We start from the raw sequence: 129,592 nt of genomic DNA, 5'->3' as shown, positions 1-129,592 counted from the left end.
AAAGAAAGAAAAGGAAACTAGAAATGAAAGGAAGAAGGGAAAGGGAAATGGCGAGGGGAAAAACAGAAGGAAAAGAAATGAAATGGAGAGGGGGAAAAGGGAAGGGGAAAAAGAGCCAGTCGAAGGAAAGGAAGAGAAATTGATAGGTACGAAGAGGAAGGGGATAGGGAGAGCAAGATAGAAAGAGAAAGTAAAAAAGGGGGACCGAAAGAAAAAAATAAGAGCGTGGGGAGGGAGAGAGATGATAAAAAGGAAGGGAAAGATGAATAAAGCAAAAGAAGGGTGAGAAAGAGAAGAAATAAAGTATTAAAGAGAGAGGAGGTTATGATAAGAGTTTTTGTTGAACATGTTGGAGGAGGTATGACAAACTTATCTGGGGTAAATCTTTGTGCTAATTAAAGAAATGTCTTATTGACTGTCCTCGCGACATGTTGGCCAATGTTGGCCGAAAATCCAATAATCCGAAATAAATCTAGTTGGACCACCTTTCGGAAAAAGGGTAATTCAACAGACTGCTTTTGTAACCACATAGAGTTAGAATACCATTGAATATAACTCAAATTTAACAAAATGGAAAAGAAAACATCAACAAACTGAAGAGATCTCGATTTGATCAGTTAGCTAGGGAAGTGTGACGGGGGGGGGGGTCAAGGTGAAGAGGAGACTGGATCATGGACCTATTATAAATTGGATTGACGACTTTTTAATGGCCCCTAGACCCCCATAAAAATAGATATAAAAGTCTTCTTCTTCTTCCTCTCCTCCTCCTTCTTCTGTATCCTCTTCGTCTTCTTCTTTTTTTTTCTCCTCCTACTTTTCCTCCTCTTCCTCCTGCTTCCTCGCCTACCTCTCCTTCGTCTCCATCCTTTTCTTCTTGTTCTTCTTCTTCTCCTTCCTCCTCTTCTTCTTGCTCCTTGTTCTTCTTCTTGTTCATCTTCTTATCCTACTTCTCCTCTTCTTCCTTCTTCTTCATCCTCGTCTACCTCTCCTTCTTCTCCATCCTCCTCCTCTTCGTCTTCTTCTCCTTCTTCCTCCTCTTCTTCTTGCTCCTTGTTCTTCTTCTTGTTCATCTTCTTCTTATCCTACTTCTCCTCTTCTTCTTCCTTCTTCTTCATCCTCGTCTACCTCTCCTTCTTCTCCATCCTCCTCCTCTTCGTCTTCTTCTTCTTCTCCCTCTTCATCCTCTTTTTTTCGTCCTTTTTTTGTTCTTCTTCTTCTTCGCCAGCTGATCAACCTCGGGAAAAATCAAAGTCATTTAAGAAAGAGAGCAAATATTCATTTTCTATACTCTGAATTCATATACTACTCAATAGTTAAAGGGGAAGGAAACTCTTCGAATAATTGGGCTTGTGTGGAAAGAGAGAAATTAAAAAAAATAAGATAAAAAAAACATTGAGAAAAATCGGACAAATAATGAGAGAGTTATGAGCATTTGGATATTGCGATCACTAATGCTATCTCCTAATAAAACACATAATTATAAAAAAAAATAATGCTATTGGCAATGCGACAAATATGTGTGATGTATGTCACATGAACAACTTTCCCTTTGATGGACTATAAAATACCCCCAAAATGTATCTTTCAGCTCTTTCCTATGGTGATACAACCTCTTAATCCATAATATATTCTTTGAAAATCTGTATTACATGCCCTCCTATAGAAAGAATTAAAGATTTACTGATAGATGTGATAAAACAGGCATTTGAAGTGAAATATATACAAAAGCAATGGGAAAGTTGTTCACGTAAGATATCACTCATCTCTGTCGCATTGCCAATGGGAGGATCTACATTACAATAATGATCTAAACTTCAAATGCTCATAACTTTCTTAATATTCATTCATTTTTTTCTCAAACCTTCGTTGATGTGTCTTTTTGATTTTTCTGTTTTCACACAAGCTATCTTCTCCTAAAGCTGTCATTTTCCTTGAACTATTGAAATATTTGTATTAAAAGTTTGTCTTGTAAACATAAAGTTGCAACGACTTCAAAATAGATGTTTAAAAAGAATTAATTCTGAATTATGTCGGGCATGAAGGCTTCTACTCATTAGTTTAATTGCTGAAAGTTGATTCCCCTCTTGTATATTTAGATAAAAAAAGGTAGGATAAGGGAAAATGGACTGGTACCCAAAGCTGCAAACCCTTTTACGGGAATCAATTATTATCAATTATTCATAATTGCAATATCATTTATCCAGTGTAAAGATATACAATTGTCTTTTAGGCGCTTGAGTGTGAAAGAAGCTGTGACTGAAATGACAGTAAGCAGTGGTGTAATGGTCCAAAAGATGAGGGGCACATCATGGTGTGTGTGACATCATATCTATATTTAAAATCCCGATCAAGGGAACAAAGCGAGCGAGTCAAAATGTTTGACCTTTTACAAAATGGATAACGAATTTTGTGTTGAATTATCACACAATTTCAGAAAATAACATCATGATTCACTGTTTCTATTTCTATTTTGTTCTTTCTCTCCTTCTTTAATTGGAAAACCTACAAAAGGTTGACATGAGTAAAGAGATAAAATCAAACAAGCTCTGAACTAGAAAAAAAATGAATGAAATAAAATAATGAAGTTATCACTAATACTTTCGATTAATAAGTTACACTGGACGTAATACTAGTTAGAGAATGGATGACGTCATCCACTTACTATTCCAAAGGAGTTGGGAGTAGATTTATTATTGATTTTATGATAACATGTTAAATTTAACACTAGTCAATATTCATTACGCTGAATTATGAGTAGGTTTCATTTGATAAAAAACATTTCACCAATAATAGGTCTAAATTTAGATGTAGATTTTTTTATTTCTGCTCCAAAAATGATATAATCGAAGTAACAGTGTAAATACATGTTCAAAATAATACATTCTCAAATAAAAGGCCCACATACAGTTTATGACATTTCATAACAAATATTGAAGATAAATCATCTGAACGGAAGGACTTGCCAAGAAAAGTAGAGCTTGTAAAAAAGGCAAGTCTCTAAACTTAGTTCCATTACTAACTAACATAACTTATATACAAGAGACGGACTGAAAACGAACTTCAAATACATATTCTACAAAATACCAAAATAGAGCGAATAAGCGACAAAAGAGAATGGAAAGTAATTTAGATAATAATTTTAATGATAACGATGATAACGATAAAAATTTTAAGTAGAAATTAAAGAATGGAAAAAGGGAGGCAAAGGAGAGGGTGAGGTAGAAAATGGTGGTGAAAATAAAACTGAAAATGAAAAGAGGAAAATAATATTTTGGCAAGGAATTATTGTTTTTAGAGGCCCATTTGACCCAATGAATTTATTCAAGCTTTCTCTTACTTTGCCCTTTCACGGCAAGAAATCAGGTCAGGAAATTCGACCAAAATGATAATGTTTAAATTACAATAGACATGATAGAAAGGTTTTAGATAACTGTGTCTTGTTCAAGCAATTTTTTGCAGAGTTTACTCTTTAAAGAGTGAAATTTGTGTAAAATGAAATAGGCCGGTGTCAAGAGTGGATCAGAGAGTGAATGTTGAGTAAAAACATTAATACTTTGGAGCAATGTCAGGGGAAAATTACTGCTTCATGTACTTCAAAAGGAGAGTAAATGTAAATTGTTACTTTCGTCCCATTTAGGTTTTCAAACAGTTTCACCATATTGTATGCTTTTCTTTTGTTGTGACTGTACTACGTTGCCTTGACTACAAACACGTAAGGACGAATTACGAATTCTGTGGTGCATGAAGGCTTCTTTGCATTATTATAATTGCTGATAAGCGGTGTTGTTTCCCTCTCATATAATATTTATACGCATGAATAATTAGTATAAGTGATTATGTGCGAAACATACACTGACAATGAAACATCCTCTTTCCTACCATGTCCTATTATATCTTTAATTTCATTCTAAATTCTATAAAATTGGTAAACATAGCTCTTTAAAGAAATGCTCCATGCTGAGGATATTTACATCTCACTAAATAGAGTAATATTCACAGTGCAAAATGCTGAAAATGTGATAAAAATCGGATAATAAATGACGAAGTTATTGAATTTTAAATATGTCTTTATACTACTAATGTACCACTTCAAAACAAGAAAATACCCTCTTCTTTTAACAATGTATTTGTAGGTGGCATTTTTGAGCTTCCGTAGTTGAGGGCAAGAAGTTGATGTTAAAATCCCCGAGTAGAAAAATACGTTTGTTTTCGTCCCCTATTTTATAAAGAAACAACCTCTTTATCCATGATATTTTTTTTGAAAATCTGTATTACATGCCCTCCTATAGAAAGAATTAAAAAATTACTGATAGATGTGATAAGAGAGGCATTTTAAGTGAAATATATACAAAAGCAATGGCAAAGTTGATCACATAAGATATCACTCATCTCTGTCGCATTGCCAATGGGAGGATCTACATTACAATAATGATCTAAACTTCAAATGCTCATAACTTTCTTAATATTCATTCATTTTTTTTCTCAAAACTTCGTTGATCTGTCCCTTTGATTTTTCTGTTTTCACACAAGCTATCTTCTATTAAAAAGCTGTCATTTTCCTTTAACTATTGAAATATTTATAATAAAAGTTTGTTTTGTAAACATGAAGTTGCAACGAATTCAAAATAGATGTTTAAAAAGAATTAATTCTGAATTATGTCGGGCATGAAGGCTTCGACTCATTAGTTTAATTGCTGAAAGTTGATTCCCCTCGTGTGTATTTAGATAAAAAAGGTAGGATAAGGGAAAATGGACTGGTACCCAAAGCTGCAAACCCTTTTACGGGAATCAATTATTATCAATTATTCATAATTGCAATATCATTTATCCAGTGTAAAGATTAACAATTGTCTTTTAGGCGCTTGAGTGTGAAACAAGCTGTGACTGAAATGACAGTAAGCAGTGGTGTAATGGTCCAAAAGATGAGGGGCACATCATGGTGTGGGTGACATCATATCTTTATTTAAAATCCCGATCAAGGGAACAAAGCGAGCGAGTCAAAATTTTTGACCTTTTACAAAATGGATAACGAATTTTGTGTTGAATTATCACACAATTTCAGAAAATAACATCATGATTCACTGTTTCTATTTCTATTTTGTTCTTTCTCTCCTTCTTTAATTGGAAAACCTACAAAAGGTTGACATGAGTAAAGAGATAAAATCAAACAAGCTCTGAACTAGAAAAAAAATGAATGAAATAAAATAATGAAGTTATCACTAATACTTTCGATTAATAAGTTACACTGGACGTAATACTAGTTAGAGAATGGATGACGTCATCCACTTACTATTCCCAAGGAATTGGGAGTAGATTTATTATTGATTTTATAATAACATGTGAAATTTATCAATAGTCAATATTCATTACACTGAATTATGAGTAGGTTTCATTTGATAAAAAACATTTCACCAATAATAGGTCTAAATTTAGATTTAGATTTATTTATTTCTGCTCCAAAAATGATATAATCGAAGTAACAGTGTAAATACATGTTCACAATAATACATTCTCAAATAATACATATAGTTTATGACATTTCATAACAAATATTGAAGATAAATCATCTGAACGGAAGGACTTGCCAAGAAAAGCAGAGCTTGTAAAAAGGGCAAGTCCCTAAACTTACTACCATTACTAACTAACATAACTTATATACAAGAGACGGACTGAAAACGAACTTAAAATACATATTCTACAAAATACCAAAATAGAGCGAATAAGCGACAAAATAGAATGGAAAGTAGTTTAGATAATAATTGTAATGATAACGATAATAACGATAAAAATTTTAAGTAGAAATTAAAGATTGCAAAAAGGGAGGCAAAGGAGAGAGTGAGGGAGAAAATGGTGGTGAAAATAAAACTGAAAATGAAAAGAGGAACACAATATTTTTGGCAAGGACTTATTGCTTTTAGAGGCCCATTTCACCCAATGAATTTATTCAAGCTTTCTTTTACTTTGCCCTTTCACGGCAAGAAATCAGGTCAGGAAATTCGACCAAAATGATGTTTAAATTACAATGGACATGATAGAAAGGTTTTAGATAACTGTGTCTTGTTCCAGCAATGTTTTGCAGAGTTTACTCTTTAAAGAGTGAAATTTGTGTAAAATGAAATAGGCCGGTGTCAAGAGTGGATCAGAGAGTGAATGTTGAGTAAAAACATTAATACTTTGGAGCAATGTCAGGGGAAAATTACTGCTACATGTACTTCAAAAGGAGAGTAAATGTAAATTGTTACTTTCGTCCCATTTAGGTTTTCAAACAGTTTCACCATATTGTATGCTTTTCTTTTGTTGTGAATGTACTAGGTTGCCTTGACTACAAACACGTTAGGACGAATTACGAATTCTGTGGTGCATGAAGGCTTCTTTGCATTATTACAATTGCTGATAATTGGTGTTGTTTCCCTCTCATATAATATTTATACGCATGAATAATTAGTATAAGTGATTATGTGCCTAACATACACTGACAATGAACCATCCTCTTTCCTACCATGTCCTATTATATCTTTAATTTCATTCTAAATTCTATAAAATTGGTAAACATAGCTCTTTAAAGAAATGCTCCATGCTGAGGATATTCATATCTCACTAAATAGAGTAATGTTCACAGTGCAAAATGCTGAAAATGTGATCAAAATCGGATAATAAATGACGAAGTTATTGAATTTTAAATATGTCTTTATACTACTAATGTACCACTTTTAAAACACGAAAATACCCTCTTCTTTTAACAATGTATTTGTAGGTGGCATTTTTAAGCTTCCGTAGTTGAGGGCAAGAAGTTGATGTTAAAATCCCCGAGTAAAAAAATATGTTTGTTTTCGTCCCCTATTTTATAAGTAAACTGCTCTAGTTCATCATGAAAGAGGTTTGTATTTGAACTAGGGGGTCTATAAACCAATCCAATGATAATGTTTTTGGATTCTGCATGAGATAATTTTGCATGAGAACGAACTGTGAATTTAACATTTTGTGAAATATAAATAGCAATACCACCACCTCGTCTTTCTTTGCGGTCTGTCCTTATCAAATTATAATTAGGTAGATTAAAAATATCTGGGGAATGTTCATGTAGCCACGTTTCGGTTAGCCGATTACGGAAAACGGAAAGTTGTTTTATGAGTGTATTAAAGAGGTTAACTGAATATTCAAAGTTCTTATTTATACTTCTTATGTTTGCATGAAAAAGGGAAATATTATTTGAAGTATTGTTTAATTTGTTGTTAAATTATTGGGGAGTGTAATATTTGCTATTTTGTGAATTCTCAATGATAATGTCCGGGGTAAAACTATGTGACTTAAACAGTTGAACTGGGGGGGGGGGGCGTGAAAATGTAAAGTACCGGAGGTTTGGAGAGAGGTCAACTGCAATTGGTGCAGGTGAGTGTGTGCGTGCATAGAGGTGTGTTCATGTTGAAAAGTGGTGCTCGTGTATCAGCAATTGGAACATAATATACAAGTACAAAATGAATAAGGGCCATTTTGGTCAATGATGTATAGGCAGAATAGCAAGACCGACCACCCCCCCAAAAAAAATTCAATAAAACAATTTCAGAAGCAAAACTTAGAATTTATAACGGGGGAAATGAGACAAGACATAATGAAAAAAAAAGCTGAGCCTAAAATTGGCTATAAAGAACATTTGATTATTACAGAGGTTTCTACTGGTTAAAAAAATGACTGTTTTTTTAAAGGACATGAGTTGGTATACTTTGAGAGATGAATTTCAAGAAAAATAAAAAGAATAAAAAAAGCAAACATGACGTCAGATCCATTAGCCAGAAACGATTATGTTTCTTACATCTTAGAAAAAGTAAAATACTTCTCAGACAGTCATAAAACAAGTAAAATTTGTTTAAGATTGCGATCATTTAGAATAACATTGTAAATTGTAAATTCCCCCAAAACAAACAAACAAAGGATTTAAAGAATGATAAGCACTGTCAAAAAGACCGGTAGGGATTACAAGGACAGTGACTACACGAACCCGCCATCTATTGTTTAATAGAAAGTTTCATTGAAGAGTGGGAAATGATCAGTGGTGCATAACCACGCCTTGGTGATCGAAACCTGGGAATGTGATAATGCAGATAAAGGTACAATACAAACTTTCATAGAATGAAAAATATGCTAATCGTTATCTTCCCAGCAGACCGTTTTTAAGTCAAAGAATGAATTTGGTCATCCACTTTGAGACATTGCTTAATTGGATCATAGAGCTATTAATAGCTCTCTGATTGGATAGAGCGTTTGGTGGGTGTTAATAGGGATGAACTCGAGGAGTGGCGGGAAAAAATACTATATGGAAGAATGTTAAGTACGTGACTTAAAATAATGGTTTAGTTATAATCCTATTATTGTAAACAATACGATTAAGGGATTATATTTATAATCCCTATTGCTGTATACAATATGATTATTGATTATCGATATATGAATCGATAATCATAAAAATGTGGATCGATAAATATGAAATCATAGTCATTTGCGTTATTTATTTTATTTTCTTAACTTTTGTCTTGTTTTGCCATTATCGAGGATTGCCGCAAATTCTTTTGTTCTATCTTGTTTTGAATGACGTCATTATTATGTTTTTAATTTTTTTTCACAATCATATAACGTCATTTGTTTTTGTCGAATTCCTCAGTCCGTGACGTCATTGTCACATGTTCTTTATCATTTCATACTTATCGATCCATATTTGATCATTTCATACTTTACTTATTGATCCATAATCCTATTGTTTAGAACAAAAGGAAATCATGGTAATATATGCGTACCTTCACTACTAATCACTTTAAGTAGTAATGAAAAAGAAGCATATGTCAATACATAATAATTTGAAGTGCGAGGAAATATATTTTGTGTATATTGACTTGAAAATGGGAGGTTTTAGTACAACAGATTATTATCTTGTTAAAAAGACAATGCGAGCACCAAAAACATGGCCAAGATCAAAGGTGTCATTTAAAGGTTATTGACATCTGGCAGTGTTGGGTGTATGTGTTGAATTGGCATCATAACATAGAAAGTTTATGGATCTAGCTCAAGAAACATTGAAATAAAGGTAATCAAGTATGAATGATTGTTTTTGCACATGTCTTAGAGGTCACATGATCACGGTCAAAGGTCATTTTGGTTGAATGGACACAATATTCAATTATCATTTTAGTGTTTTCTTCTGTGAATAATTAATAATTATTCATTAGCTGTTTTTAAAGTCAGCACTGCGGCTATATCGAATCGCGTAATGCAGGCGAGACTGCCAGAGGCATTACACATGTTTTCTATTCAGTGTGATAAAAATTTTGCCCATTCTAAAATAATTGCTGCTTATCTTTTTTTTTTACCCTACTGGACAAGATGCTTCCCGCATTGGCTAAAATACTGTCCCAAATTGGTTGAACATAATTACCCTCTAAAATTTTTACCCAATATTTTTCACAGTGTACAGCATGTTATTCAAATGTGGTTACTGAATGGCTTTGGAGATATATATACACAACAAAAAAAGTAAATCCCCTTGAGCAAACATCAATAATTTCCAAAACAATTCGAGTTATTGATATATTTTACATGAGCGTGTAGGTAATTTTATAAGCTACCCTCTGAGTAAATGTTATGGACGTATTTTACGTCATGCTTCAGTGAGCACCATCAGAAGGAAAAAAAGTCACATTTCAAAAGTCACAAGCCAAATATCATCACCTTGATTCCATTTATTGGAACTGATTCCACATTCTCATCATGAAAAATAGTCAGAAGTCTTGCAAAAGATATTTTCTAAACGACGATACATCTTTTTTGGCTAAATTTCACGGTTGAATAAACACACGTCCAACTTTGCTATAATTGGATATCTTACACATTTTTATCAATAAAAATGATAGAATATGGTGACAGATATTTTGGGAAAGAGTATTTTCAACATTATTCATCGTTTCACGGTTCAGTGAACATTTATTGAAAGCAAAAATACGATTTTCAAATATCATAGGCAAGTATTGTTTCATTTTGGTAACTGAAAATGATCTTTTATCAACTTTTTCGTTAGGTTCATGACCAATTAACATGCTTCAATGATTCAAAGACGTTTGATTAATCATTCACGTTTGAATGAACGGCTCTTTTTTTACGTTACTGGAAGAAATGCAATTTGTAAATATGGATATCTGTCACAAACCTCCTTGCATGGTTCATTTGATTTGATTTTTATGAAAATCCCGATGTTTAATGCATCAGTGAGCACACAATATTCGAAAATTATGCAAATGAGAAGAAATTTCAAGGCCTTGGCCCCATTCTGTGCCGTATCGAATTGTTATTTTGGTGTGCGTGCCTTTTGGATAGTGTTACTCTGAAGCCATGTGCGAAGTTTCATGAGATAGCTGTTGGTAGAAGCAACAAAAACCGTCCATGAAACAAACCCTCATTTCATTTTTGTTAAAATGTTGACTTCCTCTCTCATAGACTTGTGTACATTATGGGTGCATATGTTTAAGAATAAGTAACCCCTTATTCAATATGATGGAACTTTTTTTCCGGCTGTCTTTCGCAATGCCATTTGGCAGTAATGTTTATTAACCTATGAACAGAATTCTGTGCAAAAATGAAATCGATTTGTTTATTTATGGATGAGTGAGCACGCACGCAAATTCGGTTTCGAATGTGACTTTAATTGCTGTTGTTTTTATCACCCATCATTTCTATCACCACACACTTTCCGAAATTTTAACATTTTCATTGTTGAGCGAGCACATTCGAAAACTTAGAATGGATACTCTTTAGTACTGCATAAATGTATTCTTTTCCTAACAATTTCTCATGATCAGTTTTATTTATGGACAAATCCGTGGTGGATCCAGAATTTAAAAATGGGGGAGGGGCCTATAATCGGGGGAGCCACCAACATTTTAAAATTTTAATATGACCTAACAAGTGAAGAGGATAATACGAAAAACCCCTATGATGATACGTCACAATGCAGGGGGCCGCGGAACGGTTTTCAAAATGTGGGGGAGGGGCTGTGCCAAAAGTGTGGGCGGGGCGGGGGGCGGTTTGTTTTTACAATCGTATGGTCATTTTTACATTTTTGTTTCATGTTTTTGGAAAGTGAGAGTGAATGTTGAGTAAAATCATTAATACTTTGGAGCAATGTCAGGGGAAAATTACTGCTTCATGTACTTCAAAAGAAGAGTAAATGTAAATTGTTACTGTCGTCCCTTTTAGGTTTTCAAACAATTTCACCATATTGGATGCTTTTCTTTTGTTGTGAATGTACTAGGTTGCCTTGACTACAAACACGTAAGGACGAATTACGAATTCTGTGGTGCATGAAGGCTTCTTTGCATTATTACAATTGCTGATAAGCGGTGTTGTTTCCCTCTCATATAATATTTATACGCATGAATAATTAGTATAAGTGATTATGTGCCTAACATACACTGACAATGAAACATCCTCTTTCCTACCATGTCCTATTATATCTTGAATTTCATTCTAAGTTCTATAAAATTGGTAAACATAGCTCTTTAAAGAAATACTCCATGCTGAGGATATTTACATCTCACTAAATAGAGTAATATTCACAGTGCAAAATGCTGAAAATTTGATCAAAATCGGATAATATATGACAAACCAGTTCAAAATAACGAAATTCCCTCTGCTTTTAACAATGTATTTCGAGCAAAATAACTAAATATATACAATTAACCAACCTGAAAATTAATTTGTATTACCTACCAAGGACCCGTACAATTTTTTTTTTCATATTCACTGCCCCAAAATTTTGGAATTCTCTTCCTTCGAATATAAGAAAAAGTTTAAGCTTAAATACATTTACACTTAAAATAAAAAAAACAAAATCTCTTTTTGCCGCCTACTCCCAGCATACCTCCTCTATTATTTGAACATTACACATATCCCACATATGACCCTTTCCTAAATTTTTTTCTCTTTTCGTTGTTATTATTTTCCCCTTTTCCCCTTACTTTTCTGTCTTTTATTAATTCTTCGTGTATCCCCACCCCATTCATCTTGTTTAGTCATGTTTTTTTTATAATCCATGACAATGCATTTATTATAACTAAAATCAAATCTCCAATATTCTAAACTATAGTCTTTATTTTTCATTTCCTTTATTCTTTTTTATAATACATAAACAACTGTTGTTTATGTATTATAAAACTTCACCGCCGCACAATGATTTGTATACTTATTTCTGCATTTATTGATACAAAATTCACAGTAATTTATTATATAAAACAAAGTATACACAATAATTGGTCAAAGTACAAATTGCGATATTTGCATAATATGAATAGATAAAAGACAAAACAGATACAAATATAAACAAGTACAAATAATTGAAATTCATGGGCCAGCTCAGCTATCATGAGCATAATGCTTGAAAACATAGCATCCAGGGGAAAGGGGCTACATGAAACCTTTAAAACATTTACGGGTCTATACAATTATAAATGTGATAGAGAAATCGCCTGTTAGTGTGACTAATTTATTATAGGTACACCCCCCAAAAAATAATAATAATACTAATAAATAAATAAATAAAAATAAATAAATAAGCATGCCTCTTTTAAAAAAATCATGTGAGGATGCGAAATCGGATGTGAAAAAAAGTAATTGCATTTTGAAGTTCGCTTCATATCTCAAAACTGTAATATACACACCCAGGTGGGTATGCAAATGAGAGAACGGAGGACACCACGTATTGAAGAATCTGTAAACAAAAATGAAAATATGTAGACAATTATGAACAAAAGAAATAGTCGGTTACATCACTGATTCTCTCATTTCAATATCAGTGAGTTGTACATATTCACAACCGCGGAAGTAAAATGAGGGAAAATCTACATTGCCATATCTTTATTATTTTACATCCGAATTTTATGAGATTTTCAATACTTTGTTTTCTTTACCGTATTTATTACATCAATCTTTTTCTCGGGTGAACTTTAATAAAGGTTAAGCGTGTTCGTGTTGAGAGATAACCCATCGCGGATTTCGTCCATTTAAATGATATTATTTTAATTACTCTATGGAAATAAGTTACGTTAATGGTCATTATTTTGCTCTTGATTCTAGATTCATCGGAATCAGTTTCAAGTGAAGAAATCACAACTACCTCTTCGGAGGAATTTACCAACCTCAATATACGTAAGTATACTTCATAACATCATGAGTGCATAATTAGCTATACAAGATGAGATTGGCTTAAGGCTTGTGCAACAAATATGCCTCCTCAGCCTACCATCCTCTCCCCTCTTTCTTTCTTTCTTTCTTTCTTCCTTCCTTCCTTCCTTCCTTCCTTTCTTTCTTTCTTTCTTTCTTTCCTTCTCTTGTTATCCCCTATCTGTGAAGGTGTGTGTTAGGGGGGCGACATTGTTCATTAGTCTGACGGAACATTTTTTTTTACCACATCATTATTTATTAAACAAAACTTAACTTATTTCTACTGCGCCAAATATTTTAACGTTTAAACGCTCTTTATCACATACTACACTCTTAACACTGTGTTCTTTACCCGTCTCTCCGTTTCTTCCTCTCAAGATCTTACCATCTCTCTCCTTTACTATCTATCTTCCTGTTGTAGCTTTGTTCTGTATCTTTTTTGTTTTAGCTTAGGTCTCATTCTAGTGCGCGTCTTGCTCTTGTTTCAGGTTAAATCTTGTTTTCTTATCTCATTTTGTCTTTTCTTTATGTGTTTAAAACAAGTCGTGTCAAGCCATTTGATTTTGAAAGATATTTATATTTTGTATTTTAGAACATAGATAACAATTATTTAGACATGCGTTGACGAGCTGCGATATCATGTCTTGGCCGGTTTACGCATAACGTTACGCATTGCGACATTATGCGTAGCAGCGACATTACCGGTTGTAACAAAGTTTCCTTGCTTTGTGTTGTACTGTGTTCAGAGCTTGATGAAACCAGGAATTAATAACTTATCTCTTCATGTTGACATACAACTTTTCATAGGTCGACTTGGCGAGATAACTTATCTCGTATACAACTTTTCATAGGTTGATTTTGGCGAGATAATGTATCTCACCATCTCGAAAAGTAGATAGCACTTTAAAGCTCTTGTACAAATTTTGCTGTATAATACAGTTACCTAAATTTATTTAATGATCGTGATTTATTTTACTCTTCTAAATGCCGGCAATATCAGCTGAGGAATGGAAATGTACATCCTCAAAATGTTAAAGAATGTATGGCGAACAGCTACGAAACTGGCCAGATGCAAAAGCATTCTGTTCTAGATTAGACCAGGTTAGCACATCTACTGGGTACAGATCTCCATCTCTACTTTTTCTAAACACTGAAGAGGAGGATCGTGAAATTCTTGCCCTTCAGCTCGGCTTGGCTGATTGGGTGTCGGTATGGATCAATTGCAACGACCAGTCAACATGGTCAACAGAGGGAAATTTCGTCTGTGACGTAGATGGCGAAGGAACCGAACATTCATCTGATTGTAAGTGCTCCTCCATCCATTTCATGATAAATCTATTTAAGAACATAGTATATGCCCATCACATGTATGTATCAGGGCGCTGTGGATGAATTTTTAGAGAGATGCTGATTTTGAAAAAAAAAATGAGTTGTTATCATTTTAAAAAATCAAGATGATAATAAGAAAAAAATATCACAAGCCCTCCCCCAAAAGAGAGGTTTTCACGCAAAAGAATGAAGGGGATTTTGGTTAAAAACATAAATCTTTTCAATACACCAAGCTGATTTCCAAGGGTTGCTGTATGGTGTTTAACATATGCAATACACCCCCCCCCCCCCTGGAGGGAGGGGGGGGGGGCTTCAGCATACATTAAATACAAGACCTTCAATTGCCTTTTCCATTACTAAACCGTTGAAAACCACAATTTTATCATGATTATTAACCATATTAAACAGTTTTTGTTTTGCTTTACCGTGATTGAAATACATGTAGTTCAAACAGACGATTGATTGATTGAAATTAATGTATTTATTCACGAAAAACTCACAAGCGTAATGGAAACTATTGTTAAAACACTGGCCTCTGGAATTACGATTGATATGCCGAAAAATTATAAAAAGTTTATCAATTTACTAAATGGAATGGGTATTCTTTATTGGAAAATTTTATCTGAAATATTTTATTGAAATGATATTCAAATCAATAGATACTTATTTCACCAGGGTGGAATGTCGGACAGCCTGAAAATACATGGAAAAGACAGGACTGTGTAGCAGTCAAAGAAAATTGGTCTGAACTTCTCAAATGGCACGACAAATCATGCTCAGTGAAAAGATACACCATTTGCCAGTACATAGTCGGACAGCCAGAACAGTAAGAGCAACTGGAGTCCAGGAAGTAACATGCACTCTTATAGCATGTATAGTGTTGGGGAATTCCACCTTTGTTTGATGTGTCTCTTACACATGTATGGAAGGCGATTCAAGGCTCCTTGATGAAGAAGTATATGTCAAAATGTAAAAAACCATCATCATGGAGTCCTCAAGGCTAGGCAGACCTCAATATGGTCGGAAGTTCTATGTCGATATGTTTTAGCCTCCGTGAACTTTTGTTTTAAATACCCTGTGGTGTCCAAAACATCAGGTTTGCATAGATTATAAGGTTCCGATCAGTATATAGGCATAATCCATGCAAAGAACGACGGTTTATAACTTACAATTTATAAATAAAGGGGCTTGCACAATATTAGGTGACAAGGATTGTATACGATATTGCAACAAATAATTGAACAATCAAAAGAATTTTAAAGTATCATCTTCTTTCGTATTTATTAACTTGCAATACTAATAATTTTCAAAGCCATGACTCTGATGATGTCCTAATGTATGGCTTCGAGCGCCACCTTGTGTCGCATATTGACTTGTAGAAATTCCATATCGTTGTTGCTGCTTTGTACATTGCGCTTGTATTTTTCTAGCATCTGTGATTGAATGTATTCAATAAATATCTAAAAGTATTCTTTGACTGACGTCTTGTCATTTCTTAATAGTTAGATGTGACTTACCATGGATCTACTACCATGAGGCCTACACCTTATACCTCGATCGCTCCCAATGTCGCGCGATCCTTTAAGGGGTATTTTTCACAATTTCTCATGCGATCGTTTTCGATCATAAATTGGTCACAATACAATGTTGCACACAATCGCAACGGTTGCAAGCAGTCGCACCACCAATTGTGAAAGGGGCTTTACGAAAGCCCCGGTTGGACTTTCGTAACCATTGTAACTGATCGCAAAAGTTTTGGAACCATTCAAAATGTTCCTACGATTAAATCGACTGCCACGACTGATCTGATATGATCTGATGCGATCTGACAAGATCACTACGATAACCCTACGTTTAAATCGTGACAGTGGGAACAAGGGCCGGGAACGGATTTACCACCCCATCCATCAGGGGGCACGCATTCTCGTACCGTGACAGAATTGGTGTGTGTATCCCTTTAAGTAAGACCCGTTTTCACCCTTCTTGACCAGTTCCAGTTCCCATTCACCCCCATTTCGTTCTTGAGCTGCTCAATTCAAAGATTCTTTAGTTCTCAAGGGTGTGGTTCCAGATTTTTGGGCCACCACCATGCACTTCTTTTTCTAAAACCGAATGCCCTCCAAAATTCTCCATCTACCGAGGCAGGGTCGAAAGAATATTCCATTCGCTTTGGCGCTTTGGCGGTATGGCGAAAAAGATCTTTGACTCCCTTGGGGCGGGTAACCATTGTTAAATCTATATTAATACCGAAATTAAATTACTTGTTTTTATCTTTTCCTGAACCAAAAATAAAAATTATGAATGATTTTCACCGATGTTTTTACGAATTTACATGGGAAGACAAACCCGATAAAATAAGTAGGAAACAAATGTGTCAATCGTATAGTGAGGGTGGTGTTAGGATGACTGATATTTTTATCCATTCCAAATCATTAAAAATTTCATGGATAAGAAGGTTTATTTCTTGTTCTGAAAATTTTACTTTTCATATGTTTCAGTCATTTTTGCCTACAGCACATACATCTTTTCAATTATTCATGGGGGCTGAGCATTATAACTTACTTGCCATATCAATGAATAACCCATTTTGGGCACAGGTATTGTTAGCCTTTTCAGATCTTACCCGCCTTCTTGTTGATGACGTTGCATGTCAAGCCCTTTGGAATAATCCAAAAATTAGAATGAATGATAATGTAATATTTTTCAGGTCTTGGTGTGTTAATGGGGTGCGTTTTGTTAATGATATTTTAGGAACAGATGGAAAATTTCTCTCATATTTTGATTTTCAACGCAAATACAATATACAAGTAAATTTTCTTCAATATTATGGCCTATGCAACGCCATTAGATACAGTTTCAATAAACACGTAATACCAAAAGCTATGGAACCTATTATTCCAGAACCACTGCTTTTGATAATAAAAGTTAAAAAGGTTGTGCTCACATTTACAATATTTTTTTGAAGTATAAGTTGAAAGATTGCAAAAGTCTCATAAAATGGAAACAGACGTTTGACTTTGACAACACTATATGGAGGTTTCACTAACAATTACCCTTTTATTCTACTGCAGATGTCAACATGAGATGGTTTCAGTTCAAAATAATGAATAGAATTATTTATATGAAAGATGCTTTGTTACGATTTAAATTAGTTACAGATAACTTATGCACTTTTGTAATAATAATGAAGAAACTATTATGCATATTTTTTGTTTTTGTGCCCACACAAACGCGAAATCTGGTTTTCTCGTAACAATTTGCACATCAAAATTTTAAATCAGAATAAATTATTCGGTTTTTACGGAAACAATAATGGAGCTCTTAATTGTATTTTTATAATCGTTAGAAAACAAAGTTTTGCAGCAAAATGTAAACACTGTTTACCAGTTTGCGACCATATTTTGTCTGAAATAAAATCTTATTATAGCATGGAAAAGTATATATATATAAAACTAATCTGAAAGAGAAGAAATTCATAAAAAGGTGGTCATCTTTCATTTTATTACATTGAATCTCTCAGATAACATTCTAAAACACACGCACGCACATATATATGTATATGTATATATATGTGTGTGTGTGGGTGTGTGTGTGGGTATATATCTTGTATGAATTTTTTTTCTTTCATTTGCATTTTGATTTTTCGTTTTTTTATACAAATATTACGACAATTTCATGGAATATTGTATTGTACATATCTAACCTGTGTGTCATATACTGTGTTAATCATTCAATTATGTATTGTTTGAAAATATGTATTATAGTAAGTTCAATAAAGGAACCCTGTGGAAGGGTTAAAAAGAAAAGAAAAAAAAATCGATTTGGCGAGAATCTATCGTATTATCATCATTCAGATATCCAGAGTTGTGATGAATTTCAAGAGGTACAATAACAAATTATTTTGAATCTTGGGTATAAATGCGGAAGTAAACTTAGAGAAGTGTCCCGTATTCGTTTCCAAACGCAGCTTTTCGATCCCTCTCTTCTTGTTCTTCTTCTTCTCCTCCTCCTCCCTTTTTGTTCATAATATATTCTTCTTCTTTTCGTTTTTCAGTGTGAAGTTTCAGTTTACACATGAACGGAAAATACATCGCAATCGCGGGTTTCCTGTTAATATACTTTCATATCTCAAATTCATCTGTCTCCCCTCTTCATTTGCAAACAGAATTCTTCAATGAAAGCGATAATGTAGAGTTATAAACAATAGATTTTATATTCTTTTTTTTTTGTTCATTGTTTACAGCGCAGAGTAGCCACGAGCAAAAACGCGCCTTTATCTTACTTTCTCTTATCTTTGCTTGTTAATTTGTATAATGTTTATTATATGTATCGTGTAATCTTCTGTGTGTATCATGTAATATTCTAAATTATTTTGTGCGAACAAATTGAATTTCCATTTGTACTTGATTGCAATTGGACAATAAAAATATCTGAATCTGAATCTAATATAAATCTAGCTATTATTATTATTAATCCTCTAAACGGGATTTAATCCGTATTTTTCCTTGAATAACTTTGCTCTTAAAAAAAAAGCACAGAGCAAATTAAATTGCAACTACTAGTCTAGTAATGTCCGAGCGTCTTTCTTATCAATCTGGTTGTAACTCAGATAGCTAGCTGCCTTCTGAATGTCGTACATCCGAAGAAGAGGAGAGATCTCGGTTATGCAGGCTTCCATTCCCTTCTTCACCATTCCTGAGTGACCAACATGGACCTGGGAAGAAGGGGCTGCTGAAGCACCTATGGAAGCACCTATGTGAGATACACAGATTGTTCTTCGTTTAAAGAATGCTTAAATTATCCAGTTTCAGAAAAAAAATCCTGCTCGCGCTTCGCTGTCACATTATTGATCTAGGATACCCAATTACCCATTCTTTTCATGGTTTACAAAACATGAATGGATCAGAGTGACCTGTTTTTAGGTGTAAGTCTTATATTTTCCGCTTACGCTACGCGATCGCATTGTTTACTTATATGCCTATCCTACCCATGATTAAAATATTTGCTTAGAATTTCATTTTTTTAGGTTGAAATAACAAAAATTTTCAATTTGCGCTTCGCGCTCGCTTTATTTGAGTATGGAATATTCATCGCTTTATGGCTAACTACAAGTACAAGCAGTCTTCATCAGGTCAAGTTTCGATCAGTTATATCCGGATTTTGCAGGATCACAAACATTGCCGAGAATGTTCGATTTTCATGACAAGATACATGAATTTTTCCAAAAAATTAGCTTGCGCTTCGCGCTCGCACTATCTAAATATGGCTTATGAGATTCTATGTTTCATGAGAATAAAGCAAAGAAGTGACTGTTACACAGAAACGAACAAAAATCATCAATGAGTGGCCGATCGGGGAACATATGGGTGAATTTTTGCCCACCCCCCCATCCTCCCCCATTATTGGCGCCCCTGTATTTAGGCCTACTTCAGCACACCAGCAAAAAAAATCGTTTCCAGGGCCTTGGTGACTAATGTGACCTCTGCCTTCACGTTCCACATCCTGAGCGAAACATATCAAAGGTTAACCTTAAGTTTTGACATATACACAACAAAAAAAGTAAGTCCCCCCCCTAAACAAACATCAATAATTTTCGAACCAATGCGAGTTTTTGATATATTTTTACATGAACGTGTAGGTAATAGAGAGGCTCAGTCGGTAACGCGTGTGCCCGTCGAACCAAAGATCGTGGGTTCGAGTCCACCCCGGGCGGATGACTGAAGCCAGTGCGTTGTGTGTAAACGTCTCTCCCATGTTTCATAGATGCAGGCTATGTTACAATGGAAAACACTCCGTCCCTCGGATAGGACGTTAAATGGAGGCCCCGTGTAGAGGAGAGTCACCACCTTTGCACGTTGAGAACCAACTGCACTATTCGTATAAGAGTAGGGGGAAACCCCGGTGTAGTGGTCCACCTGCATTCCCCCAAGTCAGTTATATCGGGAGGAGAGACCTGCGGGTCATAGTGATTCAGTTCGCTTTTCGCCTCCCAGGCACAGGTGACGCCAAACAAATAATAATAATAATTTTATAAGCTAACCTCTGAGTAAATGTTGTGGACGTATCTTACGTCATGCTTCAGTGAGCACCGTCAGAAGGCAAAAATGTCACTTTTCAAAAGTCACAAGCAAAATATCATGACTTTGATTCCATTTTATTGGAACTAATTCCACATTCTCATCATGAAAAATAGTCAGAGGGCTTCTAAAAAACGATACAACTTTTTTTGGCTTTTTTTTGTTGAATAAACTCAAGTCCAAATTTGCTATAATTGGATTTTTACACATTTCTATCAATAAAAATGCTAGAATATGATGACAGTTATTTTGGGGAAGATTATCTTCAACAATATTCATTGTTTCACGGTTCAATGAACATTTATTGGAAACAAGAAATGCGATTTTCAAATATCGTAGGCAAGTATTGCTTCGTTTTGGTAACTGAAAATGATCTTTTCTCAACTTTTTCGTCATGTTCATGACCAATTAACAGGCTTCAATGATTCAAAGGTGTCAAATTAAACATTTACGCTTGGATGAACATGTGGAATGTGATTAGCTCATTTTTACGTTATTGGAAAAAAATGCAATTTGTAACTATGGATATCTGTCACAAAACTCCTTGCACAGTTCATTTGATTTGATTTTTACGAAAATCTCCATGTTTAATGCATCAGTGAGCACACAATATTCGAAAATTATGCAAATGAGAAGAAAGTTCAAGGCCTTGGCCCCACTCTGTACCGTATCGAATGGTTATTTTTATGTGCGCACCTTTTGGATACTGTTACTCTGAAGCCATGTGCGAAGTTTCATGAAATAAATGTTGGCAGAAGTAACAAAAACCGTCCATGAAACAAACCCTCATTTCATATTTGTTAAAATTTTGACTTCCTCTCTCATAGACTTGTGTACATTATGGGTGCATATGTTTAAGCATACGTAACCCCTTATTCAATATGATGGAACTTTTTTTTCAAGGCTGTCTTTAGCAATGTCCTTTGGCAGTAATGTTTATCAACCTATGGGCAGAATTCTGTGCGAAAACGAAATCGATTTGTTTATTTATGGATGAGTGAGCACGCATCAAAGTGGGAAAATATTTTCAATGTCACAGACTCATTTAAAAGGGTAATAAAGTGAATATTGGGGGCAAATTTGGTTTCAAATGTGTCTTTAATTGCTGTTATTTTTATCATCCATCATTTCTATCACCAAAAACTTTCCGAACTTTAACCATTTTCATGGTTGAGCGAGCACATTCGAAAACTTAGGAATGAATACTATTTATACTGCATAAATGTATTATTTTCCTAACAATTTCTCAGGATGAGTTGAATGTATGGAAAGATCCGTGGTGGATCCAGAATTTCAAATGGGGGAGGGGCCTATAATCGGGGGAGCCATCAACATTGTCAAATTTTAATATGATCTAACAAGTTGTTGAAGATACTACCAAAAATCCCTATGATGATACGTCACAATACGGGGCCGCAGAGCAGTTTTCAAAGTGGGGGGGGGGGGGGGGCTGGCCATGCCAAAAGTCACAATCGTATTATATTTTTGTACTTGCTTATGGAAAAAAGTAAGGGCTGAAGCCCATGAACCCCCCCCCCCCCCCCCACTTCCGCGGCCCCTGCAATACATCGTGCTCACTCAACCATGAACATACGATATCAAAATTTGATCTAAAGTGGTTAAATGAGGGATAGTAAAACAGCATAACACCATAAATACACCTAAAAATGATCTTTGTATTTGCACAATCTGAAAAAGACTCTTGTGACTTTCAAAAATGGTCATTTTAGTTCAATCTTTAATTACTCATGCATGACTCAACCGATCAATCTTATTTTCCCCAGGAGTCGCTTAATGAGTGTAGAAAACCACCCATGAAATATCATATCTCAAAATAATTCGGTTCAAAAGTTACAGCAATTTGATTTAGGGGGAACTTACTTGTTTTGTTGTGTATATAAACTCCTCAAAAAAAGTTTGGAATCTGAGTTCGGCCATTATTTTGTTAATACTCCTAATGTTACGCAATGCATGTTTGATGTCATTCAAAATGTAATTTAATTGTCTAAAATGATACCCTACAAGATATTACTATGGTTCACATCGAGGTGCAGGGCCATCGAAATGTAGGGGCAAGGTCAAAATTCAAAAAGTTCCAAAATGACACAATATTGAAAGTCACTTTTTTTTCGCGGTGATGTGTGACTATCTCAGCGGTTTCTTTTGTTTTCATGCACGTTTACATCAACATTAACATGGAATCAAACGCACCCCTGCACAAGCAAACACACAACAAACAAACATGCATAGGTATTTCAAACCATATGACTCAAATCATGTTATTTCACAGACGGATTTCCAAGTTATTGTTGAGGTTCATGAAAACAAAAGAAACCGCTGAGAAACTGAACCATAATCATATCGTGTAGGATATCCTCCCCCGGGGGTGGGGGGGGGCAGTCAAATGTAATGCTGTACACACGCGTGGCCAAAATATTTCCAAACACCCCCCAAACGAGGTTTTCTCTGAGTGCGAAATAACCACCTAAACAAGTTCTTCGCGGGCTTTATTTACTCATGTTCCCCCTAAACAAGCTGTCGCCAGAGTATGACCCCGGGAAAAAAGATTGGTGGAAAAAACATACTCTAAACACGTTCGGCAAGTCTTAAAAAGTATATAAAATATGAATATAATATGAATACGAGCATCTTGGTTTCCCACGTATTGGCAAAAATAAGACATCAGAAATGAGAAACAAATTTACGAGTAATGCAGTTTTTGCAATGCCTCTAGTTAAGTTCTTTTATTCACTTACCAAATTTTCGGTAGACATCTTCAGGGAAGATTCAAAACATGTTACAAAGTAATATAAAGTGATACAAATCAAGTACAGTTTTACAGACGAATATTTTTATTTTGCAAAACAAAAAACAGTAAAACAACAACAAAAAAGGATGCAGCGAGTAACGAGAAAAAGTACAATTATCACAGCATGATTTGTAGGCTCCTACACGAAAAATGATGAGTTAATTCACACGGTTACATTCTTCTGACTATCCTGTCTGAAGTGGATAAGGCAAAGTAATTTATGTTGAGGAAAGTACATTTTCTCACTCCCTTGTAAAATGAAATACAAAGTAAGACCTCTTTGATACCCTGATGTGTAAATGTAAATTATTTTTGCCCTCTCGCTTGTAAACATGAAAATTAACTTCAATAAAAGCAAAACATTCAGCAAAGACAATTCTTGTACATTGTGCAAGGAGGGAGAGGGGTGCGGGTATGCAATAAGGCATGCAGCACACCGTCTTCCGGAAAATTGGAGTCTTGGCCCCCCCCCCTCAACATAAATTAACAACTCATAGAATTATACCAATTACTATACATTAACAATGAAAACTTTAATTCAATTCAATCTTATTCACATCACTTTAAAAACACATCATTAATATTTCAATTATCAAGTTTACAAATAAATCCACATTACTAACATAATACATCATTTATGATACATAAAATAAAAAAGAAACAGTAAGGATGAAGTGTGGAGGGTCTGGGCCGGGGCTAAACAGAAGGCCTTTTGACCTGTCAAGGTTAATCCCCGAATTTACCCCCACTTTAAAAACAAATACAAAATAACATATTTACAAACGTAAAGTTAACATAATACAAAAACATACACTAACAAATGTAAACACATAAAAGGCACTCAATTAAAAATATATATTCAGATTTAAGTAGATACAATTTTGTTTTCTCCTAAAAGAACGTATATTTGAGCTTATTTTTTAGGTAATCTGGCAGGAGATTCCAAAACTGTGGGTGTTTAAAACTGCATGACTATTGTCCTGAAAAATTATAGCAATAAGAAGTTACATACATTTTATTGGTACTTCTTGTGTTATTTATTTAAAGGACAAGTCCACCCCAACAAAAACTTGATGTGAATAAAAAGAGAAAAATTCAACAAGCATAACACTGAAAATTTCATCAAAATCGGATGTAAAATAAGAAAATTATGGCATTTTAAAACTACGCTTATTTTTAACAAAATAGTTATATGAACGAGCCAGTTACATCCAAATGAGAGAGTTGATGACATCACTCACTCACTATCTCTTTTGTAATTTATTATATGAAATATGAAATATTTTTATTTTCTCGTCATTGTCATGTGAAATGAAGTTTTGTGCTTCAGGCAAGGAGGTCCTAATCGTCAAATACGTAAAAATTGAAATATTGTATAATTCAAACAATAAAAAACAAAAGAAATAGTGAGTGAGTGACATCATCGACTCTCTCATTTGGATGTAACTGGCTCGTTCATATAACTATTATGTTGAAAATAAGCAAAACTTTGAAATGTCATAACTTTTTTATTTTATATCCGATTTTGATGACATTTTCAACATTATGCTTGTCTGATTTTTCTCTATTGATTCAAATCAAAATTTTTCTGGGGTGGACTTGACCTTTAAGTCGATATCATATTCGAAATTTGTATCAAAGTAATTGCGGAACAATTGTTCAGAGTACGAAAGCATAACAGATGCTAGTTGCAATTCATTTATATCATAAATATTCAATATTTTCCTTTTAAGTTAATAAAGGTCTTTAATTAGAATTTGAAGTGTCTGTTTGACCTCACTTAACTAATTATTTCATAGAATTCGCATGTTTAACGACTGTATTCAAGGAAATAAATGGGATAACGACCGTTGAAAGTGAAACTTTGATATATTTTCTTTATTCTCACTTCATGTCTGCGTCGGCTTCTGTGCAGTGGTTTCTATTCAAAGAAAAACAACTTATAAAAGAATGACATTAAGTACATATCATGCCAGTAGACCCGATTTCAATAAAATGACCACAGTATATGCTGTTTAATAATAAAAATAATATGCAACATTTACATAGCGCTTAATACAAATGTTTCTAAGCGAAGCATACTATTACCCCGGCTTTAGCACGGCTACCCTGATCGGGCGCACGAGCATTCAAGGAATTCCTTCCTACCGGGTACCCATTTACTACACCTGGGTTGAGAGTGGCAAATGTAGATAAACGCCTTGCCAAAGGTTGTTAGTGCTGCGGTGGGATTTGAACCCCGGACCTTGTGGTTTCAAAGTCCGAAGACTTATCCACTGAGCCACAACACCTCTACACCTCTTTAAACGATGGATTATCCACTGTCAAATTTGAATTCCATACACATATTAATTCACGGGCGTAAACCGAGCAATGGGGGGGGGGGGTGGCAATAAATTGAGCTGGAAAATTGAAATTTTGGGACCCCCAGTGCTATGTATACTGGGGTACATACTCCTATGCATATTACTACCACCTATCACTTTTCGGTGTTGACAGTTATAGGCACATTAGGAATTTTAATGACTTTTGTAATAGTTCCTTGTGATATAAATAACACAGTTAATATCAATATGCGAGCGAACGAAGTTCGCGAGCAAATTTTCAGTATTTTCAATAAACCATCTTTCAACATTTCAAGTTGTGTGTAGTTATCTCGTCAATGGCTATGTGTATTGGGTATAACCGTAATAATAGATCGGTTAACAAGATGTTCATGTTATATGTTTTAACGGCCAATTCCAATCGGTTGCTTAAAGCGTGTATAAACAGGGTAATGGGTGGAAGCTTAATTCAACAAAAATAATTTCAAAAAGATTTAACGCGAAAATGATAGTTTGAGAGGAGATATCGAGATTGGATACTAGGAATTCGCACCGCGATGCAGAAAGCTTTCAAGAACATGCAAAATGCTTTCAAAATGCAACCAAGGGGTCTTTGACGACAATCGGTGAATCAAAATAGCAGTTTAGTCCTGGGCTCTGGACAAACGACATATTTGCAAGTTTTCGTCAGCTCTGAAATTTAGTAGGTCGAAACTGCTGTTCAACTTCAACAATTTTCGGCAAAGACCTACCAACTATTCATTGTGAATTTACTGCGTTCTTGAATTTGTTCTGCGATGCTGTGCGAAAACTCTCTATTGGTTTGATTGTCATAGATATTGTTCTCCTATGGACGTTCAAAAACATAAAAGAATTCTCCATTGCATGTGACCAATTTCCCCGATTCGGTCACGACACATGGAAGAACGACATCTTTCTTGTTCTTAGACACTGGATACTCCACAACCTTGGTTGCCTCAAGTTCGCCATCATGTCCGACCACATCTACGGTATACACCTTCCGGTTCTGGTCTCTGTACACGACGTAGATGGAGCCATCGGAGAGGTCCACATCGCAGAGACATCCATCCCATCGGTCATGATTGATGCAGAGACGATGCGACCCGGAGGGATCCATGATGGTGAACTCACGGTTGCCCGTCTTTGCGACGAAGTTACCGGACGGCAAAGTACAAAGCCATTGTATTTTCCCAACCCCCGGTTTTCACTGATTGAGTGACGATGCCATCCCCTGGGTTAATGATGTGAATGTCAGATTGGCAAGCCACCGCGGCTAGGATTCTTCCACCGTTCTCAACGTGTACTGATGCGAAAGTCTTGTCGGTTTCAGGGTTCTTTGGCAGTTCTACATCCCTGATAAACTCCCATTGTCGGCTGTACAGGCTTGCTCCTTTGAAACAACTTCCGGTTGCATCCTTGCAGAAGTTACCACAGAGGATATTTCCCTTGCCCATGGACGTACAAGAAACGGCTTTCCTGTAATCCCCAGAACGTTCTAGAACTTTCTTTGTGGTCTTGTCTTTAAGGTTGGTCACGTAGAGCGTCCGGCATGAAATATCAGACACTACCATCTCATCGTCATCAATCGCTCCTATGAAATATGGTTTGGTGAGATTCGTTCCAATGGCAACACTGTCAACCAATTCCCAGCGCTGTGTAGCACCCAGAACTTCACTTTCATGGACATCGTCACCAAGTTTGAAGTGAACTTGCTGTCCTTTTTTCAGGTTGTATTCCAACGTGTCGACATTGATATCAGCATCTAGGATACTTGTTAATGATGATTCGAACGTGTCTGCTTGTCCAACCAAATCTCTGTCATCCTTAACAAGATTTTCGAGACGACATTGAGCATTTTCCACAGATGCCTTTATCCCATCGACTTGCAACTTCATCCTTTGCACTCTACAAATTGTTCGTTCTTTCATTTTTATCAAATTGTCAGTTAATCTCTGCTTTGTATGGCAAATACTCTGACGTTTAACGTCTGCTTCTTCTCTTCTCTCCCGCACTCGCTTTCTCAATTCCTCTTCTATTTTTCTAATTTGCTCTTCCGCACTCTTTGTTAAAGTGTCAATCTCATTTGTCTCACAGGAATCGATGTTCTTTGACTCTTTGTCCAAGGCCTCTGAGATTTCATCTTCCAAATTCATGAAGTGCTGCTCTAAATCGCTACCATACTTCACTATTCTCTCCTCTTTTTCCTGTAGTTCTTGGCACTTCTCAGTCACTCTGGGTAACAGTGTCTCCAATTTCAACCTCTTTTCCCGAACTGCTTCCTCAAGGTCGTGGACCATGCATGGTTTCTGGTGCGACAGGAAAGCACAAGACTGGCAGAGGGGAATGTCGTGTGACCGACAGACAAATTCAATAGGTTTCCTATGCTTGTCGCAGGACCAGTCTGAGAGCACCTGATCCTGTTCAGCCTGTGCCTTCCTTGAGACGCAGTCCTCGCACAGTTCCTGCTGTTCTCTGATGCTGTACGTGGCAACAGCATCGCCACTCCTACAGTCGATCCCTTGGCATTTGGATGAGGATCCAGACTGAAAAGCCGATGCCATGGTCAGAATCGATAAGATTCCGAAATGCCACTCTTGTCAATCAAACCACATATGGATTCCTAAACTGGACATCTGACATTCGATCCCGAATTTAAATCTGAAGAAATAAAGATACAAAGAATGCATAGGAGGTTTACAGCTCTGCATGATGTACTATATACACAATTTCAGTAAGAATATGAACATGACACGAATCCAGGATTTCATATGGCGACACATACAATCATGCAGGGTCCATATCCGACATAATATTGTTTCTGATATGCCACTAACGATCGGGTCGATCTATTTAGATACTATTGGGGGATAGTTTTCAATCCATATAAAAAGTTTTTAAGATACCATATGAACTGCTGAACCACCACCCGCCCCTCCCCAAAAAAATACAAAGGAGGCGTACACTTTCCTCAATATGGCCCCCAAATTACTTGAACTTGTAAAAAAGAAAAAAAATACATCTGCAATAAGGGGATGTCTATTAACCTTGCTTATGATTTGAGGTTTATATCATTGTTGGTTGTATCATTGACGATCCAGACTGCAAAGGCATACAATTGAGGGGAGGGGGGTGGGGGACATGAAGCCTGTTGCATAAAACTTTTTACCTGAGAAAACTCTGGTAAAAACTGAAAACTAAGGTTAGTCTGATTTCCGCCATTGACTTTAGCACAGGCCAAAATCTCCGGTAAAAACAACTTGAGTTTTCTCAGGTAAAAAGTTTTATGCAATGGGCCCATGAACTACCCCAATATTTCACGATCATGAAAAAAAGGTCGATAAGCCTATTGCTTTCTAAATAATATGTCGAATTTCACCAAAAAAACTTGACTCTTGTTTTGAAAAGGTTGCTCGTAAGTTATCAGTAACTTACGCAAGGGTGTGGTTACAGGGCGTTCAACCCCCCCTTATCACCGCCCTGCGCGAAACGACATAAAATTGGCGCTTAAGACCTTTCTTCTTCTTTTTTTTGCGGGGGGGGGGGCTTGTCAACATTTCATTCAGCTCGAACCCCATCCCCCCTTCAAAAATCCTGCGTACGCTACTACATATGTTATGAACCTTTTTATGATGGATGGAAAAAAATAATGAATGAAACGAATAAATTTAGATCTGATTCTAAGTATATCTAGAGATATGGATATGAATAGGCCTATACTGTAAATCAACATTATATTTTTTCAATCAACAGTTTGTCATCAGAATCCATATATACCTTTAAAATGGCTACAATAAGAGAAGCTAACATGCGGATCTATAACGAAATTTTTCTTTACACTTTGAACTTGGTGAAACATATTATGTTTATGTTTTTTTTTATTTCTTCATGTCCCTAAAATTGGATTTGGCATTCTCGGTCTTAGGTAAACGTAATTTGAAATGCTTTTTACTTGCTCTAGCTCGTGCAACTCATTTCAATGATGTGAAAGCAGCAAGCTAGACTCTTACTATTAACCTACTGATATAGGTGTAAATGATAATGACTCTCACATTATGAACAGCGTATATTTGAAGAATATATTAAAATCATATCACACTGTGTATTTTGTGGAAAATAAAAACATTTAAAAAAGTTTATTTAAAGAGGGAATGAAAAGGAAGAGCTTGCAGGAAACACAAGAGGAAATATAATTTTAACAGACTTTCAGCATGTTCGGGGAGGTCGTAAAGAGTATATCAATTCATAAGGTTTAGTTGGCATAAACGGCAATACATGAGAAACACTTCATTCGGCCTGCATATATACACGTTATAACGATATCATTTATGAAATTGATCGAATGATATTGTTTCATTATTCGATCGTGACCCCTCTAACATTCGAGTATTACACAAAAATGTACTATTCTGATCGATGATCGAGTGACACAAAGCTAACATTCATGATACACTCCAATTACCGTTTTGCTTTTTCGACCACAATTTGGTGATCTTAACTCGATCGCGTCCTGTTCATTTTGGCATGACTCAGAAGGACCGACAGACAGTCATTAACATCAAGTTTTAAGGCTTGGCACGATCATATTCGCGGACATGACAACCTGCATTTATATAATAATCCCACATAATATATTATTTCACAGCAAAAAGAAAAGAATAAGATATCGGTTGAAGGGCTTACCACTTAATGTTTTCCAGCGTTAAATAATTTTCAGTCTACAAAATTAATGAACAAGTAAGATATTGATCCAATCATGAAGGCATGAAGAGAACGATCAGAATAGGCCACTAACTATATTCGTCTGCAATTGTGGTGAGTAAAGTTCATCATGTGGGTTATGGTTTTGAGCCGAAGTACTACCGCGGAGTATGATGTCATAATGTCGACGTCATACTTATTCTGCACTGATTCATGTAAAGTGATTGTACAAAACAAAGTCAGAGTCAGTGAGGCAAAGGATTTCTCACACAGGCAGTACACTGGGGAACGTGGCCAAACAGGGCAAATTTGGGGCGCAACTGAATTGGGTGAGTCCGAGGGATATATCGCAAGGCGGGAAGCAGCTATTGGGAGTGGAAATAGACCTTGGTCACATTTTGCTTTACGGCGGCCGTACGGCGAGTCGAAAACAGCCGTTTTATTAATTTTGATTCAAACCACCGATATGTAGTTGGACAAAAACTATTAAAACGGCTGTTTTCGACTCGCGGTTTGGCCACCGTAGAAGAAATGTGACCAAGGTATTAGAGAAAGAGAGAGGGGAGAGGAAGTGAGTGGAGGAGAGATGGTAAATGGCAGTGATTTTTTTACCTGATTGTTAAGAAAGCATGAAAGCTTGCAAGCACGCAACAAGAGGACTGACGATTTAACGTCTTCTCCGGTACCTGGTAATGAGGATTCATGCCGGGCTAAGGACACTATTAACGCAACCGGGTAACCCACCAAGAGGGAATCGAACCCGTGTCACCGGAATCCAAACCCCCGCTTTACCTATCGACTGAGCTTACCCGATAGATAGTGGGCAATTGAGCGAGTGGAGGGAGAGGGGACGCCGATGTGGTTCTTAAATACTGAATAGATAAAAGTGGAGTACAATTATTTTAGCAGCTATATTAATTCTTTCTATATTTCTCCAAGATACCTATGAATTATGGTCTAATATCCCCGGGGGGGGGGGGCACTTACATTGACGAGTGGATACCATGCGCGACCAAAAAACACGTAAAAGGGATGTCTTTTTCACGATAGGGCACGTTACGTACGTAACGTGATAACGTCAAAAACACAAAAATAATGAAAAAAGGGTATCTATTTCGCTTAGAAAATTACGTGTTTAGGGTCGAATTTTAGGGGACGATAAAACAAAATTTTATTTTTTTTAAAAAGGATGTCCTTTTTGCCCCCAACACTACGTGTTTAGAGTCCGATTTGCGCGAGGTGTAGAAGGTGGGGTCGTACTAAACCAAAAGCCGACGACCGAAGGACCCGTAACAATAGAACATTCCTGTACTTGTTTAGGGGTTCATTTCAGGGAATATTTGCCAAGAGTATCGTTCTGTTTCCAATACTTGTTAAGGGGTGCATTTTCAGAATATGGAAATTACGTGTTTAGGGTGCTTTTCGAGACCCCATGGTCGCGCATGGTATCCACTCGTGAATGGAAGTGGCCCCCCTCTAATATGCACGACTATGATGCGTCTTGTGAAAATATAAGTCAATGTAATTTCATGATGTTCATAAACATGTTTAATTTGTGGGTTCGAGTAAAATAGACATAGTAACCGGTGGTTCAAACTGCATTTTTCTGATTGTCGTTAAAAGTACAGGTGAACTCTTTCCTCTGTCCATTCAGGACAAAGTCCAAATCATTATCAAATTTTATCGGCACGACGGAGTGTCTCGCAAACAAAGGATACTTGTCGTGGATACTCGATAAATCATTGGCAACGGTTAAGTTATTTGACAAAGCACATATTTTTCACAATAGTCCATGAATGTGTAGGCCTCGATAGAATGTTTGAATGACACTTGGGTAAATCGGTTGGTCTTTATCTAACTTTTCAAGTCAATAATTCACATATCCCTTGTCATATTTATCATTTTTTTCTGCTCGTTCAAAAAAAAAAAAAAACAATGATTGGTGACTTTGTACTTTTTGTTTTGTGGGTGGCCGGGTGTATTTTTCCCCCATTTTTTTTTTTTTTTTGGGGGGGAGGACATTTTGACGCACGTCAAGTAGGATTTGAATGCCGAGTCCACCCATAAAAATGTTGATTTGAATTGATAGAGAACGACCAAACAAGCATAAAGCTGAAAATATCATCAGAATCGGATGTAAAATATGATGAGTTATGATGTTTTTAAAGTTCGCTTATTTTTCACAAAACAATAATTATTGTGATAAGCACAGGTAAAATGCGAACGGAGAGTCAATGATTGTCCCTTATTAACTATTCCTCTGGTTTTATTGTTTGATACAATATCTAAATTTTTACAGATTTTACACTATAACCCGTTGGAGACGGAGCCCGCATATATGCGAGCTGGAGTCTATGGGGAACATGTATTATAGCAAAATTTCCCGGGCTAAGGACAAACTTAACAATACCTGGGAGGAATAATTCTTGGTTTCACAGAACAATGAGGAGAAAATGAGAATATTTTATTCAATAAAAAATAAATGATGAGAGGGTGACGTTTCATTGCATAAACCAAACAGGATATGCATACTGTTTTCAAATTAAGCGAAATTTCAATATAATCACAACTTTATTACAACCGATTTTGATGAAATTTTCAGTGTTATATTGGATTTTTCCCTTTTAATTCCGATCATCTATTTGTTGGGATGGGCTTGTCCTTATGCAAGATGAACATATTGACATGGACCTGTCAGAGTGGTGGGTGCATGATATTGATAAACGTTTGGTGCAATTCCATAGAGCAATAACAGATAAAAAATTGCGATTGATCTAAAGTTCTATTTCAATTAAAAAAACACATTGGTCCGTATTCTGAAGTATGGTTTGATTTTAGACTCTGGTCTAAAATAACTATGGATAGCCAATCGTGGCATCAATCTCTAATATTCAGGTTCAATGTATATCAGCTCTTTTTACTCTCAAATCATTTTTAACTGTGACTACTTGGGAATGATAAACGGGATAGTTGTCTTCAACGTAAGATAATCATGATAATTGCGGAAGAGCTCATAAGAAACATACATTAATCTTTAACAATCCTTTGTATGTAAGACAGGGCCCAGAACACTCGTAGAGTATGACTTATTGAAGTCTAAAGAATTTTCAATGCACGGGGAAAGTCCCTTGTGCAATGGCGTCATGAGCCCATATTAATTTTATTTCTCATTAACACTCGTAGAGTATGACTTATTGAAGTCTAAAGAATTTTCAATGCACGGGGAAAGGGGTCATGAGTGACGTACGAATGAAGCATTGCTTGCTTGTGACATCACAACATTACAACTTGCAACATTTTCTATTCTTTGATGCATTCTTGTCAGACCTTTGTTTTTTATTTGATATTTCTATAGTATAGAAACCATCGGACCAAGTTGACGTCATGCTAAACTGCAGCACATACATATTTCATGGGGATGTACCCACCGGCCGGGGTGCGCGGCCGGCCGGGGTGGTGGTGATTTCCACTGGTAATGGGTCCCGGGGGGCCACTTCCATTCACAAGTGGATACCATGCGCGACCATGGGGTCTCGAAAAGCACCCTAAACACGTCATTCCCATATTCTGAAAATGCACCCCTTAACAAGTATATTGGCGTGTAAAACCCTACCCTTAACAAGTATTGGAAACAAAACGATATACTCTTGGCAATATTCCCTGAAATGACCCCTAAACAGGTACAGGAATGTTTTATTGTTACGGGTCCTTCGGTCGTATATTTTGTTTAGTACGACCCCATCTTCTACACCTCGCGCAAATCGGACTCTAAACACGAAGTGTTGGGGCAAAAAGGACATCCTTTATAAAACATTTTAATTTTGTTTTATCATCCCCGCAAATTCGACTCCTAAACACGTAATTTTCCTAGCGAAATAGATACCCTTTTTCATTATTTTTGTGTTTTTGACACCCTTATTACGTACGTAACGTGCCCTATCGTGAAAAAGACATCCTTTTTACGTGTTTTTTTTTGGTCGCGCATGGTATCCACTCGTCAATGTAAGTGGCCCCTCCGGGTAATGGGTAGATCTGGCGGATTGGACACATGCTTTGAAGGGATCGACCTTTGAGCACACAATTAGTTCCTACAGAAAAGGTGTTGCCCAACTCGATTTGCCGCTGCCTACTGTGACGAGGAAATTGATTAAAAAACCCAAACAACTCAATAGTCCTTTACATTTCATAATCTTAAACGAATGTATCAATCATTCACCACAAAACCATTATATCAATTATCAATTAATCTTCTATTTGCTATTCATCCTTATCGTCAGCCGTATTGTTATCTTCCTCATCATGATCATTAATATCATCGTCGTTGTCATCACCCCTTTTCTCCTCTCCATCATATTCATCACCATCATCATAATCATCTCCACCATCATCATCGTCAATATCATCATCACCATCATTATCATCATCATCACCATCATCAATATCATCATTACAATCATCATCATCACCATCATTATCATCATCATCTCCACCATCATCATCAATATCATCATCATCACCATAATCACTATCAATATCATAATCATCTCCATCATCATCATCACCATCATTATCATAATCATCTCCACCATCATCATCAATATCATCATCACCATCATCATCATCATCACCATAATCACCATCATTATCATCTCCATCATCATCACCATCATTATCATAATCATCTCCACCATCATCATCATCAATATCATCATCACCATCATTATCATCATCACCATCATTATCATCATCACCATCATTATCATCATCACCATCATCACCATCATCATCACCATCATTATCATCATCACAATCATCATCATCATCACCATCATCAATATCATCAACATCATCACCATCATTATCATCATCTCCACCATCATCAATATCATCATCATCACTATTCATCACCATCATCATCATCATCTCGGTCTCGGTAATTCATCACTTTAGGTCATCCCCAGAGAATTCATCATCAATTACCCTTTGGAAATCATAGACACTGAAAGTATTTGCAATTACATCAATGATTCCAACCAGCAATTCAAACAATTTTTCGAAAATGATAAGAAATTTAAAATTCAATAAAATTATGGGTAGTCAGTAAATAACAAGAAAATACTAGACATCCCTCTCATTAATTCTTTATTGAACAACTTCAATAATTTACTATTTTTCATAACTGAAATAGACAAAAGAATAAATTTCACAGCATTCACAAAGTTACATAGCTTATACATTTTTTTCTTTGACTCTTTGTTATAATCATTTAGTATATGACAGTAATATACATTTCTCTCTTTTCTTTCACTTCTGTACAAAACTAAAGTTTTAAACCATGCTAATTTCTGCACCCATTTTCTAGCATTATCCCCATTTTTATGTCAAAATACTCTTGAAAGCAAAATACGACACAATAAGAAAAATAGCTTTGTATTGAAATATTCCCTTAGAGATCTAATTAGAAAAAGCAATATATAATGAATACCATTGCCTGATTATAGTTGACGTTAACATTGACACATCATATTCCTATAAATTGAAAATAAAAGCCATCTAATGCCCATTTACATTTGACTCAACGTGGCATTCCATTATCACTATCCAATAACTATCAACTTTCGAACATTTCAACTTTCCATTTAAGATCAATGTTTGCATTCTACAATCATCTTGAAACCATTCCAGCATATTCTTTTTGACAAATGGCAGACATTCCGCTACACGTAACATTGTCTGATTGGAATCACCTGTTCATTTCTATCACTGAATTATTCTAATCGTAGCTAAATTGATTCTTCTCTTGGTTTTCGTACAGTCAAAACAGTGGTTTGTGGAGAGAGGAGAATATCTGAAGTATTTAAGAGCTGAAAGGTCATTATCATCCACAGTTAAAAGCCCACTATCTCTCAAAATTTGTCATTGGCTGAAATACATCACACGCTCCAGTCATTTACTTTTAGCTATCAGGCAAATGACTAGCTCCTTTGAAAACAGTCCAAACACCCTGAGCAATGCAACAACTGTTTCCACGCTACCCTGTGCGCATAATTCTTACTAGTGCCTTCAATTAATAAATTCTGTATTGAACTATGGGAGCCAGCAATCATTTAGCTATCATAAAGATATTGGATATATTGTTTGTGGGGTAATAAAACTTTTCAGAATAGCTAACATACAAAGCCAACAAGCTCAGTAAGTTGTAATCTACTACCGTAACTCCTTTCTGAAACATAGTGGGTAAATTCAAGTACAGTTTTAAGTGTGGTGTTGGTGTTAAGATTGTGAATCAGGGTGTTTGAAAACAAACCCCAGCAAAGGCTGTCTGTTTTAGTGTTTAGATACTAATCTGGTTCAATTTGATACCAACATATCATTGCCTTATTCATAGCTTAGAACCGAGTGATGCTGAAACAAACACCAGCTTTATTACGGTTTGGTGTCATTGATGGTGTTTATATTGTCACAACACTGATTTTCAACACTGCACTAGTAAACACCTACAAATGACATATTTCAGACAATATGAAAATTGCTCTATAAGATATTTGAGTTCATCAACGTTTTTCGCCTCAGTGGCTGAATTCAAATTCAGTATTCGTGTTGGTGTTGAGTGTTGGGGAAACAGCTGTAAACTTTAATAGCTCTAACACCAAATAAGAGTTTACAAATACAGAAACAACATTCCAATCATCCATGGATCTATAAAAATTAACACCAGTCCAAGCCCCAGCCTATTTCAGGGTTTGATTTGGGGCTGGTGTAAACATTTGGCCAAACACTCAACACCAGATATTAACACCTTACTTGAAATCACCAAATGATATATCCAAATATTACATCATGGGTACATCTAACTACATTGGTTCTTCTATCCTGCTATTACAATGTAACACTATACAGAAAGAGAATGATATCAGGTAGGTGTTTCATAAAGCTGGTCATAAGAGCGACTTTAAGAATGACTGGTGATCCTTTCTTTTGGTACATGTATATGGTATACACCATAAGCGATGGTTAGGCGTGTAAGATAGGCTCACCAGTCATTCTTAAAGTCGCTCTTAACTTGCGAACAGCTTTATGAAACGGCCCCCTGAGCACAAAATTTGAACAACATTCATTTTACTCATGTATACATAGAAGTTTATCATCAAGGTTCAGATTGGTAATTTGATCACAATTCCAATACAAACATCCACTAATATTTACGTCAATAATTTTGTTTAAAATGTGCACATCAAATCTAAATTCAAGTAACAAAATATTTGATTCATTATGGCAGTAGATGAGATTTATGACAAGGTAGAATGTTGATAATACTATGAAGTAAATTTATTTTACAGATATGTAGAATATTGACTCACCTCTTAAACTTGATAAAAGTACATTAAGGTAAATGCATAACAATTGTTTAAGGGGAATCTAAAAAAAATTGAATTACTAGATCAGTTTAACAACACAACCACAACTAAATATATGGATATAAAAGTTGCGCTATACAAATTAATGTTTATTATTAGTATAATTGTTAGATTAGACCCAACTGAGCAAATGAAAATCCTATCCTCCAATGATTCACCATTGATCTAATGATTTTAACCCTATCTAGGCCGGGGTATCTTGGTAGTTCATATGGCCAGGGGGGGCCCAGCCCCCCCCCTTGAGATCTCAACCGTCGACCGCGCGATCGCGCCAAAAATTGACACGCGGGTTGCCTGGGACGTAATCTACAAAATTGTATAGTAAATAATTTCATGCTAATCGCTATTAAGTGATTATGCTAATTTATGCACAATTAGTATGCAAAAGAATACTCTTTCCTCTAACTCCATAAATAAAGCCCTAAATGTACTAATTCTTTGGTATAGTAACCCTTTGTGGTGTTTGTAGCAAGTGTACGTGAAAAAAATTGCGATATCAAATCATTTTCTCATGTATGATATTGTTTTTTGCAATTTCTTATGTATTTCTTTGTTTTTTGACCATTTGTTTTTCATTGTTTTTAATGAAATTTGTTGGGGACTCTTCTAAGATCATAAAAAGCATAAAATACATTTAGACCAGCAAAACTAAAAATAATCATACATTTATGAATTTTGGTTGAAAACACAATTTGCATTGACTTTGTACACAAAACCACATTTTTGAGCAATTTTTGGTCTCACATGCACTTACATGTTGCGTTATGTCGTGACAACGTACCCGGCTGACACAAAAATTGGTCTCAAAAGTTGCGCAAGTCTTGAAAGTAAAAAGTCAGCGAGTGGCGCGGTCAAAAAAAATATCGCGCGATTCGTTGAGGCCCCCCCCCACCCCAGCCTAGATTGGGTTAAAAAGAAACCTGATTCATTCAGTACAATAACCTAGTTGGCGCATTCTTTATGTAAATACATAGCAATATACCAACATTAAGAATTATTTTCATCCATATAAACAAGCCTTAAGCAAATGGAATTAACTAAAACATTCAATGGCATTAAGAAATATGTATCACAAAATATAAAATGAAGAACACAAGAGAAAATTGTAAAAATGGGAAAGAGACCTGGAATTACTTGCAGGATGAGTGAAATTTCTTATTACAGTCCCCAAAAATGCAGCATATCTGATAAAGTGGTAAAATGTATTAAACTGTAAACAAATTTGGAGTAAAATGTGGACACATATACACGTACGATCATTCGTACATAAAAGTATACATACAGGATAGTTTTTCAACTGTTGCGGTAAATGTAATGTAGCAGTTGTCAAGTATGTAAAATATGTACTTTACAATGGTTACAGAATGTATAAAAGCATGACTGAAAATGACAGGCAAAATGATGATTAAATGATTGTGTTTGTCATCATACATTTGTGCTAGAGGGGCAGCAACGCGGATTCAGGAAAGAATCAATCCATTCATTAGAAATATCAAATGTTGGAAGGGGTTGGAGTAGCTTTTCACACCACCTTTTATTCGACTCTAAAGCACCATAATCATCTAAAATGTATATTTCTCTCACCTACATATAACCATAATTATATTGGCAAAACCTAGTTGATAGCTGTGTGCATCAAATAATCTATACATGTGTACTTCTATGATGGGATTTCAATGTACATCAGGGATTCATTCGTTACAACTTAACTGGTCAGCATGCTCCTGTATCATTTACATCAAATTTGTTTCATATCGTTACATAATACTGATGAGGGTGCTGAAAATCAGGTTCACAAAGTGACCCCTATTCTCTTTACATATATAAACATGTATTTCACGGTTAAGACTTTGAAACAGAGGGGCGTGGGTTCGAATCCCAACCATGGCGTAATTTCCTTCAGCAAGAAATTGATCCACAGAGTGCTGCACTCAACCCAGGTGAGGTAAATGGATACCTGGCAGGAATTTATTCCTTGAAATGCAGCACACGTAACAGCTCCACTGCTAAAGTCAGGGTAATTATGCTGCATATACTGTAGAGCGCTTAGAGACTTCTGACAAAGTATTAAGCGCTATATAAGCAAGTATAATTATTAAGACAACATGGATTTTGGTGTTGATTCGGCAGACTCGGTACCCAAAAGCCTGTCTTCTGAAGTCGGGTTTAACTTGGACTGATCGATCTAATTCTGTGCTGAAATCATGGGAAGTCAAACGTTTCAAAATTTTGTTTACAGTGAATGCTTCTCATGTTTACTGTGCTGTTTATTAATTATTTAATGGTGAAGACAACTGTCATACTTACAGTGTATGCTTCCCAGTTAATAGTGTTTTGGGCAAATGAGAAGATACATTGAACCTCTACTGTTACAGATTTATGTAACAATTTGCTTTCCATAGTTAAACCACAACTTCAAACCAGAGTTTACATTAAACCCGATTTCAGAATACGGGCCATAAGGTTTATTTAGTCAGACTATGCCTCATGAATATAGCGTAATTTCCAACGCATCAATCAACTTGACTGAGGTGGCGCGATCAGTAAAACGATGCGCTATTTAGAATTTACTCCAGTCGAGATCATTCTTGCTGTTAACAATTTTTCTAAGTTCTCTGCTTTTATTAAATATTGAGGCAAGACTGAAAAAAAAAAATACAAGTCCAAGATTTGTAGCCTTATTCAAATCCTCCTAAACAAAGTTAGCCCTTATCTTATGGTTACAAATCTGCCAAATCAACATTGTATTTCATGGACATGAATGAACAAGAAGCAGGAAGTGCTTTAGAAGAAATAATGAAAAGGACTTCCCATAACAATATAAACCACAGATTAAGAAATAAATAGAATGGTGCGCAATTACAAATGGAGGAGACATTTTTGGACTCGATATAACACTCTAGAAGCAGATTCATCGAACCAGGCCACTATTCTGTGATTGTGTGAAAATATGCCAACATGCCAATTTTATGTTGCATGCATGAATGTTCTACTACAAAGTCTATAGTGTAGACATGACTTAGTCTAACAGTAATACTGAGTTTTTTATGCAGCATCATTAAAATGAGCTGATGCTAGTCTTGTATCAGTTCAGATTTTAAACACAACATCTCTCATTTGACTTTCAAAAATGTATTAAAAAACGGCAAAATCTATCAGTCACAAAAACAACGAAAGAACATCTGGAAAAAAAATGAGGAAATTGTACAGAGAAAGTTTGACACTCAGTCATATGAAAAATTATTGTGCATTATACATAGCGCATCATTGAGATAAGTTGGACGCGTAACAAAAAGCTTAGTGATAAATAATGCAATTGGCTACTATGATAGACTGCATCGATTATTGTTTATGATCAATCTGCACTAGGATCAATCACTAAGTTTTATGTCATGGAGGACAAGGGGGTGTTTGACAAAGATTTAAGTGCAACTTAGAGTCCTACTTAAATTCCAAGTTGTATACGGTATAGAAGACATCACCACATTGGTCAGATCATGCGCACGGGACGCGCACTACCTCGTATCCATCAATCAGATTGCGCATTACATAGCATGTGCGCGTCAGTGTTTAAGTGCGACTCGAGTCATACTTAAATCTTTGTGAAAAACTCCCCTTATCTGTCAAACTTGCTATTGGGTAACTTGCACATGAAGTCAAATATAACTTTGTGAAACACGCCCCTTTAAGGCCTGGTCACACCGTCCGAGCGTTGTTGGAGCGGTAGGGAGAGGGTCGAATTTCGACAACGCTCGTCACAGCTCACAAAATTGGGGAATAATCGAAAACATGGGCGTTGCCTTTCCAGTGTTCAAGCAATCATGTGTCTGTTCAGAAAATACTCACAACCGCTCTACCAAAGATTGTGAACCATTTAATCACCAGCCGGGCAACGCGTCGAAGCAGCGGTTGTCCAACGTTCAAGATTTCTGCGTTGGCCTAGCGGACCCAAACTTTGACTAGGCGTTGTTAGAGCGATAGTCAACTTTGCTGGAGCGGAAAATTTCCCAATATTTTGAGCAGCTCAAAACTTTCAGAGCCGTAGGAGGGACCATCAGCGGTGGCCGAGCATATTCAGCGTTGCCTTAACGGAGGCCAACTGTGGTTAAACGGTGGTGGTGAACGATAGTGAGCGGTGATGATTTTTTTACTCTCCGCTCCACGACCGCTCCAACAACGCTCGGGCGGTGTGACCAGGCCTTTAGTTTTGTCATGACTACACCACTTGCAGCACTGATAGATTCACACACAAGATCTTGTTAATGTAGGACTACAATAAAGCTCCACATGTAATCTATAAGAGCCATGCTGTCTGGTAGCACTATGTAGTAAGGTGTATATATACATATACATATATATATTGCACAGCGCCAACCTTTGGTCAACTTGTGCAGTGTCAAACTTGATATTGGGTACTGTCAGTACCTAATTCTTGTATTACCATAGAATTTGCAAAGAATAATCTTAATATCGACTGCAAATATCAATTTAGAGCAAATTATTATGTTATTGATACGTTTTCACCCCAGGTAGATCAACAACAAATTAGAAATACAGGTAAACTTGCATAAGTTGTCATTTCATAAGTAATATGGTTTTAGTCCAAATTATGCAAAACATGTGTTACATACTTAGTTGAAGGTATGCGGTCCCCCAAAAATGATACTTCGGCAGAGTCACCTATTAAATCTTGTTTATATCAAACCATCAATACCTGATATTTCCCACAAACTATTCAAACACACAACATCAAAAGGGCATGGGAGGGGGTCAAATTCATTAAATTCAAGATGGGAAAAAAGAAAAAAAAATCAATATCTATTACTTTACACATATCAAAATATTTCATGTTTCTACTTAACAAATAAAGCACAAATGCTATGAAATCACATATGCATAAATTTTGAAAAACAATCTGTAACAAACAAAAAGAAAAAATACAAATTTCAATAATTACTCATAGCACCATTACAATATCCAATTAAACAAAACAAAACCTTGGTCCAAACTGTCTACATGGGAAGAATCAATACTTTCAGCAAACTGAATTTCGTAAAATTAAATACCTTACAAAACATAGACATGCAACTCAAATGCAATGTTTAATAAAACTTGCAAAGACAATGTCTCTTATTAGAAGTATTACATTGAAGAAATACTGTTATGTTTTTGTTTGTTTGCTTGTATTCCCCATATTGTAAAATGGTTTTGTACTATTTTGGGGGGTTTCAAACAAAATATTGGCAGATGCCAGTAATGAATGATCTAATGAATTCAATTCAACTCAATTCAGATTAGGTTTACGGAAATAGGATCCTGATGTAACAAAAATAAGAAAGGTCGTAGGGCTGTGAAAAATGAGGATAGCTAGAGAAGGTTATACTTCAAAATTACAACCATGGTACATGTAGCTATTAAAAAGGCCCAAATTCACAAAAATGGTTTTGAAAACCATCAGTTGAAGCCATAATATAGGACCACCCTGAGCAACTAACAAAGTGGATATGTGTTATACAAATCCTATATTGTTATTATTTATAATTGATGCTGATTTCCTATATGAATTACTCATATTTACCGCAAATAAAGTTCAATGTTGATGCACGCTTTTGTCACCGTGCGCCAAAATGACGCATGTAGCTGTTACATACCAGCACACTATTTTATTCACAAGTCCACAGTTTTGAAAAGTGGATTCATTAATTAAAAAACAGTGGACTCATGAATAGAATAGCATGGACAACCATGGGTTCGACTCATGGTTTTCAAAACCCCCTTTGTAAATTGGGGCCATATTGTTTGTGTCGCCAAATTCAAGTAGTAGAGCACTCTTTCGAAATTAAGGTCGTCAATTATGTCATAACTCTAAAGTAAAGCTTCTTCTGAACTGTCCCCCTAATCTTTGCATTTTGAGATATAAGGTTTCAACAGCCCACTATAAATGAGCTTTTACAATAGAAAATCAGTACAAGTATTCAAATTGGGCTGAAGTTGCAAAAACTCAGGGGCCTTTGCATATGAAGAATAAAGAAAACTGTTTTTGTTTGGTCATACATCTGATGTTCCAGTATAGTTAAATTTCTCTGAGAAAAATAGATGTTTCTCTTGTATTGCTGGCAAATTGGCAGTGAACAGCAATTATACTAAACGGAAGGGCATTCTTGTATATTATCAACAGACCACCTAATACACCTAGCAAATATTCAGCAGTCATACATGAAAAACCTTACAATGAGGAAAGTGACATCACCAGATATACAAGTTTCTGTTTAAGACAAGGGCCCCGTCTCACAAAACAAAAGAGACACGATTGATCCCATCAACCTTAACTCTATGGAAATCCACCACCGTCATAATTTTTCGACAGGAAATTTGCACGTCCTTTGTGAACAAAGAGAAGCACCCTGAATTTTCAAGAAAACTATCAATGTATGAATATACATCATATCTAGAAAATATTTTGAACAAGTATGTGTTTTAGATGTTGATGTTGCTAGCTTTCCACGGTTGTGGTTGATTGGATCAATCGTAACTCTCTGTAAGACGGGGCCCAGGGGAGTATTACATAAAGAGATATTCTCAATATTTACAAGTAATTGTATCTCTTTGTACATGGATTGCCATAGACTATGCGCTTGATAGAATTGTTGATACCTGTATGATTCTCTTTTGTAACAGGACACATGTCTCACTGCAATTTGTGAGGACTTTGACATGTCAAATATAAACAATGTTCATAGACATTGACCATGAGTATTAGCTGGCCATGTAAAGGTATTTTCAAAATGCATATTTCCATTGTACACATGAAAATGTACTGAAAACAGCAAAGAACATAATATCCTATGCCAAGTCACCCACAACTGGTGGCATAATCGAGTTTGTCGCAAGCACAGTGCATGGCCAAATGGTACACTGTGCGGTGGGCTTGTACATGTAAGTATTCGAATTAATCAATGATCATTAATTTACTACGGTAATCCTCAATTAATTAACCAATCATTGCAATGAGCTAATCTGCAGCATATTGATGTGAACAGGTACCTGAGAAAAATTCCCTTTCATCGACACTTAAATTCTACAGAATGTTCAGAAAATAGTTTTTTTCTTAAATCCCATGATATTCTAGCATAGTTTATCTGCAAAAATGTTACAAATTGTCAAGGACTTCACAAAGTATGACAAGAGTATTGACAGAATAGAAATATTCAACCTCGCTTTCAAAATGTCAACTGGTCATGTATCAACAATAAATGTACAGTAGGCCAGAGTGTGGTTCAATTTATCATTCCTGAAATTGTATGAGAGCAATTTAAATGGCTGTCTGCAATTTCAACACATTAAATGAAAAGATATATGGCATAAAGTAACATTTATGGGAAGCAATATATAAAAAGTTATCCAAAAAAATACAAAAACTTTTAACACATTCTGCATCAAGAACCCTGACAATGTACTTACATATATTTTTTTATATATGGAGTTTGTCATGTTGATATATATCATTTTCTGGTTAGAGACTGATTCAAAGAACTCAAGGCATAAGAGTAAAGTATGACAATTCTGCATTCTCAACCCATAGCCTTCATGTATTATCAATCCAAAGAACACCCTACCAATCCTTTTATAGGTCAAGTCCACCCCAGTAAAATATTGATTTGAATAAATAGAGAAAAATCAAAATAGCATAACACTGAAAATTTCATCAAAATCGGATGTAAAATAAGAAAGTTATGGCATTTTAAAGTTTCGCTTATTTTTCACAAAACAGTGATATGCACAATTTTGTGACATGCAAATAAGTCAGTCGATGATGTCCGTCACACACTATTTCATCTTTTAGAGAATTGACCATAGGGATGACTTGACTGAATCATATAGTATTAAACAATGCTAATTCCACATGTTCAGGGAGGAATTGATCACCGTTTCACTTGACAATGAGGAGAAAATTAGAATATTTCATATTTCATATAATAAAATACAAAAGAAATAGTGAGTGGGTGATATCATCAGTCTCCTCATTTGCATACCAACCAGGATGTGCATATAATCGTTTTGTGAAATTAAGCAACCTTTAAAATGCCATAACTTTCTTATTTTACCTCTAATTTTGATGAAATTTTCAGTGTTATGCTTGTTGGATTTTTCTCTTTATTCAAATCAATTTTTGTTGGGGTGGACTTGTCCTTTAAAATTGAGCCCATACACACCTGAAAAATCATTAATGCACACCAAATCAAAGCAGCTACAAAACACATCAGAAATAATTCTCAGAACATATAATATCAGAGCTGTCAACCTGAAAAGGAACATTTCAGTATTTTTGAAAGCTGAAAATCAGTATGTCGGTGAGGAAATCAGTATTTTCAAAAAATACCATAGGACCACACATACAACTGAAACTTTAGAAATCAGTATTTTACATGAAACTATCAGTATTCTTCTCACTTGTCAGGACTAAATACTGAAAATCAGTACTACTTGGCAGCTCTGTAATATGCACAATGGAAGACTAAAAAATATATCTCAAGCAGCTGGAAATGAATTAAAGGTACCTGCAGCCACACAGACGCAAAGATATAACATTAGAAAGAAAACAAAACTATAATCAAAAGAATATAGAAACAAAATTGTACAAGAGTGATTTTGAAATGATGGCCTGCTTGCGATATATGGAAATTGAAATGATGAATAATGATATAAATGGGCCACCTCCTTTCTCATAAAATTGTATGAACTGCCACCTTAGCAACCGAGTCCAAAAAGATATATAATGGTTTGCTGTAACAGACTGGAAAATGAGGGTTTTTTTTAATCTCTCTCTCTCCTTCTTAAAAGATATGGGATGAAAGCTTGTGCATGTATATCTATTTTACAAAAATGAATATATGGGGATTGGTCAGACACAAATACCTTCTTTTATTCGGAGGGGTGGGGGGTTAAAAAATCTTTTCTCAACCTTTTTTTTATAACTCAAATCATGTGACCTGCTCCAGACTTACAGAAAAAAGGAAAAATCTCCTGTTTCCTTCACAAAGTATTGTTATCAAGGACAGTGAATATGACAACTTCTAGGGCAAACCTTAACGATAATATGCACATTCACGTTTTCCTTGCTTTGCTACGTGTATTCAGATTTTTTGCCATTTTGCACCACTTTCCGATGGTACACTTATATATATCATCTTTTCACTATCTAAGTATAAAGCTTGATAAGCTTGATAAAGCTTTAAAACCCCAAAATTTGTTAATCTTTAGTTAGCCTGTTAATGTACATGTAGTTTGTTAACTGAGATAAGTCAAAATCTTAGAATCACGGACAATATAGAAATATTCACCAAACAGTCATTTCCCAATAAAGGTACATGGGCAATTATAATCAAGAATATAGGTTTGTGTTTTAATGACAAAAAAATGGGCCAACCTGAAAGGAGTATAGAAAAGAAAGGCTTACATACATCAGTTCTCAGTGTCTTATACAATATTTAGATCAATCCATTACTGCTTGAGATCCAGTATAACGGCAGCAAAGTAACAAGAACTGCTTTAAAAAAGAAAAGCATCTGTTTTCTTGATTAATCTACATTACTCAGAGCACTCCATACAAGTCTCTTTTGATTTAGCCTATTACCCTCAGCTATTTGCACTTAGTCTCCCCTACCAATGCAGTGGTAGAGTCCATCACTCATGAAGTGCTTTTATGTCACACAAGTGGCAAGGTTGAGAATTGCTGTAATAGTACTGATGATTCCATTTCAATTTGAGGGGTGGGCCCTGCAGACAAAAGAAATGTAGAAATATATGAATAGTTCAAACACATACCTGTTTAATAGATGATTCACAGTTGTGGGTCTGTTTATTGGAGGTGCACACCAGTTTTGATTTGTTATTATTAGTAAAGTTGTATTAGCTGTGTCATTCCCCTGGCACATTTTTTTCTTTCTTTTCTTTTAATCCCAAGTACAAACCATAAACAGAACACAGTGCGCTAAGAAACATCAGTAAGCGCCTTATAAATGTTTAATATTATTATTATTCTTATTAGTATCAGTCAGAAGGATCCCATTTTAGAGCCTGTCTAAAGCTTTGATGAAGGGTCAATTATGTAATTTTCCTTAACCTTTAATTCCTTGTCAGAAGGATCCCATTTAGAGCCTGTCTAAAGCTTTGATGAAGGGTCAATTATGTAATTTTTCTTAACCTTTAATTCCTTGTGAAAATAAATTAATTCAATTTTCAAATATCTTACACCCTCTCACAGTAGTGCTTTGATCTTTCATTAAGGAGGGTCTTTCACTCCTCCGCACCCAAAAAGTCAGCTTAGTCATGAAAGCAGGAATACCTACTTCAAGTCATGTGACTTGAAAAGCAAGGGTTTTGGATGTCGGGTGACCTTTTAAAACCACAGGGCAATTGTGGCAATTAACCTTGATTTTAAAGAGTTTCTCATGAAATCATTGTTTGCGGCAACTACTGTTTTTTACCTTTAATATACATTGGTGATGTATTCTTACCATAAATCTATCTTGGTGTTCCATACTGCATGAGGTAGCTTGATCCATGACTTGAATGGGTCGCTGGCATGTAATTCCCAGTGTTTGGGATATAAGTGGGCATGCCTAGATCACCGGTCTGCTGGTTCACTCCATACGGAGGCATCACACCATTCATGGCATATCCTCCTTGGATGGGTACCGAGCTGGGTAGGGGTGACATGGTAGGGGGGAGGGATCTTCCCCCATGAGATGGGGGCGTGGCGCGCATTGATCCATGACTTTCGGAGTGGGTGGAGTCACTCGATGATGGGGTCCCTCTTGAGCTGGGGGGAGGAGGAGGCGTGGAGAAGGGAGACCGGTAGCTTTCAGTGGATGATTGCAGGCTGGAGTGGGACTGACTACTGCTGCCACGATTCTGGGAACGGTCCAGGTGATCTGCTCCCGGATGGATGCCAGAAGATGCCAAAGCGCTCGTGTAGTACGTGCCCCCGGTGAAGCGCTGAGTGCCAGTGGACGTCGTCAGTAGGGTCTGTTGGGTCGTGATGGGTGCACCACTGGGTGGTGGGTTGGGAACTTGCTTCAGGCCTGCAGACCTCAGCTCGATGAATGGTCCAAGGTTAGGGTCATGCTTGCTATGGCTGCTACTGCTGCTGTACTTGGGTCCTTGCTGACTTGACATGGTAGATGAGGCAGGGGTTGATGATGAGCCTTTAGAATGGTAATGACTGGAATGTTGCTGCTTTATGGCTAATTTAGGAGGATCATGAGTAGGAGGTCTCTGCAGAACAACAGTAGGTACAGAGGACTGTGTCTTACTCTTTGGACCTTCAGTCTTCTGTCCTTCACCCTCTTTCTTCTGTGCTGATAATCCCACCGCACTATGCTTCTTACTTTGCACTTCTTGTCCAACGACATTGTGAGATGAGGGTTTACAGTTCCATCGGTTGCCTTTGCGAGAGAATTTCTTGTGGAACTGTACGTCCGAGTAACTGGTATCCTCTTCCGACGGCACTGTATTACGCTTGGCTACAACTGTTGTTGCCTCTGTCTTAGTGTTTATTGATGAACTACTACTAGCATTACTGACAGTGCTACTCTGTTTGGTACTAGACGAACTAAAAATATTTTCCTCTTCAAAATCCTTTCCAGGAGTCTTTGGAGGAACTAGATCATCGCCACAGGGGTCTGGTTCCAGAGGTTTGGGAGATAGTTTCACAGGGATAGGCTTTTTGCCTTTTGGTGTGTAGTGTCCACTCATGAACATTTTAGGCTCACTGACACTCTTCACTTCTGGTTTCTTCTCCTTGGGGCCACTCTTTCCACCATTAGCTCCTCCTTCCTCAGAGCTTTGTATCTTGTTCATGAAGGCCATCTGCCAAGGGTTTGGTGCCACAGGCAAAGCTGTAGCACAAGCCAGTCCGGCATTGCTCAGTTGTGCAGAGAGTAGATCATGAGGCCCTCCTGTAGCCGCTGGTCTGATGCCAGCCTGCGACTCATGCAGCGTGGGCATGTATCGGCCACCTACAGCAACCTGACTAGGATTGTGGGTGTCCCAAGAACCGTGGATGTCTCCTGGACTGTTGCCCGTACTCTGACGGCGGATCTGCTTGCTGCGATCCAGCTGAGACGAAGCAAAAGCTGCAAGGGCATCTATCTTGCTGCTAATGTTTGCCTGTAGTTTCTTGGTGTTGGGGGACTCTCTGACATTGGAGGACTCAGGATCAGAATTTGTATTTGACTTCTCACCTGGATTTCATTTTTTGAGAGTTGGGCAAAGAAAGAAAAATAAATAAATATCACATGAATACGGGGAATAATCTCACTTCTCAAATAGCATTTCTGATTTTAAGAGAAAAGATTTCAACCATTTACTCTCTTGACTGTCAGTCAGATGCAAAAATTGCTACAAAATTGTTACGAAATTTCTGTAGGAGTTATAAAACAATGTGGAGCAATTGCAATGAGATACCAGGAAAATCAGTCCCTGGAATGCACATCACGTTACAATGAAAAGTTGGTAAATATGCATATAAAAATATCACAGGAAATTTAAAACACGCATTTCATAATTCATCATAGCAGACAAGATGATTATTTGCTGCACGTTTGATACTTCTTGTAGCCATTATTGTGACAGAGCAGGGATGCACAAAATGTACCCTATGACCTTTAAAAGAGTTAAAGTTACTTTGTCACCATTTATAAAACAAAAACATAAATATACATTTCCTCTTTCATGTGTAAAAGTAAGTGAAAGATCGTTTTCTTCAGTTGGTGCCCACTGGATACTCAACTATTCAGCTTTGCACACTATGGCACCTATCTAAAGAAACTCGGCAAGGACTGCCTTCCCATCATCATAATTGGTTTTGTGTGTTATTTGTATACTATGGATATGGTAACAGCCATTCAATAGTAACTTTTTAAAAAATCTCGAACTTTGATTGGCTGGTAATATGCATTATTACCATGGTAGTCACTATATGTAACATTGCCTTGAACTTTATTGGAATTAAGTGCTGGAGGATTTCTCTTATTTTGAGGGAAAAAAAAGTTGTCATACCTCTACATTTGATCAGTTTTCATTCAACCTGCATAGACATGTCAATTGTGAGACATATTTTTCATCTGATAAGTGTCTATTTCCAAGAACTAAACACACCTATAAAATGATTCTCTTAAGCTGTAGAGGTGTCAAAATCTAGTTGATGAATGTCTTTGGACTATGCACGTCGATCACAAGATTCGGGTTCTGAATCCGACCGCAACACCAATATCCTTTAGAAAGGTATTGATCTACATTTGTCACACTCCTACGTGTCAAGTTTGGTGTAGGTAGTCTGTTTTTCTTTCTCCCTTCTCTCCTTCATGCTTTTGCTTCATTTTCTCTCCTTTTTTCCATCTTCTCTAGCTTCTTCCTATTCGACTCCAATTTTCTTTCTTCCTTCTCACAAGCTTACTACCACTTTCCTCTATTTTCCCTATTGACTCTACATTTCCAATGACCATTATTTCGCAATTTCATCTTGTTGTGCAAGACTTGAATTAAAAAGGGAGAGAGCGATGCGGTCAAAAAATCTCACGGCAGATTTATTGCAAAAAATGTGGGGTGGGGGGCTGAATCAGCACCCCCCCTTTTTAGGATTTAAGCACTGAACTAAAAAAATCTACTTCTTGTTCAGTGATAGGTAACCCAACAACTTCAGGTCTACTCATAATGCAGCTAGGGCTAGTCTAGTTGCACCCGCTTTCGCACTGCGTTCCCAATCACTTCTCACATTTTGAGGAGGTATCATCGTAAAACTTGCCACTTGTGATATCCCTCTTGCTGTACACTATTCTTACCTTCAAGCTACCGGAAGTTATTTGGTCACACAAGTACATGTATATGTTGTGAACAAAATCCAGGAAACTTCTAGTTATTAATTACTGATAGCAATAATTTTTAAGCTATGTGCAATAATCAATTTTGTTGAATGGGAAAAAATGTTAATATTGTCCATATGATTTTTTTTCTCTCACCTGAATTCTCTGTTTGAGTCATAGGGACACTCTCTCTACCCGTCTGCCCAGCCATGGCTCCTTCAGGGGATGGGATTGCACTAATCTTCAGAGGTTGGTTAACATTAGTAACCATGGTAATAATGTCCTGTGTCTCAGTAAGGGCTCCACCCACTTGTCCTGGCTGATTGGGTTTGTCCATTGCAGCGGTCACCTTTGAAGGGATAGTTTGCTCTGCGGTAGAGGTAGGGACAGGGCGCTTCCGGTTCTTCTTAGTCTTACTCGTATCCGTTTTCTTGGAGGATGTCGAGGTGGGGGTACTTGCCGCCTCAATGGCAGATGATATCTTGGTGAGTTCTTCTTTAGAGGAGGATGCATCGGAACTTCTTCCACTATCAACATCAGCAGCATTTCTGTTAAGAGCAGCATGACTCATGGCAAGGGATGATAGGGTAGAGGTATCTACCTTACTACTTGCTGTCAGATCCTGTCTAGGATCTGGTGGATGTCCTGATGCAGGAGGGTATAGTGTCACATTCTGAGGACTGAGGGGAGGTTCACTTGTGTCTAAGGAACTGTTGATGACCTTACTGACTTGCGCTGCAGGCAAGAAGCCATAGAGTCCTGAATGCTTCATATCTAGTGGACTCATCATGCAGGATTGTAACAGGTGGTGCACTCCAGCATTTGACGTAGCTGCGGGAACTCCATCCCTGTTTCCCAGAGACGCCATAGATGTGTGCTGCAGCATCTGACCTTCCTGGAGACCCGCAACTGTGCTTGTCACAACGTGTAGTGCAGAGGAATGCACTGGTTCAACTTTGCCAGGGTAACCCTTCTGTGTCTGCTGCATCTGCTTGTGGGCAGTCAGCATCAATTGTCCAACATCACTTGCAAACTCCTTCCCTTTGTCTTCTTTCATCGCCAATGGACTGCTTTCTATGGTATTCGATAATTTTCTTTGTAATGCCACTTTGCCAGGAGACATGTGGGGATGTTCACCTTCCACTGTCCCACCATGGACAGCTCTTGGTGATTTGTAAGTTCCTGTTGCACCTTCACAGGGCCAGGATTTTGACAATCCTGGACTGCTTGAGTAACTCCCAGATAGTCTCTCATGTTTTAAGGTATCCTCCTTTACTGCTGGAGGTGAAACAGGGGGTCCGACAATGTCCTTGATCTTGCGACTCTTCTCAGAAGCCTTATTGCGACGCTTTTTCTTGGTTGCTTTTTCTGGTTTCTTTGTAGTTTCACTGATCTTCTCCAGTGCTGTCACTTCAAATTCCAACTTTTGAACCTAATCATGAGAAAGAAAAATGGAAAATTGAAATTCCACTGAACAATCAACCTTTTTCTACATCCACCATCCTTAATAACTTGAGAATATTAATCCTTTTTAAGCAAATTATAAAACAGTGACAAAAAATTGAGGAAGGATGCACATACAAGGGGCTAGATGTAAATATTTGATTGATATTTTTATTCAAATAAAAAAACACAAGATGATTTTGTTGGTTTCATACAGGTCTCCATTGCATTTGAAAACATGATAACCCCCAGCAAAGCCAGAGTATTAATAAGCTTTGCGCTTTGGCAAAGAGTGCTTTTGAAATCCAGCTAATACTATCATAATCATTAATTATGTCAACTTCTTCATGTTGGCAACTGCCATGGTAGCATGGCTCTTTAGCCAAACACCAACAAACATTCAACAGTAAAATAATGTCATATTTATCCTAGTTGCATCTCTTGACGGAACATGCTCCCAGGGCCCTATTTCACAAAGACTTTGCTGTATTAACAAATGCACAATTTCTATCAGCCAATCAGATTGAAGGAAACCAGTACCTTTTAACTGTTAATTGCCAATTTGTTATGACAACATTTACGAAACAGGCCCCTGGTCTGATCTTTCTGTGATCTTACCTGTCTTTTGAGCTCTTGTTGATTACTGAACTCCTGAATGATCTGCTCTGTGATGAGGGATGCAGCCTTGGCATTACTGGCACTGTCACTGTTATCCCACTTTCCACTGTGACCAAGTAGCTGGGTAACTACCTCTTGATTACGAGTCTCCACCTGAAATGGATTGGGATATTGTTAGTAAATTCAATGTACTAACATTTAAAACATTCTAAATATTCTCAAATAAGAGTTTTATTACACAAAATAATACGAGGATGAGGGGTCAGCAAGACCAGAGCAAGTAGCCTTATAGAATATTGACTCCCAAATTTAGGACCAAAATGAAAGTTTATTATGATATGAAAATGTATACAGGTTCTACAACTGAATAAATGAGAAAGTAAAGGATTAATATTGCCACCTTTACCAAGATTGCTACGCAATAGTTCCTTTGACATCATAACCATTTGTGAATGGAAATATAGGAAGCTAACTTAAATTATGGTGAACATTGTTTTTGCTTAATTTAGAATCATTGAATCAATCAGGTGGATGTCTGTACCGAGCCATTAAGTGAAGTGTTGCTGCAGGTTCTCTAATGCAATGCTAACCTTTTCTCTGAATCTCGATCTAAACAAGGTATCAAGTAGAAATACCACAAAGTAGCAGGTAAATCAGATGATCCTGAAGATGGGACAGTCAACCTGCCAGATATGTTGAGTCTTCTCTCCTACTCCACTTTGACTAAAGCCAGCCTTCTCTCATCCCTCCAACTACTCAAGTCTCTCAAGTTTTCTGGTTTGTAGACTTTCAAGGACTACAAAGTCCCTTTCTCGTCCCTCCATTTCACTTCTACCTCCATCCAGCATCTACTATGACAAAGAACTGTATGGGCTCATGCACGAGCATAATAGAGTCCTTAAGTTCCCAGACAATTGGGCCCATGAAATGCTTTGTAGGGTCTGATGCTGGATACACGCCGGTCTGTGATTAGCAGGCAAATATTGGTAAGATGCCAGGCTTTCAACACTACAAGAAAATTGCCACTCACCAGTTTCCTATTATCTGCTTCAAGGATCTGCATGTTGGCTGTCAGGGATTGGTACTTCTCCTGGAGCTCCCGATGCTTGCCTACGATCTCCCTAGACTTGGCTACCAGCTCCGACGGTGACTTGGCTTGTATGCCTAGCTTGTCCAGCTGTAGATTTAGTAGTCTTACACCTTCCTTGGACAGCACTGATATCTGATCCTCCAGGAGGCCACGCTTCAGGTTCAGCTCTTCATTGTATAACTAAAGAGGTGTTGCAAGAAAACAGAGGCCATTACAAATTTCTGATGCAAATTTACATGTGACATTCCAATCGTAGCTAGAACGTACAGATTCTACTAATCTATGTAAGAAGCAGACTGGTAATTGAGTACACATCAGCAATAAATTGCTAGACTTGTGATTGGTAGTGAAACCAAATTTGATTGCGATTGATTGCAAAATACTTCCAATGCTCCATTAGACTGAAAAGAAAAATGTATACAGTGAAACCAGGTGAAGCTACCACCTGTTCATATATCACAGGTTTGGGTTCCATCAACTATTAAAGGGGTATACACTATGGCCCATATTCTGAACTCAGGTTTACATTAAATCTTGGTGGGTGTTTCATAAAGCTGTTCGTAAGTTAAGAGCGACTTTAAGAATGACTGGTGAACTTTTCTTATGTGCTAAAATAATAACCAATGAACATTAAATGGTAAGTATCATTTACCACAAGAAATGATCACTAGTCGTTCTTAAAGTCACTCTTAAATTACGAAAAGCTTTATGAAATGGGCCCCTGGTTTAAAGTTGTGGTTTAACTATGGAGAGCCAATTGGGGCACAAATCCGTTTCAGTACACATCCAATTTATGAAATCATTTGACACTTAAATTGTTCATACTTGTCTGGGAATGTAGAAAGAATATTTAGAATATACAATACAATGAAATTCAATCATTGTTACTGACCCTTTCTTCTTCCAGCTGTTTCCTCACGAGGTCGGTGTATTGAGGTGTTTTCATGTAAGATAGAAATTGCAGCAATTGCATCTTATAGTCATCTAGGTAAAAAAGAGGAATTTAAGAATTTCAAGTAAAACATGAGCAATTAATGAAAATAATAACTGAATGAAGTGAAGAGGCAAGGATTTGCTTATATAGCGCTTAATACTTACTTCGTCAGAAGTCTCTAAGCACTCTACAGTATGCAGCATAATTACCCTGGCTTTAGCAGTAAAGAGACAAGGGGGTGCAACATGGAGAGATATGATTGATATCTACAAATGATTGTAAATTTTTGTCATAGATTTCCAGTTATGGTTAATTTGACAATTACATTTAATTGCATCTTTTACGTTACAGGACCAAGGTTTGTGTAATCCATCAAATTGTCCGGAATGCTGGAATTTGCTGGAATGTAATACTATTACGACAATTTCTCAGCGATAAGATATTTTCCACCAGAATCTTTTGGCACATAATTTTTCTTGTTTTCATCTATGCTTACTCACACTTAAGTGGTCCATTTATTGGATTCTTTTTCAAACCAATTTCTGGACTGTTGTCACACCTTGGCCCCATTGCATAAAAGTTACTAATGGTAACTTTGCCATCCAATGGTGACTACCAAGGCAGCAACGCTCATCAGCCGATCAAATATTCCATGAAATTAACCATTGGATGCCAAAGTTACCATAATGGTAACTTTTATGCAACATGCCCCTGGTATTTGTTTTAACCCGAAGAAGATGGAGGGCTCAGCCCCCCCCCCTGGACATTTTTTGCCATAAATCTTCTGTGCAAATTTCTTTACAGCGTCGCTCGCTGACTTCTTACTTTTAAGTTGCCCTAAAGAGTCTGTGTACCAAAACTTAGCATTTTAGGGGCATTATTTAGTTAATTAGAGCAAACTTTTTATTTTACGCATAAATTAGCATAATTTATTAGCAATTAGATTTTTCGCAGAATTTGACCATATAGTTTTGTAGATTATGCAATGGGTGACGAGCTGCCAATTTTCGTTGTGATCAACGGCCGAGATCATAAGGGGTGGGCTGAAGCCCCCCCCTCCCTCAGTCTTCTTAGGTGTCAAAATAGCCCTGTCTTTTTTTTTACTATGTTTGACCCTTATTTTCTCCATTCTCACTTCAGTTTGTGAACTGCTTGAGTCATGATCAAGCGAAAGCATCTTAAACTTTGATCTTACATAGGTTATGCAGAGTCGATTCCGTGATAGGTCGATACGCCATCACGTGACCTTAGCTGCGTGGATCACATTTGTTGTATTCTGGGCATTGACGTCACCTCAGTGAATATACTTGCGTTGTATTGTCCATTCACTAAGGTGACGTCACTCGCTGCTCACAAGTTGCGTAATCAGGTAGTTTATTTGATGTACGCGCTAGTGTTAACGTGTCGATTGTATTAAGAATGCACTTGACGTATCTAAAAAAAAATCTATTATGACGTAGATGGATAAGGCTGTAGCAAAAATTTCAGGTTGGAACCAGATGTTGAATGCAATCTTTAATGGCGAATCCACAGACTATATATTACAGATATTGCCTGGTCTATCGTTTTAAAGAATAACGTTTCAACTCCCCTACGAAGCTATACTTTTCCCTCAGAATATTTTCCCTCTGCGTTTCACAAAGAGTTTCAACTACTGTAACTTTACCATCATAATAGCAAAGTTACAGAAATTTCTACTTTTCATGAAATGGGCCCTAGACGAGGACTCACCAACAAGCCACTGAATGGATGCTTCAAGGTCTTTCTTCTGACGATGACTGGGTTTCCTTTCTCTCGATTTAGGCCTGGATTTCTCCTTGACGGGAGTCACCATACTAGCTAGGTTGAAGGACATGCCAAGGTTATTCAACATACCTGCAAGACAACATGCAAGTAAAGCCTTCATGTAATGACATATGGGAATAGAAATGAATTGTAGATATGTTATTAACATAAATTTAAGACTAAATTTATACCACGACATAAAGTTAAAGTCTGGAAACGGGCAAGGCCTATATCTTCAGGCATATCAATCAACGTTGCTGTTATGCTGTAATATGGCACACAGATAGTATCAGCAGTAATAATGACTGTAGACCAAATGTATACGGAGCACATTGGATCCACTGACTTACCATTACTCTTATCAGGGGGTGACTGGCTGAGTGAGACTGTATGTTGATGCAGCAGATCCATTCCTATCAGAGCCGATTTCTTGAGCTCATCCCTGGCCCTGCGACTCATTACATTCTCTGACTTCTTTGGTCTGCCCCTTCCTCTTAATGAAGAGTCCTGCATAACAGGATAGAACATCATGATAAATATACATTTGTATAGCGCCATCTATCTGGATATAATCTACACACTACAACCTAGAAAAATCTGAAAAGTAGCCAAGGGTGGCCAAGTCCCCGCCGAAGTCCGAGACATCCCGATCGGAGCTACAAGCTCTTGCATACATGTAAAGAAATCAAAAGTGATTTTTCAAGGTGAGTCTGCATGATAGCTTTCTCAATAGACTTAAAAATGCAGTAAAAAACAGCATGAGAATGGTGTGCAAAAGGATTTCAAGAAAAAACTATCTGAAAAAAATATTTAAAAACTCGGAATTCTGATTTTAGTTGGGAGAATATCATGCCTGTCTGTAGTGGAAGCATCGTCGTGTAGCTGTTCTGACCCTTGCCTTATAATCAGGAGCCATGTGTTCGTGTTCATGGAGTGTTTTCCACTGCAATATGGCCTGCATCTATTGAACAGGGGAAGGACACGTTTACACGAAACGCAGGCTTCAGTCATCCGCCCGGGACTTAAACCCATGACCTCTCATTCAACAGGCAGACACTTTACCAACTGATCGCTATATCTATCTATATATAATCGATTCCAACACACATTTTTATTATCACCCAAGATTTCACTTGAAAGGCCGTTTCCAGCACTTAGTGCATTCAAGGAATTAATTCTGCCAGGTAACCATTAACCCCACCTGGGTGGAGTGCAGTACAATGCGGGTACATTTCTTGCACAAGACAAACACTCCATTACTAGGAATTGAACCCATGACCCTACAAGAGACCTTAGACATTGACGTCATCTCGGAGGATGAAGCCACTGCCTTGCAAGCAGTAGTGATCTGTTGCTGACAACTCTGTTAACACATATTCCTATACCCTCTGAATGAGGGCGCTATGAGATTATGATGTCACATGCATATTAAAGGTCTATTGAAAGATGAGAGTCAGAACCACTAGACCACATAGTTAAACCTACATGAACCATTAATACTTTGAATGACTTACTAAGGATGGTCTATAAATTCTTTCTAATTCAAAACAGTGTGGAAATTATGGAATGAGAACATGCAAAACAAAATTTTGCCAAGAAAACGCAATTTGAAAGGGAAAAAATGTAACATCAGTGGGCTGTTAAAAACCTTGTATCTCAAAATATAGAATTTGGAGGATAGCTCAGAAAGTGATCTATTATTAGACCAATGACAAAAGTAAAAATTTCTTTTTATAAAAGTGTTTTCTACAGCAAAGTCCAAGACCATTTTTAGGTAATTGAGGTTGTCCTCACTTTGTCATAATTCTAAAAGCTGCTCTTTCTGAGCTGACCTAAAAAAAAATAATTATACATTTGGGATTGCGCAAAGTTGATTTCAAACAATTTAAATAATGAACTCTGTCCACAATTTCCTCAAGATTAGTGGACAGATGACATTATCTGACATCTGATGTTGTATTAGTTGAATTGACATCGTGGCATGCAAGATTAAGTCCCAAACATATCAAATTACAAACACAATGCCTATATTCATAGAAGAGTAAATCATTTCATCAGCTGTTGAATACTGACTTCATTGAATACTAGTACACATGTAGTCCCTATTAACCCTAAAAGGACTGGGTTATTTGAGATGTATTGAAGACTGGGTTGATCGTCCCCCCCCCCCCCCTTCTGATCTCGTCTGCCGTTCACACAAAAATTTGGCACGCACATCCTTTACCACATAGAATACAAGCTAGTATAAAAAAAGTAAAATAATAATAAACTTTTATTTATTATGAATGAAATATATATATTTATTCATGAAAAACATTTGCATATTGAACACCCAATTTCTCTTCAAATTTTCTTTGTTTTTTGCAGATGTCATCTTTGCAATCCAATTTAAAGATTTCCACAAAGAAAAATTGCAAAAGCCATTTTTTTCCTTATGTATATTTTTGTTTTTAGAATTTATGTATTTTTATATTTTTCATTTTTTTTAAATGGAAATTATTACAGACCATTTAACAGCTATATCAAACCCTAAATTAATTAAGCAGACCAATAAGAACGAAAAATATTCACCTTTTTATCTCCCATATACTTTGTACACACAGTATAAAGATGAGCCATTTTCGGAATGACATACATGTACATGTAGTCTCGCAAAAAGTAATGCGACGTCGGGATGATATACTCGTATGTTGCGAATTTGGTCTCAAAAGTTGCGCAAGACTTCAAAGAAGTTGTAAAGTTTTGCGGCACTATCTTTTTGCGTCAAGGCGGGGGCCATTATGGCCCCCCATTCTTTTAAGGTAACACATGAAAATTTGGACATGCAGCCCACATTCACGAAAGTGCATTATAGTATGCTGGGCTTTCATCGTGAATTCGCCACTATCTGGATCAACAAATACGTTCTAGAAAACATGTCAAAGAATTTGATTTAAACTAGATCAATACCCAAATATTGAACTAGTATTGCATTGTCCATAAATTGCAAACCCCTTTTGATATTGATAAGAAGGAAATTGTACTAGTTTGCATCTCTGATCATGAATTATACATGAACTTAAATAGGGTTCAAATATTCTAGGTGAAATAAATCTTCACCTTTTTAGTTCAAGACCAACATATAATGGGGGGGGGGTCAGTTTGCACCCCCCAGATGTCGGCCATTGATTGCCGCAATATCTGCATGCGTGTCGAGCCAGATGTAAACAACCAGGTAGTATATTTACTTAATATCAATTGCTTTTAATTTTGCATCAATTATGCAAATAAGCATAAGAAATTTGCCCTAATTTTGTTTTTGCCTTTTTTTTTCTATAGCTAGTAGAATGTAAATTTTTGCCGAAAAATTTCCTATGTATCTTACTGTTTTTTAAATACTAATGTATTTCTCTGTTTTCCAAACCTTTGTTTTTTTTCGATGAACTTTGTCAGGGACCCTTTTGCTATCATAAATAACATAAAATAAATCCATTTAAGCCAACAAAAGTAAAACTACTTATACATTCATATTTGATTGAAAAGCACAATTTGCATTGACTTAGTACACCGAATCACATTTTTAAAAAGCAATTTTGGGTCTGATATGCATGTACAAATGTGCATAATTTCAGAACCGCGTACCCAGGCGTCATAAATTTGGTCTCAAAAGACGCAAAAGACTTGAAAATAGAAAGTCAGTGAGCGGCGCGGTAAAAAAAAAATCGTGCAATGACGTAGTGGCAAAAACAATTTCAATGGGGGGGTCAAATCCCCCCAGTTCAATATGAGAATACTTTTTTCCCTTTCCTCGTGTTACCCCATACAGTCACTTATAAACAATATTTGTAATCAAGCACAAAACATGTGCAAAGATACAATAATAATTATAGCATAGAATTTATATAAAAAAAGAAATCATTAAAAATTGTTAGGAACAATGGCATTCAAGAAAAAAAGATTAGTTGCAAAAAGATGATAAAGGGTCAGGAAACAGTCATTTCAATATTAATCATCAATCAAACAAATGAAATTGAAACACACACACGCGAAAAATAAACAAGATAAAAAATAAATGGATGGAAAATTTACTTGATATTCAGACCTATTGTCAACATGTAGAATTTAAAAGTGCTTCAGGACTACACAAAACAAGAAACATTTTTTTTTTTAACTTTAATCCGTCTCATTAAGAGATTCGAATTAGAAGTATAGAACTACCAAAGTGCATGACAAAGTGTCAATCAAAATTTCAATTTAAGAATTAGGTTTCCAAACTCACACGCCAGTATGAAAGTAATAGTAATGAAATTTGGGGTTAGACAAATACAAAATGAAAATCCAGTTAAAATGAAAGTTGAAAGAATGAAACACACATAATCGAATCTCTCTGACCTTCTTTTCTTCTTTCTTAGGTATTTTGATAGTCTTTTGTTTAGCTGGTTTATGCGTTGGGGGCTTTGGAGTTTCCTAGTTTAAGGGAAAGAAAATAAAAATGGATCTCTGGAGTTCACGAAATCAACAAGTTCTCAAAACGCACACAATGCATTGCTTACAACTATTTTCAATAAGGATGAATACATTCTAAACAAAATGTCACCACTCCAACATTTTCCAAACTTTCGTTTTCACAATCCGTAAGCAATGTTTTCATGCAGTCTAAAATGAAAGGACCACACTCAATGGAAATGAAATAAATCAAAAGCAAATCAAAATAAAGCAAGTTCTTTCAGTTGATTGAAAAAAAACATATGCAAAGGACTATTTTCAGACTGCCAGTTGACAAACCCTCATTATCCTTTTTTAGTGACATGTTTGCTTTGAAAAATAATGTTATTGTTCTCTGTTTTGAAATCAACAGTGGCGTACGTAATGGAGATATTTAATGAGTAATATTATTAACCGTATCAGACATCTGAGCAGGGTAACTTTGACTGTTGCCTGTTGACTGGGATCAAATGGCCGGTCAATAAATTTCCAATTGTTTATCCACGGGCCCAATTTATTGCCTGTTCAGGAATGTCAATGAGAAAATGCGTGGCAATGTAGCGGGCAATAAGGCAGAGCTAAATCCGGGTATTCTACGGGTTTTGGTACGCATCCTTGAACCACACAGTGCTATTATGTCACAATGTTAATCAAGTCGAGACAACGCTGGATATTGTGTCTCCAGGCCAGGGACGCATCATTTCAATTACGTCACAAGTGTAAAGTTCAGAGGCCCAGTCTGCTCAACATAACAAAATAGATTGCCATTCTTAAACTCTAAAATATCTCAAATTTAATTTAATTTAGATGTCTGATTTGGTTAATAATAGCAATATTGACTGGCCTGGGGGCGAAAGGACATATATCACCCTCACTAAATTGATATCGCCCTCGTCTACGACTCAGGTGATATAAATCTTGTTTGGGCGATATATGTCGTATCCCCCTGAGGCCAGTCAATATTGCTTTAATATCACCTATCTACATGAAGGCCTCTTAAAATAAGCAGTCCAAATCATCTCACATCAATGTACAACCAATACAATAATTTGTAACTCTTTCAATAATACAGCTTTTTCGTGACATTCTGAATAAATGCAAATTACCGTTCCAGAGCTGTCTTTATTCCTGCGTCTTTTTCTTCTTGAAGCTTGGGATGAAACATCGGAATCCTGAATTATAAGCGAAAGACACACAAAGAATTTTTTTTTTTTTTAGATTTAACTTATCATCACGAGCAGTCAATAAAAACACATGATCCAAATGAGTTAGTACTGGTACTACTGGACAAAATGAAAGAGTTGAGAAAGGCTTACATTTAAAAATATTAGATTCCCCTTTTTATCAAAATTGAAAGAAAATAATGCAAGACAGTAGTTTCTTTGTGAGAAATTGAGATGTATTATCAATTGAGATGTATTATCGAAAAGACGAAAGAAACGGTATTACTGTAACAAATATTGACTTAAAAAACGTTTCTTACCATATCCATTTTCTCACTATCATCCATCAGGTCATCATAGTTCTCCTTCATTCCATCTCGATTAGCAATCCATTCTGACCACTGACGACGGGTGGTTGGTCCATAGACCGCCGAGTCGCTGTCGCTCGACGTCTTACCGAGATCGAGGGATCTCGAAGCGAGGTAGTCAACGTTACTGCGCCTAGGGCGCTTTGCTCTTACGCAGCTTTTGTAGTATTCTTCCTGTAATTGGATTTTCACAAGAGGCAAAAGCAATATGAGGTCCTGATATTAGTATTGGTGATTGGAATACCTCAAGAGGGCTAATCCTTGATATTCCTAGATTGATAATCAAGGAAGCAGATTCATCTTTCGAGCAAAGATTCAATACAAATCTTGTAAACTGAAATCCAGCTGATCCTTTACAGGTAATGAACTTCTTCAAGATTTCCGTGATAAAATACAGATAGAAGACATTCATGTATCCTGATTTTTAATTATTCCCTTATGAATTCATAAAAAGAGAATGATAATATTCCCTACTTTAAATTAATTTCAAAAAGGGTAAATACATGTACAATTTCCATCATAACAAAGAGAATTTCAATATTTTCTTCTCAAGATATCATATTTAGTTTTTAATAAAGAGAAATGGCAGTTGTGGTAACAATCTCAAATGAGTTCATATGAGCCAAATGGCTCTGAAAGAAAATGCATCATTGCTGGGATATGAAAAAAACAGAGAATTTATTCAAATGTCAGGTATTTTTCCAAGTAATATCAATACACTGTCCCAAGAAGTTCAAGAAATAATTTTTCCTGCAATTACATTCTTTTCCCGTTAAATGATATGGTGACAAATAAGCTTGTATTTTATAAGCAAATACATGAACATGGCAGTTCTGCTGCAGCTGACCCCATTTGGACATTAGTGTACATTTATGTTATCGCATTCTGGTTAAAAAAAATTAATATCCTCATTTGACGCACATGATTGATCTGTGATTTTCTTTCACGGTACATGTACATGGTGATGGCTGATGATAAGCAGATGAAAGTGTATGATGTCATTCATCGATGAGAAATAATCAACAAAATGATAGCTGTAACGAATATGGTATTGATGTATCTGACAAATGAATAAGGTATAAATGTTGCCATGCATTGCAACAAAAACAATCACCATGTTGCTAGGGAAAAAATTAAACAGTAAAAAAAATAATAAAAACATGCATAAACGGTACTAAAATCATTTAAACTGTATTTCTTTTATTAAATAAATACCAGGTGAGAAATATTCTTTACTTGCAAAAATTAGTTCAAGACCAATAAAGTCAAAAGGTTTATTAATTATTCTGAATACTAAAACCAAATATATAAAATGATAATTATTGAAATCGATCTTTGTTTAAACTTAACTTTAATGTAAGCAATAATATTTTGTCCTATGAGGAACTTCATAAATAAATCAAAGTCAAGCCCCAAATCACCAATTCAATGTTACCTATCATTAATTGATTTTCTAAATTTAATTTCGAGTAATTTATTTTCATATTCTTAAGTCTTCTTCAATGCATACTGATTCAGATTGCATATTTCTATATTTAGCCTTAATAATGATAAAAAAAAGCATTCCCAAAGTTATTAATTATTAAAGTAAATACGAACCAGCAGCCTTGAAGAGCGTCACAGGAAGTCCTCAACTACGCAACTCTAACCCATAATGCAACATTCTGAGAAGAGTAGTCTTGCAATACAGGCCCACTTATATGATAACTCACTAATTCTCTAGTCTTGCAATACAGGCCCACTTATATGATAACTCACTAATTCTCTACTCATTGCATTTGTACTGAAATAATCACATTAGTATTAAAGTAGAAAAAACAAGTAATTTTATGTCTCTCACATTTTAGCTTTAATATACAAATAAGATTAGAGGTTTACTTATTCTCTGTGCTATTCATAGTGATCTCGAAAAGATATTAAAGACTAGTTATTTTATAACACATGGTCAATGAAAGACCACAATGTTGTTAGTCAGTTCGCTCCCCCGTTAAGGTTAAGATTTATTATAAGAATAATTACCCTGAGTTTTGGATCCTTGAGTGTCTGAAAGTATTTTTCCAGCTGTATAACACATAAAAAAAAAGAAAAACAATCAATAAATCCCTCAGAAAAGGATAAATGAACCACTTTATCAAATCAATAGAAAGGTGGTGTTGATAACTTTCTACAAACAAAAAAAGTGTTAGTTATGTTATCTAGAATGTTAGAACAGTTTTAAGCAAGACAGTGATTTAATATAAACTGAAAATGAAAAATAATGGGATGTAAGTATGTCATATCTCCATTAAATATCTGAATTTAATACTAACTTTTATTAGCCAAGACATAGCTCCTTAATTATTACAGAGACAACGTAAATGAACCTATTTAATTCTGCAATTGGTATGCTACATGAATTCTGTAAGAATTTTAAAAAATTACATTTTAAGACAAAGAATATCAATGACAAAGTAAATCAAGGAAAAAAATAAAAGGCCATGCGACGTCAGCAGAGTTGGTATATTCTACATGGGCTTGAGCTGAGCTAAAGCTGAAAGTCATTCACTTCAGTTGAAGACAATGAGCACATCTATTTCAAGTGTCCAGAGATTCAATATTTTTAACCTCCAATACTCAGCAAAATGTTAAACTCACGTCATTAAAGTCCTTCAAATAGCACCACTAACCCCTATCATGACTGTTCCCTTCAAGCCAATGCCATTCTGTCGTATCACATGTTGTCAAAAGAGTTACCTTACAATTCCAATGGTGAATTTAGGCATTACAAAAGCAACATCATCTCAAATATCAAGCATAATGTTTACTTGTTCAATGCATTCAACTCGACTATCTTACCGAAGTTCATATCTTTTTCATGAAAAAATGGCGAGGTGAAGGAAAGAAAAAAAACTCTTCTGTCATGAAATGCTTTAGTGCTGCCTCATGGATTTGTGTACAAATGCATTGTGACTGTTGTCTCGCTACTCTTCTACTATTCAAACATGTATAACGTGAAAACAATCCTTTGTGCCATATATGCAGAGAACGGATGGCCAGCAAGACTTTTGGATGACACCAAAGATGTGTTAAAGGGGTGTCTGGTTGATGGGATATTATTAGTTTTCGGAGGGACTGTTTTTATCACAGTAATGCAACACTGGAAACAGCATGAAGTTCGTGGTCCATCGCCATTGGCTATCTTATGACAGCTGCCAGTTACAGTCACTTACGAATTGCCTGATGAAATGCTCTCCATAACCTGAGATTCCTTTCACAATTCGCATGATTCTACTGTCTTAAAACATTGGTGCCTCTGTCAGGAGTCGGCTCATCAAACCGATGCATGAATGACACTTTATTAACTACTCCTTGTAGTACGCTTCTTTTGAGTTGAAAACGAGCTGTGTTCCAGTGGTCATTTTCATTCTTCTGGGTTGATTTCTATTTCATTAAGTTTTATAAAATTTATCTCTCTTTTCAATTATAATTTTGTTTCCTATTTTGCTATTTTTCCCCATGTTTTTTATGCGGGGGGGGGGGGGGGGTCACTGACAGTATGCCAGTATGCAAATGTTCTTTTCTGAATTTGACCAATGAAGTGTTCTCACCTCATTTGTTGAATCAGGGGGGCGTTTCACAAAAATTTAAGTATTACTTATGTCGCACTTAAATGCCAATGCGTACATGATATGCAACGCGCAAACTCATTGATGGATATGCAGTAGTGCGCGTCCTCATGACACAGTCTGACCAATGCGCTTAAGCCTTTCATACCATACGCAACTTGGTATTTAAGTGCGACTCTAAATCGTGCTTAAATCTTTGTGAAACAACCCCCTGGTTAAACATAGATAGAATGGAAGCCAAGAATGGCTGCACAACCAATTTTTCTCTATGTCTCCCAACATGGCATAAAACTGTGCTAACGTGAAACAACAAACTATTAATAGACAAAAAAGGCGCCCAAAAGAATTTGCTTCGCATCATTTATTGAAGATATTTAAAAACAATTTTCTAAAGTCCTTTGCAAACCTGATTCATTCCTGATAAGGTATAATGTACGATATCGCAGAGTATAGTTCTGTGAACATTCATTCATTTCCGATAACGCGAGTTTTTCTGATGAACTGGATTATCTGAAGAGAACTTATCTGTGGAAATCTAATCAAGGGACTTTCCGGATAGGAAACAACAGAAGGACCATAGGAACACAGCTGAAGGCACGTTGGATATGTGCAGCATGCAGATGAGTGATAGACTTACCAGAGTTCGGTCTATTGTATGTAGAAAGTAAGACACTGGCTTCCCTGTCCACGAGACAGAGCCACGGAGGGGGGATAGCTCAACAACATCCATGATACTACCGATATCTGGAAATATGAAGGATAATGCAGGGAATTGATTATTAGATGCTCTTGAAAATTCAATATAGTACATGTCCATAAAAACATATCCTGACGGAAAGGGCACATTATCCCATTGTATTCTTAGATTGTACTACTGAGATATCATCTTCACAATGTCGAAAAGTTGAACTTAAAGGGGAAGTTCACCCTGACAAAAAGTTTATTGTAAAAATAGCAGAAAAATTAATAAAAATATTGGCGAAGGTTTGAGAAAAATTCATCAAATAATTACAAAGTTATTAGAATTTCAATTATTTGAGTTGTGACGTCATATACGAGCAGCATTTATACATAGCGAATGGTAAAAAATCAAAGAAATGTCATTTTCTCAGAAAATAGAAAATGTTTTTCACTGTACCTTTTGTATATCAATAGACAAATCATTTCACACCCGATCATGAAAAGAAAACAAAATTAAGCAATCAGGAACCATAAAAAATTTTAAATTCATGCACTTTATATTACATAACACATGGGGCAGCTGCTCGTTTATGACGTCACAGATCCAAAACTTTGAACTCTAATAACTTTCTTACTTTTTAACGGATTTTCCTCAAACCTTCACCAATATTTTTTACTAATTTTTCTGCTATTTTTACAACAAAGTTTTCTTCAGGGTGAACTTCCCCTTTAAACACTTGTGAACCTTATATTCCGAAGTTGACTCTGTGCACATGCAGAGAATTGTTGAATTTAGTGCATATTAACAGTGCAAATCACGTATGTTCACAGTTTTTTCAAGAACTTGTGTTTCTTGCCCCCCCCCAAAAAAAAGAGAAAAAAATAAAAATTGGCATACAGCCAAATGCATGAGTGGGCAATGGTACATTTTGGATGGAATGACTGATGCCAATTTTGAAATGGGAATTTCTTGGTCAGAGTGATGGTCAAATATGTACAAGCCTGTTCATCTTTCTATCATGAGGCACCAGGCTTTTACCGCTGGCAATGTGAAGGAGCGCTCATGTGTTAAGTCTTCTACATCAAATACTATACCGGTACAGCAAAATACCTTGACATACCGTACGTATAGTGGTCTCAATATTTGAGCACAGTCTTTTATTACATCTTTGTATGCACTGTGGCCCATATTCTGAAGTCAGGTTTAACGTAACAGACCATGGTCTAACTCTGTGCTAGAAGTATGGGAAGTCATAAGATTAAAAACTATGTTTATATTGTACATTCCATGTGTTTACTTGCATGATGAAGAAAATTTCTTCAATTATCTATCCCAGCCAGTAATGAATGATACGAGTTCCAAATGAGTTGATAATGAAACATATACTAAACATAAAATTTATGGCACAAGTGGCCATTCATACTTAAACTACATTACTCTAAACCAGAGTTTAATTTAAAACTGGTTCAGAATACAGTCCTGGTTTTTTATGCAGGCCAGTGTTTACTTGGTAATTAGTAATATTCAGTACTTGTAAAGAGCCTATCTTGTACCATTTAATGCTTTGCCCACCACAGACACAATCCCACCTGTTCCAGATTAATCTGTAATTAATGTGGAGAATTTGGAGAATACGAACATTCTTAAGAAATTTCCTGTTCAATATTGCAGAAAAAAATTCACAGAAATGAGTACACTGGACAAAATGGCAATTTCATTGTGCCTCAAAAAGGAATGTTCCCAATTCAATATGTGATAAGTTCCACACATACATGCACACAACAAGTGCAATTATCTTTTCTTTGCCTTGAAGCAGCACTCACACTGGAAGAAAAATTACACCATGGCTGGGATTTGAACCCATGACCGTTTCAAAGTCCGGAGACTAATCCACTGGTATTCTTTTCAGCCGTTATAATAAGTGGAAATGGTATTGAAGTACTTACCACTGAGATTCCTGTCCGTTATACGAAAGTTGAGAGGGCAGAAAGCTTTAGAGGACACAATCTTTGCACCTTCCTTCATATTGGCAAACCTCTCTTTTAACTACAACAGTAAAATGCATACATGTACATTCATTATGATTACGGCTGCATAAACTGAATACATTGATATGGTCTATGGCATCATATAATAAGGCATGTTGTACATACACACATTAAAACATTATTTTCTAATTTATTGTACATGTAGAGTGATCAAACATGCATTAAATCTTGTTACGAAAGTATATCATGCATTCTTAAAGTGATTGTTTAACATTGGTTTGACTTTTAAAAAATCTGAGCTAGAAGGTCACACTTGTCACCTGTGTCTGTGATATGTTACAAAAATGAAGCCCTGAAAAAATTGCGGTCGAAAATCATTATTTAGTGCTTCAAAAATTGAAATATAAAGTGACCGGAAACACCATCTTAATTTCATCCAATACAGTTATGTGTACTATTTAGGCGTCTATAAGACGCCTATTTACAAAATCGGGGTTTGCCTTGCAGTTTTAGCTTTTCATTCTCAATAATGGTTGTTTTCAGGGTTTATTAGTTCTAATACATGCACTTGTACACATGTTTCATCTTGGTTTGATAATTTTTTAAATCGGCTGCTCACAAAGTTAAACAATGCCTTTAATTAACAAGGAATATATATTTCCTGAATTACCTTAAAATATCAAAGCTGTAATCAATATTGCTTATAGATCATGAATGCTTTTTGAAGCGAGATTGGATTATTTCGAAATTCTAAAGGGTGAAATAAAACCCTCCCTTAATATCTCTGCAATGCTTTCTCATGGTTCTGCAGGATTTATATGAATAAACAACAATGGAAGGCCAATGCCATGGATGCCCTTCTGATTGATCTTAACCGTGTCTGGGGCGGGGTATTTTGGAAGTTCTATGGCGGGGGGGGGGTGTTTGATTGGATCAATCGCAACTGTTTGTATGATGCGGCCCAGATATATCAATTGTAACTAAAAGCAATGTATTATTGCTTCTTGGAGCACGGAGCAGATCAGCAATCAAGTACGAATTTCCAATGAACTGCCAGACATGTGATTGATTTATGTTGCCTTATGTTGACCTGCAACTGATTGCATATTCTTGCAATGCCCCATATTAAAGCTGTTATGTTTCTCCCAAGATTTCGCTCACCTGGTGATCAACACGAGGGCCAAAAGCAAAGTTGTTCACGAAGATGACACTGTGTAAAAATAAAACAAAGACATTGCATGTGTTGTTAACATATGCACATTCATGTATCTTTATCGTCATCCGGGGTGGTGTTTCATCAATATTTTCGTCCGACAAGTTGTCAGATCTGACAACTTTCCTGTATTCTGATTGGTTGAGAAGCATTGTTACCATAGCAACTGTCGGATAAAAGAGGACTTGGCGGATAAAACGTCCGACAAGTCCTTTCATGAAATGCTCCCCAGATCTGTAATTCGAAAGAACCCTGATACGATTATCCGACCCAAAGGTCAGAACAGTAACACCAGTAAAGGAAGCATACATTGCAAAGACATTGAAGAGCTAAATATGGTGACTCTCCCCTGGTACATAGGAATCTCGTTTGGTCAACTTGTTAACAAATGACCACTTTATGAAAAACAACAATTGCAGCTAGAAAACATTATAGCTAAACCCATGGTACACAAGAAGCTTCAAGGCAGAAAATGTTTTAAAATACATTTGATATTAGGTAATGGATCTTAGCATGATAGCATCACATAATCATCCCCATCATCATCGTTATGATCATCCCAATCAGCATCATCATCATCATCATTATCCCCATCATCATCATCATTATCCCCATTATCATCATCTCCTTCATCTTAATCACCATCATTATCATCACCACCACCACCACCATTAACATCACCATTACCATCATCATCATTAACATTATCACCACCACCATTATCATCATCATCATCATCACTACCATCATCCTAATCATCATCGTCGTCACCACCACCATCACCACCACCACCACCACCACCATTATCATCATCATCATCCCCATTATTCCTACCACCACCGCCACAACCGCCATCATCATCATCACTATCATCAATTACCCTCCTGCACACTCCTAACAGAATCTGAAGGAAGTATCATATTTGGTTCACCTACTCATTATGCATAATCTTCAACTAGTGCTTTATTTACATGAAGGACTATAATCTTAGAGCAAGAAGGGATTAGGACTCACTTCGAACTGGCTATCTTCTCCTTCATGATATCTGAGAGGAAATCCCCATGCTCTAATAGAAACTTGCTGTGTTCTTTCCCATACCACTTCATCCAACGCTTGTACTCCGTTTGCATCTCCTAGATGAAAATAACATTTAAAACCAATACATAAGGAACTCATTCATACATAGTGCCATGTGCATGATTAAAAATCTCATCCCTTAACTACACAATGCCAGTTACCGTAGATTTGAATCTATTGCAACATTTTGTAAGACGTGGAACTGCTAAACTGACTTGTGTTTAATTTGTTATAATAATCATAACACTGTTATGATAAAGCAAAGCAAAGCAATGCATATGGATATGGATAGAGTTGTACAGATATGCATTCTTCCTGATACTAGTTTCAATATTTCCTCATCTCATGTCAAACTTATTTTCTACAACTGAAATCATATTTACTGATACAGAAAATCAATGATACTCACCGCTGAATATTGAGCTGGAACATCTGCCTTCTCGATTCCATAGGCAAGTTTACATGGGGTTGCAGCAGCCACTTGTAGTACTACGTTTCCAACACCTGGCAAGAAATTATTACAAATGAGTAACAACTCCATGTACAGAGGGAAGCTGTTTGTAAGTTGAGAGTGACTTCAGAACGACTGGTAATTCTTTTGTATGGTAAATGGTATATTCAATGGCGATAGTTTAGTAAGTAAGAAAGGATCACCAGTCGTTCTTAAAGTCGCTCTTAACTTTAAAAACAGCTTTATAAAACGTCCACCCAGGTCATTTTAAACAAAGGTTGGCAAAAAAAAATACAATGAATAAACGATCTTATTGGATCCTTATTCCGTACATGGATTTTCAACAAATTATGACAACTTGGCAATGCCATTCATAACAATCATTTTGTGATTTTGTGTTAAAGCTTGTGTATAGTTTTGGTAAATCCACCAAAATGCACCTATCACTATTCCAATTCATTGCTAGCTAATATGAATGGATATGCCCTATAACAGTTATGATGTGGAGGATATGAAATGAAAATGTGTTTTACAGGATAAATTTTGCAATTTTACATGGAAATTTAACTTGATCGGGTCATCCTATCAAATTAAAATATCTGTGTGTTTTTGTCTTTCAATTAAATCCTATTCCAAATCATGGAATGGGCTGAAACTTTCAAGATATGTTCTTTGTAACTTTTGGATATCTATTCACTAAATTTATAAGATAAGTGCTTGAATGCCCATTTTTTTAAATTTAAACAAGCATCGCCGAGAGAGGGCGCTATATATCCAAGATTTGAATATTTGAAATTTTCTCAGAAAAGTCCAGTTGGAAAAATATCTAACGGTCTCTACGCTTCAGTAAGACTGTCATATTAGATGATATTCGATTATCAATCACATTATTGACCCTTTACCAAAGCTATACACAGGCTTTAACAAAGCCAAGGTACATGGAAATATTATGTACACTACACTTCTTTCTACATCTTAATAATAATAATAATCCGCTTTTATATAGCGCTTAATCCATCAGAACGACGTTTCTAAGCGCTTTACAGATATATTATTACCCCGGTCATCGGATTCAATCTGTCATTCCCGCACACAATGTGTGCACATCCTCCACTCCCTGGGGAGTATTCCAGTCAGTCGCCTGTTAGGCGCACACAATACTGGACAAGCTACAATGACTTTCACATCCTACCGGGTACCCATTTAGCACCTGGGTCGAGAGTGGCAAAGTGTGGATTAACGCCTTGCCAAAGGACGCCAGACCGCGGTGGGATTCGAACACACGACCCTCTGTTTACAAGGCGAGAGTCAGAACCACTACACCACGGCTCCTCCACACACCTTTAGTATGAATGCCAGTAATAATACCAAAAAAACAGGATGAGATAACAACTAAAGTAGTGTGTAAACAGCTATGTATGTACAGTATCGTCATAACATTTTCAAGCTGTTTCTTTGATATATCTTGAATAATTTTGAATGATGCATAAATTGACAGTTTTTTTTCTGTTTTCACCTTGAAGCATTCAAATAAACTTAAGGAAAAACAACTACCTGGTATAAACTATTCTTAACTATGTTATTCTTAGCAAGCCAAGGACAGGTCTGCACTTGCCTTGCCTTTTCTCCACTACAGGAAATAGACAATAGCGTTTTGTTGTCTTATCGTACTTAAACATAAAACAAGAGAGACAATTCTGAAGCGATGCATGGAGCTATATCTGCTTACCATTAAACACAAAACAAAATATTGTCTTGTTCTGTACATATAATGAAACATATCTTTTGGAATGTTCCCAAGTGGAAATTCCCTCGAGAGGAAATGGAGTTTGAACCTATCAAAACAATCATTTTCTTCCTGATCCACTTCTTCTAAAAAGATGGCAAGGAATCAACGTTGCCCTTATTCTTAAGTACAGGGGAGTAACCCGATTGGCCTGCATTGGCTGAGTCTAAACAACAGTTAAAAGCATATAAAACATTTTCCTATTCTGACAACCATTTGACCGTATGGGGGGGATGGGGAATCTTCGCCAAAAGTTGATGAGCTTTCACATTTCTCATCATGACATCCATGAAATGCTCATCTACTTTTCTTAATATTTCCTTTATATTATTTGATTCAGTGGGTAACTTTCACTAATATTCCATTTTTCTTGACTTGCAAAGATTGTTTTCAGATGTCACACTTGTAACTACAGTATAAAATATTGTAGTCCCACATACAGAATTTTATGTAGTAGATCAAGTGTGACATCAACTGAAAATATCTTTCAGAGTCAAGAAAGAAGGAAACATTCTTCATTTTCTTGATAGTTTCACTATATAAAGCAGAATGGTAAGCAATCTGTAATTTTTTATTGCATGCAATGAGGCAGAGGCTTTTAAGTGTTCTTGTTCCTCTCATTTTTAATTGTTTTATAATGCAAATTTATTTCCTGAAGGACATTTCATTTATTCTATCGAAGAGGTATCATATTCAAAGTAAATCAACATATTATCTTTTCTCATAATGTAGATCAAAAGTGTTCGAGGACATTTTACCAATCTATCAAAAATGTATTTCACTCACTGTAACATAAAAACTACATACTGTTGTGCAGACCCTTCACTCGGGTTAAATGGTCTGAATGCGAAGCCTACAATGCCTTGTGTACAGAAGGCCAATTAAAACAGCAAGTGTTTTATATGCAAGTCTTGTGTAAAGATCCACAAGTTGGTCAAAGTTTCAATCAGTTTCTGTGCCTGCAGACAAATTATCTGCAGGAATATCAGATTTCAATGGAAACAATCACCAAATAAAAAAATGCATTTTCAAATTCTGAGGTTATTATTTTTTTTTTGTCTTCCTGGGGGGTGTTTCATCAATATTTTTGTCTGACAAGTCGTCAGATCTGACAACTTTTCTGGATTCTGATTGGTTGAGAAGCACTGTTACTATAGTAACTGTCGGATAAAACAGGACTTGTCGGATAAAACGTCCGACAAGTCCTTTCATGAAACGCTCCCCTGGATACAAGCCTGGTAAAAGAGAGGGATGATATTCTATTTATTACTGTTATGGAATCTCCTGTTGATTGAACAGATGAGTAGGCAGACAGGTCATTTGTGGAGGTGGGTTTTCATAAGAGAGTGAGGACCAATAGGAGATGCTACAAGGTGAGGGATGTGAAGAGGGTATTTTTTTCCTTCTTTCCTCCACAGGCTGGGTGGCAGTTGCTCTATTCGTTTCAAAGTCCCTTTTCATTACAGATTAAATATCATGTCGGAATTAATTTTTTTTCAAAGAATGGGAAAGGAAGATAAATCCTTACCACTTCCAAGATCTATGAATACATCATCATCATTGATCTTCACGTGTTCCAACATCTGAGCCACAAGATCATAGGATGTCTCTCCATACACCTACAAAATAGTAATACAAGATATACAGTACAGTATTGCTCGGAATAAAGTTGACACATTACCGCGCTGTACCGCGTAAGTCGACGGGAGATCGGGTACCGCGCGATTACCACCAGCAAATTCCCATCGGCGGGAGTCTCCTGCCAAGAGATATTACGGCGGTAATTACCACGAGATTTTTTTAATAAAAATCTCGTGTATTACCGCGGTAATACCGCAGAAGGAGGGACGATCTTATGTTGATAATAAAATGTCACAATTTAGACAACTCACATGGTTCAAATTAGCCCTCCTGACTTGCCGCGGTGTCTCTCTCGAAATTACAATACAGCAACTTATTGCCGTAAGATGCCGTCTCGATCTCCTCGAAACCCAAACAAAAATGTCATGGCTTGATGTTTAGCTTTGCGCCAGTGCACAATTTTAATGCACGCTCGTGTCATCGCCCTCAAATTGTCATCTTTCTGAACTTCTTTGAACGAAAGTCGGGTCGAGATGAGATCATGTACTTTCTGGGATAAGTTGTAAATAGTTACAAGAAAAAGGGAGCACCCAATAACGGAGGGACAGAGTCGAGCAAGAGGAGAGAGCGACAGATACGAGAGACGGGGAATGATCAAGAGAGAGGGAGAGAGAGCATTAGATAATGGATAGAGAGGGCGTGGGGGCGGGGTGGTTAGATTGAGCAAGAGACACCGAGGCTGGAAAAAACAGACCTATCGTCTATTTCCTTTAATTTCTTACATTCCTTTATCGTCATTCTCTCACTTGTTCGCAACTATAATTATTTGATTTTAATATTTTCAGTGCATTATTGCCCAACAATCCTCCTGCCGTTATTATGATATAAGGAATGATAAACTACTTTGTTTCTCCCACCACTCGATCAAGTCACAAAAACACAGCACGTACAAGGCATATTAAATGATTGCACCACGAATTGATTACTCATGCTTAATTATAATCAGTGTTGTTTTTCCCTTGTTTCCTCATATTCTATTTTTATCGTTTTTTATGTTGATATATTTCCATTTGACCCATGTCTCACTCATTAAATTTTTACTGAATCAATATCTCAGGTCACTTCTCCCTCGATCCCTATCTTTTTTTCCTCCATTCTTTAATCCTTTTGACTTTTTTGGTGTAATATTGCAAAGCTCTATATTCAATATTATCCGACGTTCAAGCTGGTGTTAATGGATGAACAAAGATAAAATATTTTTAAGTGTCAATTTATTGTCACCGGATCGTCATAATATGCATATATCTTCTTAAAGTTTAATTAATCTTTCATTGTTTGAATGATAGTTTTCAGAATTGTTTTTATATTCTCTCCTCTCACTGATTCACGTCACCTCTGTCATTGTCTGCTGTCATCTCTCTTGCTCGCAGTGGCGTACCTCAGATTTTCCAGCAAGGGGGAGGGCAAATTCGTCCGCCCAAAAAAATTGACAAGCAACCAAAAAAAGTCTACAAGAACAAATGAAGGATTTCGTATCAGGAAAAATTTTGGCCAGCCAAAAAGTCTTCAACCACAAATAAAGGATTTCGTATCAGAAAAAAAATTTACAAGCAAAAAAAAATAAAATTCAAGACCAAAGTAGCAGGCCATCTGTGTGTCGCTCGTCAGGGGGGGGGGGCACTCTCTCCCATCTGACCCCCCCCCCCCGCCGTAGGTACGCCAATGCTTGCTTATACCATGGTCACATTTGTTCCACGGCGGCCGTACGGCGAGTCGAAAACAGCCGTTTTATCCATTTTGATTCAAACCACCAATATGTAGTTGGACAAAAAAATGTTAAAACGGCTGTTTTCGACTCGCCGTACGGCCGCCGTGGAACAAATGTTACCATGGCATAATGGCTCGTGAGGTGCTGGTTTGCACAGCAAACCAGCCTGAAAGGTCGAGCGAAGCTTCTGCAGCCTCCGTAGACATAGTCTGCTATGCAGACTCGTTGAATCAGCTGAGGTACACACACTGCTGATGTGGGTCTACATTTTTAGACTAATGTTTGCTCGACTCACTTTTCCCTTGCCTTATCGTTCCTTAGATACATGTATTTAATTTGATATATAGATATTAGTTTGATTCGTATAATCACAATATTTATCTACCGTCTGTTACCAAGTATTGTTATCTTTGTCTTTTTTTGACTTAGATTTTGACTATATTTTCATGTATTATATGATGATTTATAGTTTTTATGTTTTCCTTTGGTCATTGATGAAAAACAATTTTATGCTGATCTTTTGTACCTGAATGTTCTAATAAACAAATAAAGGTGTATATTTGTCAATAAGTAAATATTTGGTCTTAACTAAGACCCAACGGTGGATCATATTATCCTGAAGGCACAAAGATGAACCACTGAAGTCAGACAATGAATTAAATTGTCCTGATTAACATCATGACAATTAACTGTAAGTATGAATGTCTTCAGTTAAGTTTTAGTGCCGGAATAAACATTTGCTTGTGCTTTGTGAAGGCTTGTTTGTGCTTATCCCTCACTCGGCGATATCTGCATTGCGACAACGACAGAGTAAGCCCGAGAGTAAGCATATATGGGTATACGATCAACGTTAGGCCTAATTTGGTAGTCTTTTGAAGAAGTGTACAAGGCTAGTACTAAGTAACTACATGTAGCTAGCTACAATCACTGTCAGTGTCACTACGTCAAACCACTAGTACGAGTTTAGCTAGCTACTGTACTACTAGTATACGGTACCGGTTACCGTACATTGTGAGCAGAGGCCGAGAAGACAGTGACAGTGCATAATATTCCGATTTTGTCTCTAAAATGGACGTCCATCATTAAAAAATACAATACCTGTATCATTTAACTGAAGAAAATGAGTTTAGGTTCAGTAACAATCACTGGGATAGCACAAAAGCACGAAATACTTTCTATTTGGTGATTTTGTTGTAACTTAGTTCGAGCAATCTGATTTTCTTTCGAGCTCGCTGGTATGGTACGGTATCTGCAAAAGCGCTAACGAGTACTCGCACGAGATGGGTTTTTCTCTTAATTATGGTATGATTTAGGAGTAGACTGAATAGATTATGCCTAATATCACTGAGAAATACGACAAAAAAAGTTCTAAGAGGCATAGCGAGAGCTTTTAATATAAAGGATGGGAACAATTACTAAGGAAAATGTTTCTGAAATTGAAAATCCCATTTTGAAATCGAAACAAACTTCGAGATAAAAAAAAGTGAAGAGGGGGTGTGGAGGGGCGGGGGGGGGGGGGGGGGGGGGGGGGTAGCACCCTCCCCCTCTCCATCGAGAACCATTAAAACATTTATTGTGGTAAAATAACGGACATACGTAAGTGACCTGACCCTTGGTTATATGCAGAATTTTTTTTCGGGGGGGGGGGGGAGATGCATAAAATAAAAAAAAATTGAAGTGAGAAAAGCGACCGAGCTTGTCATTGCGTGTTTCCGTTCTGTTAAGAATGTTCAGACTTTTCGTGGCATATATTACCTTCATTTGGGAGTGAAACACATTTTTTTTTCAACTTGTAAGATTTTACTGAATAAGCATACCCCCCCCCGTTGAAAAAGTTGGATCCACCCCTAAACTTCAATAGTGATGCTGTGATTAAAATGATTGACGGAGCGAATGAGGGAAAACCAAGCAATAAAACAATGGAAACGAGTCAGGAAGTGGCAGTATACATAAATTAAATAAAGAAATATATCCAATGAAGTGACATTAAATTTCGCAGTACGTTTTTCATGAATGTGTAAGAATGAAAAAAATAAAATAAATCAATTAGCTAGAAATGTGGAAAGATAAACTTACCTTATTAATCTAATGCACAACATAGTTATAGTTTGAACATCGGGTATAGTCGAGGACGACCTGGCATCATCATGGGTGAGGGGTAGTTTGCAGGCACAGACCCTCATTGGAACAAGTGTGCCTCCACGCAAAGACTAGCACATACAAAACTTGCTGTTCCAATCCTGAGCGAGAGAGCCTTCAGTACACAAGGCATGAGTAGGCTGCACATTTAGACCCTTATTTCGAGTGAAGGGTTTGCCCAGCAGACTAGGTGAGGGGTGGGTTATTTCTATTTCTTCAATCATCAGTTCTTCTAATTTATCCATCATTTGATTTCATCAGTCAGTATCAACCTCTCTTGTAACCACACGTACACATACGCCTGCTATCTATATCTTAATTTCTCTTAATCTCTATTAAGACGATCCCTTTATTTTATTCCTCAATATCAATAGTTCCTGTCCTCTTCTATCGCTCTTAATTTTTGTTGAATATCTTGTCTATCCCCTATTTTATTCACTATCAATTATGATACTTCCAAAAGAACGGCACGATACCAAATTGAAGACAAAAATAAAGAATAGAACATAACATTTTAATAAACGAACATGTTCCGAGGTGTCGCACCTCATCCTCAGCCTGAAAATTATTAACAGAGTCATAGGTATTTATACAGTTAGGATGTCAAGTATAAATTTCAAGAATGTACATGTAGTTACACACAGTCACTGTCTACCATGTCTGGAGACACTTGCAATCGTCACCCCAATGCTAGTTAGAATGAAATACCCATTGTTTCAAAATTCTCGATACTGCTCAAACAGATTTTCAACTAAAAAGAAAAGAAGGGCTTTTCATCAAATGGAAACAACCTCAACTAAACCAACAGGTGTGCAATTTCCAAATAATGTTATCCATTTAATTTAACCCACCCCTATCTGATGAATCCATAGACTTTTTTTTTACTGCATTCCATTGAACAATTGAATTCACACCTTATAATCCTGTGTAACTACATTCTTGAAATTTATAATTGACATCCTAACAGTATAAATAGCAATGACTCTGTTAATAATTTTCAGGCTGAGGATGAGGTGCGACACCTCGAAACATGTATGTCCTATTCTTTATTTGTGTCTTCACTATCAATTGTTATTGTCTTGTATTCGTCTACCGTTCTTGTTCTATCTCTTTCAAGCATATAGGCCTATACCCTTAAGTATTTTATTTATTCAGATCATTCTTTCCTCTCTGATCTCGCCTTTTCTTCTCTTTAACTTCAATCGTTTCCATCAGTCACACATATATAATATGACGGTACAAGACTCTTACATTGTTTTGTTTCTTCAGCATCAATCAGATCAGGAATGATGTCCTCGTACATGTATATTAATTCCTCTTGAAACGTGGTTAAATTGAACAACCCTAGCTGTATGTGAACTTAACTGGGGTCAATTAATTATACCGTCTCGCGCATTTTGTGGACAATGAATAGAGGTGTGAAGATTATAGAACAGCTAACAATGAGAAGGCTGTAAGTTACACAATGATCTTTTGTGTAACTGTTTGAATAGAACATGTATTAAGCCAATTAAGTCAATCCCGTTATTTTATTCCTCTATATCAATAGGTCCTGTCCTCTTCTATCGCCCTTAATTTTTGTTGAATATCTTGTCTATGTCTATCCCCTATTTTATTCACTATTAATTATGATACTTCCAAAAGAACGGCACAATACCAAATTGAAGACAAAAATAAAGAATAGAACATAACATTTTAATAAACGGAACATAGTCATTGCTATTTATACAGTTAGGATGTCAAGTATGTAGTTACACAGGATTACAAGGTGTGAATTCAATTGTTAAATGGAATGCAGTAAAAAAATACAAATTCTATGGATTCATCAGATAGGGGTGGGTTAAATTAAATGGATAACATTATTTGGAAATTGCACACCTGTTGGTTTAGTTGAGGTTGTTTCCATTTGATGAAAAGTCCTTCTTTTATTTTTAGTTGAAAATCTGTTTGAGCAGTATCGAGAATTTTGAAACAATGGGTATTGCATTCTAACTAGCATTGGGGTGACGATTGCAAGTGTCTCCAGACATGGTAGACAGTGACTGTGTGTAACTACATGTACATTCTTGAAATTTATACTTGACATCCTAACTGTATAAATACCAATGACTGTTAATAATTTTCAGGCTGAGGACGAGGTGCGACACCTCGAAACATGTATGTTCTATTCTTTATTTTTGTCTTCACTATCAATTGTTATTGTCTTTGTATTCGTCTACCGTTCTTGTTCAATCTCTTTCAAGCCTATAGGCTTGTACCTTTAAATTTAAGTATTTTATTTATTCAGATCATTCTTTCCTTTCTGATCTCGCCTTTTCTTCTGTTTAACTTCAATCGTTTCCATCAGACACACATATAAACCCCTCAAAAAAAGTTTTGCAACTCGTTTTGGGGGTGATATCTTTTTGGTTAATGAAGTATAAAAGATGAAACTGGTATCTTTGGAAAGCTGAATTATTCTTCTTTACAATGACATGCCATTTGCTGTGATTATGTAATCATGGAATATGCAGTCACCCTGAACATCGAGAAAAGTCAGAAGTGAAATGTTGCAAAATGCATTGATTTCCAACAAGAGTCTCCATTTCTATAGAATTTCCACCATGCAGGTGACAGTGAATGCACTCGGTCCATCCTCGAAACAATTGGAAATTCGCTATTGCAAACGACGCATTTTGCAACATTTCATGTCTAACATTGCTGCGTATTATCATGTCTGTGTATTTCATGATAACACTAGCATGACAAATGACACATGATTGTAAAGAAGAATAATCATGCTTTCTAAAGATATCACTTTTACACATGATGATGGCACATTAAGAAATTTATTAGCACTAAAATTTGCAGTATGAGTTGCAGAACTCAAACATGACATGGCAACGAATTTTGCAACATTTCATTTTTTACATTGCTGCATATTAATATCATGTCTGTGTATTTCATGATAACTCTGGCATTACAAATGACACATGATCGTAAAGAGGAATAATCATACTTTCCAATGATACCACTTTTACATATGATGATGGCACACTAAGAAATTTATTAGCACTCAAACTTGAGCTGCGGAACTTTTTTGAGGGGTTTATAATATGACGGTACAAGACTCTTACATTGTTTTATTTCTTCAGTATCAATCTTCCCTATCGAACGTGTACATTATTTATATAGACAGATAGATAAGATCAGGAATGATGTCCTCGTACATGTATATTAATTACTCTTGAAACGTGGTTGAATTGAACAACCCTAGCTGTATGTGAACTCAACTGGGGTCAATTAATTACACCGTCTCGCGCTTTTTGTGGACAATGAATAGAGGTGTGAAGATTATAGAACAGCAAACAATGAGAAGGCTGTAAGTTACACATCTGATCTTTTGTGTAACTGTTTGAAAAGAACATGTATTAAGACAGTCCATGAATACCCACCCCCAAATTGTCCAATATAGTTGGCATTTTGGGGCCCGGAGTGTTGATGAGGGTGACGATGATGGTCATGAGGATGATATTGAAAATCTATCATATATTTTGGATAAAAATCACCTGTTGTCGATAAAAAGAGAAACAATTGCAATAATTCCTGGTTGTCTGTTCTATATAGACGAACAATACACAGGGCAACATTAAAATGAATATACATAAACATATTAGCAAGAGATAATTGATATGCACATGGATTAAAACGAGTCAATTCATAAAAAGATACCATTGCAACATTTTATTAATATTACTGAAATACATTTATAGGGAATTATGTTTTAAATGTTTTTTTTACGTTACAGCTATAACGTAAGTGAAATGTTTTATAGTAATGAGAAAACCATTTTTATATGATTTTAACATTTCCCATAAACATTTTTATGATATTTTGTCAATGTTTTGTGCCACGGAAAATGGAGTATATTGGTAAAGCAAGAAAACTGGAAGGTAGTGACTTAATTGACCTCAAAAGGAATAGAATTCCCGGATCATATACACACCAATAATATAAGCCTCGGGTAAGTTGAACTGGAGTTATCATGTTGAGAAGGAAAAGTTAACGAATGGACGGACAGACGGACACCGAGTGTGTCCTTCATACGGGCGGGCGTAAAAAGACGATATAGCCTACAGGGGCAGGCTGTTGCTGGAATGATGAACGGGGAGAAAGGGAACAGAGTAACACTAACAGGCATATAAAATATTTAAGGAAGATGCAAGGGGGGGGGGGACTGAATAAGATTTTTCAGAAACTGCTGATGCTAGGCATTTAAAGCAGGGCCACTTGCGGGTTTTCTTTTTCCGGGAAGGGGGGGGGGTTCAAGATGGCCGATCGAAGAGAAAAGAGGGAGAAGTAGGAGGAAGAAGACGACGGCGAGGAGAAGGAATGAAGGATAAAGAAGATAAGGATACAAGAGAAGCAACGGATGATATGTTGAATGAACGAATGAAGGTGATAAAGGTAAAGAAAGAAGAACAGGAAGAAAACAAAGTGAAAGACATAAGAATTGAATGAGAATAAATAATATACGAATGATGATATTGAAAAGTAATCTTTTTGGGGTATAAAATCATGTGTTATCGATAGCGATAAAATGAAATATGATGGGAAGTGAATAATCTTTGAATAAAAGACGTAACCGATAAACGTACAGAATTTTACAGAAAATGATGGAAATCAAATTTACTAGTTCTTCGAATAAACAACTAATTAAAACACAGAACTGATGAACAGGAAAATGGAAAGCAAATATACTCGTCCTCTGAACGTCGGAATGATGGAAAGTGAATCTACTTGTTCTTGGAATGAACGATGTAACAGATAAAATAAAAATACAGAATCGTTGAATAGAAAAATGAGGGAAAGCGTTTTTTTTTTCTTTAAATAAAAGACGTAACTGATGAAACAATGAAAAGAATTGATGGAACTAAAAAATGATATGAAGGTAATCAACTCGTTCTTGCAGTGAACGATGCAATTAAACTATACAGAATTGAACAGAAAAATGATTGAAAGCGAATGTTCTTTGAATAAAAGACGCAAGTGATTGAATGAAAAAAAAACACAGAATAAATGAACAGAAAATGATTGAAATCGAATCTTCTTTGAATAAAAGTCGTCAGTAATGGAAAAACACAAAAATATTGATGAACAGAAAATGATAGTTAGCAAATCTAGTAATCTCTGTTCCATTCTGAGTAGATCTCGTATCTCATAGGTTGTTTTGTTTATTTAAATGTATGATTATTTTGACTTAATTCTAAATTTCTATTTCATAACTTCATAATAAAACTCAAATCTGAATTAAACTCGTCCTTTGAATTGACTTTGTAACGATTACATAAAAAAAAGTCAATCAATGAACAGAAAAATAATGGTAATCTAATCGTCCTTTAAATGAACGACGTGACAGAAAAATACAAATACAGAATTCATGAACAGAAAAATGATGGAAAGCGAATCTACTTTGAATAAAAACGTAAGTGATGAAATTAAAAACAAAAAACACAGAATTGATAAACAGAATATAATGGTTAGCAAATCTACTCGTCCTTTAAATAAACGATGTATTACTGATTAAAAATAAAAAAAAACAATGAACAGAAAACGATGAGCATAGGCGGCGGGGGGGGGGGGGGACAGATCCCCCTAAATTTGAGGTGGGAGGATGGTTCCCCTCTAAAATTTTAGTTGATAACCTTTTTTTTTCTTGTCAAATTTTTTAACTGTGTCCATCACAAGATTTCAGGTGGACCCCTCCTATTTTTGTTGGCTTCCGCCGCCTATGATGGGAAGCGAATCTTCTTCTTTGAATGATGAATAGAAAAATGATGAAAATATTCGTTCTTTGAATGAAATACGTACCTGATTAAAATTACAGAATTGAAGAACAGGAGATAAAAATAAAAGACATAAATTATTATCTACTCCTTTTAAACGGAAGACGTCATTGATAACATATACACTGAAAAATAAACCTTTAGCTAGCTTCATAAATAAACAGTGGAAAGGGAATCTACTCGTCCTTTAAGCCAAAGATGTTACAATAACTGGGTCACTCGGTCAGGAACTGGGCACATGGATTTTTAGCGGGAATTTTTCTGATGCGCGCGCTCGAGGCAGTTTTTCAACCTACTGTCTATCGGGTTGATATTTTGAAGTGCAAATGACTGGATGGTAGATTAAAAGAGAATTGAACAAAGTGGGTTTAGCCATAATGTTGTTAGCCCATCTGATAAATAGACCAAGTGACAATAGAACATCCGTCAGTAAACTGACGGGATCGCATCGGGATCGCTTGAGATTGCGTCTTGTTTTTACCAAAAAGTGTCTAGTGTTGAGGCGAAAAGTACATGGACAAATGGTGATCAGATCTGACTAAAATCTCGTGTTTGACGTGATAATTGGGCCTCTCTTCAGCCAGCGGCCTGCGGGAATTACCGCGGGAATTTCACACGTGAAATTGGCTGGCGGTAATTTTTTGGTTCACGCCTGTCTCGCGGTAGGTGCGTGACCCCTCGGGAGGGTGTCAACTTTATTCCGAGCAATACTGTACATGTTTAGTGTTACATGGAATACACTGGGGGAATATTGAATAGTTTATCTCAATATACTACTGCTCCATATCTACCATACTGTAGCCTTTACCAAGATGAATATTACAATGGAATGCAAATCACACAGAAAATGTCTGATCTTGATTTGTTATCCCTGAATGCTCAATCTGGACAAAATTGAGATCTAATGTACTTTTGTGGTTGCTAAACTACATTTATGAAAGCTGACTAGCTCTTCTTCGTTGCTCAGCCACTGTGGTCAGTGAAGTTTGATAATAGTGTCTACACTGTCGTGTCACAAGGGTCGTCCAATAGAGACATCTAGCTGTTTGGTATGTCCAGGAGATTGCATGATCTGCAACGTTAAAGCTGGCATCGTACACTATTCCATATTGTTGTATCAGCATAAATAGCAAATATACTCTTCGAGTCAACTTTTTTCTCAACATCACTCACATCATATCCATAGTATAATTGGTCACATGACACTATCCGAACAGTTCATTAAACAGGATTTGATTAATACATCATACCTCTGGTGAGAATGGTTCGTAGCAGTTGAGTTTATCAGGATCATCTATAGCATGGGCATATACCTGCTGCATGATATGTTTTAGAAGACCGGGTGTTGCTCTCTTGGATATGGTTGAGGTACAGGACGATCCTTTCCACTGCAAATAAATGGTAAATGGTAGTGATAATTTTAACGGATTAGTAAAACCTCGGTCACATTTGCGCTACGGCCGCCATAAGGCAAGTTGAAAACAGCAGTTTTTATTGATTCTCATTCAAACCACCTATAAGTAGCTGGTATTGCGAGTTGAAAACAGCAGTTTTTATTGATTCTCATTCAAACCACCTATAAGTAGCTGGTACAAACAAATGTTAAAACAGCTATTTTCGACTTACCGTACGGCCGCCGTACACCAAATGTGACCGATTGACTGATCAATCCTTCTTACCCACTTTCCATCTGTACACACATATTCCCCCCCCCCTCAGCTCTTTTAGATTAGTTACATCATAGTTTTTGCCTCTACTTTCCTCCCCTATCTCATAAGCTCAGCTCCAATTTTTCCTCTCTTATTCAGACCTTATAATAAATTATTATACATATATATTTTTTCTCTCCCTTCATCTCTTAGATTTACCACTTATTTATTTTGCTTATTTTCATGTTTACTATGTTTTTTTCTTAATACACCCCCTTCCTCATACAGCATCAGTTTCTTTATTTGCTTTTACCCTTTTAGGCTATTGCTTCCCTTCCTTATAATATACAGGGTTTTTTTTCTACTGTATAGTCTTCTGTTTTTCCCCTCACACCCAGCGGATTACAATATCAGTTACACCATTTCCTTTTTGGATATGTTTATATAATTTTATACTTACAGATTTATTTTTACACTTACTTTCTTCTCTTAGTTTGTTTAATGCTCTTACATACATACTCATGTCTTTTGCACATTATCAGTTGTTCTCCATTCTTTCCCTCCCCCCCCCCACTTTTATGCACCAGTTTACCAGCTTATTATGCGTGCCTTTCTTTGTTACCTGTTTGACCCACCTCTCACTAATTCTCTTGTTATTCATCTCTTCCTCACACCCTCTATCAGTCTGGATGATCGGTGCAAAAAATAGCAAGAATTGTTCAGATTATGGTACAAGCATGAAATTTGGCTGACAGGTAGAGTAAACAGTGCTGAACATTTTTAGCAGGGGGTGCCAACCTGATCTCTCTTTGTATAGCAACAGTTGCTAGGTAACATATTTACCTTAGCAACCGCCATTTTGGGGGTGTTATCTTCATTTAAAAAACTATATTTTGACTTCTAAGGGCCAATTTTACTATCACATATCAAGCAACGTTCCAACCATGTACAGCAACAGTTGCTAGGCAACACATTTTCCATAGCAACTATAGATAATATTCCTGAATACCACATCTGGTCATAATATTTGAATGAAAATTGTTAGAAAATTGGTCAAAGTATGAAACCTGGGAGTAAAAGCTATCTTATAAACCTAAATGTGCTTACTATTTAATAAATATTAGCATTTTGCCTGTTATGAAAATTTGACAGGGTATTGTAGTGGATGGACATGGAACACTGGGAAAGACACTGACATTTTAGGGGAAGCTAAAATTTGATTGATAATTGATCTAATCGCTCCCAAATCACACAGCTTCATTGGGAAGCAATGGCGATTAATGCCCACACACTTACATGTACTTGTCAGTTACTGTTCACTGTATAGCATGGACAGTAGACCTGAAACAGCTTCGAACATCGACTGTACATGTACCACTTGTGAATATGTCACGAAGCAGTACATTTGTTGATTATACAACAAAATCTTAATATTAAATTTAATAGAAATGGTTATCTCTGTAATTGACACTAATCATTAACGCCGCATCCTACAAATCATGAAAATGAAGCCGTGATATGCAACATATTGCATGTTGTACCAGGACATCAAAAAGTATGGTTGGAAAATGGATCAGCATGCCTATATAGAAACGGAACTAACAGGTCCAAATCAACTCTAGCAAAGATCTTTCATGTAGATCCCAGAGCTACATTATTAATCCAGATCAAAACACTTGGAATAGGAACTGACAAGTCCAAATCAACTCTAGCAAGATCTTTCATGATTGTCATGATAGATCCCAGAGCGACATTGTTAATCCAGATCAAAACACTTGGAATAGGAACTGACAGGTCCAAATGAACCTCTGCAGAAGTCACAATGGATCATGTAGCTGCAGAATCCAGACCAACACGCCTGGAAACGGAACTGAGTGGTTTAAATCGAATCTTACAGATATTTCAAATGACGCTAAGTCCTGGAGCTGCAGGATTGATCCAGGTTAAAACACCTAGAAAAATAAGGGGCAGGTCAAAATCAACTTCTTCACAAGCTTTCAAGTCATGATAGATCCCGGAGCTGCAGTATCTAGGCCAGCTCGCCTGAAAACAGAACTTGCTGGTCCAAATCAACAGTTGTGAAATCTTTCACGTGATGAAAAATCCTTTAGCTTCAGGTCAAAACACCTGGAAAAAGAACGGACAGGTCCAGATCAATTTCAGCAGGATCAAGTCATTTAGCCCCAGAATCCAGACCAGCATGCCTATATAGAAACGGAACTGACAGGTCCAAATCAACTCTAGCAAAGATCTTTCATGTAGATCCCAGAGCTACATTATTAATCCAAATCAAAACACTTGGAATAGGAACTGACAAGTCCAAATCAACTCTAGCAAGATCTTTCATGATTGTCATGATAGATCCCAGAGCGACATTGTTAATCCAGATCAAAACACTTGGAATAGGAACTGACAGGTCCAAATGAACCTCTGCAGAAGTCACAATGGATCATGTAGCTGCAGGATCCAGACCAACACGCCTGGAAACGGAACTGAGTGGTTTAAATGGAATCTAATAGATATTTCAAATGATGCTAAGTCCTGGAGCTGCAGGATTGATCCAGGTTAAAACACCTAGAAAAATAAGGGACAGGTCCAAATCAACTTCTGCACAAGCTTTCAAGTCATGATAGATCCCAGAGCTGCAGGATCTAGGCCAGCACGCCTGAAAACAGAACTTGCTGGTCCAAATCAACAGTTGGGAAATCTTTCACGTGATAAAAAATCCCAGACCTGCAGGATTGATCCAGGTCAAAACACCTGGAAAAGAACGGTCAGGTCCAAATCAACTTCCGCAGGATTAAGTCATTTAGCTCTAGAATCCAGGCAAGCATGCCCGATATAAAAACGGTCCCAATAAACTCTAGCAAGATCTGTCATGATAGATCGTGGAGCTGCAGGTCCAAATCAACTTCTGCAGAAGTCATGATAGATCATGTAGCTGCAGGATCCAGGCCAACAGGCCAGGAATGTAACTGAATGGTCCCAATTGATTCTGCAGATCTATCACGTCATGATAGATCCCGCAGCTGGATTGATCCAAGTCAGAATGCCTGGTCAAATCAACTCCTGCCCGTGCACGTGGCATTTGATTTGGGAACGGAATGGAGAACTAATATGATCTTCATTGCAGGCTATGGAAGAGAGCGGGTAAATCAAGGCAAAGTGTGTTTGCTTTCAAGAGACCGACTACTGTTAGCAAGGGATAAAGTGGTTTCCAACCACTTATTTCAAAATTAACTTCAAGCAAGTTCTTGGTGTTTGAACTAATTCTAAACTATTGGTGGACATTCTTAAATCTCTCTAAGGTCAGAGATATTTATGTTGTAAGTACCCATGCTCTTGTAACCGTTCTTCTACAAGAGTGACCTCTTGCTAAATGTTGATATTGTGGAATTCTTTCCTAGGGTCGATTTTTTACATATGTCTAAGTTAATCCAGAATAAATATGGTTTCCAAATGGATAAATATTGGGGAGGTTCTTTTAACATGCAATAGGTATTATATGGAACCCATAGATATCGTCTTTGGAAATATGAACCATATCATGAGCTCGTTTGATTTGTGCAAGGTTTTACTTTTTAAGTACCTCTATGATTTACACACATCAATAATCTTACCTTACGGCCTTTAACCATTGGTTGCTACAGAAAACATATTACTTACCAACTGGTACTTCGCATGGGCTTGTACATGTATACATGGTATAATTGTTCTTGGGTTGTTGTGATTAATGTATTAGTGCTTTAATAAATCCGATTTATAGAAATCGTAATTATAAAAAAGATATCTTATAATAATTGGTTACCATGGAAAATGTTACTTAGCAACAGTTGCTATGGTGCTCCTTGTGTCTACCTATGGAAGCATTCATCACATGAGGAATCTATGGGGCAGATTTAATTTCTGAGCTATTCTGAGTAAATAATAATGATCTGAACTAAGATAAAGAATTTGTTGCTACGGAAGAGGGTCACTTAGCAACCGTTGTTATGAATAAATGAATCAAAATTATTGTGATATAAAGGAAGATGCTTTAGATTAAAATTTGTATGACATATCGCCTGGGAAAATGTTACTCAAGCCCGATTAAGCTCAGTTACTAAGGTAAATATGTTACCTAGCAACCGTTGCTATGTTTCATGAACTCACGTTGGCACCCCCTGCTAAAAATGTTTAGAATAACTTTCTCTACCTTTGTGCCAATTTTCATGCTTGTACCATTTTCTGAACATTTTTTTCACCAATCACCTAGACTATATCACTGTTTTGTTCCAGATCCTGTTTGATGTTGCCTGCCTCATATATCTTAATCCCTCTAGGCTTGAGGTCTTTCTTTGGCCTTACTTTAATACAGTACACTAACTTCCCTTTGTGTCTGCATACTCATTTTCTTTCATCCCCTTCACTAACCTGATTGGTCATCTCTTCTCACTAATGCCCCTTTTGTCTCCCTGTTTTCAGTGTTGCTGTTGAATGTCTGTGGTCTATATTATGGTTGTTCCACTTTACATGTATATGTTTGTCATTTTGCCTCCGAAGAAGATTCTGCTAGGATCGAAAGCTTAGGCCCCTTTTGACTCTCTAATTACTCCATTGGCTCTTTTTTTAGATAAGCAGTTTTCAGCAGCTTCTTTTGCCATTGAGGTATAAGAAAGTATGAATGCTTGTATTCAGCAAGCAACCAGAGTACTACCAACAGCTTCATGCCTTGCTAAAGGGCACTAGGGCACCAATTGGGAATTGAACCCGGGTCACTGGAATAGATAACACCGGCTCTACTGAGCAATCATGCTTTTATACAAATATGATTCCATTAAATGCCTTAAAAGAAAAACAGAATTATCAATGAACTTGGTACATGTATAAGGATGCAAACATAAAGAATGAAGATGTCACGTCAGTGAAACTACAGCTCTGTGTTCAAAGTAATTATTCTAATAATAATCATAATAATAATAATAATACACAGTTCTTGTGTAGCGCATATCACAATTTTTTATAACGTCTCTAACAAGAATGTAAAAATTGCTCTTCATGTAAGATAGGTTGTATACTGATATGCTCCAAATATTTCAATGATGGTTGTGAATAAAATAATAGTCAATATGTATAATACTAAAGTTTTATAAAGCGCAAAGAAGAATTACTTCTCTTTTAGCATTATATGACAAATACAGTACATTCTAGTTTATCACCTAAAGCCCACTGACACAGGAGATAATTACGAGGGATTTTGAGACATTTCTTCAGTTCGTCAATCATAATTTGTAATCCCTCATGCTTGGTGCTTTTATACTTCTTTCCTTTTTCAGTTGTGGTAACGATTTGAAAATAAGTTTGGACAGAATCCAATAAAATGACCACAAAGTATCTGCAAGCATAAATTTAAAAAAAAAGTGTGCCAAAGGATTCTGGAAGATTTTGTGTAAATCCTGAGAAATTAGCAAAATGAGTGCTGAATCCAACTGAATGTCAGGTCATTTTTCAAACAATAATTGAGACATTGAGACAGTTGACCTTGGATATAATGACTAAAGTTTCTCATGAAATCAGTATTAAATGCATTCACTTTCATTGGTAAATTACATATTTGTAATGTTGAACAAGCATTGTTTACTATCTTTGATGCCAAATGACATCTCTACAGCTCAACCCATAATAATGATAACAGTTTTTGAATAGCACATTACACCTTATAAAGGTCACGATGCACATTCGGAAAAGGAGAAAAGTTGAGGGAAAGCTGCTGGTAATGCTTTTATTTTCAGTGAAATAGATGTTTCCAATGCAGATTTAAGTAACATTAGATTGAAGTTGCCCAATTGTATCAACTTGCCTTAAATTGTGTGGGATACTACATGTTTTCCAGAGTTCCGGCATTGCGTGCGCATACCCCTGTTTGCCATAAAACTATCCTTATGAAGTGATCTAAAGATTTCGAACAGGTTCATATTTTACTAGTAACTCAGACGGATAAGATTGAGCCATTTGTCGAAAACACTGAAATGAGAGTAGTATTAAGATCTTGAACTCAATACGTGGCCTGACCGACAACCAATGCAAGGATCTTAATAAGGATACAGATTCATATCTTTTTGTTCTGGTAACAATCCTAGCAGCAGAGTTTAACCCATTTAAACATTTAATCCTAAAAATACATCTTTAAACATTTCCTATTAAATACATCTAAACATTTCCTAACAATACATCTTTTCCACAGATACTAAACTGAATAACAGTATTTTAGGTACATGTATTAAAAAGGCGCAATGGGTTAAGTATGAATGTACTTACCAACTGCCTTATTGCATCAATTGCCCTATTGTATTTCTCACAGAGTGTTAACATACTCTCGTAACTGCAGAAAAAGAGAGAAAAAAGATTTACCCTTTAAGTTACAGCTTATATACATACATGTTTATCATCAAAATCAGTCTCCCGTGTGTCCTCAAATTTTCACCACTGATTTCTATAATTATCATACTTGGAAAAAAATGAGATATATGGATTTAACGCGAGTCATTGACTTTAACTGAAATGCTTCCAATTTGCATTTGAACCCCTATAGAGGCAGGGATATTTTGGGAGATCATGTTCAATATTCATATCAATCAAAATGGCCTGAATTCACAAAGGTGGTTTTGAAAAGCCACGGTTGAGTCCATGGTTTATGCAGATTTTCTGTATAAATTAAGCTTAATTTAGTGCGTATCGGGCGCGTGTATAAAAAGTGTCCAATGCTGATGAGCGCTTTTGTCACAGTGCACCAAGTTGACGCCTGTTGCCGTGGATATCCACGCTATTTTATTCCTGAGTCCACTGTTTTTATTCATGAGTCCACTCTTCAAACAATGGACTCATGTATAAAATAGCGTATCTAACCTTTTTAAAGGCATCAATTTGGCGCACTGTGACAAAAACGCGTATCAGCATTGCACATTTTTTTAGACACACGCCAGATACGCGCTAAATTAAGCGTAATTTATACGGAAAATCTACATAAACCATGGACTCAACCGTGGGTTTTCAAAACCACATTTGTGAATTCGGGCCCATAGGTTTATACTGCCCCCCTCTTGCTGATATAAACCAATAATAATAATAGGCATTTATATAGCGCCATCTATCTAGAAATATTCTATTCCGAGGCGAGATGTTATTATTACTACCCCGGCTTTAGCTCGAGCTGCCTTTCAGCGCTCATGCATTCAAGGAATTAATCCTGCCGGGTACCCATTCACCTCGCCTGGGTCGAGTGCAGCACGATGTGGATAAATTTCTTGCTGAAGGAAATTACGCCATGGCTGGGATTCGAACCCACGACCCTCAAAGTTTCAAAGTCAGAAGACTTATCCACTGGGCCACAATGCTCCAATTCAAAGTTCTTACCTGGATGTGTCATAATCATTGAGGACATTATTCTCCATAGCAAGCATCAACTGTGGAATATCCTCACATACCCATCTGGATAAGAAAAATAATGAAATAAAAAGAAATCATGAGATAATCAATGCTGCATACATTTCTAATCATACACTCGTGTTTTACAACTTCCTGTTCCCAAGAACTCATGGGGGAATGGGCTTTTATTGATGTGGGACCAAAAACCTGTGGAATGCTTGATAAAGAGTTCAAAAATCCTAGACATCAGCAAACCAACTTCAGAAGCAATCTGAAGACCTGCAGAAAAGTAGTTTTCGACAGACTGTTAGGCCCGCTTTCACAAAGGTAGTTTTGAAAACCCACGGTCGACTCCATGGTTTCTGCAGATTCCATGTACATGTACATGAATAAATTACGTTTAATTTAGCACGTATACATGTAGGGCGCGTGTATAAAACATGTCCAATGCCGATGCGCGCTTTTGTCACAGTGCGCCAAATTGACGCCTGTTGCCGTGGTTATCCACACTATTTTCTTTATGAGTCCACTGTTTTTATTCATGAGTCCACTCTTCAAACAGAGGACTCGTGAATAAAATAGCTTGGATAACCATGGTAACAGGCGTCAATTTGGCGCACTGTGACAAAAACGCGCATCAGCATTGGACATGTTTTATACACGCGCCCTATACGCACGAGATTAAGCGTAATTTACACATGTAATCTGCATAAACCATGGAGTCAACAGTGGGTTTTCAAAACCACCTTTGTGAATTCTGGCCATAAAGTTTTAAATCTGTGTGATGTATTTTTGTTGCTGTTGTTAAATTGTTCGGACGCACCATCAGCATGTCATTCAGATGAAAAGCGCATTAATATCATGCCTGTTATGAATTTATTACTGTAGGTATTGGTATGGTCGACATGGTCACAGTCAAATAAAATAAATATGTTAATATGTATATGTGAAAGATCAGATAACAAGCAAAATATACCATTAAAAGGCGTTGCAAGATCATACAGGTATACATGTAGGTATTTGGGACCCTGATAATTATTTTTTACAAGTCACTCAATGCACCTCTCATTATTTATCATTTCTACTTGAAACAAAATACCAAAGGTACTCATGTACATTAAGAGTGAGAAATAACAATTACCTGATAGTATCAACAATCTCAACCGCTCCATCTGTCTTGTCCTGTAAAATCAAGAGCAAAAAAAATGAGATAATCCATTCTCACATTCTGATGATTAATTATTTACAATACACAAAAATGGATCAAGTATTGGTTAAAAAATCATAATCTAATTTCTAATCAACATACAGGTTAGGTCGTACAATGTATTAAAAAAAACATCCCTCAGAATACTTTAATGCATTTCATTATTCTCAGGTTATAATTGTTTGGTATTTTGTTATAAATGGGAATTTTCACAATTACTGACATTACACAGGACAATCTAACACACCTTTACAACATACATGAAAATAGATCTCTCAAGTACTACATGTATCTAGAGTTTATTACTGTTGAACTAAAGTTTAATACTGAACTTTGGTGTACATGTGTATGATGGAGCTTTCTTGAGGTATCAGCTGAGTTTTCCCTTGATATTCATTCTAATGGCAGATCTACTGTGTTATAATGAAGCTACATGTAATATACAGTATGTACACTGTACATGTAAGCTACTTTGTAAAAATAAACCAATGAATTCATTATGTTAAATACATGTACCACTACAACTACAAGTTCTGAATACTTTATTCTGAAGTGATACAAAATACATACCGTATATTGTTCATGTATGACAAATATGACCTTGAGTTTGAATAAATGGTAGAGTGGTTTGGAATTTTTCTTCACATAGCAACAAAGCCTTTGGTGCATTTTGTATTCAACAAAGCCTTTGGCGCATTTTGGTGTTTTAATGTACATGTAGATTGCACACTTGCTCCAGCTAAAGTGCTGATACATGTAGTTTGAGAACAAGCACATGAACCCCTATCTTTCACCGCTTAATTAAAGGTCAAGTCCACCTCAGAAAAATGTTGATTTGAATCAATAGAGAAAAATCAGACAAGCAAATGCTGAAAATTTCATCAAAATCGGATGTAAAAATTTATGAAATTTCAAAGTTTCACTTATTTTCAACAAAATAGTTATATGAACGAGCCAGTTACATCCAAATGAGATAGTCGATGATGTCACTCACTCACTATTTCTTTTGTTTTTTATTGTTTGAATTATACAATATTTTAATTTTTACGACTTTGATGATTAGGACCTCCTTGCCTGAAGCACAAAATGTAAGAATAATGGAATTCCAAGTGTTCAGGGAGAATAAAACTTCATTTCACATGACAATGACGAGAAAATAAAAATATTTCATATTTCGGATAATAAAAAACAAAAGAAATAGTGAGTGAGTGATGTCATCAGTTCCTTCACTTGCATACCGACCGAGATGTGCATATAACTGTTTTGTGAAATGAAGCGAAACTTTAAAATGTCATAACTTTCTTATTTTACATCCGATTTTGATGAAATTTTCAGTGTTATGCTTGTTGAATTTTTCTCTTTTTTTTCAAATCAAGTTTTTGTTCGGGTGGACTTGTCCTTTAAAGACACCTTCCTCTACAAGCTTGCAATTTATTGTGAAAAAAGTAACAGAATGTAAATAACGTAAAGTGTAGCATTTTACATGTACTTCTCAGAGTTGTTATAGAAATTTTGTTTTTGTCATCATTCACATCATTTGAAAGAAATGAAGGTGCTGCTAGCCGAAAAGGGAAAAATGAATAGCAATTGAATTTTCAATCATCAGTATACAATTCTGACCTATACTGTAAAATTTGATACATTTTGATTTAGCAATGGAGGTTTAACCTCAACATACATGTACATGTAGTGATCTTGCGGGGTCTAAAAATACAAAATTCTTGAGAACTTTCAATGGGGTGAACTTCAAAGCCAAATAGCAAAAATCAATCACATGAACACAAGGTTAATCACGTTGCACAACTCTACGCATCCGATGTTTGGAAACTGTGTCCAATTTTTGGCAAAAAACAAGCTTCTAGTGCTGGTTTCCATTTACCAGAAGTTTTTCAATTCTAGTTTTTCATGACATTAGGAGTGGGCTACATGTACATGTATAAATGGGTGATTTTTAGTTTTACTGTGGCAAGTTTTTTGTATTCCTTTTACAAGTATCTCAACATGAAATGACAATATTTTTTGTCTCGGGTCCGAGAAAAAAGTGTTCCGGCCTGCCGGGCCAAAATCCAAAATGGCCGCCAAAACCCCATGAAATCACAGTTTTGGCCACATCTTCTTTATTTGATGGTCCTTTTCTCTGGTTTTGGTGTCTATTCATATGTTTTTAGGGGCAGGCAATTTGTTTTTCCTAAAATTAGTACTTTTAAACCATTATTTGTAAGAGGTTAAGAGGTTATTTTACTTCAATTTTCAAATTTTTATACCCTGTTTTCAGCCCCAATTTAGGTTCCATCGTCTTGTGGTTCTTGGATATTAGATGATACCAGTTTCACCAGTAGTAATCAGCTTTTTAAAGCTATACAGTGCATCCCCCCCAAAAAAAACTGTACTTTTGAAACGGCTGCCAAATAAAAAATATAGCACTTTGGGGAAAAAGACATATATGGAAAGCCAATAAAGTCAACTTTCAAATGACACCAAAAGGTTGGAAAACTATTCATGCTTGAGCAAGCACTGCCCACTGAAACAAAGGATATGAAAATTAGGGTGGGCTGGAATTAACCTTCCAATTTATGTTAGTTTTTGAGCCCGGGCAAATCCTTTCGAACTTGCAAAGTTAATGCCGTTGTGATAAATTAATGATCATTCGTGACTAGTTTTCGTTGCTTTTTATTTTAATAAGCAAATTTTTAAATTATTAAATTGAACTTTAATACACGAGTGAACATAAATTACACTTTTTGGGCAGCATTTCAACTTTATCATTTGGATCTCTTTTTGGGCAGCATTTCAACTTTATCATGTGGATCTCAGCAATGTGTTCATGGGAGTCGGGAGAATAGGGGGTGAGATACATGTAGGATAGGGAGAAGTAGGTTGATGGAATAAGGGTCAACAGAATATTCAGCCCCCGCCCCCTCCCTCTTTCCCGCCCTCCCCTCCTGTTGAGAGACTAATGGCTATTGTCATGTACGCGTGAAGTCCAGAGCAGAATGCCCGGTGGGGCGGGGGGAGGGGCACTCTCATTCACGAGTGGATACCATGCGCGACCATGGAGTCTCGGAAAGCACCCTAAACACGTAATTTCCTATTTCTGAAAATGCACCCTTAACAAGTATTGGCGCGTGAAACCCTACCCTTAACAAGTATTTGAAACAAAACGATACTCTTGGCAAATATTCCCTGAAATGAACCCCTAAGCAAGTACAGGACTGTTTTATTGTTACGGGTCCTTCGGTCGTCAGCTTACCTTATTTGGTTTAGTACAACCCCCACCTTCTACACCAAGCACAAATCTGACTCTAAACACAAAATGTTGGGGCAAAAAGGACATCCTTTATAAAACATATTAATTTTGTTTTATCATCCCCACAAATTCGACCCTACACACCTAATTTCCTAGTGAAATAGATACTCTTTTTTCATTATTTTTGTGTTTTTGACACAAATCCTGTGATTTGCATGCTGTCGCCAAGCGGAAGACAAAGAAATCAAGATGGCAACGTAAACACGGCCGTAAGCTCTTCCCATCTTTTCATAACAAATCTCTCATTTTTTTAATGAATTCTTCTTTAAAAATGAAATCAATATCGCAGAAATGTTGGAAATGAAGTTGGACCCCATGTACATGTTTTAGGGCTAGATCTTTTAGAGGGAAAGAAGAATTCTCGGGGGCGAAAGTTTCTGGTCTTGTACCCGTATGTGTGGAAATATAGGAAGAGCTCCCAGGCGTTAGTGGGGAGTGACTATACGTACAGTTATGACTTTCACTCCCCAAAACGCCCCAGGCTAGTCTTCAGCACCCGTTGGACTATGTAATCGTAACTGTTTTGCCATTTTACAGATGTATTATCAATTATCAATTCAATTCAATTCAATTATTTATTTTCCACTTTCAATTTCATATTATCCTTCTTTATTATCCTTTTTTCTTTTATCCTTCTGTCCTTAATTAATGCACACACAGTCACAAGAATATGTAGTGTATCAAGCACACCGTGTGGCCTAAGTTCGATATGCCTAGACCAAAAGCTTCAGTCTCTGTTATTTTGGTTGTTCAGCTGAACTCCGTTGGCTTCACTCAGTACTCACCAAATTACAGAGACCGAAGTTCTAGCGCGATCTGTACAGGGGACTCAACGGCCATATGTTTATGTACTTAAGATCGGATGAAACGGGGAAGTGAATTTGCGCGACAGCCGAGGTAAGTCACTGTTTTTGTTCCTTTTAACTTGATTTTTCTCTGTTTTTTGGCAATTAATGCCAAGAGGGAATATTATTATTAATTTGCATTTTGGTCGCATTAACTTTCAAATTTTTTATTCATTAAAGACAAAAAATGAAGAGCCCCGACGGGGGGATTTTGCATTGCAAGTCCCCTAATGGTGGCTGCACGATAGCGAGCCGTCTGTGTACGAGGAGAAATTTTAAAAAAAAGTTAAAACACTCCTCGAAACAGACGGCTGCTAGCCTGCTACTGCTAGCTGTCTACGATATGCCATGCGCGTATGCGTGGGCTGTACATGTTATGATGTAGGCCGTCCGGACTCCCGGCACCCACCCCGTTACTACTACCGTACTACGGTACCTCACTCAGTCAATCGCACTCATGCATGCGGTCATTCAATCAAAATACTCACCGTGTGCTGAAGAGGCCACGTATAAATAGCTGGTTCAGCACCCGCTGGACTATGTAATCGTAATTCTTTTGCCATTTTACAGATGTATTATCCTTAAGTCCTCATGTAATTGTCTCAAAACTCCCAAATTGTAAGGCAATCAACTCATTTTCCATTCGATATCCCCCCTATATTTCCCCGACAATCGACCTCGTACAACTTCCGTACAAAGACGCCTTTTAGAGGTGCCAAATCATGTGACCTGAGTGCCCAGTCATGATTGGCTGAAAAGCTGATAGAAGATGTTTTTATTATGATAATTGTCTCATACTTCAATAAATAGCTTTCTCACGTCCAAAATATATAATGATATAATGATAATATGACGAAGGTGTGAGATATATCGAGCGATGTACTTTATGCACAAGGAGATTTAGATATATCCAAAGCACATTATGAGGTCATAATGACGTCAAGGAATGTTTATTTTTTCTTTTAATCAATTATTTGGCAGTCGAATATGATGCATGATACGGTATATGATTGCAGATACTGGTTCATAATATAGAAGTGCACGCCTGATAGCAGACCTGGTCATAATCACGTGATAATTACGTCGTATTCTCGGCATACTGGTCGTAGAGAATAAATATGACGTCTTTATGACGTAATTACGACCACTTTTAACGGCGAGTTTATCTTGCATTTGTATATGACCAGATTATGACGTGATTATGACGTCATTAATTCACCAGTCAATGACGAGTAAATTTAAATTTTGCATGACCAGAATATGACGTGATTATTATGTCATTTATTGACAAATCAACGACGAGTCTATCCACAATTTTACATGACCAGATTTTGACGTGATTATGTCGTCATTAATTGACCATTCAATGACAAGTAAAATTTACAGTTTTGCATGACCAGAATATGACCTAAATATGACGTCATATATTGACAAATCAAAGACGAATATATTACAATTTTATATGACCAGATAATGATGTGATTATGACGTCATTAATCAACCAGTCACGAGTAAATTTACAATTTTGCATGACCAAAATATACAACGTGATTATAATACATGTAATAATGATAATATGCAACATTTATATAGCGCTTAATACAAATGTTTCTAAGCGCTGCATACCATTACCCCGGCTTTAGCATGGCTACCCTGATCGGGCGCATCGAGCATTCCAAGGAATTTCTTCCTACCGGGTACCCATTTACTACACCTGGGTCGAGAGTGGCAATTGTAGATAAACGCCTTGCCAAAGGACGTGCTGCGGTGGGATTTGAACCCCGGTCCTTGTGGTTCACAGTCCGCAGACTTATCCACTGAGCCACAACACCTTCACGACGAGTGCATTTACTGGGCCAAAATTATGGAACTCCCTTCCTTCTTCTTTGAAGCAATCAGTTAGCCTCAGTGTTTTTAGAAACAAGTTAAAGACCGATTTGCTGAAGAAATACTTAGATCAGTAAACGAATGCCTGCTTGTTATATCTCGTCTAACTTTATAAATTGTATTCTTTCCACAATTATCTATGCAAAAATAGAGCTCTGCCTATTTTCTTTTTTTCTTCTTTTCTTTCTTCTTTTTGAATTTTAGATTCTTATAGTTTAGGTCTAATAGGATTTGTTTGCATTCTGCATTTCACTTTTGTTACTTTTTAGTGTATCTTTTGTAAATATATATATATGTACCTTGGTTACTACAATTTTTTGTTTGCTTGTTCTATGATGTTTTAAATGATTGCTAATGTAAGTTTTTTAATATTCTGGTGGCCTATGGTCTACAAGCTAAGCTTTTTAGTAGGTCACCACGTTTCATTTCCATCTATTCTCATGGGTGTTACTTACATTTATATTTATAAAAAGTAGTGCATGTATTATGTATATTATCCTGTAATATTTACTTTTTGTTCTTTGCTATTTGCCTGTATCACATTGATTTACTGTTGTTGTTGTTGTTTGTTATCGGATTTGAAACGAAATAAAGATTCATTCATTCATTCATTCATTTTATATGACAACATTATGAAAACATATAATACAACCATAGGCAGCGAAAGCGCGGGGGGGGGCAGAAGAGGGGGACGTTCCCCCCTTCTAATTTGTGTGTTGATATAATAACCTTTTTTTTTGCTTGTCTACTTTGTTTCCTGCATGCATCCCCCTTAATTCACGTGGGCCCCCACCCCTCCCTGAAGTGTTTGTGTCCCCCCCCCTCCCTTAAATTTAGGTTGATAACCCTCCTTTTTTTTTGCTTGTCAAATATTTTTGGTAATCCACTCCCCTAAATTCAAATGTCAATTTTTTTTGCCTGCGTCCATCCCTAAATTTCAGATGGACCATGCATCCCAAAATTTCAGATGGACCCCCCCCCCCTAAATTTTGTTGGCTTAATTCCGCCGCCAATGCAGACAACAAATACGTTTTCAAAATGTTCCCTTTATTTTTCTCCCGGTGTTTTCTTTAGCCTAAATGTTTAAAGGTTCTGTAGGTCGCCCGGGTAGGTCGTCGTCGAAAATTGATATTTCATTTGACACTTCAACCAAAACATGTTTCGAATGAAGACTAGATGCCAAGTCCGATCGTCAGCAGAGCGCGCACGTGATTCGTGTATTTGAAAATGCAACCGTTATAATGAACGAAGTCGAGTCAAAGTGTTGGATCGTGCAATCGACGTCCGTAATAACTTGTTCTCAATTGACTGCCTGCCCTTTTTTGACATGTCAAGACACTTCAGGGTAAGCATTTACATGTATACTAATATTCTATATATGTCTAAATTAGCTGGAGTATCAGTAGAAATCAGAATAACCTATCACTGATGAAGTTATTTCAACCTGCGGTATTGTGCATGCCGGCGTAAAGTACCGCACGGTACGGTACGTGAAGTCGAACCCTAGAGTTGTGGCGATGACAATGGCTCTCGAGCCGTGGCGTTTGCTGTTTGGACTGTGAACATGTGAAAACTTTTTCTTTGCTTTCATCTTTAAAACCAATCATCAAACGTTGAAATACATTCTTATGACTTCTTAAATTTGATCTCAAAGAATAATTTTAGACCCTATTCTCTAATTTGTATGGTGTGGACGTTGTCAGCCATGGCATGGTGGTGGTGCTCTGCACAGTGCCCTTTCCTTGCCTTTTTCATAGGCCTAAGGCTTTGGCTTGGCCTACATTACATGTACCTTCAATTCAAGTCATGTTCGTGCAGGCTCCACCTAACCACCGCTACACTGCGCTCCACCTACCCGAACCTCAACTCGGTGAACTCGTAATTCGGATACTCCGAGTTTCAAAGGTGGGAAAAAATAAAATGAATAGGCCCTATTTATTGTAAAAATTACCCCCCCCAACCAACAATGCATTAAAGTTTAAGGCGCTAATGCAGTTTCGCACCGGCCGATTACCAGCACACCTAATCACCAATACTTGTTACCAAATGTCATGACAAGTCTCTCAGTCACATTTCGATGTCAATACATCCACCACTTTTCAAAATATTGTGATCGGGAATGGCTGTATTTCGTCTTCGATCTCAACGTCGTTGATCGACATCGCTTCGCGGATCGCTTGGATTCACCGTGCACCGTAATGTTGATATGAACTGAAGTTAGCAACCAAATCATGCGACCATAGATTCGCATCCGGCATGCTGGCAGTTTGTTCGCCACATTTTCGCATGATTTGGTTGCTAACTTCAGTTCATATCAACATTACATTGCACGGTGAATCCAAGCGATCTGCGAAGCGATGTCTACGCCATGTCGCTTCGCGGATCGCTTGGATTCACCGTGCACCGTAATGTTGATATGAACGGAAGTTAGCAACCAAATCATGCGAACATAGATTCGCATGCGGCATGCTGGCATGCAGTTTGTTTGCCACATTCTCGCATGATTTGGTTGCTAACTTCAGTTCATATCAACATTACGGTGCACGGTGAATCCAAGCGATCTGCGAAGCGATGTCTACGCCGTGTCGATCAACGACGTTGAGATCGAAGCCGAAATACAGCCATTCCCGATCACGATATTTTGAAAAGTGGTGGACATATTGACATCGAAATGTGACTGAGAGACTTGTCATGACATTTGGGAACAAATATTGGTGATGAGGTATGCTGGTAACCGGCCGGTGCGAAACTGCATTAGCGCCAAGTTTAATTTCTTACTCTTGACTTAGACTTGGTCTTAGAGCCAAGGTACTTAGTACATAATGTGTGGTGGGTATGTGCCGCAGTGGGGACCCCCTTTTTTACACTCAAATTTCCATTCCAAGGCATAGCATTTTGTCTTATTGAGGTAACCGGAGGATTAGAGCAAGAAATCTAGCTTTTATTTATTGTTGATGTCTTTTGGGGGATATTTTTTACAATAAATATGCATTTTTCCCCACCTTTGCCACTCAGAGTATCTGAACGAGTTCACCGACTTGAAGTTCGGGGAAGTGGAGCGGTAATGAAGAGGAGAAAAGCCTGCTCGAACATCACTTGAGGTAGGCTTGGCCTTGCTTATAAATGTAATTGTACATAGACCCTATTCAGAAGAGATGTGTTTTTTCTAAAAAATAATCCCTGTCTGAAAATTGGTAGTGATGGACACTAACCAAAAGTGGCAAATCATATATTAATTTACTATGATTAGAAAATATCTCAAACCAAAATATCGCTTCCATCTTTTCCAAACACCTTTAAATTTTGCCGCCCGATTTTGAAGGTGTCCTTATAGCTACTACACACTCGATTTATCATGCAATTTTTTTTCTTGTTCCTCAGTTTTTAAAACATGTTCTATTGTTGGAAAAATATAAATGAAGGTGCATACACCTAAAAAACTGCATTTTTTGTTTTCTCTACAATTTGCAATTTTATGTACAAAATATTAATACTAAAGGAGTCGTTTGTCACACTACAGTCACGAAGATTGTGCATTTGCCATTGAAATTGCATGTGCAATGAGTGGTGAGTACCTGAAGCTTTAGGACATACATGTATATCTCGATAGACTAAATAAATAATCATTTCAATTTCAGTGACATCATCTGGGACAGTTGGAACAACTCTACGCTCCACATTTAATTCAGTGTCAATCCTGATTTCATCAACATGGACTGATGGAACAAAAGTCATGCAAATATGCTGTTTTGTGTAGTGGTGAGTACAATTATCACTTTTGGAAGGGATTTTTTTTACATGAACATGAGCTCCATGTTTGATTCAGTTTATTTGTTCCAAAGTTAAAATGAGAATGAAGGAAAGTTATGTAATCATTGACAGTGACTGATACTCCAACATTATTCCTGTAGATTAACCCTAAATCTCCTGGGGTATTTTGATTCTTGGGGGCATTAGGGCCCCCCTTAAGATCTCAGCCACGGATTGCGCTATCACAATGAAAATTTGCATGATGGTAGAGAGTGACATTTCCAATGCAGTTGCATTGGTAAATTTCACTGAATTCTTTTATTTTTATTTTGTAGGAATTAATTTTCTAATTTATTCATGAAACTTATGTATTTTATTCATGAAATCATACTTTTTGCTCTGATTCACTAAATAAAGCTCATAGAATGCTATTTTTGGTGAAATATTCTTTATAGCATTCCTAACAATTGTGAATGAAAAAATCCTGGTGCCAAGACCGATTTCTTATGTATTTTATTGCTTTTTTAATTTCTTATGTATTTCTTTTTTTTTAAACAAGGCAAAATTAATGTTTAATCAGTAAAAGTAGAAATGATACGTTTCTGAATTTTTGCTAAATACCCGGTACACTATTTGCATTGGATTTGTACATGAAAAATACACTTACATTTGACGTGTAATGTCGTAACCGCGCACCCGGGTGTCACAAATTTGGTCTCATAATTTATGCGAGACTTAAAAGTAAAAAGTCAGTGAGCGGCGAGGTCAAAAAAATTTGCGCAGCAGATATCGCAAAAATTGTCGAGGGGGGGGGCATTATGGCCCTCTCCCTCCCCTGGCAGAATTAGGGTTAATGAAAAATTTCAAAAGATTGTAGTTTAATAAATTTTTCTCTGAAATTATGCATAAAATGATGCAAAAGTGACATCTTAACAAAGATAAGAGTATTGTTTGTTTTTGCAACTTAGACAATTTTTATGATGCGAAATAGACATCTAAACAATGATAAGAATAAGAGTATTGTTTGCTTTTGCAAAGACAATGACAATGATTTTATTGGACCATGTTACACTCTTTCGGGGATTAGGGACACTATCAAAACGACATTACACATCAATTATGCAATTTTACATATGTAACTAAAAGATTAAATCCACATCTGGCGTAAAAGATTTTCATTGGATGAGTGAGATGAGACTGCTGCATTTTATTTACAGCCTTTCTCATTGGATGTTGCTTCACAAATGGGTGTGTCTTAGAGAGATAATAAAATGAAGATGAAATTGTTCTTAGAAGAATATCAATTCAAAGGGATTTTAAGGGATTCTTTTTTCAGAGATGAAATGGATCTCAAAATACTACCCCTGTTCCCTTCTATGAGTTTTTCCTTTAATTGAATATTGATTCAAATTGTCTTTATTGCACTCTTGCGCTCCTTTTTTTATAGTGAAATATCTCTTCTGCAGTGTCCCCTCTTTCACCTCTTATTAAGTGCCCCATTTATGCCCTCATTTATTTTTTTTCTACTTCTAAATGTTTAGACTGGTAAACAAAGGTGAATGCAATTAGCACCCTTTCATTTTTACATATTTCATATAACAGAATATAAAAGTTTTCAGCTGAGCGATTGGAATAAAATAAACTGAATAAGCAAATGTCCTCCCTCACCTGATGTTGATATTCATATCAATGGATATTGATATCGATAGTGATAATGTAGATCACTGACTTTTGGCAATATGCGATAAAAAGAATTGATAATTGAAACCATTAAGTTTTGCATGCAGATGAAATAGTTTGGCTATGTTTATTATAAGTTCCTCAATACCCCCCTTTTATTTTTTTTACAGGTGTCACAAGATAAAGTACTTCCTTGATGAGTTCAGAGATGGATGATCAATCAAACATAGAATATGGTTTCTAGCAACCCTGCAGGTATCCTTCATACGCCAATGAGAGTGCATAAAGCTTGCACATATTATAAACGGTATCTGTGCTATCCCCAATATATAACATTAGACCAATTACATTGCCAAATTACAATGGAGCCTATCAAAGAAAAGGTAGACTCCAGCAAAACGTAATTTGAATATTAAAATAGAGAAAAACCAAAGAAGCACTGATAATTTCATCAAAATCTGACTAAGATAAGGTTATGAAATTTTGAGTTTCAAAAAACATTAATATGCAAAACACAGGTCAAATGAGGATCAAAGACGTTCTTTTGTATTTTATCATATGAAACATAGAAGAGATCCATTGTCTTTGGCAGAGAGTAATTGGTCTACCAGTAATCTTATACTTAGGGGGATAATAATTTCAGAGATGCTTTACATAGGAATAAATAATTATGTAGTACAATACATTTTTCAGGAGCAACTTGGTCTGCTCATCATTAGAGTGCAGTGGGCTGATTCATAAATCTGTTAGTAAGTTAAGATTGATTTTAAGAACGACTAGTGAACCTTTCCTTTGTGCTAATTGATTATTAACCCTAAATAGACTGGGCTATTTCAACACCTAAGAAGACTGGGGGGGGCCTGATTCAGCCCCCCCCTTATGATCTCGGTCGTCCATCGCGCGATCGCGACGGAAATTGGCACGCGCGTTACCCATGGCATTATCTACAAAATTTTGATATATATAATTCTGTGAAAAATCTCATTGCTCATTAATTTGCCAATATATGCGTAAAATCATAAGTTTGCTCTAATTAATAAAATAATGCCCCTAAAATGCTACTTTTTGTTTCACATAATCTAGATAGGCATCTGATCAAATTTATTTTTAAAAAATTTCAACATCACATTTATTTTCTTAAGCATTGTTTTCTAAATTTCTTATGTATTTCTCTGTTTTTCGACTTTTTGTTTTTTATTGTTTTTTCAATGGAAATTGTCAGGGACTTCATTTTGACCATAAAGAGATAAATTTAATTGATTTTAAGCAGTAAATGGAAAAATGATACAATTTATGAATTTTGACTAAAAACACTATTTGCATTGGATTTGTACACAAATTCACGTTTTTGAGTTATTTTGGGTCTGCATGCACTTGCAAAATGATGGGTCGTTCGCACTGATCCTTATTGTTACATACTTTAAAGGAGAAGTCCACGCCAACAAAAAGTTGATTTTACTTAAAGGAGAATGAAACCATTGGAACAAGATAGCTTGTGTGAAAACAGAAAAATCAAAGAAACAGATCAACAAAAGTTTGAGAAAAATCGGACAAATAATGAGAAAGTTATGAGCATTTGAGTATTGCGATCACTAATGCTATGGAGATAGCAAATTGGCAATGCGACAAAGATGTGTGATGTCACTTGTGAACAACTCTAGATATATTTCACTTGAATTGCCTCTTTTATCACATCTATCCATAGATCATGTGTTCTTTCTACATGAGGGCATGTAATACATATTTTTTAAGAATACATCATGGATAAAGAGTTTGTATCATCATAAGAAAAAGGAAAAAGAGACATTTTGAGGGTATTTTATAGTCCACCAAAGGGAAAGTTGTTCATCAGTGACATCACACATCCTTGTCGCATTGCCAATGGGAGGATCTCCATAGCATTAGTGATTGCAATATTTAAATGCTCATAACTTTCTCATTATTTGTCCGATTTTTCTCAAACTTTCTTTATTCTTATTCTTTGATTTTTCTGTTTCTACACAAGCCTATTTGTTCCAAAGGTTACATTCCCCTTTAAAAGAGAAAATTTATTTTATGTGGTATTTGATTTACTCATTTTAGTTAAATTTTTGATACTTGTAAGCAATTATTTCTTATATATCAGCATTATATTCACGCAGTACAACTCATGCTACACAAAATCGAGAAATATTTTAACTGGGTCAGGCTCTGGTGTCAGGAATTTTACTCATGTATGCAAGTGAAGTATTCACCTTAAACTTGGGTGTTTTTCATTATTATGTATATATGGAAAACTGCTGTTACCAAGGTGAAACTTTTAAGCGACAATCACAACCCATACTTAGTTAAAATGAATACATGTTGCTTACATCCAAATAAATATGAGCTCCCATTTGAGTATCGCTGCAAATCTGGTATTATTTTCACAGACATATTGTTCAGGGTAAGCCATTTCTTGTTTAGAATAAGGTACATGTACTTGGAAGCCATATTTCTTGAACATCAGTATTGTATTTACCTTAATATCTCAGACTCTACATGGGTTTATCAGTCTAACACTATCATTTGGTTTACCATCAGTTCGTCCACCCACCATTTTTTTCTGAATAAGCAATTGGTTTAATTGCCATACCATTTGGTCTAATTGGACTAAGTGTAATAAGTGTTAATCGGACAAAATGAAGGAAAAGAAAATTGGTATTAGACCAACTGGTTATGAGATGAAATGGTCATAGACAAGCTGGTGATTAGAAGATTATTGGACCAAATGGTTGTTAGATATTTCGTTGATGGACCAATTGTCATTTGACTAAATGAGGTAGGCCATGATCACAGTGGACGAGTTGGCAATAGATGAATAGGCAATTTATCCAAATTGTATCTCTGTATTTGTTAACAGACATTGTAACTGGTTTCATAGTTCTTTGACCAGACACGGAATGGGGGGGGGTGCCAATTCTGAAAGCCAAATTACCTTTTTTTAGCTTGTCAAACTTTTGGGAAAGCAATCCGCACCCTGTAAGAGTAAAATCCAACTTGTTGTATGTTGTATTTACAAGAATACACCAAACACTGTATTCTCAAAGGAAAAAAAAGTTTTGTTACGCGATTTCTTGAATTTATTAATAAAATATTTGTAACTGAGTTCATAATTGAAATGTGTATTTGATTTATCGTTTAATGTGTGTGACTGTGTGTATGGGTGTTTGTGTTTTGTCTGTTCTTGACAAGTCTTGGACCTACAGTCAATCTTGCAATCGTAAAAATATTGGAACTGATTAACCCATGATTTGATTTCTTTAATATTTTGAACTAAGCTAGGTTAACTGTACGTTCGAGTTGTGTTTTCATGTACAATTTCATATGTAAATCATTATCACGTCAAAATTCTGTCATTATGACATCGTAGTCGACTATTAAAGACCTTAAAATCATGTCCAGATGACGTCTAATACTGGTCATAAATATGTTATAAAGTGACTATTAATTACGTCATAATCACGTCATAAAGATGTCATAAGTGACCATTAATGACATCATAATCACGTCAATATACGACGTCAATCTGACGTATAATACTGGTAATGAATACGTTATAAAGACGTCATAAAGACGTTGTAAGTAACCATTAATGACGTAATAATCAAGTCATAAAGACGTGTAATACTGGTCAAGAATATGGCGTAAAAACGTCATAAAGACGTCGTATTCGACTTATTAAGACGTCATAATCACGTCATTTTACGACGTTGATATGACGACGTGCGTTGGTGCAAATTCTTGACTTTAAGACGTCTTTTTACGACGTCAAAACGACGTGATACTCGTCGTAAAATAACGTCAATATGACGTCTTTTTACCCAGTTTTTGCTATCAGGGACGTACCTATATAACGAAACTTGGTTGTAAAAATAGCAGAAAAATAATAAACAAATAGTGGTGAAGGTTCGAGGAAAATCCATTACTGATTAAGAAAATGTTTGCAATTCAATTTTTTTTTACTTGTGAGTGTGACGTAATAAAACGAGCATACACCCCGTTTTTATGAATATAAAATGCACAAATTACATGTTATGGTTTGTGACGACTTATTCGGGCCAAAACCACGATTTCGACTGTCGCCAGTCATACTGTTTCTGCTTACATTTTGCAGACATGAAGATTTTTCATAATGTTTTTTTTTTCAGTTCTGCTTTTGATGTATGATGCCAATCAAGGGACACTTGTAAACAAAGCAGGTGCGGATCCAGAGGGGGGCACAGGGGGCAAAGAAGGGGGCACAATTAAGGGCCATGTCCGCCCCCCACCCCTTGAGAAGAAAACCCGAGGTGGGCCCCCCCCCCGGCCCCCTTGTTTTTTGTTTGCTTTGTTTGTTTTTTTTTGCTTGTCAATTTTTTTCGGGTACGAAATGTCCTAAATTTTGGGGGGGTTTTTTTTGGGGGGGCCGTCAAAATTTTCCTCCCGAAAAAAACTTGCCCCCCCCCTTTGGCAAATCCTTGATCCGCCACTGAACAAAAGTGTAAGTTATTTTGGAGGCGGTTTCAACCATTAAGTCGTTGGCGGAGAGTTAAATTTGGGCTAAAGGCTAAAAATTGCGTGGTCGCCAGTGAGAATTTTAGATTTTTTTCTCCATTCTATAAGAAAATAATTATAAATACAGAGAAGTTATTTAAAGTAATGGTCCAGACTAAGATATTTATATCTCAATAAATAGAGTAAAATTCACAAAGCAAAATGCCGAAAATAGTTGATCAAAATCAGGTAGGAAATAACGAAGTTCTTGAATTTTGAAGATTTATTCCGGTGTTACAGTTTGATCTAGGCATGTCTTTATGAATATTTATAAGGTGGGCAAGATTATGTCATATCCCCACTTGTTCTTTTGTATTTTATTGTATGAAATAAGGTTATTAAAAAAAGAATTCTACCATAATACTGTAGCGGCCGCCGCGCTCTCGCTTATTTCTTCCATTCCGACCTCTACGTCAGGATGGTGTTCAGTCTGTGGTGGATCACCTGAGCTTTTGTCTATTTCTATTTTTTGTCTATCTCAATATTTTCCGAGCATGCAGTTTCCAAGATAATTATAATAAGAGTGGAAGAAAATGCTTGAGCGGCTCGCTATAGTTTATTTGCAATTAAGGGTCGTTTCGTCAAAATATATGACTATGGGGGTACACAGCAAAGAAATTAAGACACAGGGGTTTGTGACTCAGATTTTAGTTTCAATGGCAAAAAGAAAAATGGTGCACTTTATTATTCAAATTGCACAAATATATATATATACATGTACTTTACTCGCCACTGTTACAGGTAAACAATGTCTAATATTTAGATAAGCTCTAAGATATTTTTGTTATCAGAGAAATAAGGGCTAATTATTAAACTTTTATTTTGGGCATCCAAGTATAAGAATTTTCCAAATCTATAACCGGCGTCTAGCTTAAGAGAAAAACATCTATTTCCAGCTTCCCAGTCTCGACATTCGATCGTTTCCACGTCTGTTAATTCCGGCGTCGATATATACGAAGAGATTGATTCCTAGACTATTTACTTCAGGTCGCTCGCCCAAAATAATTATTAAGAAAATTTATATCATAGCAAGATCTATACTTTTATTAATCTGGACCTCTATTGGGGAATTCTCATATTCAAACATACGGGTCAATATAGGGACTTAATTCAATTCATATCGAGGTTTCCAGCGTCTATATGCCTTGGCTATAGGCTTGTTTCCTGCGTCTGTTTACCTTTCCAAGTTTTCCCCGTGGCAAGCCTTCCGCAGTCAGATTTCCGTTGTTTGTGCCAGCCCCGGCGACTAAACGTATCTTATTTATATGGACAAATTGCGGACGTAGGTGAAAACGGTGCGCCGAGCGGGTTTGGATAGCACACACACGTCTACGCGCAGCGTATAATGTACAGAGAACTCGAACTGTGCTTTATCGAAGCCAGTTTATTCACAATTTCTCGTTTATTACTTCGAAACATTCAATAAGTCGATACGTTTCCAAAAGGATATATCTTTTTGCACTGAAATATATACAGAACCGTTCATATCAATACTCAAAAAGATATGAATTAGTCAAAAATCTATCAAAATCGACCAGCGCTGCGATCGGACGTACTGTGCATTCCAAACGCTCATCCGCACTTATGCAAATACGCCGGCTGTGCTCTTATGCAAATTATGTACGTTCATAAACACAGCCAGCGATGAATTATTCAATCTATATCTACACCAATTCGATCATAAAAACTGCAAATCAACTTATCTCCTAACATTTCTTCATTAAAAACTCAGGCCTCATTTACAAACTAGCTAATACATTAATCATTTTCTGATTTGGAATATGAAATCTCAAGTAATTTCTAATAATAACCGAAAGACATAATACTCACGGCTGAATGAGTTCTCGCGACAGCTATGAATAATGAGTAAACAATGCGCAGGGCTGATTGTTTACGTCACGATCCTTGTTGCGGGATCGTTACAATACCAAAAGAATTGGATTGGCAACTGATTAAGTACATTAGTTATTTATTTCTGCAGCTCAGTATTTTATCATAACGGAGACATATCCGTTACACCTTGGAGTCAGCATGCACATCCAGTCAAAAAATCGTTTCCAGGGCCATCGTGCTACCCGGCCTGTTTGACAATCAAATTCAATTGGGCAAGACAAATACATGTATGTCTATTTCGAATAATGAAATATGAATTTTCATCTTTTCATCTGACATGTAACTTTTTTTTAATTTTATGATAAGAAAAGAATATAAAACATCCACTTTGGCCAGGTAAAATTGAAATAAGGTCTACACCGATTCCAGGTTGTAAAATTCCGTCCCTTCGAAAGCTCTCTTCTCTTGACCTCTTCAAAAAACATCTCAAAACACACTTATATAACCATAAATCTTAACTTGTCTTATGCAATCAACAGCGCTTTGTATTATCTGGGAAAGGCGCAAATATAAAATCCAATTATTATTATCATTATTATCAAAATTAAACAAGAGGGTTATTTCATTTCTGATTACCCCCCCCCCCCCTAAATTTCGCCATCGCATTTCGATGGGGACTGGGCCTGGGGAAGGGAGACAGCGTTCAATACTTACTTTGTCAGAAGTCTCTTAGCGCTCTACAGTATTAGCAGTGCATCCGTTATACGCGCTGCGTTTCAAGGAATTAATTCCTGCCAGGTACCCATTTACCTTGAGTGCAGCTCATTGTGGATCAATTTCTTGCTGAAGGAAATTACGCCATGGCTGGGATTCGAACCCACGACCTTCTGTTTCAGAGTCCGTAGACTAATCCACTGGGCCACAACGCTCCACATTATTATTAACATTCTCATTATTTAGTCATTATATGTTCCTTTTTCCTTCCCTTTCCTTCCATCTCGTTTCTTTCCTCCCCTTTTCACTATTGAAAAGTCACAGGGGCCTGACCGGGAGGTCGCCCCTATTATTGGCCTATATACTGTTACTACTTTTAAAGTTGAATTTACTTATTTTCCTATATCATCTTGCTTCTATACCAGCCTGCCCCCGGCATCCTGCTTCCGTATGCATGATAGCAGAGATCAGAACAAAAGCAAAATTCATGTTATTATAATGATATTGACCCTGTTTTGGTCTAGAAAGAAAATCAGCACGTGCTTCGCACACGTTAACTGCCAGGGCCGTATAAGGGTCAATGACCATGCAGGGGGGGGGGGGGCAAGAGCCGCAAGAGACAAAAATCCCGGTCATATCATGGTATGTACAGGATTGCATAATTAAGTACAAAAAAGAGGGGGCATGGCGGGCACAGCAAAACATTGCTTAATATTAGCCCCGAGAAAGTGAAGCGAGCGAGAAAAAATAACCAGCTTTTCATGAGAATCCAACTTTGAGATTTATTTTGAGTATGGTATTTTAGAAATAACATCATATCTTACATCTTTCTTTCTTTTCCTCTTTTTTTTCAGTTTCTCGCTTGTATAAATAGGCCTATGGGGGTAGTTCTCTGCGGAGTGGGTCTGGGGCAATGGTGGCACCAGAATTTTAACCTAGGGGGAGGAAAAAAAAACATTTTTTTTTGGGGGGGGCAATACACAAATATTTTACCTATTTCTCAAAATCGAGCGAGAAGCGCGAGTTATTTTTTTTTAATGTAGACCCTCCTGATTTAAAAAGGGACCTGTTAAAGGTCAAGTCCATCCCAGGGAAATGCTGACTTGAATAAATAGAGAAAAATCAAACTAGCATGGTGCTGAAAATTTCATCAAAATCGGATGTAAAATAAGAAAGTTATGACATTTTAATAAGTTTCGCTTATTTTTCACAAAACAGTGATATGCACAACCATAGGTGAGTCAGCCGATGATGTCAATCACTCACTATTTCTTTTGTTTTTTTATTGTTTGAATTATACAATATTTCATTTTTGTAATAGATTTGACAATAAGGACCGACTTGACTGAACCATATATCATTAAACAATGGTAATTCCACGTGTTCAAGGAGCAATTAATCGTTTTATCACTTGACAATGAGGAGAAAATGAGAATATTTCATATAGTAAAATACAAAAGAAATAGTGAGTGGATGATGTCATAGTCTCCTCATTTGCATATCAGCCAGTATGTGCATATAACTGTTTTGTGAAATTAAGAAGCGAAACTTTAAAATGTTATAACTTTCTTATTTCACATCCGATTTTGATGAATTTTTTCAGTGTTATGCCTATTGGATTATTTTCTTTTTATTCGAATCAACTTTTTGTTGGGGTGGACTAGCAGTTTGCATTGGATAATGAAAATAATATCTCACCAAATAACTTATACGAGTGCGAGCAAAAAATTTTGATATCCTGAGATGATAATTTGACGTTCTTAGCACTTTTTGTAATCATGAACTGGATGACTATCTAACCAAACAATTGGAGCGAGCGCGTAGCGCGAGCTGAATATTTTTGATTCATGAAAATTATGAATACGCAGGATGTGTATCTCGCTAAAAAAACGAATAATGAAAACTCTAATCGTAAGAAGCATATTGACTTAATTGAAAAGTGAATTTTTAATCCCTATGTGAACAAATTATTTAGGCCTACCTCTCAGTCAACATTTACTGCAAGCGCGTATAACGTGAGCGACATTTTGAATTTTATATATGACCTCGGATATTTATGATAGAGACTAGCTAAGATGGGAGCCAACAGTGAATGGAAGAGAACATTTTCAAAATTTTAAGTAAGAAAAAGATGTTTTGGAGGACTTGCAGGCTTTAAGATCTTTATGACAACAGTTATTATACATATTTCTTTCCAAATTTCCGGGGGGGGGCAAATGTCTCTCCCGTGCCTCCCCCTTTGGTGCCGCCACTGATCTGGAGCGGAGCCCCCAGAACCATATTTTTAATATGGCCACCGTTTTTTTTATCAAATCGCGGGTACATACACAAAAAATATTAATTGCGGATAATGAACGAAATATTCGAGGCAGCACAGCATATATAGCAAATGTGAAAAAAATGTAAAAGTCGACAGCGAGCGAAGCGAGCCAGAAAAATTGGGCCCAAATGATTTTGAAATTGAATTCTAATTGCGTGATAGTAGCTTAGGAAATTTAGCCAAAGTAAACATTAAAAGGCTTTTAAACGGTAAATGTAGCAGCGTAAAACTAGCCCCGCAAAGAATTCGTAACTGATTATCCAAGCGTGAATATTATACACAACAAAAAAGCAAGTCCCCCCTAAATATAACTTAATTTTTTTGAACGGAATAATTTTGAGACGCTAGACGTAATATTTCGTCGCCATATAACCGCTCCGGGACGCGCGTTTCCGTTTTACACCCTGGCGAAGGCATTTTCCGGAAAAGTAGCCAAAAAGCGACTAGTAAAGAGTCTACGTCTACGTTTGTTTACATTATCAGCTGGGCGCGCGATCCAAAGTCCGCACCGAAGTTATCCGCAGAACATACCGTACAATTTTGCAAATGCAGCTGAGCTTATACTTTCCAGGTTCAATACGAATGTTTGCCTTGATCATTTGCCTTGCCGATTTGCTGATGTCTGTCTTTCTCTCTATCTGTCTATATATCTATCTCTCAAATTCTATCTCTATCTATCTGTGTAACTGCAGTATCTATCTATCTAATAATCTTCTCTGTCTCTCTCATTCTTTATCTAACATCTATCTATCTCAAATTCTCTATCTCTCTATCCATCTATCTATCCATCTGTCTGTCTTTCTCTATTTCTCTTTATCTATTTTTAACTAGAGTATCTATCTGTTAATTTGTTAATCTCCTCTGTCTCTCTCATTCTTTAATTATCTATTTATCTATCTATCCATCTGTCTGTCTTTCTCTTATTCTCTCTATCTATCTATTTATCTATCTATTTTTTAACTTATCTATCTGTTAATTTGTTAATATTCTTTGTCTCTCTCTTTATCTATCTAACATCTATCTATCTCTCATCTACCTATCTATCTATCCATCTGTCTGTCTTTCTCTATTTCTGTTTATCTATCTATATATATCTATCTATGTATCTATCTATCTGTTAATTTGTCTATCTTCTCTGTCTCTCTCATTCTTTATCTTTCTATCTATCTAACATCTATCTATCTGTCTCTCAAATTCTCTATCTCTCTCCTTCTCTAGCATCTGTCTGTCTTTTTTCTCTCTTTCTCTTTGTCCGTCCATATTTCTATCTACCGAACATCTCTCTCTCTCTATCTATCTATCTATCCTTCTCTCTCTCTCTTTCTCTCTCTCCCCCTCTCCCTCTATATATCGACCTCTCTGTCTCTCCCCCTCTCTCTCTATTTATCTATCTATCCATCCATCTCTCCCTCTTTCTCTCTCCCTCTATCTATCTATCCACCTCTCTCTCTGTCTCTCTCTCTATTTCTATCTATCTATCTATCTATCTGTCTATCTTGTCTCTATCTATTTATCATGCAGTCTTCTATATCTATCTTTCGGCAGCTTCTAAGTGTATCAATCCCCGGGGGGGGGGGCCACTTCCATTCACGAGTGGATACCATGCGCGACCATGGGGTCTGGAAAAGCGCCCTAAACACGTAATTTCCATATTCTGAAAATGCACCCCTTAACAAGTATTGGCGTGTGAAACCCTACCCATAACAAGTATTGGAAACAAAACGATACTCTTGGCAAATATTCCCTGAAATGAACCCCTAAACAAGTACAGGAATGTTTTATTGTTACGGGTCCTTCGGTCGTCGGCTTAACCTTATTTGGTTTACACAGTAAAAACGCTGTACAAAATATCGCTGTATAAGAGGTGCTGTATAATTTTTTGAACAGCACATGTTTAAGCTTTGATAAATATCGGTATAAAACACGGCGAATTGACCTGTTTAAGGTCCGTAGACAGAAGGCTTGAACAGGGGGTTGTACAAGATACCGGCACATGTAAAGCGCATGCGTACGCGTGCGCAGTGCTATGCTAGTGGTCGGAAGATGGCGTTGCATGTTCGACTCGGAGACTGCTGCAGTGCACTGGAAAAATCGTGTTTAATCTCCGTTTTAGAAAATGAAAGATTTGGGGGTGACAAACCTGCTTCAGGAGTGGGACTTCCCACATTTAGTTCCAATCTTTAGAGGTAAATTCAGTGCTTGATTTCGAGTGAATGTTCATGAATAATCTCAAAAGTCAATGCATTGTTACCGTTGTTGCAGTGGTTTTATTGTGTGTGCATGTACGCATGTAACTCTATGTGATGGTCGCCAAGTCAGAAATATAGGCCTTTGATTTTATTGGAAAAACCTCGGCTCGGCCAGCAGTCATTTTGAGATTGAAAAAAAAATGGTGCCCCAGTCTGCGCACCCATTCACTTTTGCACGTGATTTGGAGATTTTGATGAGAAAGGCTGCATTTTGAGGCTGTCATAAGAAATACCAAATTTCATTATTTTTCCACCTTTGTGAGTCGGATTTTGCAATAAATATCTGTCTATGCATTAGATGTGTAAAGTTTGCATTGCGTATCTTATAGATTCTACTAGAATTGCGCAGATACGCATGTGCGCAGACTATGGTACCTTGAGCGAAGTTCGTGCAGGATCCACTCCACTTAATTACCACTAGGGCCTACACCATGCTCCACTTAGTAGACTTACACGAACTTCGAGACCATGAACTCGATCTGATATTCTGAGTGACAAAAGGTCGGATTTTATGGGGGTGAAATATGAAATTCATGCAACATCACGATCTTTACACAAAGTTTCACTTCTTTCCATGCTTCTATTAGTATTAGTCTCAAAATTGGTGATTTGAATTATAGCCTACATGAACTGTGATGAAGATCCTCACACAAATAATTCACTGCCGATGATCGCATGCGGATGCGATATGCGCGAGGTACCGGGTCCGGTACAAGCTCGGACCGGGCCGTCCTCAAGCACATAGCCTACGTGTAATGTAGGCCTGGCTAGATCTATTTCTAGTCAACTTTATTCAATTTTGTACGTCTACATATGTGTATGTTAAACCCCATTAAAATCTAGGTCTATACTATAGGTCCAAACCTAGATCTAAATCCTGGCCTAGCTTGGCCAATAGTCCCTTATTATTGGCCAGCCTAGCGAGGACAGGCCTACATGCAAATAGCAACAGATCTAAATGTTACATTGTAATTGCAGATGTATGTACAGTTTGTGAATGATCAGAAACTAATTTTGAATCTGAGATACAGGAATTACATTTAGGTTGACTTCATGTAAATTCCCCACTGTGCACAGGGGAATTTTTTATTGAGAATTTCTACAATTTATCCACTTATTCCATCAGTTCTCTATAGAATAGTCAGATAACTTGTGTAATAATTAATGTTACTATTCTTGATCTTTGATTCATGTTTATCACAGTTAAATGTTGCAGAAGATGAGCACCAAGAAGACACCTACTGGATGCAATATTACTCATCACCTGACAACATTGTTGTTAATGTGACGAACCTCGGTACCGAGATATGAGTTGACTAGAGGAAACCCGCGACCAAGCACAGCAGAAATTCTTGACAAATATCTACAGCTTTTGGGAATGGTAAAATAACTTGATTACTTAGTGCAGTGGATTCGCATTATGAAAAAAAAAAATTAATTTAATTGTTCGAAGTTGAACGAAGCATTTTTGGTTATGAATTTCCAAAATTATTCTCTTTCTTGCTTGAGAATATAGTGCAAGATCATAGGATCACTTACTCTGCCTCAGTGTTAAAAATTCAGTTGCATCTTAGTTGTCATAATTCTATGATTAGTGGAAAAGTTCTGAAATCCGATTGGAAAGATTAAGTTATGTCTTCTTCCCATGAATGTCAATCTCTGGCGGGGGGGGGGGGGGATATTAATTTCCCCACCTAACTCCCCCCCCTCATTTTGCAAATACTAAGTATTTTTCTCCAGTGGTTAATTACTCCAATAGTGATCAATATTTAAAAAAATGTGATAAATGGTTAGAAATAGAAAGGTCAATGTCAAAGCTCACTAGACTTTACTTGATTTGTGCAGTGTGTGCATGTGACCTAGGGTTTTTGTTACAAACATTGATAAGTTTTATTTTTTTATTTAATGAGCAATATTTAGCATGACTTTAATTACAATGTACCGGTAATGTATGAAAACATGGTATTGCTGGTAATTGTATTATGTGTTATACAGCTTATATATAAATACTTATTTCATTTTCAGATTGATCAAGACTTTGATTTAACAATTGATGCAGCTCCTGGTGCCCTTTTCACAATGTAGCCAAAGTTGTCCAGGCAGACTTTGGAATTTGCGGAGAAGATTAATCCAGGGTATAGAAAGATCCTAGGAGCTGGAGTGGACCAGAAAATGACGCAGAGTAAGTTTTAGTCTCATAGTTACACTCAATTCAAACTTACAGTAGCAGTGCGAAGACTTTTACAAAGCTGCATCAATTAGCATTTAAACTGCAAAAGAGGATATTTCCTCTCCAGGTGTGTAAGAATAACAATGCTTACAATTTAAAGTGAAATCAGTGTTCTTATGTACACCGAATCCTGTCCAACATAATTAGTATAGTTAATGGACCTCATCGAAACAAGCAAGTGATGTTCTACAGTAACATACACCAATTCATGATTTCTGAAGAGGAAGTAACACAGACCCTTATTTTTTACTATCGTGTTGCACAAGCCATTAAAGAGAGATAATTGACTCTCAACATAATACCAGCTGAACACTGCGCACAGCATTATCAGCATTATTCACCATTATTGCATTATTGTGTAGGGGGGGGGGGCACTCAGTATATAATGCATAGTGGGTATGTGCAGCGGAGGGGACCCCCATTTTTACACTCAAATTTCCATTCCAAGGCATAGCATTTTTAGCCTATTAAGAAAAAGAACAAAGAAAGCCACTCCAAGGCATATTATTTTCTTCTCGTGAAAAAGGAATCCGCTCCAAAGCTTCGCATATTTTCTGTTATGCCGTTCCGATCGATCTGCTACAATGAGTCGTAATTTTGAAAAAGCAGCCGCTGCAATGAACGCTGTCTGACCATTGCCTCTGTGCTAGCGCACCCGCCGCCCATGCTGCCGGTCTAGCTGCATGCACGTATGCCCGTTCCATAGGGCATGAAGCCACTCACATGCAGGCGACTCGTTCCAAGGACCCCGATTTCACAAACATTTGTAGTTCTGAAGCCCGTTCCGAGGACCCTCCTTTTTACAATTAGCCCACTCCAAGGCCCCCGTTTTTTGTCTCGCCCGCGGCACACCCCACCAATTTTTGGGTCGAGTGCCCCCCCCCCCCCCCCCCCCGGATTGTGTAGCAGTAATGCATTGCAGGAATTTCAAATGGGAACACTGACAAAACTTGAATAACTTTGTACTCAGTCAAGGCTTTTAATCAAACTTGGAGAGAAGCATGGTTATATGCAAATCTATTTCAATTTTACCAAACATGAGGGTCACCTCATGGGTCAGGCTGATGATGAGCATGGGTCAAAGTTAAGCCTATTAGGGCAAGTTTTGTATTACAGCTCATAACGTTTGATCCATGTACAGTGTATGCCCATTTTTTTTAACCAAACTTGGATGGTAGATGTCCCCGGGGGAGTGGAGGGGGGTTGAAGGTCACCTCCAGGTCAAATGTTACAGCAGGGGTTGAAGAACTTTTGGAGCTCATTGTTAGGATTTTGGTTTGTTTGTTTGTTTAAATTTCTATCATCACTCATAAATTGTTACCAATCTAAGAGAGATGATGTTCTTCAGAGATTTGAAGGTCACCTCCAGTTCCAAGGTCACAGGCAGGGGTCAACAAGCCTTTTGAATATAAAATGATTTTGTTGTATATTAATGGGTGATACACATTTTGGCTGAAATCACCATGGTGAATCCCTTTATTACCTTCAATCCTTATAATATCTTAATTATATACTTGTACCCATTCCACTTGTAAGATTGAATCTCACTTGCAGGCAAACACATTTAGTTTGAAAATGCTGATATCTCCTCACCTTCATCTTTCTTTCCTATTTTCTTTGCTCCCATTCTTATTTTGTTTTCCCTTCCTTCACCGGTCACTTCTTTGCTCAAACCGTATTTTCATTTATACAGGTCAACAATGAAGAAAATTTGGCTTTCCAGTACTTCCTGGGATTTTGATCGGCAGAACGAAAGGGGAATGAGGCAAATTAAATGTGCCGTACTTCAAAGTCTTGAATCTTTCATCAATCTCCAATTAGTAAGTATTGATTATCATCTTACTTTTTATTTATTTATATATTTATTTATTTTTTGGCCAATTTAGGTTAAAGCTCTGATTTTCCTGAACAATATTAGAACGTTACTGTTGGCAATCTTTGAGAGCACTTAGGTTTGACTGTAGCGCATGCTCACTTGACCAAGGCAAGTGAAAATATCAAAGTGCTTAAGTTGCTTACCCAAAAAGGTAAAAAAAAAAATTAATGTGGGCAAGTAAAATTTTGACCCCAACATTGAAATCTGTTCAGGGCAGCTATCTGACTGTATTTGTTCTATCTAATAATCCTGATACTAAATTAAGTATCTCAATTCTGTAGCGCAAATCATAACGGAATAAGTTCACACAATGACTTAGTCAATACCTATTCTGCATGTATGTCATGGTTGTTGGATGTCTATGCAAAACTGCACATATTGCGAAGACTTGAAATCTCCTTAAATGCAGTTCTCTAAACTCAGAAAAATACCTCCTATGGTTTTACCTCAATAATGTAATGAGATCAACGCTGATTCATGTTATTTATTTTGTGGGGGACGCAATAGAAGTCCTTCTTAAAGGGATGGTCCGGGCTGAAAATATTTATAGAGTAGAATTCACTGAGCAAACTGCCAAAAATTTCATCAAATTGGATAACAAAGTTATTGAATTTTAAAGTTTAGCAATATTTTGTGAAAATAGTCATCATGAATATTCATTAAGCGGGCTAATGACGTCACATCTCCACTTGTTCTTTTGTATTTTATTGTATGAAAATAGGTTTATTCAATTTTTTTCCTCCAAGAACTAGAAAAATTGGATTGACATTTCATTTAGTGCATTAGATATTGATTGCTGCAACTTATTTCACTATAAAGGAGACATACATTGTATTATTCACACAAGTATGAAATAATGAAAAAATATGGTTTTATGTAATAACATAAGAAAACAGAAAGTGGAGATGTGACATCATCAGCCCACCTAATGAATATTCATGACGACTGTTTTCACAAAATATTGCTAAACTTCAATAACTTTATTATTTGTTATCCGATTTTGATGAAATTTTCGGCATTTTGTTCAGTGAATTCTACTCTATGTATTTAAGACATGAATATTTTCAGCTTTTGACCATCCCTTTGAAGATATTGGCTAACAATACCACAATTAAAAAATCTGAGCCGCATGATTTCCCATGCTGAAAATCGTAAGTTGACCAGATTCACTTGCCCATTTCATTATACATGATGGCCCAAAAAGAATAGAACAATTTAGATCTTTAATTTCAGTGATATAGCCAAAGTGTCATTGTATTGGATATTTCTTTTTTTTGGTAGAATGATGTAATTGTCATGTTTTGTGAACCCTTGTCATTATGATTTTCGAAATATCATGTATTTCCCACTCCTGTATTACCAACCCTGCTCTTAGTATGTAAGGTATAATACAGATTATCCAACTAGATGTCTGTGTGATTGGTCTTCTACCCCCTTCGATTCTTTGTTTTGCACTTTATTTAGGAAGGAGCATGAAGAAAAAGAAGATGAACAGGAATTGACAATGGCGCGTTCCATACCTGGGAGTGATTGCACAGTGGCACCCTTGGACCTAATTTCACCCTGACATCAAGTTGGTTTTAAGGAGAACCATGAGAGAAATTAATAAATTAAAGTTTGCCGAATATCAAAGAATAACAGAGTTATGAGGCTTCAAAGTTTTAAATTTGTGACATGACATGCGAGCAGCTCCCAATATGTCAATCATGTAATATAAATTCCATAAATTGCCATTTTTTATTGGTTTTCATGATAATTAAATGGGTTTTTATCAGAAGCTTGTATGAAATAATGTTTCTGATAACATTGAATCCACAGGTAAAATCATTTTCCAATTTCCCTAGAAAGGCACTTGTATAGAATTGATATCACATAAATATGGGGAGCTGCTCGCATGTGAAGTCACAAATTTAAAACTTCATAACTCTTATTCTTGGTGGATTTTCACCAACTAACATGCAATGTCAGGATGAACCTTGCCTTTAAACCTTATATTGGCAGCCTTTCATTGACATTTACATATAGTATTTTAGGTTTTGTGAGCAAGTATATGAAAAAGGTGCTAATTAACACCTACTTCCCCTTAGTCAGGCAGCATATGTCATCTACTTCGACAAATTGGCTAAGTCTGATTTTTCACTTTTATGTGATTGGTGACATCACAAGGAACAACTTTCAACTTGGTGACAAATTTCTAATGGTCATCTTGACCATGTGAGGGGTCAAAATGTGGTCAATAGGGGTCAATTTTTGAAATTGCCCCGATCGTGTCGAGTCATACATCAAATTGTTTGTTTTGTTATACTGAACAAAAAAGTGTACATGGATATATACTCTTGACCTCCCGTTAAAAAGTTATGACCGGAAAGGTCGAAAGGTCAACGAACTTTCGGTAAATGGCAAATTACACTGAAATTAATAAGAAAGCTCCTTTTCCGTGTTTTTATGCATGTGTGTACTTTTTTTATTTTCGATTTGATAAGTCCATCGTCAGAGGTCCTTATCCAGAAGATATGAATGGTCAAGACAAGGTCAGGGAAAGGTCAAAAGGTCAACAAACTTTCATTGGTAGCCAAAATACACTAAAAACGGTTAGAATCTAAGAAGTAATTGGTTCTTTATTTTGAAAAGACTCTCTATCTATAGACATCCATTAGATAAAAAAGGGGTCAAATGTGCTCACTTGAGAACAAAATAGAGATAGACGTTGCATACATTCAGTATATTATAGCAGGAATACTTTGAAACGACTTGACAAACCCTAATGCCCTTAAAATCGTATCATCTTCATGATATAAGTGCAACCAGCTCTTTCAGAGTTTCTTGATTTAGGAATTCAATTAAAGTTAAATTCATTTTCCATTTACTGGTCTTTGATATGGATAGAAACATTTCATCCATTTGCTTTGTACACAATATTTTAATCAATATAGTATTGTAATGTATTGGGGTATAAATAATACTATGTTAAAAGAATAAACTAATCTATTGATCAGTGCTTCCAGCTCCTAAACAAGATGCCTAATATCTTATTTGGATTAACTTGCGAATAAGATAATGAGTTTAGGATTGAGGATGATGATAGGTAGGGCTCCAATTGCTCCTTATATTTCTGACAATTAAGAGTCAACTTCGTACAGGCATGCACATTGTAATCAGTCATGTGTGTCCATCATGCAAATGTGATATATTCCGACCAGTACTCGATCTCTGAAGCCAAGAAGGACTACACATTTCTGATTATGTGCTGCCATTATTACGGCTTGTTCTATTTTTCCCCCGATTTTTTCAAGTTTGTTTTTTCCCAGAGCATACAACATGAGACTAAACTTAATACCAGTTCTCACAGCTGCCCCAGAAATTGTGAAGACTTGAATTTTTACTGAAAAATAAATATAATTGACCAATAGTATGCACGAAATCCTTAAATTTCACGTTGCACAATGCAAAAGGGCCCCCAATGATAAGCTCAGAACAGCACATGCACCAGAAATGTGTAGCCCTTCCTGGCTTCAGAGATCGAGTAATGGTCAGGATATCACATCTGCATAATGGACACCCATGACTACAATGAGCATGCCTGCATGATGGATGTTACCTCTTTGCCAGAAATAATATAACCGTCACACATTAGAACTAATTGAGGAGCAATTGGAACCCAACTTATCATCCTCAATCCTAACCTCATTATCTTATTCGCAAGTTAATGAAAATGAAATGTTAGGCATCTTTCTTAGGAGCTGGGAGCACTGATCAATCGATTTGGGTTTTTTTTTGTGTGTTAACATAGCATTTATACCCCCAATACATTACAATAATTTAAGTAAATTAAAATATTCTGTACAAAGCAAATGAAGAAAATACTCCTTTACATATAAGACTAGTAAATTGAAAATGAAATGAACTTGAATTGAATTCATAAATAAATAAATTTAAAAAAAAATCGGAAAGAGCTGGTTGCACTTATCACACCATGATGATGATAAGATTTTAAGGGCATAATGGTGTCAAGTCGTTTCAAAGTATTAATGCAATACCATGATACCACACTGAATGTATTCAACGTCTATCTCTGTTTATCTGTTTTTTTCCTAAACAAGCACATTTGACCCCTTTATATATAATGTCTTCTTAGATAGAGACTTTTCAAAACAAAGCACCCACGAAAAATAAGACTTCTAAAATTCTAACCACTTTTAGTGTATTTTGACTTGTAATGAAAGTTTGTTGACCTTTTGACCTTTCCCTGACCTTGTCTTGACCCTTTCTATCTTCTGGATAAGAACCTCTGACGATGGACTTATCAAACTCGAAAATAAAAAAAGTACACACATGCATAAGAACACGGAAAGGAGCTTTCTTAACAATTTCAGTGTAATTTGCCATTGCCGAAAGTTCGTTGACCTTTTGACCTTTCCGGTCATAACTTTTTAACGGAAGGTCAAGAGTATATGGTTGTGTACACTTTATTGTTTAGTATAACAAGACAAACAATTTGATGTATGACTCGACACAATAGGGGCAATTTCAAAAATTGACCCCTATTGACCACATTTTGACCCCTCACATGGTCAAGATGACCATTAGAAATTTGTCACCAAGTTGAAAGTTGTTCCTTGTGATGTCACCAATCACATAAAAGTGAAAAATCAGACTTAGCCAAATTTTCGAAGTAGCCGGTAAATCATGACATATGCTGCCTGACTACCTTCTTAACCATAAACAGGGGGGGGGTTTAAAACAACCTTCCCCCAACATTATCTGCGATCATTCCTCCGCGGGAGATTTGTTGACCCTGCCACTCTCAGAGTTTATACTAAGTCTCGCGCATCTTTTGAGACCAAATTTACGATGCCCAGGTATGTTGTCCTGAAATTATGTAACATTTCGTATGTTCATGTCTGACCAAAAATTGTTCCAAAACGTGATTTCGTCCACAAAGTCAATGCAAATTGAGTTTTCTCATCTTATTCATAAAGCTATGATTTTTACTTTAAACAGCAGAAGTCAATTGATTTTAGCATAATCATATGCTTCAAACAGGCTGTGCTATAATATAAATCTGGTGAAAAAAAGGTTGAAAAACAAAGAAATTCCTAAAACAATAAAATACATAAGAAATTGATTTCCAAACTGAAGTTTTTTTCAATTGCGATTGTTAAGAATGCTACAAAGAATATTTTTACCAAAAATTAGCATTCTGGGAGCTTTATGGTATGAAGTGAATTAGAGCAAAAAAATATGATTTACCCATAAATTAATTCATATAAAATAATATCATTACCGGTATTTGGAAAATTTTACCATACAGCCTTGTAGATTACATCGCACACTACCAGCGTGCAAATTGCTCGCGTGATCGGCGGGGGGGGGGGGGCACTTCCATTCACGAGTGGATACCATGCGCGACCATGGGGTCTCGAAAAGCACCCTAAACACGTAATTTCCATATTCGGAACATGCACCCCTTAACAAGTATTGGCGTGTGAAACCCTACCCTTAACAACTATTGGAAACAAAACGATACTCTTGGCAAATATTCCCTGAAATGAACCCCTAAACAAGTACAGGAATGTTTTATTGTTACGGGTCCTTCGGTTGTCTGCTTTACCTTAGTTGGTTTGGTACGACCCCATCTTCTACTCTACGTGCAAATCAGACTCTAAACACGAAGTGTTAGGGCAAAAAGGACATCCTTTATGAAACATTTTTATTTTGTTTTATCGTCCCCGCAAATTTGACCCTAAACACGTGATTTTCCTAGCGAAATAGATACCCTTTTTTCATTATATTTGTGTTTTTTACACCATTATCACGTTACGTACGCAACGTGCCATGTCGTTAAAAAGACATCCTTTTTACCTGTTTTTTAGGTCGCGCATGGTATCCACTCGTCAATGTAAGTGGCTCCCGGGGCACCCCCCCCCCCCCACAGAGCAGCCAAAAAAGCCTGGTCTAGTTGGGGTTAAGAGGAGTGCTCGTTTGTTATTCTATTGATCACATGTAAATATTTTTAGGTCAAATGGCATTTTTTATGACGGTTGGCTAATTTAAAGAGTTGTTTGAATAATTTCACCTTTTGGTGCAGAAGAACAGTTCTTGTTATCTTTGTTGTAAGAACTTTAAGTCCAGTACACATCATCTTTCCAGATTTCATGCAAATACAAGAAAGAATCTTCTAAGGCATGTCTGAAACATTTAGATGACAATCTTTATTCCAACTTGTTGTGCCAGGATAAATTTGACTCATTTCGATACTTTCTCAATGCTAATTATAATGTTCCATCGTTGAATTTATTTAAAGGTCAAGTCCACCTCAGAAAAATGTTGATTTGAATCAATAAAGAAAAATCAGACAAGCACAAT

At 36.5% G+C, this 129,592-nt stretch overlaps 1 protein-coding gene, 2 long non-coding RNA genes and 1 pseudogene across 5 annotated transcripts; 2 read left to right on the top strand and 2 right to left on the bottom strand.

Annotated features, from left to right (window-relative positions):
- Nucleotides 1–25,640: 25,640 nt before the first annotated feature.
- LOC121424487 lies at nt 25,641–30,826 on the bottom strand (annotated as a pseudogene).
- Nucleotides 30,827–46,301: 15,475 nt separating this feature from the next.
- LOC121423964 (histone-lysine N-methyltransferase, H3 lysine-79 specific-like) lies at nt 46,302–100,860 on the bottom strand. Of its 2 annotated transcripts, XM_041619516.1 has the most exons (23): nt 100,622–100,860; nt 95,916–95,956; nt 94,763–94,837; nt 93,668–93,731; nt 86,972–87,109; nt 75,937–76,027; nt 72,581–72,675; nt 72,109–72,227; nt 71,043–71,091; nt 69,840–69,939; nt 67,849–67,955; nt 65,626–65,667; nt 63,559–63,780; nt 63,182–63,247; nt 61,983–62,057; nt 57,962–58,118; nt 57,558–57,701; nt 55,785–55,876; nt 54,833–55,072; nt 53,803–53,955; nt 51,898–53,173; nt 48,394–50,121; nt 46,302–47,653 (listed from the first exon to the last, which is right to left on the bottom strand). In XM_041619516.1, the coding sequence occupies exons 1-22, from the start codon at nt 100,694–100,696 to the stop codon at nt 48,401–48,403; spliced, it is 5,142 nt and encodes a 1,713-aa protein (XP_041475450.1). In that variant the 5' UTR covers nt 100,697–100,860; the 3' UTR covers nt 46,302–47,653; nt 48,394–48,400. The 2 variants fall into 2 exon arrangements, with proteins under 2 accessions (XP_041475450.1, XP_041475453.1); XM_041619519.1 differs by lacking the exon at nt 61,983–62,057.
- A 2,392-nt stretch (nt 100,861–103,252) lies between these two features.
- LOC121424492 lies at nt 103,253–107,818 on the top strand. 2 transcript variants are annotated; one of them, XR_005971390.1, is made up of 4 exons: nt 103,253–103,365; nt 105,036–105,121; nt 105,659–105,779; nt 107,621–107,818. It is a non-coding gene; the product is annotated as an uncharacterized LOC121424492 (long non-coding RNA). The 2 variants fall into 2 exon arrangements; XR_005971391.1 differs by lacking the exon at nt 103,253–103,365 and adding an exon at nt 104,700–104,742.
- A 10,885-nt stretch (nt 107,819–118,703) lies between these two features.
- LOC121423959 lies at nt 118,704–121,253 on the top strand. The gene is made up of 3 exons (XR_005971324.1): nt 118,704–119,057; nt 120,324–120,501; nt 121,146–121,253. It is a non-coding gene; the product is annotated as an uncharacterized LOC121423959 (long non-coding RNA).
- Nucleotides 121,254–129,592: the final 8,339 nt, after the last annotated feature.

The sequence above is a fragment of the Lytechinus variegatus genome, chromosome 11, assembly GCF_018143015.1.
Source record: "Lytechinus variegatus isolate NC3 chromosome 11, Lvar_3.0, whole genome shotgun sequence".
NCBI classification, from domain to species: Eukaryota; Metazoa; Echinodermata; class Echinoidea; order Temnopleuroida; family Toxopneustidae; genus Lytechinus; species Lytechinus variegatus.
Note: the sequence above shows the minus strand (reverse complement) of the source record. Positions and strands in the feature narration are given on the sequence as shown.

Bases quoted from the DNA above. Each gene is read 5' to 3' on its own strand.
- LOC121423964 (XM_041619516.1), bottom strand. From the start codon at position 100,696: ATGGCAAAAGAATTACGATTACATAGTCCAGCGGGTGCTGAACCAGCT. The intron at 65,668-67,848 runs GTAAGTCTATCA...TGTGTTATACAG, and splicing joins ATACAATAGACCGAACTCTG to CTGGAAAAATACTTTCAGAC. The intron at 55,073-55,784 runs GTCAGTAACAAT...ACACCTCTTTAG, and splicing joins AACAGCTGGAAGAAGAAAGG to TTATACAATGAAGAGCTGAA.